General features: G+C 36.5%; 5 protein-coding genes and 1 long non-coding RNA gene across 11 annotated transcripts; 4 read left to right on the forward strand and 2 right to left on the reverse strand.

Annotated features, from left to right (window-relative positions):
- Positions 1-17,153: 17,153 nt before the first annotated feature.
- LOC116246950 (L-Ala-D/L-amino acid epimerase) lies at positions 17,154-20,142 on the reverse strand. 2 transcript variants are annotated; one of them, XM_031618870.2, is made up of 6 exons: positions 19,502-20,142; positions 18,766-18,876; positions 18,464-18,680; positions 17,691-18,024; positions 17,505-17,566; positions 17,154-17,336 (listed from the first exon to the last, which is right to left on the reverse strand). In XM_031618870.2, the coding sequence occupies exons 1-6, from the start codon at positions 19,964-19,966 to the stop codon at positions 17,257-17,259; spliced, it is 1,269 nt and encodes a 422-aa protein (XP_031474730.1). In that variant the 5' UTR covers positions 19,967-20,142; the 3' UTR covers positions 17,154-17,256. The 2 variants fall into 2 exon arrangements, with proteins under 2 accessions (XP_031474730.1, XP_031474731.1); XM_031618871.2 differs by lacking the exon at positions 17,154-17,336 and having other exon boundaries at positions 17,662-18,024.
- A 12,484-nt stretch (positions 20,143-32,626) lies between these two features.
- LOC116246717 (transcription factor PHYTOCHROME INTERACTING FACTOR-LIKE 13-like) lies at positions 32,627-34,349 on the forward strand. The gene is made up of 5 exons (XM_031618547.1): positions 32,627-33,010; positions 33,090-33,182; positions 33,393-33,458; positions 33,594-33,659; positions 34,053-34,349. The coding sequence occupies exons 1-5, from the start codon at positions 32,627-32,629 to the stop codon at positions 34,347-34,349; spliced, it is 906 nt and encodes a 301-aa protein (XP_031474407.1).
- Positions 34,350-39,967: 5,618 nt separating this feature from the next.
- Positions 39,968-40,475, forward strand: LOC116248816 (non-specific lipid-transfer protein 2). The gene has a single exon (XM_031621799.2). The coding sequence runs from the start codon at positions 40,047-40,049 to the stop codon at positions 40,332-40,334; it is 288 nt and encodes a 95-aa protein (XP_031477659.1). The 5' UTR covers positions 39,968-40,046; the 3' UTR covers positions 40,335-40,475.
- Positions 40,476-51,711: 11,236 nt separating this feature from the next.
- On the forward strand, positions 51,712-57,811 carry LOC116248538 (uncharacterized). Its single transcript, XR_004171033.2, has 3 exons — positions 51,712-52,038; positions 55,984-56,092; positions 56,633-57,811. It is a non-coding gene; the product is annotated as an uncharacterized LOC116248538 (long non-coding RNA).
- Positions 57,812-92,680: 34,869 nt separating this feature from the next.
- Positions 92,681-103,000, forward strand: LOC116247896 (V-type proton ATPase subunit F). Of its 5 annotated transcripts, XM_050076033.1 has the most exons (6): positions 92,681-92,762; positions 95,159-95,221; positions 99,192-99,274; positions 100,359-100,440; positions 101,292-101,374; positions 102,685-103,000. In XM_050076033.1, the coding sequence occupies exons 3-6, from the start codon at positions 99,212-99,214 to the stop codon at positions 102,847-102,849; spliced, it is 393 nt and encodes a 130-aa protein (XP_049931990.1). In that variant the 5' UTR covers positions 92,681-92,762; positions 95,159-95,221; positions 99,192-99,211; the 3' UTR covers positions 102,850-103,000. The 5 variants fall into 5 exon arrangements, with proteins under 5 accessions (XP_049931990.1, XP_031476187.1, XP_031476188.1 ...); XM_031620327.2 differs by lacking the exon at positions 95,159-95,221 and having other exon boundaries at positions 92,692-92,762; XM_031620328.2 differs by lacking the exons at positions 92,681-92,762; positions 95,159-95,221; positions 102,685-103,000 and adding exons at positions 98,165-98,345; positions 102,147-102,546.
- Positions 103,001-104,840: 1,840 nt separating this feature from the next.
- On the reverse strand, positions 104,841-108,123 carry LOC116247895 (putative glutamine amidotransferase GAT1_2.1). The gene is made up of 4 exons (XM_031620324.2): positions 107,827-108,123; positions 106,970-107,694; positions 105,624-105,821; positions 104,841-105,294 (listed from the first exon to the last, which is right to left on the reverse strand). Exons 1-4 carry the CDS (start codon positions 107,936-107,938, stop codon positions 105,058-105,060), a joined length of 1,272 nt encoding a protein of 423 aa, XP_031476184.1. The 5' UTR covers positions 107,939-108,123; the 3' UTR covers positions 104,841-105,057.
- Between the last annotated feature and the right edge of the window lie 36,056 nt (positions 108,124-144,179).

Consider the following 144,179-nt stretch of genomic DNA (forward strand, 5'->3'; position numbering starts at 1 on the left):
TTGCAATGACTATTAGTGTGGAGGTTTATGAGTCATAAGTTGAGTGTTTCTGGGTAGCCTATAAATTGATGCATTGGTTTGTGTCATTTGTATCAAGTGTAAGGTGTGCTAAGGTGGCCTTGTGGGAGTCGTGAGTTGTATGTCTTTAATTCAGAACTTGTTTTGTGAAGTTCATTGTATGTAACATAAGGTACAATGTTCCATTATTGTTTATTACCTGGTCTTACTACTTGCTATTCCACTGTATTCTTTGTCTTCTCTTCCAGCGGCTCATTCTCCTCTTGTAAGAGCTACCATGCGGCCACGGTGCCAGATAACTACAGCCTTATCAGCAGTAGCGGAGTTACATATAGCTGGCGTGGGCAGTTGCCCACGCTTTATTTATTTTTACATAGATATCTTACAATTATTTACTTATTTATATATGTTGTGCCCCTTAAAAAATGAAAATTTCTATAAGAGTGCCCCATAGCCAAAAAATTCTGGCTCTACCACTGATCAGGGCATCTCGCTCAACTTCCCCATCCCCCACTGAAACCTGCAGCGTGGTGTGCCCATTGTTTTCTCCGGCGGCCGGAAATCTTTCTCAACACTCTATACATTCACCTGCATCGGACCAGGTTCATACTTGACCTTCGTAGTACATAGGTTGGGTTGGCCAAACATTCTTGGGTTCTCAAACTCAGATAACTCGCATTCGGTTGCACAACTGCATACCGGATCCAAATCCAGTTAGTAAATGATGCTGTTTCCTTGGAATACTTCGGATTCGGTTTGGATCCTGTGTAACTGAATTCAAGTACTAAATCAAGTTTGGGTTTGAATCGAAACCCAATTTTTTCAAAACTAAGATCCGACTTTCGTTGGTAATCAAGTGGGACTTTATTGGATCTATACTAAGAAGTCGGACTCATATTTGTATTCGGTGTTATGAATTGTTGCGCAGTGAATCAGAATCATATTAGTAATCGGGCACAGATTTGTTTACAAGATCCAGCTAAATGGATCCGTAATGGATCCACCCAATCCACTTGTATCCCCAAATGTTCCGCTAAATGGCATAGCATCTACAGTCTAAGTGCCCGCCTAAATTGAGCAATCGGGCTCCCTGTTGATAAAAACAAGGGGAATTAACGGCGGTTAATGATGCAGCTATAGTTTATGATTCTTTGGGGAACAGTTTATAGTGCTTTTAGTGACAGTTCTCCTTGTATAGAAAGTGATAGGTACTAGAACTTTAGGTGTTGACTCATAAGGAATTATTATCAAGACAGATGGTCGAGAAAAAAAACAATAAGAAAAAGTTGTTAACTAATGCTTACCCTATCTCATAAAAGATCAATGGCTATATATATATATATATATATATATATATATATATATATATATATATATATGTTCGATGCTATTGACATAAATTTTGAGAAAAATAGTTAAACCCAAGCTCACTTTAATGAAGCTACCTATGTAACTTAACTAACTAACTAAACTGTCTTATATAATGGATCCATGTAGGCATGTACAAAACTTTTTTAATTGATTTATTCAACTAAGTAACTATTTAATAATTAAATAAAAACCAAATAAAAAATTTAAAAAGGTCCGTTACTGATAATTAAAATCCAAGCAAAATATTTCAAGCGCTTTTTTAACTTCCCACGCTTTTATTTTTTCATGGCTTTTCAAATTTCAACGCCCCCACCGCCCACCTCAAATTCTTTTTAGCATTTTATTCTATTTCTGGTTTTTTCTCTACCATCAACATTGTCTTCCTCTCTCTCTCTCTCTTCACACACACACACATATATATATATATATATATATATGAGTGTGCGAAAATATTATTTTACAAAACTTGGTTTGCAACGCAATAAAAATTGTTGGTTTCCTTCAATTGCATATATAAGCTTTCTTCTAATCTTTCTTTGAAGAAATATTAGGAAATCAACGGCCCAACTTATCATTAAATAGTACTCAACCGGTATCCACACATCAGGTAATCAACGGCCCAAATCAAACTTGCCAATTTGTTCAGTGTTGATCTCAGTGCGATCTGAATCACCCGGCACGTGCCGGATCGCCCCGTAACTGATAATCACGATACAAATGGGTCTGAGATATATATAATTAAGGATCCTATTTTGGATCCATTTAGTCATATCTTGATAAATTGCCTACTGGATTTGTATGTCACGTATCCGACTGAGATCCAATGAGGATCCTATTCAGTTACATGTAATCGTATCTGATTTTGTAATGTTAAATAATAGCGTCTGAATCTGAGTCTGATTCGGAATCAGATTACATAGAATTGACTAAGTCCAATTTGGTAATGGATGGGTCCGACCTGAATCCACACTGTTTACATCATAAATGAAATCAGATGGACCGACTAGAGTCTTCCTGATTTTGACTTTTTTTCATAAGAAGTGGTAAATAGGGTTGCTCTATGACCCGCTTTGTAAACTGATACCAAGAAGTACTGTATAGATAGTTGGACTGATCAGTGAAAGTCTGATTGTTAGTTTGATTCTTATATGCTTGTTTGGACTCCAAACAGTACATATACAACACTTTAATTGACAGGTATACCGATCTCACTCAGGTTCCGAATCAACCCTGTACTCGGAAACCTCTTTGCAATGAAGGGTTTCGGGTATCAGGCCCAGGCCCGAGTTTCGGATAACGGGCCGGCCCGATGCCCACCCTTAGTTGCAGCCACTGATCATCTACAAAAAAAAAAATGTGATTCTTCATCTTCCATATGATCATAGTCTGCAAATTTTTCTTCTTATACCAACTTCCTATCTTGTCTATCTTGTAGATGGAAGGAGGTTGGTACAGTGGATTGGGCATTGGCTACAAGGGAAAAAGACAGAGTTCGGATCCTGTAGGCAGGGGCGGAGGTAGGTGTGTGAAAAGTGTGGGCGATTGCCCACACAGACCCACAAAAAAGTCTTATTTTCATATTGATACCTTAGGCAATGTCCTCAATTGCATGTTCATGTCCCTTAAAAATTTAAAGTTTATTAATAACAACCCTGGACAGAAATTTCTGGCTCCGCCTCTGTCTATAATAAGCACTGTCCTCTAGAAAGGAAAAGACAGGTAAATTGGTAATGCAAAAGGGGAAGATATTGACAATTTTACTCATGATTGTATCCTGCTTTCAGTGTGGCAAGTGCAGTTTAGCTGCAGAACAGGATGGTGATTGCTCCTGATACTGAGATGTGCATAAGATTGAAAGTTCAACGTTGTTAAAGTTTTGAAATTGCTTTAAAACATCCTTATTCATTCAAGTATACGGATCTAAGAATTTCTATGCCTTAAACCAAGGAGATTGAATCCGCCCTGTGAAAATTTCGAAGAAACACTTCGAGGAATTCCTTTCAAAATGCAATTCCGCGCGGTTATCTGATGATCATCATCATCCCCGTGCTGGTCCTCAGTTAAAGGAGAGGAGATCAAGTCACCTGTTGATAGACCTGGAACACCAAGGAGAACCACATGCTCTCCTGGTTGGAACCAATCAGGAAATATGACAGTGCTATTGCTGTTTGACCTGCCCACCATGTGACCCGTTCCTGAAACCGCTTGAAGGAATTTTTAGCTCCATCAGTGGAGCTCCACCTTTTTGCACACATGAATGTACGCGTGTATGTGTGGGCATGCTCAGAACATAGTGTGTTAGTAGAATACCAAAAAAACAGAATATTTTGAACAGTCCATGGTAAAAGCAGAATATCTTTATCTGTTCTCTGTAAACCACATTTTTTCATCATTTAAACAATAAAGATTGATAATATCATGAAAAATCTCACTTGTAATCTAAGAAATTTTTCTGTCGAATGCGTGTCTGACTCAATCTTGGTTATCTGGGAGATCAGCAGGTCGACCCTGAGGGTAAAATTCAATTTCTACATTCTAGCCAGAAGCCTGCCTCCAGGGCTTAGGCCTCTGTATCAACAAGACTTTTCAGAATACAGCTCTTTTTCTTTCTTTTGATAATCATTGCAGAATAGGATCATTAATTTGAATTGCACGTTCAAATATATGATTTCTAATTCTTCCTGTTCATGAGTTTTTTCATTCAACAAGTAAATTTGAAGTAAATGCACTTATCTTGCATGTCAACCATAATCGATCAGGTGGCCTCAACTGCAAGATTACATAATTCTGTCATAAAAAAGAAATTGTGTTCATCCAAGAGCTCAGCATATCTAACTAGATGTATCAGCTTAAGATATTCAAGATAAATGAGATCAGCCCTTTCATACAGCAGTTTTTTTTGGCATAGCCTGGTAGATGTCTGCCTAACCCCATCTTACAGCCAACTGGATGTTACAAAGCAGCAAATTCTATTGAAGAACTAATCAAAACTTCTGAAAAATTTGCTTTTCAGAGAAGATGAAAATGATTGCTACAATGATCGATTAAAGAACTCTGTTAAGTTTTTGCACACCGGCACAGTTATAGCTGTAACCTTTGATCATTTGATGGATGTTAGGCACCACATCCGCCACCACAAGCGGCACCACAATCAGCTCCACAGGCACCCCCTGCAGCATCAGTACCTCCTCTGTCCTTGACTGCACCACCAGCACATGTGAATATAATGGTAGAGAAGATGATCAGCGTGATGAAGCCCATCCAAATCAAATTCAACTCATCGTGAAGGCCTACAGGTCCATCTCCCACCTCCTTCCGACTTCTCAACATCTTTCTCCCTTCTTCTTCTTCTTCTTCTTCTTCTTCTTCTTCTGCTGCTGCTGCTGCTGCTTGAATGCTATAGATGCTGAAGGTTTTCGGACGTTCTTTAAGCCAGCAACTTTCTTGATATATAGAGGGTAGAAATATCAAGTACTACTTCTCATTATTCATGCGGAGTTAGTCAATAGGCAATCAACCTTTTGTGTTGGAAAAGCAAAGTGTCGTGATTCCTTTTGAACGGTACATGAATGTATAACACCCATTTGATGTTAAATATTAGTTCAACCAATTGACCTTCTTTTTCTCTTAGATTAGTTTAGCCTTGCAGGGACTTAGATCCTTAAGAACGGAAGAATATAACCCGTACGTACATAGGATGATGATGATCGCTGCTAAATCAAGATTTTGTCTTGAGTTGGTATTCCATATATAAGATACAACCAAAATCATTTCCACAAGTGAATATTAGTAAGGTTCATGGGTGTCGTCCCTGAAAGTTCCTGAACCAATTGGCCATCTCTTTAGGCACAACAGAGACAGAAAATTCTCCACTTGGCTTGTGGATTCCGATGTGTTGAATGACGATGATTCGCTTTTGACAAGAAGAAGGTTAATAAAAAGATAGTGCAATACTGTTAGGAAGCCCAATAGATTATTGATATATGCTAGCCGACGGATGTGGCATTAGAAAATATCTGAAGCAGAGTGAAAGCAAGCCTAAATTAGTTTCTCGTTACTTTTCAACAATTTGAAAAACAAGCAAGTGAGAATTGAATGCCTGCCATGCATGATCTGATCGCCTTCTTCAGCTTAAGATTTCTACTTCCCATTGCTTTAGCAAGGTTTGCATAATCAGAGCATTGGATCGAATCTTCCATATAAAATATCTAAACTGATCTAAGGGCGGTGAACAAAGTTATAATTTGCTTAAGAAATGAGCAATCATGTGCTTCAAAACCAGTGATAAACTAAGGAGATTAACGTAAACTCAGGCAATCAAAATCTACTAAGATATAATTAGCGTAAGTGGTAAGCACCAAGTTGCTTTTTTCCGCAGCCCATGTGGTCAAAAATTGTGGATGAAGTTGAATCTCTTATGTTTTCTGGTCCACCAACAGTGTAAAGCCAATAAACAAATACAGATCTTTTCGGCCCACTTGCACGCCTGTAGCTTCTATCCTTTTTGGGCAATGGTTGATGTAAGGCAAAGGCGTTCCTTGCTTAGACACTTTGATACATTCAGGCATCACATGTACAATTTTGCAAAAATATCTAAAATCTTTTTGGTAAACGGCCATTTTTTTATGTGATTTGAAGAAACTGCACCAAAGCCGAGGGACTTTTTTTGTTTGCACGGTGATAGAAAATTTCAAGGTCAATACTTTCCACCCCATAGCCTATTTGGTTTCGATTGAACATCTAACTGAATTGTTATAAAAAAATTGGATATGGAAAAAAAATTAATATAAGAAATCAGATTGGATTCAGATTGAAAAATAACATCCATTTGGATTCATATTCCGATATACAGATTTGGATTGGATTTAGTTATAAATAAATATTTTATGTCCGCTTTTATGTTTTGAAAATCGGTCGTATTTGGTTCAAAATTTGGATTTGGACTCAGATATGAATGTAAAAATTGAATTCAATTGTGAAATCAAATTTCAGATTAGATGTGACTTTTATTTGTTTATATTTGAATCTAAATATGTGAATATAAGAAAAAACATATACAATTAAGAGTATGTTTGATGTGAATTCGATCCATTGGCATCCCTACCTCTGTATGCTCTGCTCTAACATATGTAAGCAGCCCATGAGAATTGAACCAGCGGCTGGCCTCTTATTTATTAGTTGTTGGTCGAATTAGCTACGCCAAATCCATTGGTGTTGATAAACGATCATGGCTATGAGCATCAATGATGTACATTTTCCCCAGCGTCTGTAGTGGAATCCATTTGAAAGTAAACTTTGAATGTTTTAAAATCTGATCAGGATTAATGGAATGAACAAAAAGGCAATAGGTTTGGCCCCAACCCACTATAACCTTTTTCTCCCCCATCTTGAGATCTTCTTGTACCTTCAACTTTTTTTTTTTTTGTCTAGATATTGGACACACAATTGGCGCAACACAAATTATTGTACTCTACTCCAACAATGAAAGGTTGGTCAACTTTCCCTTTTGGAGATGATCTAAGGCGGCTGATTTGCTTTTCAAATCAACCATTCATGTGGTTTGCTTTTTCACAAAACAAATCCTGGAAGTTGAAAGGTGGAGTAAAATCAAGCCAGATTCAATCTCACCGTCCGTCGAAATCACTCGCAAGGACATCGGATCAACTTCGCACTGGTGTAAAATGATTTCTAAAGTAAAACTGGTTTAAGATCTTTTTGTCTCTCTATCTCTGGTCAATGAGTGTGTAGCTGTTGGATAGTGGCCCAGGTAATACTGCTAAAACGTTTTTACAACTGCAGATTTTATTGAATATAATCAAGAGATTTACATCCAAAATTAAAAGATTTACGTTATCTCCCTCTAGTCATAACCGTTGTTGGGCATTGCGAAATTTTAGAGGTGGTCTATAAAAGCCCAGCTAATCTGAAACTTAGTGTTAATTGGGAGATTACCTAGCCGGCGCCTCCCAGAAGCAAACCCGAGAAACTAGCCTAACCATGTTTTCTCTTCTGCTTCTTCCTCTCCTTCTCTATCTGTCACAGTTGCTGCCTCTTACGCTGGAGATACCGCTGGTGAACCTGCTGCACAAATTCAGAGCCGATCACAGACGCTGTTCCGTTGCCGAAGTTCCCACAGTGGCATAGCTGGTTGGACCAGTGGCACATAGACAGCACGACTCAGGTTCAGTTCCCGTGTGCTGAAAAGTGAGAACTAAGGTCTTGCGGGCTTTGAGGAACTGAGCTTAGACTCAATTTGCAAGCTAATTTGCATTAGCAGGTCGTAAACTTGGCAGTCTATGAAAGACAAAGCCACCTCCCTTTCACTCACCTTTAAAATTCACTGTTTCAAGACTTTGGTGGTCCTATGATATACCATTCAACTCAAGTGTTACTTATCTCTCCGTTTAAAGTCCAAAAAAATACCACCCATATTAATTGAAATGAGGATGCACTCAACTGGATGAAATACTTATGCAAAAGCAGATTCAATCTGCGGGTACCGTAGATTCAAGAAATTACTAAGAGACACAACTAGAAGAGTAAAAAATTAAGTTCCTGTTCCCACAAGGAAGAAAATACCCTTAAACAACAAAGCAAACACTCCTCAACAAAAGCAAACATTTCCCTCACATGTTAAAGTTAACACGAGGGGCCTCGTACCAAGGGCACACTAGTATTTATGAGTGTCATAGTGCTTTCTAAAATGTAAAGCTGTGAATGAAATAATGTGGGTGTAGAAAGGCAAACAGTAGCAAGAAAAGCCACTCTCTTTTAGAGCCTTGTTGGTACTTTTTATGCCATCCATAGTGAAGGTCCACTTGGAATTTTCCACTGTCCACTTTGCCGAAAGATGAATCGTGCACATTGGCAGCAGCCATTTTCAACTTTAGAATAGAATTGTATGTGGAATAACGATCAACTTTGTTAGAAGATACACAAAGCATAAGTATGCATATTGGTTGCCGGTTCTCTAGCTTCTAATACAACAGTTTCTCAATTATTGACAATCTCACCTGCTTAATTTGAATGTGCATAATTGGACTTCTCCTTTGACGTCTGGGGTGGAGCCAGCAATTTTTCATGAGGAGAACCAAATTATAGTTTCTAAATTTTGACAAGAGCGGAAATATCATTTTTCAAAATTTGTAGACAAAGAAAATGAAATTTTTAAGGATTTACATGTAAATTTTTAAAAAATATTTTTTTTGAGGGAGGCCAGGGCCCCTGCCAGCTCCCCCTTCGCTCCGCCCCTGTTTGACTGCCTATTTGTCATCTTCTATCCAGTAGGGGAGCAAGAAATTTCTGGTTAAGAGGCACTCTAAGTTTAAATTTCAAACTAAAAAATGATGAAGTTTTTATATATAAATAAATAATTTTTTAGGCTGGTGTGGGCAGCTCCCCCACTGCTTATATATGAGGTAGCAAAAATATTAAAAGACATACATCAGCCAGTTGCTTTTTCAATTGAAATTGATCATTTTTCGTATTTAATATTGTAGAAATTTATAACTAAACACATAGCAAAATCATTTACTTCGCTCCAAGGGGCATAGCTTATATGGGTAGGCTAAGATGCATTATGCAGTTGTTTCTACTGGGATTGGGATTTGCATGAGGCTACCCTTTTATACCATAAAAAGATAGCCCTACATGTAAGTTGAAGCATGTGAAGATCTCACCACTTGGTATTGGCACAACTCTCGAGCTTTGGCTCTTATTTGGGCGGTCATAATACTCATTCCAAATCATTTACTCCATTTTCAATTTTTCCAATATATGCCTACAGATTTATCCCCACTTTTTCAATGGTGATTATATTAATGAAGGGCCACGCCTTTTATAAAAGCTATCAAATAGCGTCCTCAATTTAATCTTGAAAATAAACATTAGTTAGCTGGGATTTTTTTTTTCTCCAATTTATTGTCCACTAAATTGGATTACTGCTTCACTTTCAATTTCGGATCTATAATTTAGCAATATTATTTAAGCGTCCACTTAAAAAAATTGAAATACAATAGGAGTTTCCTATGCCAAAATCTTTCTTTGAATGAAATCTAAAACATGGTCTATATATATATATATATATATATATATATATATATAATAAGGGGTCGACATGGGCCATGGATCCCCCTGCCAAAAGAAATATATTTCAGTTTCGGTTAAAATTTTGAAAATATTGTTTGGTTCATGCAAGGAAAATTTGTGGCTCCGCCTCTGTCTCCCCCGGTGATGCCGAGGCCCCGGATGTCTAAAACCAGAGCTTCACCTAACCCAATGCCCAGCCCTTCATAACCCAGACTGCCCTTTTACCACATAGGTATGGTGAAGTCAATAGTGATCTTAGCAAAATTGGGAAACAAGGAAACCCGAGCCTGCCATATGACCGCTAATTTTACCTTTTGTGGCTGAAAACACTTGATTCACCTTTTTGATAGGTGGCAATTCATAGTTAGCAAACTAGAGAATTAGACTCTGATCAACAGCCAATCGGGTCAGAGGGTTGACTCGATGACTCAGCAGGGTCAAGTACTAAGAATTAGACTCTGATCAGCAGCCAACCGAGTCAGCGGGTTGACTCGATGACTCAGCCGGGGTCAAGTACTAAGAATCAGACCATCCACATGCAACTTGTTATCAAACTCTAGCTCTCTCTTTCTTTCTAATTTTTTTCCAAATGATATAATTAACTATTCAATACTTAAAAGACTTTGTGAAATCATTCAAATGTAAAAAAAAAATAAAATAAAATAAAATAAAAAAAATTGTTCTCTCCTGTGTTGGAACAGCTAGTTTGGGGTTTTGAACTTGGTAGTTGCCGAAATGACAAAAACCTCCAATAAATGATTTCCTCTTCCTTTTTTTGGTTTTTCCATATTGATTCAAGAAAAAAAAGAAGTGAAATCAAAATCAATTTTTATCATTACTTTAGTTTTATATAGTCAAAACTTAAACTGGACTTGATTCAGCCCAGTCAACCGAGTCAGCCGAGTCTTGGCTGATTCTTGGTGTGAATCGCTTGGGTCATAATCCAGTAAGTGAACAATCACGATCTGACTCGGGAAATTCCTGAATTGGGTTGCCCGGTTTGCCAACTATGGTTAGCTTCAGAAGTTAAAGTGATGTAAAACTCTAAGTCTCAAATTTGACAACACTCAGGCCTTACTAAGGAATTTCATAAACTGTCTTTAAAGATTGAGATAAAGAGAAAATCACCAAAACAACTTACAAGACAATAATTTCATAAATTGTTATATATATATATATATATATATATAATCTGTTGGTTACGAAATGGCAAACTATCATGTTAAAAACACTATAAATTGTTATATTATAAACCGTTGTTAGTGCATTCTCTGCATGGTGTTTTTAGCAACGATTTTCAAATATTTAGAGAGTCAGTTCAGTCAACACATCATATTTTGAACGTCTTTTTACTCATTTTCTTATAATATCGGCAATGTAAATGGTTCTTCAGAACCAAAATATTACAAATATATGTAAAACCCACATTTTTTGATTGAGCAAATAAGATTCCGTAATCGTTTAATATTCAATCGTTAATTTCTTATTTAACTTGCACACTTTTATATGTCCGAACAAAGTTTTTATGTTGATATGCGTGATAAACACATTTACATAATCCATTTTTATCTTCAATCTCCCTTCCTCTTTCTTTTTGTCTGCTTCATTGTGCTACCATTCTTTTGTTTTGCTTCTGCGGTTTGTTTTTGTATCTGGAGAACTTCTTGCCCTCAAATTTTATTATGCATTCTCATTTTATCGTCTCTCTCTCTCTCTCTCTCTCTACATACATATCTATGAGTTCATGCTTGATCTTCTGTCATGATCTTTGCACATAGTTTGTAAAATGACTGCGTCATTTGAGATGAGGAGGCTGGTGTTAGTAGACTTTATAGCATCTTGCAATGAACTTAGTAAAACCAGTTTTGGTATTACATTTGACAACGTATTGCAGAGGATGACAAAGTTTCTTCTGTCTGGAAGAAAACAAAGATGGTTCCCGATTGCTATCTTCACTACTTGCCAAACTGACGCACTTCGGATCAGGTTAACAAAATGCTTGTCCATTCTGTCAAAAGAAATTTCTAGACCAACTTTTTGTTGAATGATTTGGGGCGCCCTCAAGGATAATTAGCTACCTGATTGGCCTCTCCGCCCTCCGACGGTATTCATGCCTCAGGTGCCCACACTATGTCCGGTAGTCAACTCTGCACCTCAATGCATTTGGGGGAGAATTAGTTAGATTAATTTGGGTTTGACTGTCTTTTCTCGAACCAACTCGGGCTCACTCAAACTCGCTCGAAAAGACTTGGCTTGTGTTCGACTCGTTTATAAACGAGTCGAGTTCGAGCTTACAAAGATACTCGAAACAATAAACGAGTCGAGTTTGTTACTCGACTCGACTCGCAAACCAGTACCATATATAATATTGCCAAAACTGGTTCACCAAATCACTAGGTTTTAACTTTTAGTGTAAAGACAAATTTTCACAAGCTACACTTAATGCTTACACGAGTTAACGCCTAAACGAGTTAAACGAGTCGAGTTTGAGCTCAACTTCGTTTAGCTGAGTCAAGCTCGAGCTTGCCATAAGGAGCTAGACTCGAGTTTTTTGAACCGAGTTGTTCATCAGGGTTGTTTGGTTTATCATAGGTTAAGAGAAAAAATGTTAACTAATGTTAGATGATGAAAATGTGCATCAAATGTTTTTTTCTTTGTTTTTCTCTCAACTGTCCGTCACGATATATCAAGCAGTTCTCATGAGTGAACTAACTGACTATGAATAGTCGGAGTAACAATAATATATATATATATATATATAGAGAGAGAGAGAGAGAGTGAAACAGTTTTGTGTCTATGGATTCTCACCGTCCAAGTATTTCAGCTTTTAAGTTCAGTCATTTTTTGTAATTCTTTTTAAGAGTCATTTGGCAGCAACGACACTGCGTAAGTGTTCCATGAATGTATGCCGAGGATTGGAGGCAAATTCATGAAACATTAAAATAAGTGTGCCACAAATCCACATTAATATTTGGCGAAGATTTATTGGACACTCACATAGTGCTTGTGCTGCCACACAACCCCATAAGGGCCATTTGGAAACAATAAGATTATGTTATTGTCTCATGCACCTTACCCAAAAACTGGTTGAATTCAGCAAACACTTTAAAAGGTTTTATAAATCTGCCCACTTTTTAAAAGCAGATTCATAAAACACTAACAGTGTGTTAGTGATTCCAAACAGCCCCTGGCTTGGCCTTATCGGCTTTGATGTTTTCTTGAAGACTTTGCTGTTTCTCTTTGGAGAGGAGCTACACCTACACAATGGTGCTTCCAACGTGGCTTTTGGTTTTTAAACAGTACCAGAAGCCTTCTTCCTTTCTTGAGAGTTTTTATTTTTGATGCACCTATCATATACTTTTTGATAACAAAGGTTGGGATCGGATTCTTTGATTATTTAGCAACAAAAAGGCAGAAAGACTCGTTTCCCTGCAGCTATGATATTACTGGAACCATTTGGATGTAAGCAAAATGTTAAAATTTATGAAGCTTTCAATGGCTATATAGATCAGAATTTATAAGCAATGAAGGTTCAATGTGTTTTATTTTTTGAAAATATATGGGGTTCATAAAATCACGTTAGTTCATACAACGGACTCCAACGATGTTCTCATTATGCAATATGGCCATTCAAATCTCATTTATCAGTTTTTGAATTTGCAAAAATGGCTGGTAGCTAGATGATGGGCGACGCGGGACGGTCGTATGTATGTATATATATATATATATATATTGGTAAAAACCAAACACTTGGGTAAGACAAAAATCAGACCCATAAAAATTAATTAAATATATTTTTTTTTTCAATTCAGCATTATATATGATCTTAAGAGCGATTTGGTGAGAAACTTTTATTAAGTTAGTCATTTTCTTACTTAAAGCCTCAAAAGCAAGTGGCCCACTGAATCTCCTGAGTTCATATCAGAGCCAAAACGAAGGAGAGGGTCAGGGACGAGAGAGGTTTCAGTCTCATAGCCAAAAAACCCTAGGTCCATAAAGCGAGAGTCCTCTTCTGATAGGGAAAAGATCGAAGAATTTTGGAAATCTATAAACTGACCTATGGTGTCACTGAAACACTCACAACTGTTAAGATCAGGAGGCTTCATGGTGAAGAAGAAACTTTTTCAGGGGAGGCGGCAGATTGAGGCATGCATGCAAGAACCAGCGGAGAGGGTGAACAAATAAAGTGGATAACTTGGTGCCACAATGTGAATGGAATTTGTCGCTTTATCTTTTCTGAACATCAGATTCTTTGTCTTTTTAACGTGGATCAAGATTACTTTCATGCGGCGCGGCCAGTGCTGATGATATCTGCGGTTTGCAATTAAATTCGAACAATTAAAAAATTTGAGTTCTATTGCTCGATTGCACAAAAATTAACGCAGATTCCTTGCACCCAATTCATTATCTGGCATCAAATAGTTGCAGACTAGGCGTCGATCCATCCACCTGAAAATTATGTCATCTGTATCTAGTGCATTTTTTGTTCTGTATAATAGTAAGGTCAGGAAAGGCGTAATTTTCTCTGTCAGTTCCTTCAGATAGAAGTTCTAGGGGCTTCTGTTAAGGTCATTCTGTATTACAGCCGAACAGGAAATACCGCCATGACCATTGATTTTCAGATCGGTGTACTGCCATCAACATACGGACAAGCCTACCACCGAAATATTTGTGGTTCTTGGCTTGTTTTGAGTGAAACATAGTACCCTCTTCTCATTTTGGTTCCTAGAGCAGTGAGTGAAACCAGTGCACTGAAAGTCTGAGATATATCTGGAACTTACTAATTTATCTGGATATTTTCATACTTCCACATAAACTCCTGCTGTTTTTCAGAAAATTACCTATTTCGAGATATCCATGGCATGCTTGATGCTGCCCATTTCAGAGTTTCCTCTACAGCAAACATTTCCTGTTGAAAAACTTTCTAGGAGTCAAGCTTCATATATTTAAAAACCTTGCAAAAGGGAGGTGGTTCCCTTACAATTAATTTTTGCCGTCACTTTGTAGTTTCTATTGCCCAAGAAAGCTAGCGTTTTGTAAATAAATATCAAACTACGTGACAACCTTTCACCTGACTAGAAAGTTTGTTGTTGATTTATACCGAGGGATGCTTGTGGTGGGCAGTGGGCAGAGATAGGTGGGGGTTCTGTGGGGCGTATCTAATCTGACACTTTGAATTTACATGTTGAACCTTTCAGTTATATGGGGCAGTCTCGCGAGACCCAGGTAGGGGTGGAGCCATAAATTTTGTGAGGGGGCCCGAATTATTGTTTCTAAATTTTGAATAAGATCAAAATATCATTTTTCAAAATTTTTATATAAAACAAGTGAAATTTTTTAAAATTTACATATAAATTTGAAAAAAATTGAGGTGGGGCCAAGACCCAAGTGGGCCCTACCTTGGCTCTGCCCCTAAACCAGGTTACAGACCCAATGCCCATTGAAAATTGGTTAACTATATACTTAGTGTTCCATAAAAAAAAAAAGAAAAATTTTGACTCTATCCCTGACCACAAGAATACATACTTGTGGGGATGAGCCTATTATAAGGTGAAATATAAGTTTAGAGGCATTAAAGTGTTTGCTTTAGAGGCCGTATGGCAGTTGGAACAATTGTATACTATTCTCTAAATCTAATCAAAAGAGTGTTCATTGATTTATGAAATATTTATATCTCATGAATCTGCACTTTTTTATGGTCAATTCATCGAATAGCAAATAGTATGTAACTATTCCAGCTGCCACAGAGCCCGTTAAGATTAAATAATACAGCGTACAATACTAATAAAAAAGATTATGAAAATATGAACATATATAATTGAACTGACAAATTATAAGCAAACACGAATATAGAGAAACATTGTTTAACTGCTTTAATAAAGAGTTAACAATTGGATAATGCAAGAAATGAAGGTAAAGCTCGGGGCTCTTTAAGGTATCCTTCATATCTTAATTGAATGTTTAATGTACACGAAAATAGAGAAACAATGTTTAACTGCTTCAATAAGGAGTTAACAATTACATAATGCAAGAAAAGAAGGTAAACCTCGGGCTATTTAAAGTATCCTTCATATCTTAATTGAATGTTTATTTACCTATCTTTTTCCATTTAACTTTCTTTTCATTGGAGATGTCAATGACTTCTTGTATATAAGATGCACTCAATTCAAATATGATATCCGATATTACTTGGAGAAAAGGAAGGTTGAGAGAAAAGTTCAACGTGATGACTAATCACATTGGAACGATCAGTAGACTATTTTCGATACCCAAATCAAATAATGCGTAGGCTTCATGTTAATAGCCAACTCTGCAGTATCTAAGAATTTATTTTTAAATTTCTCAAACTTTTTCATATTAGATCATTGATATATATATATATATATAGTTCTGTCACATTGGATTTTCCATATACGGTTCATGTTGGATGATAACTGACCCCTTGAATGCCCGAGGTGTGATCAATCCAAAGTAATCAAAATTTGATGTGAAGTAATTAATATATAGCATCAATTGTCATTTGCCAAAAAAACCGTATACCATCATCCAATTTTCTCTATTCAGATTGGCATCTAAATAAATATTTCTGAAAACTCTTCTAACGTTTGATGGTATGACAAGAAGCATGCATAAGTTTGAAATTTTTGTTTTAACCACTTCATTTGTAGGTAATCCAAGTGCTTAAATGTAACAACCTAAACCTAAACATGCTTTCATAAGATTTTCGGTAAAAATTTGCCTTGGTAGAAGGGTTAGGACATGAACAGAAACTTAAACTTGCCACACTTACAAGCCCATCATCCATTTGCCGGCATCATCTCTTCTGAAATTTGTCACCGAAAGCCATTCAAGAACTTGAATTTGTTAACATGCTTGCAATAGATATCCTTGCTCAAGCGAAGACCATTCTATATATGACTCATGGTTGGTCTAATTTAACCAACACTGGTACCCCAAACATGAAAGAAAGTGGTCGAGTTACTGAGTGGAGTTGCAAACTGGTAGGATTCGACAGAGCAAAATTTGTTGGAAGTTGGATAGAAATCTGATTTGGTACACACTACAAATTGACAACAATCCTCCAAACCAGATCCACTCCAAGACAGACAGACGCAATCCTGTGAAATAGATATGATCTTGTAGAACCAGCAATCTGGCTAACAACAGAGCTGCATCTCTGCATGAAAACAGTGCATGACAGCTAAAGGATTGGAAACTGGTTCCAAGAGTATTGCTTTCCCACTTCTGGAGAGCCCGAATTTATTGGAAAAGTTTATCCATTCAGTAAGCGTTCTTTACTTTCCAAGAAATTTGTTACAAATGAAAGATTCTAACCCGTTGATAGAAAATGACTGGCTAAGTAACATGAACCCTTCAAAAAGGTTGCCACACCTGAGTAATACAGCAACTGACGATTTGCTTTTTGAATCACTGTTAAAACCATAGCTAGATAATTGTAAACTGTGTTGTTTGTGGATAATTTTATATCTTATATGTACAAATCCTCACAGCACCAGAACCTCAACCCCGTTCTCGTCACTCAAAGCTACAAATCTTAAATGAATGGAGGCGTATAAAACAAAAATAACAATGCATCCCTGACCGTCATGAGTGGACAATCGACTTCCAGCTGTTCCAGCCAAGGTTTATGCATGCTCAACATTTAACACAATGTGTAGGAAAAGGATCAAGACAGATTTAGATACATAAATTAAGCATGCGTACATACTCTTATTATAAGAAATTACGAAGTATTACAGGAGGATCTCAAAGCCAGGGTCACGTACTCCCATTGACGTCCCAATTGAGAAATCCTCCATGGCCCCTGGTATTGTTGAATGTATATACAGCTCCAGAGACTGAAACAGTGAATAAACCATAGTTTAGAAATCAGTCACGAATCACTGTTCATGATGCACAGTGTTGTCAACAAATGAGAATTTACAAGAATGAGAAAAGAAAATTCCAGATTATAGTGACAAAAAATCGCATCATTCACTGGGAAATCAAGCCATGTAGAAGCATACCATCATAGCCACCAATTACTGGATCTTCTGCAAGGAGAAGAGGCGTATCCAGATCAACAAACCTGCAGAAACAAAGCCTTAGATACAAGCAAAAATCTAGGAATGGAACAACACCCAAGTACACAGATTTGTTGGAAATCAGTAAAACTAAAACAACATCAAACTTCAGGAGGCATAAACAGCTACTTGAAGCATCCAAGTCCAGCAGCTAAATGACCAGAAAATCCCATAGCTAGTCGAGTTTCGACCATGCCACCGATCATCAATGCTAGGCCAGCATTTTTGGCTGCCTCAATAATCTCAAGAGCACCAATAACTCCAAATTTGGCAATCTTTATATTGATCACATCCGCAAGATTTCTGTATATAATGCTTTTAACATCAAGAATGCTGCGGCAGCTTTCATCTGCTGCGACAGAAACGCCATATTTTTCTTTGGCAACCTTGCTAACATTACCAAGGCCTTCCCAGTCGTCCCGGTGCACAGGCTGCTCAAAGAGAATCGGGGCAACTCCCATTTCTACAAAAGAACAAAGAGATATGATGATGACAATGCCCATAGATGATAACTAAAGAAATAGAACAGAACCACTAAAACAATCATTATTGAGTATCATGACAAAGATGAATCCTGTGAGGAAGCCTTGCCCTTGTAAAGATATGTCGTGTTTATTGACCCAAAAATTATGGACTTAAAAGGGTTGAAGCAGTGCAAGAATCAGAACAAGAAAAAAACATGATGTGAAAAATCAACCCGAAAAGTTTCTTAATCAAATATTCGTACAGGCTTTAAGTATCAACTGAGATCAAACATTTGCACATGTACATGTGTGCTATGTGCACTGCACACGAAGAAATAGAGATGCATAAGAAGGCTAAAGCTTCTCATTCAAAAACTGGTTACTTGTTTAAGCAGAAATATAACTTGGTGGATTACCGAAGTTACTTGGACAACCTACCATTTAGCTTCTCAAGAACTTCAATTGCTTCATCTGCAGTGTAGCCTTCATTTGCATCCAAGATAAATGAAAAATCTGGATGTGCTATTTTTATAGCTCTCAAAACTTCTATATCCGCATTCACGTTTTTCCCAACCTTAAGCTTCAAAGTTTTAAACCCCTGCTTGGAGTACTCTGTAGCAAGTGTGGCTGCTTCAGCGGGTGAGACAATTGGAATCTGCACATCCAGACGAAGGATGAAACAATTGCGCAAAACTTCAACAAGGGTAACAATTAGTAGTCCGCTCGTCCGCAGTACTTACAGTAATATCAGTTGTAAGGGAGTTTGAAGCACCACCAAATAGTCTCCAAAGAGGAACCCTTACGCTATTAGCCACTGCATCAATAAGAGCCATCTCAACTCCTGCTCTAACCTAGAGAACATTGCAAAAAAAAGCTTGAGACCTTTCGTGGATTTATACCACGCACGAGACACCGACAAGTTCACTGATGAAGCTATGTTAGCAGTGGTGCAGAAGGGGAAAAATTTTGAAACCTCAAATATGTTCTTATTGGTGACGCCAAACGCGAAAAAAAAAAGAAAGTTGACAGTTGACTAGAATGTATTGTGAAGGAATTTAGTCCAAGGATTTAAGAAATGGAAAAAAATTTTGAGCTCTTTCAGTTCTATATAGATTTGCTGTGTCTTGCCAATCATATAATTTATCTAATCTAATTAGCCCGCTAATTTTGTGAATAACCAAGCGTTTTTATGGCTAAAGGGATCTCCCTCTGTTTTGAACACTTAAAACGATGGATTCTCTTTCCTCTTGCTCCCCCATCAAGTACAAGCACACCCCATATTCTCACTGTGAAGTAGTAGAAAGTCAGAATTTTAACCCCAAACGCCCAATGATTCGACCAACACCAACAAAAAAAACACTCAGCCTGAGGACATGGGGATCACAGCTCACCAAAAAGAGAAACGAAGAAAAAAGGAAGAGAAAAGGAGAAAGAAGAAAGAAACCCAACTCTATCTCTTGGTTCCTAGATACTCACTGAAGCAAATGCATGGCCAGGAAGCAACTGATTGATGTCGCTCAGGAGATAATCCAGAGTCTTGGGATGAGCCTTCTTCAAGAAATCACAAGCCTCCTCTGCTTTATCAAACGCCAGCGGCTGGTCCTCTGCCGTAACGGAAGGGAGGATCGGCGCTTCTCCCCATCCAACACTGCCATTACTCAATTCGACTCTGATTGCCACGTTCTCCACCTTCACCAATTCTGAAGAGGCAATTGTGAAGGGAGAGATCAATGGCACATCAAGAGGCCGTCCCTCCGCTTGCTTCACATCGATGTTGAAGGTCTCCCTCAAGCTCTGGAACCCGAAACTCGTGGTGGAAGTCATGCTTCTGCAGACGATTGTGGGAGAAAACTTATGGGGATTTCGAGAGGAAGAAGATGACCCATCAGGGATTCTGAGGAGACGAACAGGGAGCAAATGGGAGTAGGCAAGAGCGGCCATCCTGTACACTGGGAAGAGAAGAAAAAGAAACTATTAGTTGAGCTTTTCTTGTAGTCCCTGCAGATGCCAGACTCCATTGTTTTTTTGCCTTCTTTATATTCCACTCTCCGTCTCCTTTTCCCCTTCTCTTCCTCGTGATAAAAGACTGCACCTCTCCTCCATGGCCTCCGGTTCACAGTCATGGTAGTGATTTAATATGTTTTCTCGAAAAGGAGATCCGAGTGGGGACGGTTTTGCGTGGATGATTAGGTAAACAGTACATCTTTATTAAAATTTGTCCGATTTGATCGCGAGAACCTTCAATAATTGAGGTAATTACGGGAGAAAACAGGTTTCCAAACATTATTTGCTTTGACCACTGAGTCAGTGAGTTGGCTCTGATATTCAGCTAGAAAAAGAGTTTCTTATATTTTCCTTTGATCATTTCTCCGAGCTGATTTTTATGAATTCTAGTTTTATGTCTAAGGAATATCTTTGAGGACTTCTCTTGGAGAAAACAATGTATACTGTTTTCTTTTCACATTTCAAAAAGAAAGGTTATCTATACTTTCAAGAAAGACTTTGTCAGATCAAGAATCATGGTGACAAAATAAAACTTTACCGTTGCAAAATTTTCAAATTTTTAATTTACTCCCTGTTAAAGTTTTGAAAAATGTAATTAACCCCTGTCAAAAAAATCATTTAATTATGCCATCTTCAAGTTGGACCCTCCTCATAAAAAAATTGTTCATGTAGATAAGTGAATGTGAAACCCACTTTACATAATAATAAAGAAAAAACACGCTCTGCACTAAAAAAAAATCATTTGATTGCTTGAGTTTTAGAAATAAGATCCCAGCCAATTGGGAAAAAAAGAAATGCAATCACGAAAAGGATGCAGCAAATTGAAAATGTTTGAACTTGATTCTGAACTTACTATTTTGCCACAGTGGCCTCTTTGTAGTTATATCAGTAAATTATTCCGAAAAAAGGAACGGCATCTTCCCAATTGGCACTAGTTTTTAGTTAAATCAGTAAATTATTCTGCAAAAAAGTAGACAGCATCTTCTCAATTGGCCCTAATTTGGTCAGTACACGAATTATAGATAGCTACAAATACCTACAATTTTTTTTCCCAGTTTGTGGTGAAAGGCACTGTCATGGTTTAATTAATGCCCACATCTTTTGGAAATTAATTTTTTTAATGTTTAGGTTAAGGAAACTCTATGCAAGAGTCCGAAGCCCTTTCTCTTTTTTAGTACTTTCTGTGCGGTTTAGAGCTGTTTTAAGATCTGAGTGAACCAATGGTAACCTGTTATAATATCCTACTACCACCATTTGCAATTCAAAAACTTAGTGGATGACTATCGGAATCTGGCCCAATGCTTGTATTTAAAACAAAATATAACATTCTAGTAAGTCTATAAGTGCCATTTAACATAAATTATGTTCAAATTCAAGTTGTTTTTATGAAAAATATTGATTTTTGTACTATAAGAGTTCATTGTTTCTACTATAAGAAACATTATAAATTCAAGAAATGATTTAACTTAATACATGTTTGTCATGAAAGAATTCTTAAGATCACATCCATACAATTAAATTGTAAAACAAAATAGTTTAACAACCAATTATGAGGCTTTGAATTATATATATATATATATATATATATATATAGGTAGAGAATGAGAGAGAGAGACCTCAATAGTTGTCAATAGCAAAATAAAGGAAGTATATATGATGACGGCGTTGCACCTAATACCCCAAATAACTATACTTTAAAGACCAAATGCGTGAGGTCGGTGTTTGTTAACTCAATTGGATGGTTGGATACCAATATGCTCCAAGATACAGACGAAAAAGAGTGATTCATCACTTAGTATTGTCTAGTGGCCAGATTCATAGGCGTTTGTGATGTTAATCTTCTAGTTGTAGTTGGGGATAAACTTTACAGAAATTTTTAAATGACTATCAATGTTTTGCATTTATTTAATTCATTTGTGCACCAAAATTTTAAGGTTTTCAAATGCTCAAAGCCATTTGGTTTCGATCATACCTAAACTATGCATACAATTCTTTTTGTTATAATAATTTTATGCGTCAATTTGATGTACCCAACTAGTTTACCGATGCATATTTCCTTAATTCCTAAGGTTTAAGGTTGGGCTTGGCTGATTTTACGGTGTCTAAAAACTCCATATTTTTTGGAGTAGGAAACATGATGTGATTATAAATATTATTTTTAGATCTAACAATAAAATGTTGGCAATATATATATATATATTCAAAGTGCCAGACAGTGAGAGCTAGCTTCAAGTACTAAATTATATTTCATGAAGGCAGGCTGGATGAATTTCGTTTTAAAAGATGCCATCCAATTAGATTTGAATTTGGATTCAGATTTGAGTAAATATTCTGGATTCGAATCCAGATTCGAATTAGTTTTCTATAAGGATTCTATATCCAATGTCCATATATCTTAAAAGTTGCATCCTTAACATATCAAAAAGAGGTTTCGATTCTATTTAAAGGTTAGATTCAGGTTTGGATATAAATATAAAATTAGATTTATATAGATCAGATATGAATAGTGAATTTGGATTCAGATTCGAATATAGTAAGTATTTTTCGTTAAGCGCATTTAAATTAGAATTGAATTCAAATATGTGAACATCCAAAAGAACATATATGAAAAAGTGAACATTCAAAAAAACAAATATAAAAATTATCTGCTTTCAATTCTAATTCAATCCATTGACATCTCTCTAATTAAGTTAAGTTACCAATAAATTTAATGCTCAATGTTTTGGCCCTGCTGCATGACACGAAGCTTCTACTGGTGGCCCAAGGTACCGGCCACCGTGTCATGCAAGCTAAGGGAGCTCGGCACATCGACTGCCGAGAATCTCCTACCATTGACAGCAACCTCCATTGAGGTAATCTACTTTGGTACGTATTAGATCGAACCAAGAAGTTGGACTCATCTCACCTCACTTGCCCTACCATGCAACAGTTTGCCTGCACCAGGCTAATCATCTTTATGACTTTCACTATCAACATTCAACAAGGGCTTCAGTAAGTGAAGCCTAAATTCAATAGATGTTGCTGCAAACCGACCTAAGCAGAATACACCAAATAAAGAGGTAATTAGCCTTTATTTGTTAAGCACATGCTGAAAGGAGAAGCTAGCTAAGCAAGAGTTCAGCATTCATATATGTGCAATCAAGGAAATATATCTACACGAATCTTGAACGGATCACTGCCACGACTTAGTGTGTTTTACCTGTGGATTATAAATGGTCCTGAAGCATGTTCTGTAAACCCAAGGAAAGCAAGCACAAGTGGCCAGTGGTCTCTCTTAAGAGCAGTGGAATGAACCACTCACTTTTAATTTCATCAAAAAGAAAAGAAAAGATATTATACCAATCAAGGAAATATATCTACACGAATCTTGAAAGGATCACTGCCATGACTCAGTGTGTTTTACCTGTGGATTATAAATGATCCTGAAGCATGCTCTGTAAACCCAAGGAGAGCAAGTACAAGTGGTCAGTGGTCTCTCTTAAGAGCAATGAAAATTTTATCGAAAAGAAAAGAAAAGATATTATATGAAGCAGGGTTATATACATCAGGGTTATATACATCCCGCATGCAAAAAGTTGTACGCCAAATTATGTAATGACCATAATACCCCTGTTTATAAAAGGAGAACTTTTTTTTGTATAAGGACAAAAAAGGTAACAAAAAATTTAAAAGTCAAAAAAATACATTTCTTTTTTAAAAGTTACTAGACTATCTCAACCCCCACCTTTTTTTGTTGGATGCATATATATATTGCGTGCACCGCCCTATGCATGCAACTCCTTCTAACTAGGTAAAACATGAACCCTATAAAAGGGCAGTTTCCTTTTTTGTGCCCTGTAATATGATTTTTATATTTTTTTTAATAATTAAGGGCCTCATTTTCATGAAAATTGCCAAATAAGGGTCTGAAGTGAGATTCTATCAAACCCTATACATTAAAAACATGGGCCGCAAAACTTATTGATCATTACCCTCTATTACTAAATTACATTCTTATCTTTTATCTAGACCTTTTTCTATCTTCCATGTTAACGGAAGTTCATTCGGGCCCTGATTTGATACTTTTTATGAAGGTTTTGTTAAGATATTTTTTAAATCACAAGTAAAGGGGAAGACCCAGAATGGAAATTAATTTCCTTCATGACTTGACCATGTCGGCCTTGTTCTTTTCCACCAATCCAAAATGGCAGAGTTTGCACTGTTCTGATTCAATCCACATTCTAGAGATTTCTATTTATAAGAACTGACAAAATATTGAGCTATCCTTTAGTCTCCAGGTGCATATCAACGGTCCAAAGAGAATGCACCATTTATGTTTGGATATAGTGACAGATTTAAGAGCTTGTCAGGATCTCCACTCAGTTGTTACATGTAAAGCCAAACGGCATATTCAAGAAAATTTTAGTTCACAGCAGCCACGTTACAAGCAATGACACGAATTCTTTTGCCTCCATTACGGAATGCAACGGTGGTAGTGACAGAGAATGTGAAACTGAAAGATTCCAAACAGCACAAGAGTTTCTCCCATTATATATTCGTTTTCGCTGCAACTGTGGCTTTCACCTTTCATCTGCTCTATCACAACCACGTTGCCTGTTTACCATGAATTCAGATTTTACCAGTTTAGTGACACAACTGATGAGTTTTTAGAGTCGTTCCATGCCGCTTCTCCGCCGGCTTTGATACCCCAAGATAGTGTCGTCCTTCCTTATAGTCTTGGCCATGAGGGTGAACCCTCTTTTTGGTCTGACCAGCTTCCATGGCTCGGCCCTGATGCGGACACAGGCCTTTCTGTGGGGCACTTTGGTCTGGCCGCATCTTGTGAGCAGATTGATCGGTCACAGGTCAGTCAGTCTACAGGACCAACATGCCAATTAAGCGTCTTTAGCCATGAGAAGTGGGCTAAGGCTAAGCTTCCTGGGTCCGGAACCAGCCAGGAGTACTCTACCAGCACCGGTGCCACTAGGCTCGGATATGCAGGTGGGCGCTGCAGTGAGGATGTTGGCTCACCGAGTAGGAAACGTAAGGAAATAATGGAAGTTAGTAATGAAGTAAGCAACTTGCTTTACTGGTTATTTAGGAACAACTTCTCTCCATCTTCAAAGATCATAAAAACATTTTCAACCATAGGATGGTGCTGCAAAGATTCTAGCAGATGAAACGAAGCATGAAGGTTCCGGCAAGCGCCAACAGTCAAAAAAAGTTCGCAATCTGATACAGAAGGTAAGCTCTGTATATGTACATACTTATGTATGTATATATATATGTATGTATGTTATATGCATGCAACTCCGCTCATCTTGTTCAATTGGAGTGCAGCTTGGTAGCAGGATGTTCATTTTAGTTTTGACATTCATGTTGTGTCATACATGACAGAGAGGGAGGATCAAGATCAATGAGAAGTTAGAAAGTCTGCATAAGCATCTCCCATATTATTCAAATAAGGTGAGCATGTGGTGTATGTTCATGTGTGTGTGTGTTTCCTAGTAAGGGCCTGCTCATTGTTGAGAGCTTCTTTTGAAGTATTGACATCTTTGATAATACCATCCGAATTTGCAGCGGGATAAGGCCTCAATATTGTCTGATGCCGTTGAATGTATTAAATTACTTCAGCAACAACTTCATGTAAGTTTCAGAGATTTTTGCATTTAACTTTGATCTTTTACAAATTGAGCTTGTTGAACAACTGAGCTAGCTGGGTGCTCGGTTAGATGGATAGCTCGGCTGGGCTTGTCTTGTATGGGTTTGTGTTTTAGGGTTTACATTCCAAAAGCCATATAGAGGAGTTGTTTGATGGACTTGGATTACAAACAAGTGAAGATTTGGGTTTTATCTTTTTGAAATCGAAATTTTAAAAATTTTAGTTTAACTTATATTGAAACTTGAAGAAGTTGTATTTTGGCTCCTCTTAAAATTTTGAAACTGTAGTTCGACCCTTGCAACAAAAAATTTCTCTGTCCACCCTGCATATACCTATCAATATTTCACAATATTGATACAACTGTGTCACCGTTTATGGTTCAATGGTTTCAAAAATTTAAAAGCTGCAATGCCATGTACAGCTAGCTGCTTCAATTCTTTGGAAGTACCCGTCTATATGTAACAACAAAGTATTTATATTTTTCCTTTTACAGGTTTCCGGAAATTTCAAAGTATATATATATATATATATATAATACTGGCGGCAATAAAAACACATCTGACCTTTATATTGTTGAAAGGACACTGCAGTCACAAATTACCATGTTAAAATTTTTATACCATGATAACAGACCAAAATACCCTTCAAAAGGGCAAAATTTATTGTTTATTCAATGGCTTGTATTAGGTTCCTTAACTCTCTCTCTCTCTCTCTCTCTCTCTCTCTATAATCATGCATTAGTGCTATATATATATATATATATCACTAATGCATGATTAAGAATTATGTCCAGATAACTTAGTTTTCTATTAATATTTAAAATAATTATGTGATAATTTTTTAATTAGTGCTAGAAAGTTTTTCCAGGGAAACTTAGTCGTGCAAAATTTTTAGATTATGTTATTTGTTAGAAAGCAAATGGCAAAATTTTTCTCATTTAGCATTTACATTTTCAAGAATTAGTTTTATGAATATGTTTATTAACATCGGACAAACATATATTATTGCTAATTCTTTAGATATGTTTTCAAAAGTTTTCCTATTTCTGTTATGACCCAGAATATTCCCATGATAGTCCTTAAATTAATAGTTACTCTTCATGTTCATAATTTCCATTTAAACGTTCTCAAATGCATTCTTTTCATTTTGCATGTCCGGACGAAAGCCATCCTTTCATCTCTAAAGACCTTTTGCAATCTTTTCACATTAAAGACTTAAAAACAACATAAAATATATTTTCAATGCGCAAATAAAATTTTATAAACCAGAAAAACTTAGATTCCTGTCTGCCCACTAGAAAATACATTTTTTAAAAGTTTCGTTCCAATTTTATCGGATGTCTCGGAAGAGATTCGTAAGCTTCCCAACACAGAGATCAAGGCTTTAATTTTGCCTTTTTTTTCCTACTAAAAAAGAATTTGGCAATCATGCATGTTTAAATATTTAGTAAAACAAAAATGCATGATATTTCAAGTCCCATATCAGCGAGCGTCGTTTTAGATTGCAGTTCCTGGAATATGCACTGGTTGGTACTAAACCAAACGCAGAGATACATTGAAGTCAGGGAGATGGAGATAAGCGCCATGACAATATTACTGGTACCAACATGACCTCAAGCCTTTTCTTTCTCACTCTAAAGCTTTACCATCTTGAAACAGGCTCTGGCCATGGCGAGTGGACTGTGCACCATCGCGACTTTGGCCTTCCCTGCTACTCAGTGCCCTCAATTCTGGCAAGTGAGACAGAGAAGGGACGAAGAGTACTTGCCTTTTGGCAATGGCGTGCAGGCCATGGGGCGCTGCTCCGCCACCTGCCTGCCTCCTCCGCTTAGTAGTTTGGCCCATTCACTTACTTCAGCGGCTTCATCTCCGCCATTAATGCAAGGCCTGATCGCACCGCCAGTTCAGATGCCGACTGTCGCTTGTTGGCCTCATGATCTTCCCTTTAGCTATACACTGCCTAATCTTTCTCAGTATCAGCATATGGGAATGACGATCCAGGTTTGCAGTAAAGCCTACAAGACTTGACTTCTGCCAATCTAAACATTACGAGACGTATATATTTATATTTGTTACATCTTTCACGAGTAGCATCATATATTTAAATGATTACATATGAATTGATTCAATCAGTTAACTCAAATTGGTAGTAAATCAATTTGCTCAAATTGGTAATGCGACACTAAAATTTTCTTCTGTCTTTTGACATGCTGTCGCATTCAAATTGGTTGATCGTCAAGTCATAGTTAAAAATTAAAGATCTATCTCTCAAAGTACCATAAATAAATTAAAGTACCATGAACCGTTAATGTAGCATGAACCATCGTTAGTGTTCTTGTACCAACTAGTTTTTAATAACCAACTTTTATTTTTTAGTTATCCAGCAATATCCAGATAATTTTGAAGTTTGAACTCTCTCTTTTATATATATATATATATATATATATATATATAGAGAGAGAGAGAGAGATGACAGACACTGAGGTTTTCTTCCTTGCAGGAGAAGCGAGAATCATGAAGTGAAGGCTCCAATGCAGATAAACGGAAAAAGGCAAGACATTTCTCTCTCTCTCTCTCTCCCTCTCTCTTTCTCTCTTTAGATCTCTCTTCCTGGTTTTTGTTTCTCTATTTCTTGCTTAAGCATGGTGATTGCAGGCTGAATTTCTTGTGCGCAAATTTTGTGTCTGTGGTTGCACTTTGGACTTGCGCTTCATGCTTCACGCTTCACGCTTCACGCTCTCGGACGGGGCAGCACTTGACTCTCTAAGCATCTAAACGGCTCCTTTGTATGTACATTACTATTGCATCCCGTTTCCAAATAAGAGACCTCTCTCGATCTTTCTTTTTTCCTCAAATTGTTTTCTTGCCAAGGCAAACTTTTTATTGAAAATCTTATGAAAGCATGTCAGGCTTAGATATGCCACATTTAGGGGTCATTTGTGCAATGGAAACAGTAACACATAGTGTGTTCATGAATTTGCTCTGATCATTGGTGCATATCCATTAAACAATCCCTTTTAACTGCTTGGCTTATGTACCAAAAGGTTGGTCAAAATAAAAAGATTCAAACCTAAGCATGTTTTTTGTTATGTCATCGAACTTAAAAGAGTTTTGTGAAATATTAATATAGACAACAATCTTTAGAGACTAAGAAAATTTAATGACGGTTATTGGCTTAGAGGTTCACAGGCTTTTTGGGAAGTGATCATTGACGCTAAAAAGGAGCAATGCCTCTGCCATTATCTTATTATTAATTACTTCGCATCAAAAGATTAATTACTTTGAACTGATCACAACTTGGTCATTCAAGGGGTTGGTCATCCAACTTGAACTGAATATGAAAACACTACAAAAAATGACGGATTCACGGATGAGTGGGAAAACAGACGTCGGTGAAAGCTCACTTCTGCCGATGTCCAGGTTTACTTGTAGGTGAAGATTGTTTTTCACTGATCTCTGAAGGTGAATGTCGATGAAAAATAGCCTTGATCGACGTGTGCCGTTAGAATGTAGTTTAAATCCAGCTTTTACTGACGTTTGGTTTGCGTAAAAAGGTTACTTTTATCGACGTCTGTTTTTATCGACATGCGATCGTGCTCGCATTCATGAAATTGTTTTTCGACGAAGAATTACCGAAATCCAAACAATTCGTCGATACAACTCCACCTTCATCGATGTGCATCCTCCGGACACTGCTAATATAATTTTTACCGATGCACAGCGGACGTCGGTAAAAGTTACCTCCTAAGTTTCACCAACTTTTTAAGTGGAGCCTTTACATAATTTAGGTCTGAAGTAAACATTAACCATTACTACACTGCTATATATATCATTGAAGTCATTTATATATATGCAAAAGTTTAAGAAATTTGAAAAGAAATTATAATTGGATACTGCATAGTTGGCATTCAACATTGATCCAAATTACATGCAAAGTGAAACACTAGAACCTGAAATTTGGATTTGGGTATCGGTTGGCGATATATATCCGCCAGATTTGGTGTTGAAGAAAATAGTTAGCGATCATTCAAATGTGATTACTCAGCAGGTTGAATTTTTCTTATACCATTGACATCTCCAGGTAACAGAATTCATAACTTCGGATGTATCATATTGAGTATATCTAGGCAAATCAATCATCTAAGTCTCTTCGTTCACCAAGCCTCCATGAGTCTGTGGAGTGTTGAAGGTCACCCTCTGTTGGGACATCTTGATACAAGGATTTTTACATGGTTTCGAGGCCAAAGTTCTCCTCTATCTACGGTCCGGCACTGTTTCTTACTAATTCAGAATAAAGAATACAAGACACAACTGCCCCTCTTAAACATGAGGATTAAGGTAATACCGTAAAATGACAACACTGCATGCAACTCAAGAGGGCCATGAGCCCGCCGGCCCCAGATCTGTGCATACAACAAGTATGCATCAAAGAGGATGAAGGGTATTTTTGAAATTTTTTATAAAAAATGGGTATTTTAGACTTTTAGAGTAAAAATAGATTTTTCACAAGTTACACGAGTTAAACGCTTATACGAGTTGAACGAGTTAAACAAGTTACATGAGTTAACGTTTACACGAGTTAAACAAGTTAATGCTTACACGAGTTAACATCAAACTGAGTCAATGTTTAAACGAGCTAAATGGGTTAAACGAGTCGAGTTCGAGCTCGATTTTTTGTAGTCAAGTCAAGCTCGAGCTTGCTATAAAGAGATCGACTCAAGTTCAAGCTGAGCTCGAGCTTGAGTTTTTTGAGTTAAGTCGAGCTTGGCAAGCTTCTCGTGTGCACCCCTATTTGGCCCCTAGTCACAGGCAAATTAATTTCTTCTTCAGCCCAGGGATGGCCTTTGCCATTTTAAACCGTTTTTTTAAAGCACCGATCAGTACACATGTAATTCAACCTATGCCCCATCAACATTGTACTCTATTAATACAAAAATATTATACGATACTGTTTGATGTTTTTATTTTAAAATGTTAGGAAGAAATTGCACTCCAGTCGAGAGAATTTGATGTTTATCCAGGGACTATGGTAACTGAGAATTTAAATAGTAGGGTGAAGCCCATGAAAATGGAACTAGTGGGCCGAAAAAAAAGAGCTAATTCCATGAACTCACAGACAATTAAAAGAAAAAAGACAATTAAAAGAAAAAGGATGGTTGAAAGTAATGGAAATTAAATTGAATTGATGAATGAGGTTGCAATTTAGTGATTCAATATTAAGGATTACAAATATTTAAAATATAATAAAGACGAATATTGTAGGACAAGATTATCAGTTGATCAGTCCCGAGTATCGAACCAGCCGCCAACTTGTAAAGTTCTGTTGAAAGGAAACATATAAATCTGAACCATTGTAAGAGAAAAGAACTCTTTGGCAACAGTAAGTTTGTCACTGTACATGATACAGATTCATGAAAAGTTGTAGCAAATTCATGAAATATTGGTGAATATTCTCCTTTAATTAGAGTAGTTTCATAAAACAGTGACAAACTCTTTCTATTACTAAACTACACCAAAAAGACCATTTGGTGATAAGAACAATATATGATTGTTCAATGATAAAATTATGATAGATTCATAAAACACTTCTTCAAGCGATCTATCAATTTGTCTTAAATTTGAGACAGATTTATGAAACACTCGTGTTGCAGTAACTCTTTACTATTGAGTCAATCTGAACTGGCTGACCAGTTCATATCCATCCCTGATTTGACAAATCAAATTTCATAAAAGCACGCTAACTTTTAAAAGTACAATAAAAAAATGCTAAATAATTTGAATTTCTTTTATTATCTAAGTTACTTAAAAGAACAGTTAATGAAAAAGAATTTCAAATTTTCTCATGCGCTGCATCAAAAGTACTTTGGCGTTTTGTAGAACTTTTCATTTTACAAATTATTAATCACAAATCAAAATTTTTATGAAAAAAAGTATCTGAACAAGACAAGGCTAATTTAATAGGAAAGGTCCAGTAAAAATTTGGCTTCTGCAGCGATATTGACAACATTGTAGAAGACCAACTTGCCAAAGCACTCTGATTGGTTCAACCAAGAGAAGTGAAGAAAAGGCAGGAAAAAGATGACGGAGGATTAAAAGAAACTTTCGTTCCACTCTAGCTGCATTCTTATCTGCAAGATTTCTAAACATATGAAGCTCGACTCCTTGAGAAATTTTTTCAACAGGAAGGCACATGCTATGGAGGAAACTCTGAAACAGGAAGCATCAAGCATGTCATGGATATTTTCTGGAAATAGGTAATTTTCTGAAAAAGAAAAAACAGCACGAGTTCAAATGAGAGGATGCAAAATATCCAGATAAAATTAGCAAGTTCTGGATATATCGCAGACTTTCAGTACACTGGTTTTACTCACTGGTCTGGTATGCCCGTGGTAGGTTTGTCTGTGTGTGGATGGCAGTACACTGATCTGCAAATCAATGGTCATGGCGGTGTTTCCTGTTCAGCTGTAATACAGAACGGCCTGAACAGATGCCCCTAGAACTTCTTTTTGACAGAACTGACAGAAAAAATTACGCCATTGCTGACCTTACCATTACACCGCACAGTGCATGCATTAGATACAGATTGAGCAATCGTAAACAACAGAGACTGCATCATTAATTTTCAGGTGGACTAGTCTGCAACTATTTGATGTCAGACAATGAATTGGGTGCAATGAAACTGCGTTAATTTTTGTGCAATCGAGCAATAGAACTCAAAATTTTTAAGTTTTCGAATTTAATTGCAAACCGCAGTTATCATCAGCATTGGCCACGGCGCATGAAGGTGATCTTCGTCCGCCTAAAAAAGACAAAGAATGTGATGTTCAGAAAAGATAAAGCGAGAAACTCCATTCACATTGTGGCACCAAATTATCCTCCTTATTTATTCACCCTCTCTGCAGGTTCTCAAATGCATGCCTCAATCTGCCCTCTCCCTAAACAAGTTTCTTCTTCACCATGAGGCATGATCTCGACAGTTGGGACTGTTTCAGTGACACCATTGATCAGTTTATAGATTTCCAACGTTTTTCGACCTTTTCCCGATCAGAAGAGGACTCTAGCTTAATGGACCTAGAGTTTCTTGGCTATGAGGATGAAACCTGTCTCTGCCCTGATCCGCTCCCTTGTTTTGGCTCTGATATGAACTCAGCCGATTCAGTGGGCCACTTGGTTGAGGCTTCTTGTCAGCTGAAGGAAACACAGGTGAGTCATCCAGGAGGATCAACATACCAAAGCTTTGAGACAGATCTGCCCGGATCAGCAAACAAGTACCAGGACGCAGTCAGTGGAAGCAGTAAGGATGAAACAGACAAAGAAAAGGAAATCGTGGAAATCATCAATGTAAGCACTTTTTCCCCTCTTAGCTGCACAATATATTAGAATATTACCAGATAAGTAATAAGGTTTGAATTTGAAACAGGTTCCTACCGAAGAAAATTCGACAGTGGACAAGAAAATTGAAGGTTGTAGCAAGTTTCTTCGCCAGCAGAAGATCCGGAACATGAAAGAGAGAGTAAGCATAATTTATTTTTGTCCTTGAGGGAAGAAGATAAGCACAGGATATTCCATATCCATGTCTTAATTATGTCATAAGGTTTCTGCCTCTGTGCTTGATCATCTTTTACTAGATTCAGACTAATCTCCGTACGCCTTCATTGTGTTCAGTTAGAAACTGTGAACTTTGGTTCATCAATTACTATATTATTCTGTGCTATATTGACAGAAACGAAGAAAAAAGATCAGCAGGCAGATGGAAGCCTTGCATAAACTTATGCCACATTCAGACAAGGTACTCATGTTTGTTTGCTTGTGTGTGCATGTGTGACTGTGCCTCTGTGAGAGTCTGTGTGTGTGTATGTCTTCTTCTGAAATTTGAATCCTTATATGGGTGTGAAAAAGTTGATGATGGCTGCTTAATTTACAGAGTGATAAAGCCTCAATCCTAGCTGATGCAGTTGAGTATATACTATTCCTCCAGCTAAAACTTCAGGTAAGGAATCACTCTTTTTTCAAGTTCATTATATATCAATTTCATTGGTTCATGCCCCAAACCGTCCAGTTCCCTAATACCAGCTCATAACAAGTAGATAGAAGCAAAAAGAAAACATGTCACTAGTTGTTTAAACAATTACTTTTCTAATTATACAGATGTTTTTTCATGTCTACAACTATGAGAATCAATACAGAAGGCTAAAAAAATTCTTAGAATTGATTTCTATTCTTTTATGAAAAGTTCCTTACACACTTCAAAAATATTGTAGCATATACTAATGTCAGCTGGGGAATTATCACAAAGCCACTGGCAGCAAGTGACTTGAGCTAAGTTTTAAGAATTGCTACGTAAATTTTCTGCACTTCAATATTGTGTCATCCCCTTCAACAGGCTTTTGGAATATGTAGCAACATGCACATACACCCATCCTCTGCAGCTACACAACTCCCGCCATCGTATCAGTACTGCTGGGGGCAGATGGCGCCGGTTATCGGAAACCTTCCCCTTGGTAACGGCTCGCCTCCTTCATTTGTTCCAGCTGCTCCGTCACCATTGTCGCTTGGGATGCCGCTTCTACAGAACTGCCGGCCTTTACATCAGCCTGAGCTCTATCAACATGCGCTTCAGGCAACTATCCCTCAGGGCTTCATATCTCTAATCTCTCTCTCATTTGTGCGCAGGAATTGAAATCAACCAGGCAGTCTCTATGACCGGATGATTTTTTTTTTTAATATGTGAGGAATTGAAAACCGTCACAAATGGTGTATTCCACGACGACGGTTGATTGACCATAGTTTTTAGCTATAGAATGCACTATTTGTGACTGTTTTTAGCACCATAAAACAAAAAACCATCCTACTATAGATGTAATCGGCCGCTGATTTCAATTTTTTTATCATAGTCACAAATAATGACTCATAGTTTTAAACAGGGAGGTTTTTTTCTGGTATAGTATGGCAGACTTGAAAAATAAGGAAAAAACAATATTTTAAAAAAATAAAAAACTAAAAATTAAGGAAAAATAAAATAAGTGAGAAAATAATAACACAAACATCAAAAGATAAAAGATAAGTAGATTTGCAACCAAAAAAAAATAGAAAATGAAAAATACTATTTGGCATTAAAAAGGTGAAAAAAAATGAAAAAGATCAAAAAAAGGGAAAAAACGTGTTCTTTTTAGTTTTAAACGGCATTTCATTTTCTCGCGTTTTTTCATGTTTTTTTTTTAAATAACGTGCTTTTTGTGACTATTGAATTTCTATATATGTGTATATCAATGCCAATATGGACGACCGTCCAGCATCCTCTTCACCTACCAGACAATTTTTGTAGATCCAACTTCATAAATCCTCTTCTCTCCCCCTTGCAAACTCAACCTCACAGATGAGATTTGAATGGCGATGTTGCATAATATATAAGAACATCGTTGGAGCCCTTGTATGAACTGATGTGGTTTTAGGAACCCCATATTTCCAAAAAATATAAAACACATTCAACCTTCAATATTGCTTGTAAACTTTGATATATATATCCATTGAATGCTTCATAAATTTGAACATTTTGCTTACATTCAAATTGTTCTAGTAATAAGTTTGCTGGGTGTAGGCTCCGAACCTTTCCCATGCAACGCTGCTGCGCAATGAGTCTCTCCACCTTTTTGTTGCTAAAGAGTCAAAGAATACGATCTCAAACTTAATAAAAAAATATATGATACTGCATCAAAAATAATAATACCCAAGAATGGAGGAAGGCTTGTGGTTCAGTTTTAGAAGCCAAAAACCATGTTGGAAGCTTCGATTCCGTAGCTGTAACGCCTGCTCAAAGAAAAACAGCAAAGTCTTTGAGAAAGCACCAAAACTTCAGAGAACATCAAAAGTAGTTGGGTAGCATGAACACTGTGAGTAGCCGACCCCAAAGATGAGGGTGAATTGATGACACACTTATTTTAATGTTTCATAAATCTATCTTTCAATCTTTGGTGTACATTCATGGAACAGTCAGCTCACTCATAAGTATCGTTTGATTTATCGAGATGGATGGTTTAGATAAAAAAAAATTGATGGGTATTTTCATCATGTAATATTAGTGAGCATGTTTCTTTTCAACCATTCATCAGAATAGATCAAACTTCCTTCGTGAATGAGTTGTAGTGGCTCAGGATAGCAAGAGTCACCGTTCTTTCACATACATACATATACATTCTCTCTCTCTTTTCATATATATATATATATATATAATTTACTAATTCCTCAACCTTTGAATAATTTTTTGCATGACATGCAGGACAAGACAAAGCAACGATAAAAGTGATTTGAATATTTGGAAGGTGTCATTCGCGTATCCGGGCAATGTACAGCTAGCTTGCACACCCTTGGCGGTGGTGTTTAATACAATATGCTCGACCTACCACAGCTTCTTCCTTGCCTTGTCTCTTGCCGCCACCTTTTCGCATGTTGCAATGCAACCTAGTTGTGCCTTGACTCGATATCTTTTCAACCTTGTTTTTTTCTTTCTTTTGGTACTTCCCTTTGCTTTCGAATGGTTTTCCAATAATCTAAATATATAAAATAATATGTACGGTTTTTTGGGTCTTTAAAGGAGAATTGTAATTCACAATCTTGGTGACATTATAAAGATATATAGAGACACACAACAAACAGGTCAAAATTAGTTTAATTCTTTTTTAGAGTGGTTTTCAGGTGTCTTTCCCACCAATTTTGAAATAAAAGAGAAAGATTACAAAGGAGAGAGAAAGACTATAAAATGGAAATGCATAATAAAATTTGAAGACAAAAGGTCCCCAAAATATAAGAACAAATCGCAAAAACAAAATAAAAAGACAAGTCAACAGCACCATTATTAAAATGTTAATAATTAGTCTCAAAAGAGTGGAAAATGTTAATTATTAGTCTCAAAAGGAGAAAGTTCTTAAGAAAATGGATGTTTAGCTTCTTCTTTTTTTAATTTTAGCCAAATGAGGGTACTACTGATGCTCCAAGGCACTTATGCCTCTCCTCCCTCCACCTCGCCTTTAGAGTTCAGAGCTATTTTGAGACCTAGGTGAGAGACATTATACCTGTTAATTAGAGTACCACGCTCATCACCATTTGCAGTTTGAGCGAAGAACTCCCTAAAAATTAAACGGTGACCCGACTTTCACCAGCTTGACCAGCAATGCTATCCTAGCACATCTTTTGACCGTAAGTCATCGAACACTGACCTCCTTTAAATTACATGTCTTTAAGACCAAATCGTGGCTATGGAGTTCAGTCAATATATTTAGAAAGGGCTTCCCCAGCATATATGGGAAGAAATTGGGAGCGATCAATATTTTGAGGGTAAATACAACGTTGAAAGTTATGTCACCACCTTCTTCTTTCTTTTCGTTGGTGTATATTTGTTGCAAGATGTGCACGCAACTCAATCTTCTCTACATGCAGCTGAGGCCCCAACCCCACTTCAAAAAAGATATTTTAAAAAATTTACATGTAAATTTTAAAAAAATTTATGAAAAATGATATTTCGGCTGTGTCAAAATTTAGAAACTTTAATTCGTCCCCCTTTATGAAACATTTCTAACTCTGCCCCTACTGCCAAGTGAGGCACAAAATAGAAGAAACTCAAAATACTAGATATGAGCTGATCACTTTCTCAAATGGGTGGTCGATTTATCATAGAGGCAAGCGCGCACATGCACACACACATATGTAATGAAAATACCACCCTTTTGAAGCTCTTTATCTTGTCTAGGCTCAAGCTTAGCCAAGCCGAGTTGAAGCTTCATTGATCGAGCTCGACCGAGCTGAGCTCGAGCCGCAAGGATCAAGCTCGGTCCGATTTACATCCAAGCCGAGACGGGAATACCGTCAATAATAACTGAGGGCAGAGAGGCGCACCCAGATCATTCAACAAAAGTGAGTCTAGAAATTTCTTTTGACAGAATGGACGCACTTTTGTTAACCTGATCAGGTGCGCACAACTTTGACAAGCAGTGAAGATGACAAGCCGAAACCATTTTTGTTTACCTGCAGATAGAAGAAATCTTGTCATCATCTGCAATAAATTGTTGCCTGTAATAACAAAAATGGATTTACTGAGTTCAATGCAAGATGGTAGAAGGTTTACTGCCACCAGAATCGTCATGTCAAATGACACAGTCCTTTTACAAACCATGTGCAAAGAACATGACAAAAGATCAAGCGAGCGCGCGCACACACACACACATATAAGATAAAAATGAACTATGTAAATGTGTTTAACATGCCTAAAATTATGAATACCATTATAAAAAAAAATTGGACATATGAAATTCTGTAAGTTAAAAAGTTTCCAATAATTGAATACTAAAAGTCTACAAATTCTTATTTATTCAAGTAAAAAAAATAGTTTATATAAATATGTATATTAATTTGTAATATGTTGGTTTTGAAGATCCATTTGCATTGCAGATATTTAAGAAAACGAGTAAGAAATTAAACGTTGAAAATATGTTGTGTTATCTGAACTCTTTTTCTGAATATTTAAAAATCATTGCTAAAAACACCATGCAATGAATGCATACTAACAACAGTTTATAACACAGCGATATATACATATATATATATATATATATATATATATATATATATATATATATATATATATATATATATATATATATATATATATATATAATTTACATGTGTAGGCGAGCAAAATGTCATTTTGTCTTACAAACTATTTTGCAAATAAGAGCCATAAAACAATTTTTGGTTCGCTAAGAGATTATTGTCTTTTAGTTGTTTTGACGGTTTTACAGAGAGAAGCTTCTAGACTTTAACCCTTCTTTTTGTCTTTCCCTTTTTCCCAATCTTTAAAAGCTGGCCGCTTAATTTATTAAATTCTTCATTAAGACCTGAGTTTCGTAAAGACTTTTCAGTACTTTAAACTTCTAAAGCAACCGCCATGGGCAGAGGGAGGGGGGCCGCGAAGGCCATGGCCCCACCGTGGCAAATGGAAAAAAAATTACATTAAAAAATACTAATTTTTTAGTGCGCAATGTATTTTTTAGAGTTGAATTCAATTTGGCCCTACTTAGATTCAGAGGTTGGACTGTCGGCCTACCCTTAAGAAAAATTCTCGCTCCGCTCCTGACTCGCCGCCCATCCAAAAGGTGGACCAAGTGGCCAAGAGTCCTACCCATTTATCTAGTAACTGCAAGGGGGCTCACTCTCAATTATGAGCTTGATTATCTTCACAAATCTTTCACTCACCATAACCACCCACCAAACTACGGGTAAACCTACCAGGCAGCAATATATATACTCAGCTATTCTCTCATCTATGGTTACCTATTGATCGCCTTAACAGGAGGCTCGTAGAAGCAAACCTTGAAATCTACTTTTCTTCCTTCATCAATTGTGGTGGTTGCTTCCATCATTTTGTGACAAATATTTTACTTGTTTGTTTGTTTCAGATGACCATGTTTGAACAATAATAGCAATTTCCTGGTGAAACGTTCACCTCAATGGATATTCCTTGATGAAGCTATATCATTTATATTCTGTAACAAAAGTTTAAAATGATAGAGAAGGTTTGACCGACCTTTTTGATATGATGTATAAAACATTGTTACAAATATTGTGAGAATTTCGAATAATCTAGTTATATTAATGAGAAAAACAAGTAAAACGAAAAAATTGGGACATTTCACGAAATTTCGAATAATTTATTTGAATGCTCTGCTAGTCTGCTTCGATTCAATTAATTTTGGCAACAGAAGAGAAAAGCGTGATGGTCATTCCTGTTGCTGGAAACTGTGGGTGAAGCCAAATCAGAGCGTTGTTCTGTCAATGACTTAGAGAGAGAGAGAGAGTTAATGCCGAAAAACAGATTCACCAAATTTTGCACAGAAGGGATCTTCCTATCTTGATAAGTAGTGGAGAAGGTGATTACTCAAAGATCACAGTGCCTCCACTAAGACACTTTCTGTGGCACTACCAGAATCCTCTAGGTCAAGTCATCATAACATACTATCTTCACTAGGACCTAAGGATTGCAGAGAGATTATTAGTTTAGCAGTCCAGAATCAGATCTCAACACCCACCACAGAAAACACGAACTTGCTCTTGCCAGTGAGACTTCAGAATTCAATTTGAGATTTAGTTCAAGGATGTTCCTAATCACTGGGCACAAGTTCGTGAAATTGGTGACATGGGTTTTCTGGAATTCTCATAATTGTTAAGCCTGTCAGGAATACACACCCAAATCTCTCTCTCTCTCTCTTTCTCTCTCTCTGATTTTCTATAAATTCCGGTGGGATGTGTTCTTGACATCATGTAATTTACATTCCACTTTCCAAGATTTCCTTTTCTTCTAGCTAGTGCATCTTTGGTAGTCCTGATAATGGAGAAGTTCAAGTTCTTTGCTGTGGCTTTCCCTATCCTCGTAGTACTACTTCTTGGAAAAGCACTGCCCTGCTCATCAGTCACTTGTGATCCCACAAAGCTGAGCTCATGCTTGGCTGCAATTCAAGGCTCATCACCACCTAGCCATGCTTGTTGTTCTGGGCTTAAAGTCCAACGATCTTGCTTCTGCCTCTACATGAAAAACCCCACTCTCAGAATGATGATCATGTCACCAAAATCACGGAAAATTGCTTCCTACTGCAGGGTCCCCTTCCCCAGGTGTTAAATCAGATACTGACAGTACATATGTACTCTCTCTCTCTCTCTATATATATATATATATATATACATATATATATATATACATATGTATGGTGCAAGTGACCGAAGTACTTGAAGTTCTAATAAATGAAATCTGATTAAGTTAGCTACTGTTCCATTTCTGTTGTTTGTTGATGTTGCAGAGCCATTTTGAAGAAGACAGAAGCCATTTGTTTACCACCGTAACTTATTGAGGTCATGCACCAAGGCTTTCAATTCGTATACTGATTATCTTAATGGGAAAAACCTCAATGAGCTAGGGTGACCATATTCTTGCAAATCCCAAAACTGTATTCTAACTGCATCATAAGCATAGTTGCATATTACTACTGAAGTTTATGCTTTATACAATCAGGTCCATCTAGTTTGAAATGAGTGAAATTAAATCATTTACAGCAAAATCATGTGATAGCATTGTGATTAGCAAAAGGGAATTCATGGGTCACTCTTAAAACTACAAAATATTGCTGGCAAGATATACAATTCGTGAATGCTGCTGTGGCAGCCCAGACGAGAAAGGAAAGTGGGGGGTGGAAAGGGCAAACCCAGTTTCCGATGATGGCGAGCACTGAACACGAGGAGAAGACCGTGGATCACTAGCAAGTAGAGGATGTCTCCAGATAGGAGAAAGTGGGAAGGAGTAGCACCAACAGGAATCAAAAAGATACTTTTTTAATCTTACGCCCTTCACCCCGATCAGCTATGCTACACCTCTACAATGAATAAGAACTTTCTTTTCTATAAGTTGCATTAGATCTTATGTCTGTTCCAGCAACCTGCCCATACAATATTGGCTTATAACATGATTTTCAGATACGATAACGAGAACAACACTGCCACCATCTGATAAAAAATTGTGAGCCTAAATCTCATGAATGTGGAGCACAACATAAAAATATATGTCCAAATGGTTGAGTTCCGGATCTGCCAAATACGAAAAAAATCACATCTGCCAGAAAAAAAAAATAATCATCACAAGCAACATTGCCAATACATTGTGGAATTGGCAATGTCTTAATGCGCCTTAAATACCCATTAAATATCATCAGGTCTTTGAAATATCGAAACCACATAAACTATATGTGCTTCCAAACCAATCACACTACCGAATTTTCCCAGTGCTCTCCTTCATACAGCTTTCTTGATTAAATCTGAATGAGTCCAAGGAAAACACATCGAATAGATTTGATATATATGGCGATCGGCAGTCATTGGAAAGGAGAAGCACCAAGAAATTGTATATGTCTACTACAAAGATTCAATTTTTAACAATGACCAGTGCATTTCTGGTAGTGGCTGAGGCAAGGATAATTCATTAAGATCTTGTGCAAATTAAGCATTCTTCTGACATACGACTAAACAGGACTTGGTGAGCAAGAAGCGTAAAATCTCGAGATGCTTTGTCACATTGACAATCAAACAAAACATCTGAAATTCCCAAGGCTAGGGACTCTCTTTTGAGGGCTTTTCCAGAAATTTGCATGATTTCCTTTGCTGTAAATGATAAATGAGAGCTTTCGTTTATTGGTTTTCTAGGTATGGCTCTCTAGTAGGGATTTAAGTCAAAAAATGTTCAAGAAGAAGATCAACTATGGTCACAAACAAGTGACGAGCTAGCATGCCATCATCTGAGTTGTGTCAGTTGTAACAGGTGTTGCGAACTGTCATCATAAGATCTTTTGGGATATTGATGATGACAGAAGAAGTGCATAATTCAAAAGATCGTGAGATCATAGTTTAATATTGTTGGGGAGGATTGGAATTAGAAAAATCATCGCTTCATATATAGAGTGCGGTTTCTTTGCTATCAAAGGAAAAAAAGGTTTTCTCTTTTAAAAGGGGTGCTAAAGTTTCATTGAGCAAGAAAAATGACAGAGATGCAGACAGAAACTAAAAGATGATAGTAAGAGCTGGTACTTTTCATTGCAACTCATGCTGCATTATTTGTTTGGCATGATCAAACTGAGGATACTATTAAGTTTGGGCTTTAGACAAAGATCTTCTGTCCTGTTCATCAACTGAAACATGGTCCTGGATGGATCGTTGAAATAGCTTCAGAGCTTGTTAATGCAACGTCCAAAGTTCCAAGGATTCTGTGATATGATGAGATTCAGTCAGCCACCTTGATTTCTATGGGCAACGATGATCTGACTTTTTGGGAAACTCCGGTGCTGAGGGGGCTGATTCTTCGATCAGTCAATGGGATTTAACTCAATTCAGATAATGAGAGATGGATACAACGCATTCGGGAAGCCATTAACAAGGCTATATCAGATCATATGGATTTTCTTAGGTGTAAAACGATCAGCAAAGTGAGAACCTATAATAGAATATCATCCAAAAAAGTTATTAGACTTGGGCACACAGGCTCGTAATGTGTTGTCTTTTGATGGCTCTTCCTGGTTGACTCTGCATTTTCTTTCTGTTCCTTCCTTTTATTTTCTGTGTCCATGTAGTTTTTTATTTTTTTATTAAGAAAAGGGGATTTCCCAGCTTTTGAGAAAAACCTTATTGGGGTTTCAAAGCCTAGAAGTTCTTTTAAATGTCTGTTGGGTTCGATCAGTTAATGCAATATGGAGAAGAAGAGATTGATCGTCATTCCTGTTATTGGAAAATGGTGAAGTCAAAATCAAAGCATTGTGCTGTCAATGACTGAGAAAGAGAAAGAGAGAGAGTTAATGCCCATCAAAAGATTGCCCAAAGGAAGATTTCCATATCTTGATAAGGGTAAGTGGTGGAGAAGGCGACTATTTCAAAGATTTCACTTTTTGTCGCACTACCAAAATCCTCTAGGCTAGGTAATCAGAGCATGCTAGTGCTTCACTAGAACCTAAGTTCTGCAGAGAGATTACTATAATGATCCTGCATTGAATCTCATAACCCACCACAGAAAACGTGAACTTCCTCTTGCCAGTGAGGATTCTAAATTGAATTTGAGACTTAGTTCAAGGATGTTCCCAATCATTAGGCACAAGTTCGCGAAATCAATGATATGGGTTTTCTGAAACTCTCATAATTGTTAAGCCTGTCAAGGATGTAGACCCAAAATTCTCTCTTTCTCTCTGATTTCATATAAATTGTACTGGGATGTTCTTGTAAATCAAGTTCCACATTCCAAGATTTCCACTTCTTGCAGCTAACGCATGTCTCATTGGTAGTCCTGATAATGGAGAAGAAGTTCAAGTTCTTTCCTGCTGTTCTCCCTATACTTGTAGTACTTCTGCTTGGAGAAGTGCTGCCAGGCTCATCAATTATTTGTGATCCCACAAAACTGGGCTCATGCTTGGCTGCATTTCAAGGCTCATCACCACCTAGCAGTGCATGCGTCTCCGGCCTTAAAGTCCAACTACCTTGCTTCTGCCTCTACACGAAAACTCCTCCACTAGAAGGATACTCGTGCATAGTTGGCAAACCCGTGACTCGGACTCGGATTCGTTTCGGCTAAAAACTGGGTCATTGGGTTGGTCATAAATTTTTGTAGTACTTTTTTTCTATAAATAGATGAAGATGGCAAATTGGTCAGAATTTCACATCTCATTTTTCCATCAAGTAAAACTGAATAATTAGTAATATGAGTATTTATGTATATTTAGTTAAGTTAAATAAGAAACTTTAGTAGTCAGCAAAAAAGAACATGTAATTGGTTGATGATCACAACTGATTCGGTGAAACCTGACTCATGACAAGCAAATGGACGATCCTAGCAGACTTGAGAAACTTGCGACTCAGATCAGCGAGTTTGCCAACTATGAATCAATCGTTTTCTAATGCAGGATTCCCTTCCTCAACTGTTAAATTCAGATGCTACAGTCACTGTGTACTCTCTCTCTCTCTCTCTGAGAGAGAGAGAGAAAGGCTGATCAGGTTATAATAAATGAAAGCTGATCAGGTTACTTATTGTTTTATTTATGTTATCTTCTGAAGCAGCAAAGCTGCTATTTGCAAGAAGAAAGGCGCCGTTCTTTTAGAAGCATAGCTTGATTGACGCCATGCACCGCGGCTTTGAATTCATATGTTGATCATCTTGATGCAGGAAACTTTAATTTGGTTTACTATATTCTTGAAAATTCCAAAACTATATATATTCTTACTGTTCCATTTATGTTATCTTCTGAAGTCGCAAAGCTGCATTGCTGATCTTAGTGGAACAAACCTCAATGTGGGTGACTATATTCTTAAAAAACCCCCGTTTTTTTTTTCTATATTCCCGGTTTTTTTTTTCTATATTCTTAAAAAACAGGGGCGGATAATGTGGGTGGCCTGTAAAGATAGTTATTGATGGAAATCCATTGCCAGATTTGAAAGTAAACTCTACCCACTATTCTTAGATATATTATTGTTTAAAGAAGCATATACATTTGAGCAATCTACTTTTTTTTATAATTTTATGATTCGTATTTTATATATTTTCTTTCTCGAGCTTAACCGAGCCCAGCCCACTTAACTCAAGCTCGACTTGTTTAGGTTGTTGAGTTCACTTCTTAACTCAAACTTGAGTAGCTTAAGAAACGAGTCAGGTTCATCGAGCAAGTTGAGTCGAGCTCGAGTCAGCTTGACTGATTGAACAGCCCCAGTGTGCGCCCTTTAAGCCTCTTTTTCAGGTAACTTCTTGCTTCCTCGAAGAACCAGGTGCAAATTAAATTATGAGATCAATATGTTTTATTTTGCTTGAAAAGCTTTATTAACATCAAATATTGAATCGGGTAATTATCCTTTTATGCATTATTAATTGTTCCTTTCTCTTTTCTTGCTATGATATCTCAGATATCGTCTATAAATAGAAGAAACTATTGCTGAAGTGTGGTTGAAATGAATGAAAATTAAAGTTGTTTTACTTTACTTTAATTTTTCAGCTTTCCTAGCAATTTCAAGTCATTGCTAGTAGAGATGTCAACGCATCAGATTCAAATCAGACATATCCTTAATCATATATGCTTTTCCGGATATTCACATATTCGGATTTAAATTCGAATTCAAATTCGAATAAAAAAAATTCATATCCGAATTTAAATCTGAAATCCGATTTTACAATCAGAATCTAAATTTTTTTGAACCGGAATTTGCCAATTTTCAAAATTTAATAGCATTAGATACAGTACATTGGTCAAAAAATGAATTCGATCCGAATCCGAATCTGAATCCAAATCCAATCGGATATTTATGTATATCCAAATTCGAATCCAAATCCGAGCGATGCCATTTATTAAACCGAATCTGATCCTATTTCTTAATCGGATATCAATTCATATCTGATTTTTTCGAATCGCATCGGTCGGATATCCAATTCAAATTTGGATATATTGACATTCCTAATTGCTAGTGGTAGTAGTGGGGCATACATGGCGTTGGGAGTGACAATATGATTATGAATCATTTAAGTATGCAAGGACCAATACTTTTAAAAAAGGTGAATGACAACAAGCACTTTAATTTTAGAAAGACGCCTTTACATTAATTTAATACGTCAACGCATCAGATTTGGGTCTAATTCATCATTTAATAGATCAGTTGGCCTAATAATTGCATATTCAGATCCAAATTCAGGTGAAGAAAATTTTGGACTATATCATAATCTGATCTTAGAACTGTAATCGGACCCAATCCAAAATCCAAGTTTGATTGTAGATCGGCAAAATGGAATCCAAATTAACCTCATTTGATAATGATGTCAATATCCAATTTTTAAAGTTGAATTCGATTTTGGTGTTCGCATTATACACATAAAATCAAAGACAAAGCCTAATCCCAAAAGACGTTTTCTATTGAAATTTCAGAACATTTTCCATGTCCAAACGATTTCAAATCCATGGAGCTGAGATCCTCCTTGATTTGAGTTCACCTAAAATTACTTCCACACATATTAAAATTATAGTAGAAAATAAAGTTTTGGACTTTTAAACAGTGATGAGGTTTTTCTCGTGTATAATACAGCGACCTTGAAAAAAACAAAAAAAAAAAAAAGAAATATATGATAAATTTTTTTAAAGAAAAAAAACTAAAAATGAAGGAAAAATAAAATAAGTGAGAAACTAATAACACAGACATCAAAAGATAAGGAGATTTACAATAAATAAAAAATACAAAATAAAAAATGAAAAGGTGAAAAAACGAGAAAAAACACTTTTTTCATTTTTGACTTTTTTTTAAAAAAAACGTGTTCTTTATTTTTAAACATCAAATTAATTTATTGCATTTTTTTGAAAAAAAAAGTTTTTTTGTGACACTATCTAAAACCACGGATCTGTGGTCAGAACACCTCCCCTAGTCTGTCAAAAATCCCTGGTTTTTACAACGCAACACGCATTTGATATTCTCAATTCAGAAATCCACTGTTTGTTTAAGCTGTGGATTTACCCAAATGCGAATCCCAGATCCAAGGCTATCAAACACGACAGGAGTTTGACATGGTTGTATAATTACGCTAGTTCTTATCTTGATCTTATTGACCAACAAAAGATGCAAAAATATTTGCAGTAAATTGAGAAAGAATTATCTATAATGCACATACCTAATCCTGTCTTAGCATTCACTGACTTGGAATTATTCCTGGTCCCAGTAGCGAAGACCACAAAATGAAGTGCTTTTCTTCTCCAATCATTGATTTAAAAAAGATTAACAATTGAAGCAACAGGAAAGAACAAACTTAAACTTATAAGATAATGTTTGAAAGTTTACATTCCGATGCTGTTCATGGATTTTACTAATTTCAGGGGAAACTTTAACCTCTTAGAAAATAAGTCTCTATATTTTGACTCTCGCCCAGGGTGCCGGGGCCCTCGGACTTAATGTGTTGGACCTTTTTGGGCTCTCCTTCCTTTTGCCGTTTGGTTTGTAATTATTTATTATTTGTTCTTAATAAATAGGGATGGGAGCCCTCTCTTCTAGCAGGTTTGCATTGGAAAGTTCAAAGGACTTTTACACCGAGGCTTCGGCTTTTTACTAAGGTGAAACTAGTTTAAACCTAGTTATATGTGTCATATTGGTGCATAAATTTTCGTTAGAAAGTATGGATAATGACTAAAATACCTTTAGTTCATACTCGAAAGAGAATTTTTTGCAAAGACAAAAATGAAAATGAAAAAAAAAAAGTAAAAAGATTATACAAAACATTTTTTAATAAATTACCAAAATGTCCTTCCTTCCTTTATTGTGTATGCCCCTAGGCAGGCATGCAACTTTCTCTGCATTGAGGTGCACGAAAAAGTTGTGCATGGAAGGCTTAATGACCAGAATACCTCTCTTCAAGAAAAAAAAAACCCAGACAAGACCAATTAAAAAAGTTAAAAGTTAAAAAAAAAAAACATTTGTTTTGAAAAATCTCCATACTATCCCAACTTTTCCTATAAAAAAGTTAAAATTTTAAAATATATATATATATATATATATATATATATATATATATATATATATATGAAAAATTATTATATTACACCAACTTCCACTTGTGCATGGAAGGCTTAATGACCAGAATACCACTCTTCAACACAAGGAAAAAAAAACCCAGACAAGACCAATTAAAAAAGTTAAAAGCTAAAAAAAAAACATTTGTTTTGAAAAATCTCCATACTATCCCAACTTTTCCTATAAAAAAGTTAAAATTTTAAAATATATATATATATATATATATATATATATATTGAAAAATTATTATATTACACCAACTTCCACCCTTTTTTCTGGTGCATAACTCAGTCTCGTATGAGGTCGACCATATGCACAACAGGATAAACCAGTGGGGCTAATACCCTATTGAAAATAGTTTTTAATTATTGAAAAAAAAAATGTAGAGAAATGTCATCTACAATAATGAGATTTGAAAGATATGTTTAACCTATCTTCTATAATTATGACTTACTAATCACGTCCTTTTGGCGCTCCTCGCAGTTTGCATTCACACTGGTAAGTTGATATTAGTTCCAGTCACAAAATATTAAAAAAACATTTTTAAAAAATAAATGAAATAAAAAAATAAAAAATAATTAAAAAGAAAATAAAATATTCAAAAAGTAATCAAAAGTTGACACATGACAATCTTAAATTGGCAATCAACCAACCAATTACATTTATATTGATGGATTTAGGCCAATTTCGACAACATTTATGTAAGGTCAATAGAGACGCTGGTATAACATCACTTTCTTGGTGTTTTCCTAATGTTGGGTGGGTTCGAGGGACCCCCAAATGTGACCTTCTTGGTAATTGGACCAAATTATAGTTTCAAATTTTGGATCATGGCTCCTGCTGCATTTTGAATCCCTGTGGTTGTTGTCACACTCTAGTGTACTACTCGCATATATTCAAACTGTGGTAAGCATTACTCTGGAAGTAAATGGCGCAACCTTAAGTTCACCCATTCCTAGTTTCGGCCTCCCTGGTGCTTACCCAACCCAAAATTATGATTAAAACATGCAAGTGCTCCATTTATATACTGCTTAAGGACTTCAGTTTCAAGCCATAGTCACAAAAAACGCGATAAATTAAATCATTGTTTAAAACTAAAAAAAACAGCATTTTTTTAAACGTTAAAATGAAGAAAACACATTGTTTTTTGAAAAAAAAATGTTAAAAAAAACACGTTTTTAAAGCTTTTTTTTTTTGCTTTTTTTTTTAATGCTGAACAGTTTTTTATTTTTTTTATTTTTTATTTGTTGCAAAATCTACTTATCTTTTGATGTTTGTGTTATTAGCTTCACACTTATTTTATTATTTTTTCATTTTTAGTTTTCTTTTTTATTTTTAAAAATTTACCTTTTTTTCAAGTTCGTTGTATTATACCCGCGAAAAAGCTCGCCGTTTAAAACTCAGAAATGTCATTTGTGACTATGGTACTTCCAAAAGAGATATAAAGTTCCATATATGGAGCTGGATGCATGTATTTCATCCCCAATAACACATACTGCATTATCATATTGTAATATTTCGGTAATTATACTCCCATTAGATTTGCAATATTTAAATATACAAAATTAACAAACTCGATCAAAAATTTTGAGGGTAGAATCAAATGAGACTTAGTAAGAAAATGTCATCCACATCTGATTACTAATCAGATCTGAAGCATCCTACTACTTAAATTTTGGGGCAATCTAAGAGCTTCACACAGAAGCAACTAGAAGAAGACTATGAGATTAACTTCAAGAACCGGCAATTCTAGTATGTGGACACAAAGTAGAGTTTAAAAATATTAAAGTCCTTTTTGGAAATATATTAAATTATTATGCAACAAAAGTTATGGATCTTGACCCGTTAATGAATGATATCAGGTTACAGTTGGAAACCATTTCATCAGCAATTTGGTCGGTCATTAAATAGTTCCCAAGAAAGTCTTCAAAGAAAATGGATCTGGGTCCACTTCTTTAATACCAAACTCTACTCATAATTGAAGGGAAGAGACACTTCCTGTGTTCTATAACAATGAAACTTGGAGTCTGTGGACTAAAGGGTGGGCTCTCTTTGCACAAGTAGTGGTTGGATGTGCCCATCCCAACCACCAGACATATGGACTGGATCCATGCTCCATATATCCTATCCAAGATCCACCTACAAATACAATCAATAGGGTCTGGATCTCGGATCTTATATGGTCGACCAAGTCTATGCGGATCGTCGGAAACAGGTCTAAAACCAAGCCGAACCGAGCCCGACTCGGTTCAAACACACACGACAAGCTATGGCCTAGGCTCGGTCGCGGAAGCTTGCCGGACCAATGCTCGTGATCCAACTAGTAATTAACATTTTCTCAGTACTGAAACAATACCATGTTTTGACATATCTGATCTTGTTGCCATCAATAGGTAGACACCATGGCTGATCAAAGTTGCTAGAGCCTGCTCTTGTGAAGCCCACTGCTTGAATAGGACCCCCCAGAAGCTTAAATATGAGGAAATGTCATCACAGACTTAGTCATTCTAACTACCAAAGATAATATATTAATGCTACCGCTTTGAGAGTTGGGGAGGGTAAGATTACTAAAGTTGGTGATCGAACCGAGCATCCAACCGAGCATATCAGGTCCAGCCTGCTTGTAGAGACCATTTTCATGTATACTAGAGGCCAATATATGTGTGTGTGTGTGTCTAGGCACGCCTATGCTTCTCAAGCATTACAAGAACTATTTTTCCACAAAACCAGCCATACGGGCAAATGTGATTGTTTGATTCAAAAATATCACAATATCAGACACATAATTCAGGTTTTTTATAAGGTTTTAGAAGGAAATTCATGAGCTTAGCCTTCTAGGTTCATTAAATCCGATCCAGTCGTCAGATTTTGATTGACTTTTATATATGTGTGTATGTGTGCGTGCACATGCATGCATGTGACGAAGCTATATTATGGCAGCTGCAGGATAGGATGCCATGACTATTGATCAGAAATAGATATGGTAGCCACGGTTTCGTGTTTGCTTCACCATAGGTCAGAATCACTTCAAGAACTCTTATTAAATGTCACTTTTCTTGTAGTGAAACTAGTTAATTAAGAGAGGTTTAGCTCACAAACCTCTTCAATAGTTCAATGTCCTGAAGAGCATAGCGTAGGTAACATAGCTGGTCGAATTGACAGGTTGATGAAAGTCCGGTCTTGATTCTTATAGATGTTATTCTTTTATATTGCAAACAATGAATGCACGACACTTTAATTGACAGGTGTTCTGCTCTCTACCCAGGTGTTGAAGCAGCTCTCTACCAACCGATGTAGGGGAAAGGAGGAGAGGTTTCAGCCTCTTGAGGTAAGTTTTTCTAAAGGGCTTTCCGCGTGCTCATTTTGGGTTAGAAACTCTCATTGAAAACCACTATGGTAAATGTTACTTACATCCAAAGCATATTTCCAGTTCATTCTTTCTATATGATATGAAACACTAAAGTCAAACTCCTTACTATATATACCCTTTCTACGTGTTAGATTCCAGTTGGCCATATTAAAAATATTTCTCCATCCTAATTATTGGCACGGTTTCTAGGTAGACCTTGGTGCCTATAAATTGTGATCTAGAGCTCAAGCTCAACTCACTCCATTGCAGGCCAAACTGACCTCCTGGTATCACCTTGCCATGGATTCCAAGAGCACTGCCAGTTCTCTCATGTGCTCCTTCATCTTGGTCCTGCTCCTTGGCAATGCGCTGCCGATCTCCTCCCAGTCTTGCAGCATTGCGGCACTGAGCCCTTGCCTGCCGGCGTACCAAGGCGGCGCGGAGCCGACCTCGGACTGCTGCGACCAGCTCCGCGGCCAGCTGCCTTGCTTCTGCTCTTATGCTGCCAATCCTACCTATGGAGCGATCATCTACTCTACTACTGGGCAGAGGATTGCCAGCGCTTGCGGCCTCAGTATCCCGAGCTGCTGATTACCAGCCGCGCTGTGATGCAGCGGCCAGTCCGTATTCAATAAGGCCTTTTGTGCCAAGATGATGTGTAGCTGGTGATCCTAGAGGGTGACCTTGCATCGCTTATATCTCTCCTTTGTTAGATCTGCTTTATGTGGTTGAGCTAGTGATGTGCCTTTTACTTAATATATTTAACTTATTTCTACATAATATAAAGATTAGATAGATAATATATTTGTGTTTCATATGCTAAGTTAATTAACCAGGCGGATTGATGTCGTTTGAGATGAGGCCCAACTGGATATGCTCCTTTGGAGAGGTACTCGGGGGACGCTTAAGTTGCTGTGAGGTACTCTCCACCTTTATCTTTAAAATATATATATATATATATATATATATATATATATATATATATATATATATATATATATATATATATAGAGAGAGAGAGAGAGAGAGAGTAGAAGTAAAATGTCCAACAAGCCCTTGAATTTGAGAAAAAGAAAAAAAAGCCTTCTTGTAAGTGCAAGGGCAGAAAAGAAAAAGAAAAAAAAAAGTGATTTTTGTAAAATACCCAAAATAGCCTTTTTCCCATAAATAATTAAAACAGAGTCGTAAATGCTTATTCGCGCATGGCCGGGCCCAAACGCAGATGTTATGCCCAAAATATCAAAATGAAAAGAAAAATTAATATAAATTGTTGTACCTGTAATCAAAATTCTTCTACAATGTGGCGTTTGATTGCCCCTTGTCGAATTGAGATTTCAGATCAGATGTTGGGTGTCCGGTCCAGTACTCGATGGGTACCCAGTAGCCGGCTCGACTCGGACCTAAAAAAAAGCATGAGGTTGGGGTGGGCTCCACTAAACTCAGTCCGACTTGATAAAAATTTTTTAATACATATTTTAGATTTTTATATATAATTATAATATTTTATTACAATTGACTATACTTATATAAAAATATTTACTTAATTGGTGGGGCTTGGGCTTGGGTTTTAGGTGTGGAACACGATGCCCAAATTTGACATTGTGTTAAAAGCAAAATAAGAATTTTAAGTGTGCATCTTATGACGTCTAACCTCAAATCTTTTAGTTTAATTTAATTTTAGTTTAATTTAATTTTTTGCCACATCGGCAAAAACATGTTATATCACATCAACATCAACATTATATTCGTAGATTTCATATATGAAGTATTTTCAAGTTAGTAATACATGTTGTATCGGAACACATTATGATCTTCTAGCTATATTTGATTAGGAAAATTTTTGTTTAACGACAAAACCTCTTTATCTTATTCTATTTTAAATTTCCTGATAAGGGTCCCTAGCTTTTTACAAATTACCACATGAGTACCCGTGATTGCAATTATTGGTTCGTTTGTTCAACCGGTTAAGGCAATAGGAATTAAAATAGTACTTTTTCCCCCAAGGTAAACAGTGACTTTCAACTCCATGAAATTTTATTGGAATATGAGGGAAAAAACGCGTTTCGTAAAACGATGTGCTACAGCAATTTTCGTAAACTTGATGGTCCGTAAATTGAAAAAATGCAGATGCAATCTGTTTCTGCAAAATTAAAGCAGAATATTTAGTGCTTAATTTAAGAAATTTTGCTTTTCTGCTGAAATCTTAATCATCTTAAACCGGAATATTAATCACTCAAATTGATATGGTTAACAAGCATATTATGTTGTTCACCAATTGTATGTCCACTTGATCAAAATGCTCCAACGGTGACTTCCCCTTAAGTAGGGGTGGATCCGGGCCGTGCCCAGCCCAGGACTCGGTGTTCCCAGCCCGGATCTGCGCCCGACCGGTTCGAGTACCCGCCGGCGGTCCGGCCCGACGCCCAGGCCTACCCTTAAGGCTTTTCTCAATCGTTATGGTTGGCGAGTCAATTCACTGCAGGAGTTATTATCCTTTGTTGAATATGATATTTTCGACTTAATTTACAATAGCTGTTTTAATTTGTTTATCCACTTTTTGTATTTATGAGGTATTCCTCTTTCAGATGAGCAAGATGCCAGTCCCACCACCTTCATGAATGTCGAGGTATCTCCTCTAAGGTCTAAGGTTGCTTTGTGGTACCTTGAGGTAGGCATGAACATCGAGTCAGTCGACACCTGAAACCCGATCCTAGGCCAGTCCAAAACCTGAGCCCGGGCCCAACCCATTTCAAATTAAAAAATATAGATATTTTTAATACAAAATAATATATATATAATTAATCGTAATAAAAAATATTATAATTATATATAAAAACAATAAAAATAGTACTAAAAATTTCTTATTGAGCCGAACTTAGTGGGGCCCACTCGAGCAAACTTAGTGGGGCCAGCCCGGTGCCTTTTTTTCGAGCCCGAGTTAGACCTAGTACATAACCTGATGTCCTTACTTACCTTGAGGTAGACACCCTATTATGCGCTATTTGCATATCGGTGTCCCGCCTAACAGGACACTGGCAGTTCTACCAATCTTTTTTAAGGTTTCCTTTACATTTTACCTTTTTACGCTTCAAGAGCATTTAGATTTGGATGCACTAAGTCTCTAAAGACACGGTTGTTCTGTTCCTCCCATGTCTTCCAAAAACAACTTGAAATGTCAGGCCAGGAGCAGGGGCCTGGGCCATGGCCCGGGTGAGTGCAGGAAAAAAAATTTATTTATATTCAAAAAATCAAATTTTTTTAGTTTAGCCGAACCCGTCGCTCTTCTTGGCCCCTTTGATCCATCCCTGAAAGAAATTCTGGCTCCCGTCTCTGTGTAATCATCCCAAAGCATAATTTACGACGTTGTGTCTTTCTTGCTCCTTTGGTTTGAAAATTCTTAAGGTACCCGATCAAAATTTTTGTCTCCATTAAAAAATGCACCTACCGCTCTGAAACAATTGAGAAAGGTACAAGATCTTCGTTTGTGTATACGCCAAGATCAAGCTATATATTTTAATTCTTCTTCTCTTCCTTTTCTTGGAAGATTTTGCAAATTGCAGATTAACTTTTTCTCACCGTTCCAATTTTTTTTTATGCCACCCGAAAATAGGAAAAAGGGGTTTAATATCTTTCATACTCAACGTTGACAGAGGAGTCGATGCTAACCCTGCAATTATAAGTTTATTTATTGCTACCCAATTCCCTCATCTTGTATGCGAACCTTACAAACTCATCTTCAACGCTATTGAATTCAATCTATAGTTGAATTTGGCCTCACATTGAACTATGCTGAATCTCATTATCGATGAGCTAGACTTGTTCATTAAACCCAGTTCTTGGTTGCATGAAAAATTGCCCATGGGAGTGTAAAATGACCAAAATGCCCTTATTAAAATACAAAAAAAAAAAAACTTTTTAAAAAGGTAATAAAGAAGGATTGTGAAAAAGTAAAAAAGTTTAAAATGTAATACTTGTTGCATGCACAAAGGTGTGCACACAACTCAACGTCTCTTGATTATAACTAGTTGTATACATGCATTTTGGGTTACCTTGAAGCCCGCCTGCGCATGAAATTATATTTTGTATTTCAAATGAATAAGATCATGAGTTGCACCAGCTCAGGTATAGTGACAGGTGGGCCGCCGGTCACTTGTTCGAGTAGCATTGGCATCAGCTTTCTTGCACCAATAAAGTGAGGCTAGTGTTTTTGTCACACATTAGAAATGGCATCAGCTTTCTTGTACCAATAAAGTGAGACTAGTGTTTTTGACATATTAGAAATATTGGCTTTGGCATCAGCCTTCTTGTACCAATAAAGTGAGACTGGTGTTTTTTATTTGTTGCATCTTTGCATAAAATGTAAATTAAACGGCCCAATTCAAGTGTAAGCTTCGTTGGATCTCATCTGCATCATAGCCAGCTCAAGTTGGCACTAGAAAAAATAATAAGGTAGTGTTTGGATGACGAGTTCGGAGAAGATGTTTTGTAAAAATCGGGTTTCAAACTTGGTTTTAACAAAGTTTGATTTATATGTTTGGATGACACACCGAAGAAAATACTCCCTTTTCTTCTTTTTTTTTTTCTTTTTGATAACAATTTGGTAGAGTCAGGTTATTCATTAACTTTTTAAAATAATTTTGATCATTGAAATATGATCTACAAGGAGATTTTGGAAGAAAATGAGCATTTTGGGGTGTCCAAACATCCCATAAAAAACAGAATAAGTAGCTAATCTTTTTATTGGTGAAGAGATGAAACTCTCACCCAACTTTTTACAACCTTAAGGTACAAGACCTACTTTTGGTGCTTCAGAGTGCCCTTCTGCTTCGTTTTAACTTACGCATCAATGGCTCGTTTTTTGCAGCACAGATAGTTGATGTCCTGAAGATTCAAAACAAAAACTGATTGCCTACCAACTCTGTCTCTGCATTGCGCCAACCCTCTCAGAGACAACACTCCACGCGCTTTAACCAGTAAGTACAATTCTCTTGCGCAATAAAAATATCATCCAATTAAGTGGCCGTCGTGCTGTTAACCTAAGTCGTCGTGCTGTATATTCAATCCTTATTAAAGAAAGACCATGGCTTAGTAACAGTAAATGCATATCAGTGAAGACCATAGTACTACTTTTGTGGAAAGGGGTCACAGGGATTTGGGATTTTCCTTGATTCCTGCAAAATTTTGACAAAAACTTTTTGAATACTCCAAGTTATGGGGGCCCTTCCTTTCATTCACCCACTGAGTCTTCATTGAATGTCTTTTCTTCCCTTTGTGATCATTCAAAAGGAAACTACCGTCATGATTTCAAATCTTCTACATTGTTTATTCAAAAGAAATTCATGCCCCATCTTTAGATATGAGTATGAAAAAAACCTATCATTTTTAAAGTTCTTGGTATGGCTGCTGCTTTTCCTGACACTACCATCAATGTTTTTTTTTTTTTACCTTCACCCAGTGTGAAAATTCACTTTCTTCCGTTCACCCAATAGTACTATTTTCCCTTTCTTGTACAGGAGACATAATAGTGATTCAGCACAAATGGACAACAAGAAGTACAAATTCCATGTTCACGATGAATCCCCCCTCCTCCAGGTCCAGATCTCCTCAAATTAGATTATCTAACACGATACTTCAATCTGTTTCTTAATTGCAAATGGGCATGCGAAAGTTACAAATTGTTATGAATCTTTCTGATCTTGAGCAAATGGTGATCCTCTAAATGAAAGAAATTCTATTCCTAAAAGCTGTAGTCAATTCCTCTAGAGCTTTTTCAGGTTCAATTTTTCAAGTTGTTTTCATTTGGGACCAGGCGGCTAAAAGCTTGCTCAAATGATCGATAGTGGTTTCTCTTTTTCGACAGTTCTTGGCGGCTTCGTCCCTGAAATTAGACATCATGAAATTTTTGTTTGTTTATAAGGCGTGCATCTTTCTGACGCTTTCTTTGTTTCCTTTTCCTTTCCACTTTTCTCATGTAGCAATTGGTGCACAATTCTTCTGGTTATCGTTTTGGACTTTCATCTTTACAGCATCAAATCTCTGTATCCGACTTTCTTCTGCATCAAGGCTAATCCGAATTCGACCCATTTGCACCCATACATCTAATAGTAGATTACCAGACTCTGTTTGTTGGAGGAAGGATTTTAAACTCAAAGCCGTGAATTCTTCAGAGGGAACCTTGAAACTGTGAACTGACCAATTAATGGCTTCCAACCTTTCATCTTCAAATCAGCCGTTCTTTCTCTCTCACTTAACCAGAATCAGCAACCCAAGTGTCAAATTCTCAGTGAATGATAAAAAAGCCTCGGAAGCATATGCTGATGGTGGGAGCAACCATTAAGCCCATCGAGTGCAAAAAGACAAAGGAAGCTACAGAATTAGTCGACTTGATGTCCTTGTCCCTTAAGTAGGCGGCTTGTCTGACACTCCACCACGAAATTTATGGCAAAGAAGATGCAATCGACATTTCACCAAGGTGAAACTGGCTTTTACGAGACTGTATTTTGATATTGACCATGGTTGTCGCCATGCAATGGAGTCTATAAATTGAAGTGGGGAGGCCACTAGTACACACCACAGTAGCAGCTAGCACCCAAGAAACTCTGTTTCCTTCCTTTCATTTCCTTGCCATCATTTTTCTTTACTTTTGGAGAAAATGGCGATGAAGCTCAACTCTTCTGCTGTCACATGTTTCCTGGTCATGGCTCTGCTCCTTGGCTCTATTGTGCCCAGTTCAGCCCAGGGCTGCAATCTCTCGGGATTGAATGCCTGCCTGCCTGCCTATCAAGGTGGGCCGGTGACCGGGGCTTGCTGCGGCGCACTCAGGTCTCTGGTGCCTTGCTTCTGCAGTTATGCAAGGAATCCTTCCTATAAATCAATCATTTATTCCGGTACTGCACAGAGGATTGCTTCTTCCTGTGGTATTCGTTATCCCCGGTGCTAATTCATGGTGTATTGCCCATAGGAAGTACCAATAAGGCTTTGCTACTCTGTGCCAAGATGCTGCTGCTGCTGTGAGATGCTGTAGTATTGCTTGTTTTTGCTTTTTGTTTCCTTCCTCCCTGAAGCAGCCTTTTTTGTTTTTCTGATACATACTGTAATACATCTTCTCTTAAAGATGTAAGACATGAGTTGCTGCTCAGGAGGACTTAGTATGCTAAAAAATAATAAAAAAAGTTTTTTCTTTAGTGGTATTACTTGATCAAGAACTCCACTGAATGTCTGGTATTGGGTTCTGAGTTGAATGCAAAGGAACAATGAAACTGACAGAAAAACTGGTGAACTTTTTTCTCTTTTTCTTTTCTGGGAGTTCTGCAATCTTCTCTTTGAATGGTGCTCAAAATCAAGAAAAATGAAAACTTGCTTGGGTAGCTGGAGATTTATTGCAGCCTATTGACAAATCAGATGGATGCAGAGTACTAGTTGTTCCATGGACAACAGCAGAGTTCAATCCCATTTTCAATTTTTCCGCTGCTATGTCAGATATGCTTGCTTTCAACAACTTCAGCATCAATTTCTTTTGTTCACAGAGCCTACGATATTATCCCTTTTTCCCTGGTAGATGATGAGATGTGGAAACTGGAGATTGCCGGTTCTACCTAGTGAACTTGTCGGCAACATGATATCAGGAAACCAGAATTCCTAGATCTGTGATAAAAACAAGCAATTGGTCTCCTTATCATCATCCACTAGGATATTTAATGGTGATGTGAGAGCAATTGTTGCATGTTAGAATGATTGGACATTAATAACAAGTATGCTTTCTTTCCACTTCTAATTATGCTTTCTACTTGATGCTTACAAGTGGTTCATGTAAGTCTATGGCGAAGTCTCTCTACAAGCATGAAGTTACAGGCATAGTCACTGGAGACCTGTAAATTATGCAGGAACTCATTTCTCTTGAAGCAGGGAACAGGATCGGTCAGGATTTCCTATTCCCAAACAAAGTTATAGTAACAGTCATGAGAGCAGAAACTTCCATGACATATTTTTATGTTTGGCCAGGATGACATTTTTTAGTTGTACCCATTACAAGGAACGCGCCTGCTGGATACAGAGGCAGTAAGTCTCGTTTTTCTGCCCGGATTCCGGCGACATTGAACTATTGGAGCAGGGAAGGGAGAGTGGCTCCTGCCAGACCATTTAACCAGCTGGGAAAACACACAGATCAGAGTAGCAGGATGGGACTTGATCTAAGGCCTGTACCTCAACAGAACACTTCCCTTACAAAACTTCCAAAAAAAAAAAAAAGTTAATGTTCCCCTGAGTAGTCGATACTTCATATTATCTGTCATATTGCTTCCTAATGGATTCCCAATATCATTTTTACTTAGTCTTAACTTATTGAATCACCTAGAGATTTGCTTTTAGTACTTCCAGTTCTGATTTTGGCATTGTCTCCTGATTTATCAAAGATCTTTTGGAACCAAATTTGCAGACTTTTGCATTGTTTGGCTTGAGCAAATTGATGTGGAGAAATGGCACTGACATTTTCTGCTTCACGCGATGTCATGATTTCCTAATGTCTGCTTCATTCTTCATGCACGTCACGGATGAGATCCACCTTTCATTTTACTGCAAGATTTGTTTTCTACAAGTACCAATATGACCACAAATTTTCAATCGATTCAGATCCTCCTCTGTTACTGCAGAATGCAATCTTGCATCCTCTAGATCTAATCTGCTGAACATGTAGAACTCTGGTTGGACAGAGCTTGCCTAGCGTACAGATCATCAACAGCTTGATTGTGACACCTGAGATATGGCAACTGAGATTTATGAAAGGTCTATCTACCTTCAAGTTACAGCATAGATGTGATTTACATGTTTGATTTTGTAAGAAACAACAAAATCAATTATTGCATGTAGAAAAATTTTTATTGACCATTTAAAATTAACTGCCCAAGTTCTTCAGAATATTCCATATCCTAAAGTTTGTCTCTTTTCTTCCAAAGACACCTGTTGAAGTGTCTGTTCTTAGAGAATAGACTAGGAGATGTCTCTATAATGATAGATTTACCAGGAAAAGAATTACAGGTTCTAAAAGATTCCTGGTATATGTTTAGTAGTCATATTTTCAGTTGCTATAACTTCTACGGATTAGCTAATTATATCTAGTCATGAGAAGATACAATATTATAATGACAGCCAACTTCTACCTGCTATTTATGTCTGCAAATTTATGAAAATGTTGGTGGAAGTTGCAGGACCTCGAAAATTTCTCACCTTTTCAGCGTCAAATATCCAAGACAATCTCACATGATTTAGTTGGAGCGTTAAAAATGAGAATTAAATGTTGCCTAATTTTGCACAACCCTTCATATATCGTTCTCGGAAAAATCTCCGCGAGATTTTTCTTGGGTATTGTTCGGTGAAGTTGTTCTTCTCGGGTAAATCTTGGGAAAATTTTGACAACTTTAAAAAAATTTAAAAACAATAAAAAATCATAAAAAGCCTTAAAAATTAAAAAAATATAAAAAAATCATTAAAAAAATCATGATAAGTTTGTCTAAGCATTCATGCATATATCGTAAGTGTGTTCTTAGATACATGTGATTTCCCCTATTTGTTTTTACTGAATTAGGTGAATGTTTTGCTTCTGCAACTTCCAAGAGCCCTTGGATTTTCAGCTGTTGTTTGTCAAACAGATCCAATTAACACCGGTTTGAAAAATCAGATTGAATTCAAATTTAAAAGAATGACATCGGGTTAGATTTGGATTCAGTTTTAAATAAATATCTGATAGGACTCAAAATTTGAATCCAGATTCAATTTCAAATAACTATCACATTTCCAGTATTCATACTTTGAAAATTGGTTCTTAACATATCATAATGCAATTCAGATTCCATCGTGTCCTTAAAAACTGCACTAATATTCAGATATGAAAGTAAAGTTGAATCTAAATTGTAAATTTAAAAGTTGGATTCAAATATGGTACGGATATGAACATCTAATAAATTATTAGATACGACGTAAAAAGTCCATCCGTTCCGAATTCGATCCGTTGACATTATTCAGTAGTAGGTGCAAAGTGTAACTTTTCCATTATATCAATTAAATTACTATATAACAATGAGCCATTTAAGTCATTATCAAACTTTCATAAATGACCACATCTCCACCACATGTGGGCCATTGAAAGTGAAAATGAATTTTCGCAATTTATAAACATGTTAAGGAAAATAACAGAACAAAACCGGTTAAAATAATGTGTTTTAACAAGTTGAAAAGACAAAGAACATCAACTTTGATAGCTCAGCAGAATGGACTATTCAGTGTGCCTATTAAATGCTCTGAGCGTTTATTTGATGCCGATTTTGTGAATGTGAAAACCGATTCGAATTTGTGGCCCATTCAAAAGTTGGTAAACTTTTTTTTTAAATTTATTTTTTATATACTTTTTAATTTATTTTATTTCAGCCAACTCACAATTTATTCACCCGAGTCGATGAATTGGCCGATCCACAGTCGAACCGGCAGCCTGCCGATTGGGTTAAGAAGCCGATTTTGTGTTTACATCGTTGTAAGAAAGTAATGGTAAAAAAACATGACTATGTTTGACACAGGGGGCGGAGCCAGACATTTTTTGTCGCAGGTGCCACCAAAACTATAGTTTCAAAATTTTAATAAGAGTCGAAATAAAAATTTTCAAAATATCTTTTATATGTATTAAACTAAATTTTTTTAAATTTAAATATAAGTTTTTAAAGTTTTTAAAATATGAAGGGGAGGCCAAGGCCCCTGCCTAGGGATGTCAACGGATAGCATTCGCATCAGATATATCTTTAATTATATCTGTTTTTTCGGATATTCACATATTTGGGTTTGAATTTAGATTCGAATAAAGAGAAGTCATATCTGAATCCGAAATCCGATTTTACAATCCGAATCCGATTTATATATTTATATCTGAATCTGAATTTTGAACCCAATTTTGCCAATTTTTAAAATTTAATAGCATTAGATACGGGATATTTGTCTAAACATGAATCCCGGAATCGGATCGGATATTTATGTATATCTAAATCTGAATTCGATCGGATGCCATTTATTAAATCCGAATCCAATCCAGTTTCTTAATCGAATATTAAATTTTTTTTCATATCCGATTTTTTCGAATTGGATCGGTCGGATATCCGATTCAAATCGAATATATTGACATCCCTATCCCTGCCGACCCTCCCTTCCATCTACCCCTGGTTTGATAGGATGTGACTCGTCTACTTCTATATACAAAAATTCACAGGATCAGTGGATTTTCGTAGTGTCTATTTCAAGCCATGAGTTTAGAAGGTTATACCATTGCCCAGGCGAAAGCTGAAGCCTCTTCTTTCATTTGTCATTAGAGTTTAAAGTTGTGTCGGCACTAAGTGGAAAAATTTCTATGTACTTCAACTTGCATGTAAGATTCACTCTTCTTACTCAGGGCGGCGATAGAAAACTAATTAGCGCAAAAAATGAAAAAGTTTTTTTTTTCCTTAAAAGATACAAGTAACCCTCGCATAATGTCGTGCAAGGGGTCCGACATGCCGGTGGGTGTTAGGGCCTCATATGGGAGGCCAGCATGGCAGGAAGGTATTCAGTACTCGGCCGTTCGGCCACAGTTGTCTACTCTGATTTCCCTCAAATATTAGAACAGATTCATAAAACAATTACAAAACTATTTTGATTGCCAAATATACAAGTAAAATAAATTTTTTTATTTTGGAAAAAAATATTTTACCAAATTGATTTAAGTTTTAGTACTTGGGTCAGAAGCCTAAGTATCTTCTCTCACATTATTAGATTAATGTTATGTGTTCTTGGGGTTTGAAACGGCAGATGCTTTTAAGTTATTAGATTAGGTTGGGCACCGTCCGTCCATCTGTGTTGATGGACGGTGCCCCAATCAGCATAGCATGTCTGGATATGGGGACAAGGACGCTAAGTTTGAGAAACCATGGAAAATTTAGGTCTCCACTGCATTTAAGAGCAAATAGCAAAAACAAGGAAGGGAAGTTAAATTAGCTTCAGCCGGCCATGCCTGTCGGCCACCGACAACCACCGTATTCGTAAGTTTCGTCCTTTTTCTGAAATCAATTAATGCGTTCCTTCTCTCTCTCTCTTTCTCAGCTTCTGCACTTGAGGTCAAGCACGGGTGAGCAATGGAGGTTTAGTACTGAAATGTGGGCTTCCAGGATAAGGGTTGTGGTTGCCCCCTACCCCCTTCCCCTTTCCATCCCCCCCCTCTCTCTCTCTCTCTCTCTCTCTCTATATATATATATATATATATATGTGTGATCAGTGGATACCAAACCACTTAAATTCATGTTAAAAAGTGTTTTAAACAAAATGTGAACCTTCTTCTAATGTGTTTATGAGCAGTAATTTAATATAAATCATTGTTTAGTTCAAGTCATTTTTGTAAAAATTATTAATCTTTATACTATCAAAATCTTGTTGTTCTAAAAGGGTTTTATTTTTTTACGATTAAAAAAACATTATTTAAGTAAGAAAACTATTAACTTAAGGTATGCTTCTCACCAAATCACTTAAATCATATCTATAAGGTTAGATTGTAAAATAACTATATTAATAATTAATTTTAATATGTTTGGTTTTTGTCTATTATTCAAGTGGTCTGGTATATATATATATATAGGGGTAGCTACTATATCTGTATATAGAAGCAAACACCAAGTTGAGTTGTGCGCATAGAAAAGCGCACACAACAAATATACACTCAAAATAAAAAGAAGGGGTGTTGGGTAATTTTAGAAATATTTAAAGATAGGGTATATTTTAGACTTTTAATTTTTTAAAATTCCGTTTTTGTTCTATTCTTTTTTTTTTTAAGGGTATTTTTGTTATCACACCCTCAAAGGGGTGTGCACTTAACCAGTTTCGATAGAAATCATCTATATTATTGCTTTCAAGGAGATCAGATGGTAGAATTAAGTTGAAATATTCAAGTTAAATTGTTTTTAAGAGTTCAAAATACACCGACTCTTAACAAAAGAGTTTGACATTTTGCAACTAAATTTTCACGATCTAATCTCTTTCCAATAGATGTCTCCCATCAAAATCTGGTGCCTGAATACGTAGTAACCAGACCAAACCCACGGCACAATTTGAGTCTTCGGTGTCCGGACAAAGGCCAGCCTTAGAATGACATAAGCTGCCTTTGGCTTGATGTGATGATATTGTTTAAAGTCTTTTGGACACCGTTCGTATATATCTATAGCAGCATCATAATATAAGCATGATAACAAAATGACAAACTTTGTGACTTAGTATCTTATTGCCAGGATGAGATGTACAACAAATAATGAACATCACAAAAATGGTTCATAAAAGGGATATGTATAATTCTCTCAAAAATGGTTAATACAATGGGATTCCTTTTTTCAAAAATCTGCTAATGCACACTACACAGAATACTTAGGGATGCCAATATGTCCAATTTGAATCGAATATCCGACCGAACTGATTCGAAAAAAATCATATATGGAAAAAAAAATTAACATCCGATTAAGAAATCAGATTGGATTGTATTTAGATTGTAATGGATTTCGGATTCAGATAAACATTTGATTTTTCTTTATTTGAATTTGGATATGTGAATATCTGAAAAAATAGATATGATTAAAGATATATCTGATCCGAATTCAATCTATTGACATCGTTAAGAATACTTTATTTTTGTTGACTTATTTTGCGTGATGGTAGTCCTATAGGGCGACTATTCATCTCTTCAATATTGGGGTTCCCCTTAGTGGGAGTTGTGAGTGGGGCAATCTTCCTGGTGGTGGCTAAGCCAATTGTAGAAGATTGATGGCCTGGTGATCTGTTGTACAGCTTGTTGCTGTTAACTGTTTTAATAGGGGGCGTTTGATATACTTAGAATCATGGAATTTGAGAATCAAAATGCTTATTTTTTAATAAATTGGAATTATTAAACAAACATGGTATTTTGTTTATGAAATTAAGAAACCAAAACCTAGAATTTTGATTTCATTCCAATTTGAGGAGGAATATTTATGATTCTGAAAATTTTCGTTCTTGAATCAATATTCCAAACAATCAAATACCCCCCTAAGGAACGGGGACCTAACTCTTAGCAATTTGCATCGAAAAAGGGATATATATATAAGAAACCAATGCAATAGTACATGCACTATTAATAAGCTTTGATAGGAGAAAGAGCCCATGAAGAAGTCAAGAAGCCAGAAAAATTGGCTAGAGGGGCACTCGTCTAAAAATACTTATATCTGGTGGGGTTATATATATAAGGATAAATGTTTAAAGATGCCCATTTAAAAATAAAGAAAATTTAAGAGACTGGCTTAGGTAATTGCCTACACCAATCACCATGTGGCTCTGCCACTCGAAAGAGCTTTATAGAAAAATAACACCTTGCTATGGGACATCCTTCTATTCTTATTGTTCGACATGTTCTTAATAAATTTTATTTGCTTATGTTTGAGAAGACTTTTAATAATAAAGTTTGCGAAGCACGTCAAATGGGCAAAAGTCCCTTTTTATCGTATGACAAAGCTTGTCAATGCAATTGGAAACCTTTAGAATCAATTATTCTTTTATGTTTGGGGTTCTTCACAAGTTCTTTGAATGGATGGACATCAATATTATAATTCCTTATAATATTTCTTATAAAGAACAAGTCTGACGTTCTTGGAGTAGCAAGCATCGACACATTATTGAAACAGGCCTCACCCTTCTTGCCCATGCTCACATTTCACGGATGTTTGGGATTTCACATTCCTAACCGCGGTATTTTTTATTAATGAATGCCTTCATTGGTCATGTAATCTCCTTTCCAATAATTGTTCAGCAAGGTCCAGATTATGCATTGGTTAAAGTATTTGGATGCATTGTTATCCATGTTTGCATCCCTCTAGTTCTCATAAGCTGGATTTTAAAAGCAAGTTATGTGCTTTTGTTAGATATAGTACGCACAACAAGGGCTATTTGTGTCTTGACGTGGAGAAATAGAAAATTGTCACTACAAGGATGTCCAAAGAAGATGAAGCCCCTTTTCTTTTCCCAATACCAGTTCGCTCCAATGGTACTTTGTGACCTGGGTGGAGAGCGAAGCACCAATCAACTAGAACTTACTTCTGTAGACTCGAACCCACTGTATTGCCTTTCCTTGCATCCCCTCTCATGACCAATATCAAGCTCTTCTTAAAAACAATACTTGGAAATGCCTTTGAAGAAACACAATACCTCTTTATCTAAGGAAAGCACATGGTATCTCAGAAACGGCTTAATACAAAACATGGATTTTTCACCAATAAACGAAGAACCAAGAAGCCCCCTTCTGTTTCTCACATTTCGCTTCATAACTCCACATGTTTTGACTTATTTTCTAAAGCTTTAAATGGCAATTCAAATTATTTTTTTCTTTTACGTGGGGTTCATTGCACACTTAACAAAGCATGACCTCATATTTTCAGATCAGGAAGTGAATTAAACGCAAAAGTTGAATGATAATTGCATAAGCTAAATCTGGTTCAACAGACGAAAAAATCATGCTAATTACATAGTTAATCAGTTTCATTATATTTCCATCCTATTTCATGTCCCTGTATTAGCAGTACTGACCTGTAGTTGTTGTATTCATTAATTTACTTAAAGGTATACATCTATAGTTTCAGTAATATCCTTCTAGGACTTTATATGGACACTTTGGTGCATTTTCAAACTTATGAGTCATAATATCCCAACATGTCATAAAGAAGGAAAATAATATTGTGCAGGAGAAAGAAACCAAGAGCAACATGAACAAAGGTGCTTTTATGCTGCCATGTGTGAGATTAACGAGTTGTTTGACATCAGAGACACTTTGTGAGTGTTTCATAAATGTGCCTCAAAGATTGGACAGGTTCATAGAATGGTAGAACTAGCGTTGCATGAATTTGACCCAATGTATGAGTAGATTCATGGACGCTCAAAAGTATCATTGCTACCAAACGACCCTAATGAACCGTTTGATATTAGAAATAACATGAGTGTTCCATAAATCTACCTCAAAATTGGGGTCAATTCATGGCTCAAGTGTTGCATGAATCTACTTTCATTTTGAGCTAGATTCATAAAACATGCACACATTGTTTCTAATGTCAAACGGCCTTTAGTGTGGTTTCCTAAAAACTTAAAAGGTATCACAATAAACTATGGATCGCTCTGCACATATGAAATGCCTGCAGGCTGGAAACTTTTTGACAGAAATGTCACCAAAGTACAACCCTTCAAGTGTTTATCATTATTTAACAGGATGGGAAATTCATGACATCTATTAACAGAAGATGCATTTCCCCATTATTTGGAATAAAAGAAAGTGCTAGCTCTCCAACTAGCAGAGGAGAATAAAGCAAAGGCGTGCACACTAGATCATCTCCAGCAGCATCTTGGTAGACACAGACAATTCCTTATTGACTCAAGGCATAGGAAACTAGATGGAAAGGTTTAGCAGTGGGGATACTTCAGGCCACAAGACGAAGCAATCCTACGCCCAGAAGAAGAGTACAAGTACGATTTGTATGTAGAGTTTTTCGCGTAAGTGCAGAAGCAAGACGTCTGAGACTTGAGCTCTCTGCAGCAAGACGAAGTCGGCTTCTCACCTTCATATGCAGACAAGCAGGAACTTAGTGTTGAGAGGCTACAGTTCTTGGTCGACTTCTTGGTCGAGCTAGGTTGGACACTGCCAATAAGCAGAACCAAGACTAAGAAGCATACGACCGAAGAAGCCCTGAGCTTCAGCCCCATCTTCAGAAACAAGCAGATGATGCAAGAAAAGAAGTGGGAGCAGGGAGTGAATTCTGCTAGTGCTTTCCCATTACAATTTATAGGCTCCAATTCATAGCCACAATGATGACATGTGTCACGATTGAACCAAGCAGTGCGGAGATACATGAGAGCTGGTGTCGGCCACTGCCCATAGAAAAATTCATTGAAAGAATCGAAATTAATATGCAACAACTCAAAAGATACATCAGGTGTCCACAGCAGACTTGGGCTGGTGACTTAAGTGCCAAAAAATCCTAGCTCCACCACTGGAAGCAAGGCATACATATATAACTACAACTAAAGATTCTCATACATGCAGTCGCGGTTCAGATCTCATGGGCATCATGCTCTTAATAAAAAACCAAAGCTCGGCGTAACCTACTGGGCTCGGCGAGGTACAGCTGATTGGTGCTAAGTGGGTCAAGGTCTGGACTTCCCTTTGGCTGGTTCAAAAACAATTCATGGTATGGAAAGAGAAGGTGGCGAATAAGTTTTAACAGTTGCAGTTTCTTGATTTCTTCTGTCTCAATCTCCTGTTGGAAGGTGTCACTTAGACCGCTACTGCATTGATAGGAAAAGATACTGAATAGCATCACTTGGGCATAACTCATCACATTTACTTTGTCCTTACTCATTGTATGGCCTCACTAGTTGTTTCTATTGAGTGCCCATCGTCCAAAACAATGTGAAATTCGGTCACTAACTGCTTTCAGCATGTGCCATCGTTCAAAACAATGTAAAATCGATTCCAAGTGCATGAATCGGTCGGCTGAATTGAATTGAATATAATTGATATGATGCAGTTCAATATTCTGAGTCAATTCTTCTCATTCTTTTCCAATGAACATAATTTAAGAACTGAATCTCTTGCAACTTTAGTGTCAGCATTCACTGGGAATGTTCTCATGCTTGCTAGAGGCCTGAACCTACCAGGAAAACAGAAAGAAATTCAAGCTGAACCCCATGAGTTGGTTAGCCTATAAAACTTTGACCCAAAATGGATCTTGAGTAAGTAAAAGTATCAGCATCCTATTAAAAATAATGAAATTTCAATTGGCAGGAGTGGCCAGGAGTTTTGGGGAATTTGTTTTAAATTGGCAACATATGACAGAACAACAAAAGTATGAATAAGTCTCACATCTTGAGTATGGCTTCTTCATGTTAGAGAGAAGTGGGGAGAGAGAGAGCGCGAGAAGGAGCCAACTTGCTCCCATAGACTTGATGTTCATGGGAATCGAACTGATAATAGACCCTTTACCTACTCATCAGCTCGACCAGCTATGCGAAGTCCGTGCTAACGGTGCCAACACATTGGATTGCAAATTGAATGTTCAATACAAGCGGTACTCCAATTTCATTATCAAATTTCATTACCATCTTGAATAACTAGGTAGCCACTAATATCTATCAATTTAACATCTTTATTGATAAACATCACCAACCCTTTGAAACATGAAAGCTGCCTTGAACCCGGAAGTTCCTTTCAGACATCTTGTAGAGTCCGTTAATTATATTCCATTGATATGAAACCCATGCTTTACCCAGCTAACCCCAAACTCAACATTGGTTCTCTTTACAGTTAGATTTTCAGTTGAGGAGGGCACTCACATACAAATATCAAAAAAGATTTCTTCACCTCCTGATGATCCTATTGCACTCTAAGTATCTAAAGGATGAGAACCAACTATTTCGCATCTATGTCACTTATTTAAGTATTTTGTATATCATTAGTGTCTGATCATTTGTAGCAAATGCTTGTGATGACAAACTTATAAAATGGATTTGTTTATCATAAGGAAATTTCTAAGGGCAGTGCCGAAAGACAGATAGCCCTAACTTGATAGATAGGTGGGGGTTATGTAGGGCATATGATTTACGGAGCTCATTCTATGAAAGCTAAAATTAGTGGTTGAACTTGAGTGGATCCAAGTTTGATTACATATGACAACCCCACAAGACCCGAGTCGCTGCTTCATATCCAATTGAAAATTAATTAACTATATGTTTAATACTTCATAGAAAAAGCTCCACAACTACTGGAACCTCACATGGTTTAGGCCATAGATGGACAATGTGCAAAGTAAATTTGAATCGTAGCAACATAAACCACGTACTTAAAAAAATGCTTTAAAACGCTAATTGAGCTTTTGTGAAAAAAAAAAGAGTTTACAAATAGTATTTTTTAAAAAAACTGTAAAAATGAAAAAAACAACCGTGAAAAAAGACGCGTTTTTTTTCCACTTTATTACTGGAAGCAAATTTTTTTATGGTGGCACGTCCTATGATACTTAAAAAGGTCACCGTGTTAAAACTGGAACAAATTTTAAAAATGACGTCGACTTATCTTGAGTTTTTGGGGAAGACTCGCGAAGTCACACGGATACTGGTACGATATGGGTACGGGTACGGGGATAAAGGTACGGATACAACAATTTTTAATTTTTTAGGATACGCGGATACGGCTAATTTTATATTATCAAATGAAAAAATGAAAAAAAAATCATTAAACTAAAACTAATAGTTCATCACAAAAAACATTAAACTATCTGCCATCTTTGCCCATCATAAACCCTAAAGGCACAGACCTCATGGGTGGAAGAGAAAAAGAAAGGTCGATAAAAAAGAAATCGGGTTTTCTTTAATGGGTTCGGATCGGGTTTGACCCAGACTCGATCCAAACGTATCCAAGGTATCAGGATTCAGGTATCAGAGTATAGATACGGATACGTGGGCCAAACCCAAGTATCCGTGTGACATAGCTTGGGCCTGAGTTTCTATTTGGAGAAGATAGATGTCTGCTTAGGAAGACGTCGGAGAGGCTTTCTGGTGCGAGCGTGTGCCTGTGACTGAACTTTGCAGTGTAGAGGGAGGGAACGGTTCGGGTTCTTGTGAGACCCTAAATGGGAGTGGATCCATGAGTTTTCCTTTTCCGTATATGGATTTAAAATCAAATCCAAACTGCAACAAGATCGGATCAAATTTTCGCGAAATAGCGGGTCTCAGTGCATGGACCATCGGGTGGATCAGATTCTGTCCATTTAGATGTATACGTGATTTGTTGTCCGAACCACTTGATTTAGATCCAAAGAGCCTACGTTTGTTTGTTTCAGATCTTTACGTTCAGACCAAATGATTTGAGATCCTTGAGGTCCGACTTATAATAATAAATGTTGAAAATTATGACTGATTTAAATTGATGGCTTGTTTGTGATTATAAAAACAGCAGGCTACCTTTGTGGCTGGATTAGTCTTATTTCCTTTTATTTATATAATTGAAAACCATCTGCAAAGAATATTTTGTCACTATATATATATATATATATATATATATATATATATATATATATATATATATATATATATATATATATATATATTTGGTACGATTTGTAACAAATGGTGTTGGTGTGTCCAGAACCTTCCAAAACAGATTGCCTGCTCGCACGTTAATCTCTTTTAAATCACAGCCATTATGGCTGTTCAAAAGAGAGACGTCTCTCATTCTATCAAAAGTGTTCAAAAGCAAGAATGAGAGACGTCTCTCTTTTGAACAACCATAATGGCTGTGATTTAAAAGAGATTAACGTGCGAGCAGGCAATCTGTTTTGGAAGGTTCTGGACACATTTGTTACAAATCGTACCAAATATATATATATATATATATATATATATATATATATATATAAATATTTGAAAAATAATATATGTTGGAAATTTTTGGTGGGTAATATTGATTGATTTGTCTTTTTTCAACAAATTGATTTGTCTTTTTTCAACAATCCATTAGGATGGATTGCCTTCATTAACTCTGAACACTGACAATGATATTATTAAACAAATAACGTTTTATACACTAACTCAAGTTCATGACTATAGTTGGAAGTTAGCATGGTAGCATGGCTAAAGTACTTTTTTGTTTTCTTTTATTATTTTCATTACTTGTAAACAATTCTATTGTTAATATTTGAAGATGCTGCATTTGAATCATTTCAGCGCATTGTTCAGAAAAAACGTTTTCTTTTTAAAAAAAGGAACTCGTTTTATACGTAAAAAAATAAGCCAAAAAAAAAAGAACTGCAAAAACACCACTCTTTTATAAAACTTCAAAACGAAAATATTCTCCTCAAGAACGTGAAAAAGAAATATAGCTTTTTCGTGTTTTATGGCATTCTTTTACTACTGCACTTTTTGCTTTTAATTTTTTAAATTTATTTTTTCGTTTAATTTTTCTCAAGATTTTCTTGAGAAAACAGCAGCTTTGCCTTATTGCACACTTACCTTTTAAAACCCTTAAAAAAAAGTTTGTGACAGTGTAAAACGATAACAGCTGGCTACTCTATACCTCTTAGAAGTTATGTTTTCTTGTACAACCCAACCGGCTACTCTATGTTATGTTTGAGTGTCCTTGATAAAAAAAAATATAATGCAAATTTTCCCTCACTATTTCACTGACAATTTATCTGAAAAAAGAAGTTGAAGACGTTATGAAAAGGGTTGAAAATAAATTAATTTTCATTACATGTTTATTCTATTAAACTAAAATTCTCAATAAGATGATAATGACTAAGATGACCTTTTATGGAAAAAATAGACTCTTCCTATGAGAACAAAAGGGACAAATTTTTTAGAATAACTAAAATACTTGTATGACAGCCGCTCGCGAAAGGTCAAGTACTAGTGCAAAGTGGATATGACATGCAAATCAAAGTTGATTTTTTGCAATCTTTTTCTCTTTCCTTTGAAGGTATTTTTTTGTTTTACCAAAGGTAATTTCGCATTTCATAAAGCGGGTTGGACACGCCGAGCAGGGTGTGGACACTTCATAGGGGGAATAACCGGACATGGGTCTGGGTTTGTAAAGCAGGTTGGTCCGCTAATTTTGTAGAAACTGAGATCAAATGAGACCTGTATCTGTTTGATTGGCGTGGGCAGTGGCCTACGCCAGCCTCTAAGATCTTGCATTGTGATTAAGAAATAGAATAGGATTCAAATTTAAAAAATGACATCTAATTCAATTTGGATTTGGGTATACATAAATATCCAATCAGATTTGGATCAGACTTAGTTTTAAATAAATATTATATATCCAATGCCCTTACTTGGAAATTGGTCAAATTCAGTTCCAATTTCGGATTCGAATATGAATGTAAAAATCAAATTCAAATAGGATTTTTATTGTGAAATTGGGATTCAGATTCGGATCCTGATATGACTTTTTTTTGTTCGTATTTGAATCCAAATTCAAATATGAATATGTAAATATCTGAAAAAATGGATACGGTTAAGAGTATATTTGATCCAAATCTAATCTATTGTCATCCCTATCCATAGATCTGACCTGACATGCTTTTGCTAATGTAGCATAGGATACATGGTTAAATTTATGGTTCATCAAACTAAGGATCTTAGATCAGATCTAGATTCATAGTGAACTTTTCATTTTATTTTTTTACATTGAGAAAGGGTTGAGGGTGTATTCATAAATGCTTGGCAGAAATCAGACGGAGAAAGATGGAGTGAAAAACATGTCCCTCAAGAATGTAGCTTTGCCTTCAAAATGACATTTGGAATTTATAGAGAATTCTTGGTGCCAAATCTGGATCAGGTGCAGATCTGGGTTCGAGAAAGCGCAGCTTCCAAATCATGCTGCCCCCACAGTAAGGATCCAATCCATTTGCCTGCTCATAAAAAATTGTTTAAAAATAATTTTTTTTAAAAAAGTGATAGAACATTGGTAAGTTATTGGTCACAATCAGATATCATATATGGGGCTTCAATGATAATCCACTGATGCTGTATGCTCACTCTACCTTACGACACTTCTATGGAAACATCCCAAAAGAAGTGTTTATTTCATTAATATAAAACTAAAATTTCCAAATGAATGCTTGATAGTTCACTTTATTTTAAAACATGTTTCCATAAAAAATGAATGCTCTGGGCGCGGGTTTTCATTTTTAAAATCAATTTAAAACATTCGAATTCAATTTTTACGCTCAAAAAATCGAAATATAGAAAAATAGTTATTTAAGCATGTTTCAACATCTTTTAGTTAATTAATTGTAATTTATTGAGTGCGAGAAACATTTTTTAAAATAAAGTGAACTATCAAGCATTCATTTGGAATGTGGCTTGCCTTGGCAACAGATTGCCCGAGCCCGCCCAGTCCTTTAGTTTTAATTTTACTTCATTGGTTTGTCAAGCGAACACCATCCTGTAAATTTAAGCCTGCCCACATAAAAGGGAAGGCATAGGTTCACGGATTGGAACTTGCAAAGAAGAAAAGGTGCACTAGCAATGCAACTGCATTCTTAAGACAACAAGTGCAAATCCAAAACCAATGAAGAAAAAAAACAAGACTAAAGCATGTGAGAGTGCATTCTTGAGACCATAAGTGCAGAATTGAAAGTGTAGGGTTGTTTTTGGTTCACCATAGATTCGAGATTCATTGTGATATGATAACTCTAATATCTCTAATCCATGGATTTAAGATCGAACATCTCCCCACAAATCCGATCTTAAATTCATGGTTTTTAACATGTAGCATGAATTTGAAATTCACGCTATTAAGATCCTCATTTGTTTAAACTGAAGATCTCTCAAAACATGTCTTTTAATGCAACCTCGGATCAAACACAATCTAAAGGGAAAAACCAAGATGAAAGATAGGCAATTGATAATGAATGAGTTTTGAAAACACAGAAGAAGCATTCATATAAAAAAAGAAGAAGAGAAAGTACAAAAAAAAGTTTGAGGTATATATATATATATATATATATATATATATATATATATATATATATATATATATATATATATATATATATATATATATATATATATATATATATATTTGTTCCTTGGATTGGTCAAAGTTATTACTCGAGCATCTATATATACTTGCGATCTCTTTTACTGCACCTAGGGGTGAAGATGTCTTTGTTTTTTAGTATGTATTTTTTAATAAAATTATATTACGCCAAAGAGAAAATATTGTCTCTATTGCTGTATTATTTATGAGAAAATGTGAGATTTTGGAAGATAATTATATCTATAAAAGATGTCATTTGTTGATATTTTAGGATATTGTGGATGCGACAGTCCATTTTGAATAATAATTTACATAGAATCACACGATCAAATGATACTTTTAAGATATGTGATAATTTACAAGGAGTGTGGAATTTGCACTAGGCATCACCATACACATAAAACTATAAATAATTAGATGGATACTGATGAATAAAAGCTAGACGTCCTCTTATATATATTAGAGAATTGAACGGGTTCAAATGATCGACCTCATACCTCTTAATAAATCCTCCAGTTGGCCAGTGTTGGGACGTGGCCTTGAGTCATGCCCATGTCATCATCATGGAGGAGGTTTCACTAATCCATGATGATGTTAAAAGGGTCCATTCATCCTTTATAATAGCTGTTAGAAAGATTTCTTGTCAATACTTAGAAATTCAGATAGAAGTCAGAAGATTACAATGCCTTTAAATTTAAAAAGAAAAAAAAAACTTTTGGAAAAGTGAAAGGAAATTACTTTTGGCATGACTGCCTAGAAAATTTGTTTTTATACCTCAGCGGTACTCGTAACCTTAGATCAGTGACTAGACTACCTAAACAAGTAGTTTCTTAAATAACTATCTAGTAAAAAACCTGGCTTAGTAACTAAGGACCAGCAAATAAATACATTTCATCATTTGTGATAACTATTCTTTAGACATTGAACAAAAGCTTCATATGCACTATAATCAAACTTCAGCTTATATTGTTAACATGACGTCAATGACTGTCATGTCCGTATCATCCCCAAAAGTTTCATTTGCATTCAAGTATCAACTCCATCATAGACTGCAGATGTCTGTTTTATAGATTTTCCAAACTTTTTCCTTTTTCTTTTGGTTTGACGACATGACACTAGGTATAACATCAGATTGAACGCAAAAGACTTGACCTTGATAATTTAGATTAATTCAGTCGCGATGGGCGCCATGCTCTTAATAAAAAACTAAAGCGAGGAGTAACCTACTGGGCTCGGCGAGGTACAGCCAATTGGTGGTAAGGTCAAGGTCTGGACTTCCCTTTGGCTGGTTCAAAAACAACTCATGTTATATAAAGAGAAGGTGGTGAATAGTTTTAACAGTTGCAGTTTCTTGCATCTCTTCTGTCTCAATCTCCTGTTGGAAGGTGTCACTTTGACAGCTACTGCATTGATGGGAACAGATACTGAATAGCATCACTTAGGCATAACTCATCACATTTCGTTTGTCCTTATCCATTGTATGGCCTCACTATTTGTTTCTATTGAGCGCCCGTCGTCCAAAACAATGTAAAATTCGTCACTACCTGCTTTCAGCATGTGCCCATCGTTCAAAACAATGTAAAATCGATTCCAAGTGCATGAAACGGTCGGCTGAATTGAATTAAATATAATTGATCTGATGCAGTTCAATGTTCTGAGTCAATTCTTCTCATCTTTTCCAATGAACGTAATTTAAGAACTGACTCTCTTGCAACTTTGGTGTCAAGCATTAACTTTTGTAATCATTCACCAAGAATGTTGTCATGCTTGCTAGAGGCCTGATCCTACCAGGGAAACAGAAATGAATTCAAGCTGAACCACATGAGTCGGTTAGCCTATAAAACTTTGGCCCAAAATGGATCTTGAGTAAGTAAAAATATCAGTATCTTATTAAAAATAATTAAAAACGACCTGCATTCTTTTCATGTTCTCTAGATTTCAAATACTTTTTTGTATAAACAGTATGAAATTTCAATTGGCAGATGAATACTTAAAAAAAACCAGCCCGATTTTTTATGCCCAAGAATTTTGGGGAATTTGATGGAAATTGGTAAAGGCTCAGTCCCCAAAAATGAGGTTGGAAAGAGGTTAGGACATACAAAACTTATTGCAATGAGAAATGTCATATTCAGATATAATGTCATTTATTTCATTTAAAACTGAATATATGAATATTGAATAATTGAATATGATATTGATCACATTATCCAGATCCGTTGACATTCGTAAGGGCACTAGTCATGGGGTTTTAAAACGTATGTTCAAAGGAATATTGAGTTAGTAACGAGACTTCTTAACAACAAAAGTATGAATAAGTCTCACAATTTGAGTATGGCTTCTTCATGTCAGAGAGAGAGAGAGAGAGAGAGAGAGAGAGAGAGAGAGAGAGAGAGAGCCAACTTGCTCCCAGAGACTTGACGCTCATGGGAATCGAACTGATGATAAACCATCTACCTACTCAACAGTTCGACCAGCTATGTTAAGTCCTTTGGATTGAGGGTGCTAGCGGTGCCAACACATTGGATTGCAAATAGAATGTTCAATACAAGCGGTACTCCAATTTCATTATCACAATTCATTACCATCTTGAATAACTAGGTAGCCACTAATATCTGACAATTTAACAACTTTATTGATAAACATCACCAACTCTTTGAAACATGAAAGCTGCCTTGAAACCCAGATGTTGCTTTTAAACACCTTGTAGAGTCCGTTAATTATATTCCATTGATGTGAAACTCATGCTTTACCCAGCTAACCGAAACTCAACCTTGGTTCTGTTTACAGTTAGATTTTAGTTGAAGGGGCACTCACATACAAATATATATAGTAACAAAAGAGATCTCTTCGTCTACTATGCTCCTATTGCACTCCAGTATCTAAAGGATGAGAACCAACTATTTAGCATCTATATCACTTATTTAAGTATTGTATATGTCATTAGTCTGATAATTTGTAACAAATACTTGTAATGACAAACTTGCAAAATGGATCTGTTTATCATAAAGAGATTTCTAAGGCACTGCCTCTCCAATGTCGAAAGATAGATAGCCCTAACTCGAACCCAGGGGCATAGATAGGTGACGGTTGTGTAGGGAATATGCTTCACGAAAACCATTCTATGAAAACTTAAATTAGTGGTTAAACTTGGGCAACTACAGGTTCAGCTGTATAGGACAACCCCACATGACCCAGGTCATTGCTTTATATCCAATTAAAAATTTGTTAACTATATATATTTAGTGCCCATAAAAAAAAAATTGGCACCTACTCAAACCTCACATGGTTTACGCCAGGGGCGAGGGAGGGGGTGGGCCACCTAGGCTATGGCCCCACCCGAACTATTTGAAAAAAAAATACATAGAAAAAATTAAAAAATTTCAGTTGTAGAATGTGTTTTTCATATTGAAGTTCAGTTTGACCCTACCTATCTAAATTCGAGATTGAACTGTTTGACCCGCCCCTAAAACAAAATCCTATGTCCGCCCCTGGTTTAGGCCATAGATACACAATGTACTCAGGAGTAGCCTAAGCCTCTTTTTTGAATTAGTACCTTGACCCTCAGAGTTGAAGTCCGGTTAAGCTCAAGTTTTTTGTGTAGGAAGTAAATTTGAATCAAAGCAACAAAAACCACGTATTTTTTAAAAAATGCGTTTAAAACGCTAAATGAGCTTCTGTGAAAAAAACAGTTTAAAAAGTCTTTTTTAAAAAACTGTAAAAATGAAAAAAATGCGAAAAAAGACGTTTTTTCCCAGGATGCAAATTTTGTTAATGGCGGCACGTCCAATAATACTAAAAAGTCACCGTGTTAAAACTGGAACAAATTTTAAAAACGACGTCGACTGATCTTGAGCTTTTGGGAAAGACTCAATAAAACGTCAATTCGATGTCGAGCTTTGGAAAAGAAGGACTTGGGCCTTAGAGTTTCGATTTGGAGAAGATACATGTCTGCTTAGGAAGACGTCGGAGAGGCTTTCTGCTGCGAGCTTGCCAGCCGGCGACTGGTTTTGTTTTTCACTTTTCCCTAAACAAGATTGACCTCTTTTTCTCCCCACACACTTACCCACTGTTATCACAGGCTCACAGCAATTTCTGTTCCTGTTATTCAATTTCTTCATCAGTCGATCACTACATTTTGTTAGACAGAATCATTAATCTGTTTTGTTTTAGATAGATATATTGGACATGTTCAATATATTCAACAAAAATTCATATCGATTTTGTTTTTCTAATATAAATAGACACATACACATACTCTTTATGCTGATGATTAGAAGGATCTGGTTGGTTCTTCTCCTCATAACTCCCGTCTATGCTGAACTGGAAATAGGAATTGCAGCCGGACTGAACACCTGTGGCAGAGCTTCTGGTGCTTCGGATTTTGCTTTTGTAGATACTTTTTCCAGTTGCCAGTCTGCTTCCGTTTTCCTAATTCCTATTTGTTGCTTATATAGTTCTTTTTTATGTCATCTTATTAGTTTTCCCATTTGTTTTATTTTTTCCTATTTTTAGGATTTTTTTTAATTTCTTAAACGTTTTCCATTTCTTCTCGTTCTCTTCCCAAAAAAACAAGCTCGCCACATTATACCCAATGTAAAACCTCACCGTTTAAAACAGAAAAACTATATTTATGGCTATGATTTGACTGTAGAAAATGAACATTAAGTGCTGAAGCTAAATCTGGTTCAAAAAACCATGCTAATTAGGTAGTCAGTCAGTTTTTGTGTTATCTTTCCATCTTATTATGAGCCTGACCATCGAGCTGCACTCACTGCATTTGATAAATTAACTTACAAGAAATTAAATACTTTCAGTAATATAATTCCTAGAATTTACATAAATTTTAATGCATTTGAGCGCTTATGAATCCTAATGTCCCAATGTAATGGGAATCAAATCAACACAGTAAAAAAATCTGAAGCAACAGTAAGAACGGGGTTTTTATGCTGCTGGGATATTGATTTAGTCTCACATTTCAGGTGCAGTTTGAAACGAAAACGGTATAACAGTAAGTTGGATGTTGTCATGATACGCTTATATATTTTCAGCGTGACCAGATTTCACCATCTTTCTGCACTCAAGTAAACTGAAATGTAAAAAGCCTGGAAATCTTGGACAGATATACGACCATAACAAAAAACCAAATCAAAGTGGGCAACATTTTTAACAGGAGATGTATTGCATCATTATAGAGAAAACAAGTACTAGTCCTCCAAGAGGAAAATAAAGCCAAAGACATGAACACTAGATCATCTCTAGCGGCATTTTGGCACACACAAGCATGTCCTTATTGCTTCGTGTTGCAGAAAAGATAGCAAGTTAACAGCTGGGATACTTAAGGCCACAAGCAGCAACAACCTTGTGCCCGGAAGAAGAGTATATGTATGATTTGTAGAGAGGATTGCTTGCGAAGGAGCAGAAGCAAGACAACTGAGACTTGAGTGCAGCGCAGCATGACGAAGTCGGCTTTCCACCTTGATATGCAGGCAAGCAGGGAGTTAGTGATTCGAATTTACAGGTCCCAGCTGAGCTAGACTGGAGACTGACAGTAAGAAGAACCAAGAGTAAGGAGCATATGACAGAACAAGCCTTGGGCTTCAGCCCCATCTTCAGAAACTAGCAGATGATGCAAGGAAACAAAAGATGGAAAACAAGCTTTCCTTGTAGAAGCAGCGAGGGAGTCTGGTAGTCGCTTCCCATTACAATTTATAGACTCCATTTGTAGCCGCAATCATAACATGTGTTATGATTGAAATAAGGCATATCTCGTTTTTTTAGATATTCAAATAAAAAAGAAGTCATATTGAATCTGATATTTGAAATTCTATTTTACAATCTAAAATCTGAATTTTGAACAGGATTTTGCTAATTTTCAAAATTTAATAGCATTAGATACAAGATATTTAACTAAAAATGAATCCGATCTGAATCCGTATCAAAATCCGATCGGATATTTATGCACATTCGAATCCGAATCCGATTCGATTTCTTAATTGAATATTAAATTTTTTCCTATATCTGGTTTTTTCAATTGGATCGGTCGGATGTCCGATTCAAATAGGATATATTGACATCTCTACCCTCTGCTGGCCCTTCCTTACCTCCGCCCATGGTTTGAGAGGATGTGACTCGTCTCGTGCTGTATACAAAAATTGACAGAAGCAGTGGATTTTTGCATGTGTCTATTTCAAACCATGAGTTTAGGTGGCTCTCATTTCATAAAAGGTGAAAGAAAAACAGGTGAGTGTGAGGGTTATACCATCGCCCAAAGCGAAAGCCGAAGCGTCTTCTTTTGTTTGTCATCAGAGTTTAAAGTTGTGTCGGCACAAGTGGAAAATTTCTATGTACTTCAACTTGCATGTAGGATTCACTCTTCTTACTGAGGGCGGCGATAGAAAACTAATGTTTTTTTTGTTTTTTCCTTAAAAGATACACGTAACCCTCACATAATGTCATGCAAGGGGTCCAACATGCCGGTGGGTGTTAGGGCCAACATAGCAGGTGGATATTCACCGCGATGGCTACTTGTTTGTTTTTTTTTATAAATTTATCTCAATTATTAGAACAAATCTATAAAATAATTAAATTTATTTCAAATATTGGATCATATTCATAAATTAATTACAAAACTATTCAGATTGCCAACAGATATAAAAGAAAATTAACAAGGATGCCAAATATGAGAAATCATAGAAAATTTAGGTCCCACACTGCATTCAGCTGGCCATGCTTGTCGGCCACCAACTGCAATGCCTTTGGGCCACCGACAACCGTATTCGTGAGTTTCGTCCTTTTTTAAAAATCAATTAATGCGTTCCTTTTTTCTCTCTCTCTCTCATGCAGCTTCTGCACTAGAGGTCAAGCACGGGACGGGTCAGCAATGAAGGTTTAGTACTGAAATGTGGGCTTTCAGAATAAAAGAAAGGGTTGTGGCTCCCCCTCCCCTCTCTTTTTCTCTTTCTTTCCGTCATGTGATGTGTGAATGGTGACTCTGCTTATTCAAAATCACTCAACTATCTAACCAAAACCGTTTATCTTATGCAGATAGATGATAGAGAGAAAGACATAAAAAATATATAAATTGATATTAGATGGGAAAAATGTTAATCACCTTTTTTTCATTGTATTTATCTTAATTGTCCATCATGATGGATCAAATGACCTTGGTTAAATGGTTGGGTGACTATAAAAATAAACGTCACCATTTAATATATATATATATGTGTGTGATCAGTGGATACCAGACCAATTGGGTGAGGGATAAAAACCAGACTTTTTAAATTCATGTTAAAAAGTGTTTTAAACAAGATGTGAACCTTCTTCTAATGTGTTCATAAATAGTAATTTAATATAAATTGTGGTTTAGTTCAAGTCATTTTATATTAATCTTTATAGTATCAAAATCTTGTTTTTGTAAGAGGGTTTAATTTTTTTACTATTAAAACAACATTATTTAAGTAAGGAAACGATTAACTTAAGGTATGCTTCTCATCAAATCACTTAAATCATATCTATAAGGTTAGATTGTAAAATAAATATTTTAATAATTAATTTTAATATGTTTGGTTTTTGTCTCTTAGGTGGTCCGGTTTATATATATATATATAAAAGCAGACACAAAGTTGAGTTGTGCGCATAGAAAAGTGCACAAAACAAATATACACTCAAAAGAAAAAGAAGAGGGGTTAGGGTGTTTTAGAAATATTTAAAGATAGGGTATATTTAAGACTTTTAATTTTTTAGAATTCCGTTTTTGTTCTTTTTTTTTTATTTTTAAAGGTATTTTGGTTATGACACACTCACAGGCGTGTGCACTTAACCAGTTTCGATAGAAATCATCCATATTATTGCTTTCAAAGAGATAAGATGGTAGAATTAAGTTGAAATATTCCAGTTAAATTGTTTTTAAGAGTTCAAAATACACCGACTCTTAACAAAAGAGTTTGACATGTTGCAACTAAATTTTCGCGACCTAATCTCATTCAAATTGATGTCTCCCATCAAAATCTGGTGCCTGAATACGTAGTAACCAGACCAAACCCACGGCACAATTTGAGTCTTCAGTGTCCGGACAAAGGCCAGCCTTAGAATGACATAAGCTGCCTTTGGCTTGATGTGATGATATTGTTTAAAGTCTTTTGGACACCGTTCGTATATATCTATAGCAGCATCATAATATAAGTTATGATAACAAAAGGACAAACTTTTTAACTTAGTATCTTATTGCTATGTACCTTTCTTGTGTCTGTAGATGAGATGTACACCAAATAATGTACATCACTGAAATGGTTTATAAAAGGGATATGTATAATTCTCTCAAAATGGTTAATACAATGAGATTCTTTTTTTGGGAAATCTTCTAATGCACATTCCAGAATACTTAAGGATGTCAATATATCCGATTTAAATCTGATATCCAACCGAACCGATTCGAAAAAATCGGATATGAAAAAAAAATATCGATTAAGAAATCGGATCGGATTCGGATTTAATAAATGGCATCCGATTGGTTTCGGATTCGGATTCAGATTCAGATTTACATAAATATCTCGACTGGAATTCAAATTTGATTTATTTTTAAACAAATATCATGTACGTAATGCTATTAAAATTCGAAAATGGAAAAATTTGGTTCAAATTCGCTTCAGATATAAATATAAAAATCAGGTTTGGATCAGATTCGGATTAGGATTCTTATTTGACTTTTCTTTATTCGAATGCGAATCCGAATTTTAATATGTGAATATCAGAAAAAGCATATATGATTAAAGATATATCCGATCCGAATCCGATCTGTTTACATCCCTAAGAATACTTTGTTTTTGTCAAGTTATTTTGTTTGATGGTAGTCCTCAATCCTGATACGGCGACTATTCATCTCTTCAATACTGGGTTCCCCATAGTGGGTGTTGTAAGTGGGACAATCTTCCTGGTGGTGGCTAAGCCAATAGTAAAAGATTGACGGCCTGGTGATCTGTTGTACAGCTTGCTGCTGTCAACTGTTTTAATAGGAGGCGTTTGATATACATAGAATCATGGAATTTGAGAATCAAAATGCTTATTTTTTAATAAATTGGAATTATTAAATAAACATGGTATTTTGTTTATGAAATTAGGAAACTAAAACCTAGAATGTTGATTCCATTCCAATTTGAGGAGGACTACTTATAATTCTGAAAATTTTCATTTTTGAATCAAAATTCCAAACAATCAAACACCCCTTAAGGGACGGGGGCCTCACTCCCAGCAATTTGCGTCAAAAAAGGATTATATATAAGAAACCAACTGCTCATGCAATAGTATTCACAATTAATAAGCCTTGATAGGAGAAAGAACCTGTGGCGGAGATAGAAAAATTGGCTGAAGGGGCATTCATTTAAAAATACTCATATTGGGGGGGGGAGGGGTATATATATATATAAGGATAAATGTTTAAAAATGTCGATTTAAAAATAAAGAAATTTTAAGAGACTGGTATTGAACATGAGTCACCATGTAGCTCCACCACTGGAGTTCATAGAAAAATATGGCACCTTGGTATGGGACATCCTTCTATTCTTATTGTTCAACATGTTCTTAATATATTTGGTTTGCTTATTTTTTATAAGACTTTTAATAATAATGTTTGCTAAGCATGTCAAATGGGCAAAAGTCTCTCTTTATCTATGACAAAGCTTCTCAATGCAATTGGAAACCTTTAGAATTAATTATTTATTCTTTTATGTATGGGGGTCTTCACAAGTTCTTTGAGTGGATGGACATCAATATTATAATTCTTTTGTGGATGTAACTTCTCATTGTTGCTGGATATTTCTTATAGAGAACAAGTCCGACGTTCTTGTACTAGTGAACACTTTTAAAAGGAATGCAGAGAATTTATTTGATGCAGAAACTAAATGTTCTTAAATATTTTCAAAGTGATTGGGGTGGTGAATTTTGAAATGTTGTCACTTATCTCAAAGATTGAGTTGTTGAGACCTGAGTGGAGAGCAGAACACCTATCAACTAGAACCTACTTCTATAGACTTGAAGTCTCGAACCCACTGTATTGCCTCTTCCTTGCATCCTCTCTGATGACCGAGAACCTACCAATTATAGTGGAGCCTCTAGACAATAATGTTGGCAGTAAGCAATGGCAGATGAAATATCAAGCTCATCTTAAAAATAATACTTGGAAATGCCTTTGAAGAAAGAAAATACCTTTTATCTCATAAAGGGAAATCACAAAGTATCTCAGAAACACCTTAATACAAAACATGGAATTTTCACCAATAAATGAAAAATAAAGAACCAAGAAGCCTCCTTTCTTCCTTTTTTTCCAAGATATGGCTTGATTCCCTTTCTACTTCTCACATTTTCCTTCATAACTCCACATGTTTTGACTTATTTTCTAACGTTTTAAGTGGCAATTTAAATTAGCTTTTCTTTTATGTGGGGTTCATCGCACACTTAACAAAACATGACCTCATATTTTCCAGATCAGGAAGTGAACTGAACGTATTAGCAGGACTGACCTGCAGTTGCTATATTCATTAATTTACTTATGATATATATCTATATTTTCAGTAATATCCTTCCAGGACTTCATATGGACACTTTGGTGCATTTTCAAACTTATGATCCTAATATCCCCCAATATGTAATAAGGAAGGAAAAAATCATATTGTTCAGGGGAAAAAGACCACGAGTAACAGAAACAAAGGTGTTTTTATGTTGCAATGTGTAAGATTAATGGGTTGTTTGACATCAGAGATACTTTGTGAGTGTTCCATAAATGTGTCTTAAAGATTGGACAGATTCATGGAATGGTAAAACTAACGTTGCATGAATCTGCCCCAGTGTATGAGTAGATTCATGGGACACTCAAGAGTGTCTTTGCTACCAAACAACTTTAATAAACCGTTTGATATTAAAAATAACATGAAAGTGTTGCATGAATCTACTTTCATTTTGGGGTGGATTCATAAAACATGTACACATGGTTTCTAATGTCAAACCGCCTCTTGTGCAGTTTTCTTGAAACTTAAAAGATATCACAATGAACTATGAATCTCTCGGTACATATGAAATGCCTGCAAAAAAAGCCTGGAAACTTTTTGACAAAAATGTCACCAAAATAGAACCCTTCAAGTGTCTATCATTATTTAGCAGAATGGGAAATTCATGACATCTTTTAACAGGAGATGAATTTCCCCATTATATGGAAAAAAAGAAAATACTAGCTCTCCAAGCAACAGAGGAGAATAAAGCAAAGGTGCGCACACGAGATCATCTCCAGAAGCATCTTGGCAGACACAGGCAATTCCTTATTGACTCAAGACATGGGAAACTAGATGGCAAGGTTTAGCAGTGGGGATACTTCAGGCCACAAGAAGAAGCAATCCAACGCCCATAAGAATAGTACAAGTACGATTTGTAGGTAGAGTTTTTCATGTAAGTGCAGAAGCAAGACATTAGACATCTGAGACTTGAGCTATTTGCAGCATGACGAAGTCGGCTTTTCACCTTCATATGCAAACAAGCAGGAACTTAGTGTTGAGAGGCTACAGTTCTTGGTCATGTTTTATCCATTTTTTATTATTATTTTTTAAGGTATTTTGATCATTACACACTCAGGGGTGTGCAGGTAACCAGTTTCAATGGAAATCATCTATACTATTGCTTTCAAGGAGATAGATGGTAGAATCAAGTTGAAATATACAAGTAAAATTGTTTTTTAACTGTCCAAAATACACTGACTCTTGCCAAAAGAGTTTGACATTTTGCAACTTAATTTTTACGATCTAATCTCCTTCAAATTGACGACCCGTATGTTTTCCATCAAAATCTAGTGTATGAATACATAGTTGCATAGTATAGTAGGGTTCCTGGCATTCAAGATGCACCTAACTTCATCCCCGGCCAGTTGTTTGCGCCACCAGTGGACAATGAATTGGTGAAACATACCTTTTGCACCATGCCCAACCAGACCAAACCCACGGCACAATTTGAGTTTTCATTGTCTGGACAAAGGCCAGCCTTAGAATGACATAAGCTGCCTTTGGCTTGATGTGATGATATTGTTTAAAGTCGTTTGGACACCGTTGGTATATATCTATAGCAGCATCATAATATAAGCACGATAACAAAAGGACAAACTTTGTATGGACACTTTGACCATGTGGCTCCACCACTGAAAGAGCTTCATAGATAAATGGCACCTTGGTATGGCACATCCTTCTATTTTATTGTTCAGTATGTAAATAAATTTGGTTTACCGATGTTTGAGAAGACTTTTAATAATAATGTTTCTGAAGCATGTCAAATGGGCAAAAGTCCCTCTTTATCCAGTGACAAAGCTTTTCAATGCAATTGAAAACCTTTAGAATTAATTATTCTTTTATGTTTGGGGTTCTTCACAAGTTATTTGAATGGATGGACATCAATATTATAATTCCTTTGTGGATGTAACTTCTCATTGTTGCTGGACATTTCTCGCAAAGAACAAGTCTGACGTTCTTGGAGTAGTGCAGCATTTTAAAAGGAATGCAGAGAATTTATTTGATGCAAAAAATAAATATTCTTAAATATTTTCAAAGTGATTGGGGTGGTGGATTTTGAAATGTTTCCACTTATCTCAAAGATTTTGTTGTTGATTGTAGAATTGTTTGTCCTCATGCTCACTCTCAAAATGGGAGAGTTGAACGCAAGCGTCGACACATTATCAAAATGGACCTCACCCTTCTTGCTCACATTTCACAATGTTTTGGGATTTCGCATTCCTAACCGTGGTATTTCTTATTAATGAATGCCTTCATTGGTCATGTAATCTCCTTTCCAATTATTGTTAAGCAAAGTCCAGATTATGCATTGGTCAAAGTATTTGGATGTGTTGTTATCCATGCTTGCATCCCTCTAATTCTCACAAGCTAGATTTTAAAAGCAAGTTATGTGCTTTTCTTGGATATAGTACACAACACAAGGGCTATTTGTGTCTTGACTTGGAGAACCAGAAAATTGTCACCAGGATATCCAAAGAGGCTGAAGCCGGATTACCGTCACTTTGAGACCTAAGTGGAAAGCAGAACACTCATCAACTAGAACTTACTTATATAGACTCAACCCACTGTATTGCCTTTACCTTGCATCCTCTTTGATGACCGAGAACCTACCAATTATAGCCGAGCCTAACACCAATGTTGGTACCAAGCAATGGAAGATGAAATATGAAGCTGTTCTTAAAAATAATACTTGGAAATGCCTTTGAAGAAAGACAATACCCCTTTATCTCATAAAGGGAAAGCACAAAGTGTCCATGGAATTTTCACCAATAAACTAAAAATAAGGGAGAAAAAAGATGCCCCCCTCTCTTCCTTTCTTTCCAAGATATGGTGCGAGTCCCGTTCTGTTTCTCTCATTTTCCTTCATAACTCCACATGTTTTGACTTATTTTCAAACGTTGTAAATGGCAATTTAAATTATTTTTTCTTTTACGTGGGGTTCATCGCACACTTAACAAAACATGACCTCATATTTTCTAGATCAGGAAGTGAAGTGAAAGTAAAAGATGAATGCTCAGTGCATAAGCTAAATCTGGTTCAACAGACGAAAAAATCATGCTAATTACATAGTTAATCAGTTACATTATTTTTCCATCCTATTATGATCCTGACCCTGTATTAGCAGTACCTGTAGTTGTTGCATTCATTAATTTACTTAATGTATATATCTCTCTTTTCAGTAATATCCTTCCAGGACTTTATATGGACACTTTGATGCATTTTCAAACTTATCAGTCCTAATATCCCAACATGTAATAAGGAAGGAAAAACATATTGTGCAGTCGAAAGAAACCACAAGCAACAAAAACAAAGGTGCTTTTATGCTGCCATGTGTGAGATTAATGGGTTGTTTGGCATCAGTGACACTTTACAATTGTTCCATGAATGTACCTCAAAGATTGAACAGATTCATGGAATGGTAGAACTAGGATTGCATGAATCTGCCCCAATGCATGAGTAGATTTATGGTATACACAAGAATGTCTTTGCTACAAGACGACCCTACTAAACTGTTTGATATTAGAAATAACATGAGAGTGTTCCACGGAACGCAGCATGCTCAAGTGTTGCATGAATATACTTTCATTTTGGGAAGATTCATATAACATGCACATGTTTCTAACGCCAAACGACCCCTAGGTCTCACACCTCCAGTGCGGTTTCCTTAGAAACTTAAAAGATGTCACAATAAACTATGGATCACTCTGCACATATGAAATGCCTGCAAAAAAAGCCTGGAAACTTTTTGACAGAAATGTCACCAAAGTAGAACCCTCAAATGTGTATCATTATTTAACAGAATGGGAAATTCATAACATCTTTTAACAGGAGATGCATTTACCCATTATTTGGAATAAAAGAAAGTGCTAGCTCTCCAACTAGCAGAGGAGAATAAAGCATAGGCGTGCACACTAGATCATCTCCAGCAGCATCTTGGCAGACACAAGCAATTCCTTATTGACTCAAAGACATAGGAAACTAGATGGCAAGGTTTAGCAGTGGGGATACTTCAGGCCACAGGAAGAAGCAATCCTACGCCCAGAAGAAGAGTACAAGTACGATTTGTAGGTAGAGCTTTTCGCGTAAGTGCAGAAGCAAGACATCTGAGACTTGAGCTCTTTGCAGCATGACGAAGTCGGCTTTTCACCTTCATATGCAGACAAGCAGGAACTTATTGTTGAGAGGCTACAGTTCTTGGTCGAGCTAGGTTGGACACTGCCAATAAGCAGAACCAAGACTAAGAAGCAGATGACAGAAGAAGCCTTGAGCTTCAGGCCCATCTTCAGAAACAAGCAGATGATGCAAGAAAATAGGTGGGAGCAGAGAGTGAATTCTGCTAGTGGTTTCCCATTACAATTTATAGGCTCCAATTCATAACCACAATGACAACACATGTCATGATCGAACCAAGCAGTGCGGAGATACATGGGAGCTGGTGCCGGCCACTGCCTACAAAAAAGATTCATTGGAAGAATCGAAATTACAATGTAACAACTCAAAAAATATTTCAGGTGTCCACAGCAGGCTTGGGCTGGTGACTCAAGTGCTCCTCAACCGAAAAAATCGTATCTCTGCCACTGAAAGCCACGCGTACATATATAACTACAACTAAAGATTGTCATACATGCAGTCGCGGTTCAGATCTCATGGGCGCCATGCTCTTAATAAAAAACTAAAGCGAGGAGTAACCGACTGGGCTCGGCGAGGTACAGCCAATTGGTGGTAAGGTCAAGGTCTGGACTTCCCTTTGGCTGGTTCAAAAACAACTCATGGTATGGAAAGAGAAGGTGGTGAATAGTTTTAACAGTTGCAGTTTCTTGCATCTCTTCTGTCTCAATCTCCTGTTGGAAGGTGTCACTTAGACCGCTACAGCATTGATAGGAACAGATACTGAATAGCATCACTTAGGCATAACTCATCACATTTTGTTTGTCCTTATCCATTTTATGGCCTCACTAGTTGTTTCTATTGAGCGCCCATCGTCCAAAACAATGTAAAATTCGTCACTACCTGCTTTCAGCATGTGCCCATCGTTCAAAACAATGTAAAATCGATTCCAAGTGCATGAAACGGTCGGCTGAATTGAATTAAATATAATTGATCTGATGCAGTTCAATATTCTGAGTCAATTCTTCTCATCTTTTCCAATGAACCTAGTTTAAGAACTGACTCTCTTGCAACTTTGGTGTCAAGCATTAACTTTTGTAATCATTCACCAAGAATGTTGTCATGCTTGCTAGAGGCCTGATCCTACCAGGGAAACAGAAATGAATTCAAGCTGAACCACATGAGTCGGTTAGCCTATAAAACTTTGGCCCAAAATGGATCTTGAGTAAGTAAAAATATCAGTATCCTATTAAAAATAATTAAAAACGACATGCGTTCTTTTCATGTTCTCTAAATTTCAAATATTTTTTTGTATAAACAGTATGAAATTTCAATTGGCAGGTGAATACTAAAAAAACCAGCCCGATTTTTTATGCCCAAGAATTTTGGGGAATTTGATGGAAATTGGTAAAGGTTCAGTCCCCAAAAATGAGGTTGAAAAGAGGTTAGGACATAGAAAACTTTTTACAGTGAGAAAAATGTTATATGATATGATCAGAAATTAGTCTAAACAGATACAAAGTGACTTCAAGGAAAGAACAAAGTAGGTTGCTCTATATTTCACCATATCTCTGTGTCTTTCCTGTTACCTGCAGCAATTAGATGAGCCTGTCAAGTTTGCTTTGCTTCAACAATGGAGGAATTAGTTTGTCTCTGCTCTGCTCCTAAATTCATGGATTTGTGCGGTTTGTTTTTCTCAGGTGGTTGTGTAGGTGGCTGTGTAGAAGGCACATGGTTGGTTACATTTCTGTGGGTGCTACTCCTCTGGACTGTGGATAATGGAATTGATACACTTTAAGTTGATGGTGAACTGTACTGTACATAGGTCCCAATGCAGTCCAAGCAACCAAGGGCAGGGGGGATTGGGAGGGAGGTAGGGGCATTGGGGCAGTTTGAATTGGTTTGTGAATTTAAAGTTGGATTCTGATCGGATTTGCATTTTGAATTTAAAAACCAGATTCATATATAATATCGTTTTTTTCACTTAAAACTGAATATATGAATATTCAATAATTGAATATGATAATGTGCACATTCAATTTGAATCCACATCCATTGACATCTGCAAGGGCACTAGTCATAGGGTTTTAAAACGTGTGTCCAAAGGAATAATGACCTAGTAATGAGATTTCATAACAACAAAAGTATGAATAAGTCTCACATTTTGAGTATGGCATCTTCATGTTAGAGAGAGAGAGAACCAACTTTATCCCAAAGACTTAGACACTCATAGGAATCAAACTGATGACAGACCCTCTACCTACTCATCAGCTCGATCAGCTATACTGGGCCCGTGCTAACGGTGGCAAAACATTGGATTGCAAATAGAATGTTATACAAGCGGTCCTCCAATTTCATTATCACAATTCATTACCATCTTGAATAACTAGGTAGCCACTACTATCTGACAGTTTAACTTCTTTATTGATAAATATCACCAACTCTTTGAAACATGAAAGCTCCCTTGAAACCCAAAGTTGCTTTCAAACACCTTGTAGAGTCCGTTAATTATATTCAGTTGATATGAAACCCATGTTTTACCCAGCTAACCCAAGCTCAACCTTGGTTCTCTTTACAGTAAGATTTTTAGTAGAGGGGGCACTCACATACAAATATCTATAGTAATAAAAGAGATCTCTTCGTCTCCCGATGCTCTTATTGCACTCCAGTATGTAAGGGATGAGAACCAACTATTTAGCATCTATGTCACTTATTTAAGTATTTTATATATCATTAGTCTGATCATTTGTAGCAAATGTTTGTAATGACAAACTTGCAAAATGGATCTCTTTATCATAAAGAGATTTCTAAGGCACTGCATCTACAATGCAGAAAGACAGATAGTCCTAACTCGAACCCAGGGGCATAGATAGGTGGGGGTCATGTGGGACGTATGTTTCACATAGCTCATTTTATGAAAGCTTAAAGTAGTGGTTGAACTTAGGTGGATCTGTGTTCAATTCAATTGTATAGGACAACCCTACAAGTCCCAAGTGGCTTCATATCTAATTGAAAATTTATTAACTATATGCTTAGTGCTTCATAAAAAGAAAATTTCTGGCTTGACAATTGCTCAAGCCAACATGGTTTAGGCCATATATGCACAATGTGCAAAGTAAATTTGAATCATAGCAACAGAAACCAGTCATTTAAAAAAAAAAAGCGTTTAAAACGCTAAATGAGCTTAGAGTGACCGTGTTAAAACTGGAACAAATTTTAAAAACGACGTCGACTGATCTTGAGCTTTTGGGAAAGACTCAATAAAACGTCAATTCGATGTCGAGCTTTGGAAAAGAAGGACTTGGGCCTTAGAGTTTCGATTTGGAGAAGATACATGTCTGCTTAGGAAGACGTCGGAGAGGCTTTCTGCTGCGAGCTTGCCACCAGGGAGACAAGGTTAGAAGTTGGTTTTGATTTTCACTTTTCCTAAATAAGATTGTCCTCTTTTTCTCCCCACATACTTACCCACTGTTATCACAGGCTCACAGCAATTTCTGTTCCTGTTATTCAATTTGTTCTTCAGTGGATCACTACATTTTGTTAGACAGAATCATAGAAATAAAAAATATTGATTATTGAATGCGTTTTTTGTGTTTGTACTGTGTTAGTGCGTTTCCTATGAATCATTTAACCTGCTTTGTTTTAGATAGATATATTGGACATGTTCAATATATTCAACAAAACATATCGATTTTGTTTTTTCAATATATATAGACACATACGCATACTCTTTATGCTGATGCTTAGAAGAATCTGGTTGGTTCTTCTCCTCATAACTCCCGTCTATGCTGAACTGGAAATAGGAATTGCAACTGCCGGTGCAGCTGGACTGAACACCTGTGATAGTGCTTCTGGTGCTTCGAATTTTTTTTTTGTAGTCACTTTTTCCTAGTTGCCAGTCTGCTTCCGTTTTTCTAATTTATATTTGTTGCTTATATAGTTATTTTTTATCTCATCTTATTAGTTTTCTCATTTATTTTATGTTTCCTATTTTTTAGTATTTTTTTAATTTCTGAAACGTTTTCCATTTCTTCTCCTTCTCTTCCCAAAAGAACAAGCACGCCTCATTATACCTATGTAAAACCTGGCCATTTAAACCGGAAAACGATATTTATGGCTATGATTTTACTGTAAAAAATGGACATTAAACTGTAAAAAATGAACATTAAGTGCTTAAGCTAAATGTGGTTCTATTTGAGAAAAAACCATGCTAATTAGGTAGTCAGTCAGTCTTTGTGTTATATTTCCATCTTATTATGAGCCTGACCCTGTGTTCACTGCATCGACCTGCACTCACTGCATTGATAAATTAACTTACAAGAAATTAAATACTTTCAGTAATACAATTCCCAGAATTTACATACATTTTGATGCATTCGAGCGCTTATGCATCCTAATATCCCAATGTAATGGGAAACAAATCAACACAGTAAAAAAATCCAAAGAAACAGTAAGAGCAGGGTTGTTATGCTGCTCCGATATTGATTTAGTCTCACATTTCAGGTGCAGTTTGAAACGAAAAAGATATAAGTTGGATGTTGTCATGATACGCCTATATATTTTCAGCGTCACCAGATTTCACCCTCTTTCTGTCATTCATGTTAACTGAAATGTAAAAAGCCTGGAAATCTTGGATAGAGATACCACCATAACAAAAAACCAAATCAAAGTTGGCAACATTTTTAACAGGAGATGCATTGCATCATTATTGAGAAAACAAGTACTAGTCCTCCAAGAGGAAAATAAAGCCAAAAACATGCACACAGCACACTAGATCATCTCTAGCAGCATTTTGGCTCACACAAGCATGTCCTTATTGCTTCATATTGTAGAAAAGATAGCAAGATTTAACAGTTGGAATACTTAAGGCCACAATCAGCAGCAATCTTATGCCCAGAAGAAGAGTACATGTATGATTTGTAGCTAGGATTACTTGCATAGGAGCAGAAGCAAGACAACTGAGACTTGAGTGCACCGCAGCATGACGAAGTCGGCTTTCCACCTTCGTATGCAGGCAAGCAGGAACTTAGTGATGAGAGGCTACAAGTCCCAGCTGAGCTAGGCTGGACACTGACAATAAGAAGAACCAAGAGTAAGGGGCATATGACAGAACAAGCCTTGAGCTTCAGCCCCATCTTCAGAAACTAGCAGATGATGCAAGGAAACATAAGAAGGAAAACAAGTTTCTTGTAGGAGCAGGGAGTGAGTCTGGTAGTCGCTTCTCATTACAATTTATAGACTCCATTTGTAGCCGCAATCTTAGCATGTGTTATGAGGAAATAAGGCATACCCATAATGGCTCTCACACAGACAATCATGGTTCAGATCTCATGGTACTGCCTATTGGTGCTAAGTGGGTTAAAGTTTGGGTTTCTTTTTGAATGGTAAAAAAATAATTCATGGTAAGTATGAAAAGAGAGGGTGGTGAATTAGATTTAACACGTGCAGTATCTTGCATAATCTCTTGTTGGAAAGTGTCATTTAGGCTACATGGATAAGGACAGAACTGAACAGCATTTCTTGGATGTACCTCATCATACTTTTCTGTCCGTGTCCATTATATGGCCTCACTAATAGTTTCTATGATGTGCCCATAGTTCAAACAATGTAAAACCGATCTGAGCTGTTGGAATCGGCCCTGCCGACATTAAATTAAATCTAATCAATTTGATGCATTTCAATTTTCTAAACCTCTTTCTTAGTCTCTTCTACAATGAATATAGTCTCACACAGACTTCATCAACATTGGTTCAAACAAATTTATAATCATTCGGTGGAAAGTTTTCTTGCAGACTGGAAATTGATCCTGCCAGGAGAACAGAAGAAACAGGTTCAACTCCATATCTGGTTAGCCTGTAAGTTTATGATCTAGACTGGTTCTGTAGCATGTGAAATTTATCATTTTCTAGTAAGAAAGAAATTAAGGAAGACAGAAAGTGATAGGGCATAGGCATACATATGCATGCTTGCAAATGTGTGTGTACACTCATACATGACTAATTACTCAATTAGGTCTAATAATTGGGAGGTATCATTATGAAGTTGCCAGTTGGGTTGTCGAAGTTTCTAGCCGGACATTAGAATGACTGAAGCTGCAGACTGGTTTTATAATGATGCTCCAACTGTGTCACAAGGAATTTTAGGATGGAATGACAAGAGCATTGAAACCTTATTTTGAGCACTGAACTAACTAGTTTGTCCACCAACCCACCATGGCTTATCCCAAACTTTTGTTCCTCAAATACAAGAAATAGTTCTAGTCATGGACGCACATTGCCGATTACTTTTGAAAGATCTGCAGAATTTTTTTACCAGATTTCAAGTGTTTGATACAGCCAGAAGTGCAGGTACTGCTTTGTCCTGACAAGATTGTTTTGTCTGTGGTATTTTCACATTATGAATGTGATATGCATTCTTTGGGTACTTCTTCTCATAAACAAATTTATAATTTAATTGCCCATCTAAGAATCTACTGAAAAATGAAAAAAGAAAATATTTACACCAGATTTTTGCCTTGCCAAGAAAGCCCTCCTGCTAAGGGGTTGCTTTACATGCATCTTGTTATAGATCCCTCGAACCTCAACTTGGCAAGACATTCTCTAAGTATTGAATTCAATTCAAATGTGTTACATCAACCAACCTGCATAATGTATTTTTATTATGAAATGCCTACTGTTCGTAAATGAGGTGAGTGGAAATCCAAACTGAAGAGCAAATCTAATATTTTTTTTGGTATACCTCTTTGATTTTGAATGGGTATTTGTTTACCGCCCCTTTCACTTTCCCATATTGGTGACTGCAAATGTCCTTTCATTTTAGGTGTTAGTATACTTTCATTACATTTACAACTTTGTAGTACCAAGTGCCTGGTCTAAATTATTGGGCAACATATAGGCAGTGACCTGATCTCAATTCCTTCAATTATAGAAGCTACAGTTTGCTCTGGCTTTTGCAATAATTGACCCAACACCCTTGGGTCTAACCATGAGTTTATACCCTTTTTTCTAAAAAGACATGCGTTGACTCCAAAGCTAATAGGTTTTCAGTCTTTGACAGAACTCGAGTGCCATTCAAATAGGACACTGACTGCCCCAGAAAATCAACAATTGTTTTTGATTTCTTTCTATGAAAACAGTGATGAAATTCAACAGTGTTTTCTATTTGTCTTTTAGAACCCCTCTAGAGACAGTTGATGTATTCTTCCTCACTAATTATGAATGGAAAACTTTGTTCATGAAATAAGAACAGAAAAGGACAAGGACTCCCACCAATTGATGATCAATTATTAAGAAACACCAATTATAGACGAGGATGAAAATGAAGCTAATAGTACAAAAAATTTCTTAGCTAATTTGATCATGCTATTGACCTAGATTGTTGGATCCACATTTTGCATCTATCTTTGTGAGCTTTCATACTGAAAAAGTCAAGTAAATGATTAATATTTTTACAGTTGCCTAGAAGATTTCTATTCAACTAACCAACTTCGGTTAGACTTAATATTTTAAATGAAGAAAACCAATAATTAAACATATAACGTGTGTCCATGTGCCTAACTTTAGCTTACTTTTTATTGTAGAAAAATGCTATAATCGTTAATGTCATCAACTTTGTTCTAGCGAGATTAAGTTAATGACAGTATAGGCAACTCAAGAGCAAATTTGATTGCTTAGGTAACTCATTTGGAGGGATGACAATAAATCAGACTTTGATATAGACTAAACAGTTTTAAAAAAAATGGATATGAAAAAAAAAACTTTAACATTTGATTAAAAGATCAGATGGAATTCAGATTTTGGAAACGACATCTGATCAGATTTGGTTTAAATAAATATCTGATTAGATTTGAATTCAGATTAAGATTGGATCTAATTTTAAATAAATATCTTATATCCAATGTCGTACATTTTGAAAATCGGTTCTTGACATATCATAAGGTTGTTCAAATTCATCTTAGAAGTCGGATGCAGATTCAGATACAAATTTATATATTAGATTTAGACCGGATTTGGATTGTAAATTCAGTTTTTGATTTATGTATGGTATTAAATTTTTTCATTTGCATTTAAATGAAAAAAAGGCATATATGGTTAAGAGTAAATAAATCCTTTTCAAATCAGATCAATTGAGGCATCCCAGTTTATCTGTGAAGACAAGAAGTTTGGTATGATACAAGTCACTTAACAGTTGTTACTTAATGCTGCATAACTTTTCCAAGTTCAACATACTTACATATATAATCTGTGGACTTTTTAAGACTTTATGTTTGCGCCGAAGGAGTTCGATTGAAAATCTCGAACTTTTTTTTTCCTAAACTAACCAATTAGAAACAAATATCCGAGCAATCAAACTTAGGGACGCAAAAATAGGAACTAAGAATCTACTTGACTTTAGACTTTCACTTATATCGCCTGATCTTTTATTTTTAAGCCTAAAAACAATTCAAAATATTTTAAATTAATTTAAAATTTAAATGGAAAACCTATGTCAACCTTGGCCTATATGGCAGGTATCGTCTGGTATGCTCCAATACCCAGTGACATTAAATTATTAATAACACTGATGTACATATCAGTCGGCCAGTATACTTGGTAACAGCTTGTATTTGCTTGGCAGAATGAATTATAAATGTTCATTTTAAATTTTTATTAAAATGCCAAATTCTCAGTTCATCTTCTCCCCGTGAGTTTTTCTTTTTCATGTTTAATTTTTATTACCACTTTTTTTTTTCCCGTGGGGCCGAGAGTTCTTTTTTTGTGGGAGATTCAATAGAATCGATACATGGACTGAGATCGGATCTCGCGGCTTTACACGATTGAGAAATTTGTGGGTTCCATTCCAAACGGTGGGCGATGAACAACACGGACGGCTGCGATTAGAGAGCACAACCTTCTTTGTTTTCGTCAAACGACTTGTTCAGTAATACCTCTCTCTCTCTCTCTCTTCTCTGCGGACGGAGGAACAAGAGAAAAGGAAAGGGTACGATTTTCTAAAAAAAGGGGTCCTCTTTTTCTAGTTTTCCATTCGAGATTATGGTTTTCTTATGTCGTAGCTCCGATTATTCGTTGTAGTTTTCGGACGACGAATTGGGTGTTCATATGTGTTTGTGGGACCATTGGCATAGTTCGTTGTTTTGGTTGTAAATAATCTCTTTGGTTCTTTATTCTGTTGTTTGATCCATTGGAAATTTTGGAGAAGGGATTACTTCAGGCGAAGGAGGATCAATGAATTGACCAGAGCCGACGGAGGAATGGGTTTTTCTATCGAGGGTGGCAGTGGTTGATGGTGGAATTTGTTGATTTTTTTCCTTGGATTTGGCTAGTGGGTGCTGTGGTATTGTTGAGAAAGGCGCCATCTCTTGGTAACGGACCAGAAGCAAAGGAATCAAAGGAACGACAATGAGATATCTGCTGGGGTGAATCCAACTTGGTCGCAGAAGAAGGTATTGGGGGCTTAGCAAAGGAAAAGATGGTACAAAGTTGGGGATTCAGGGGTCTGTCGATGCCTGTCCGTTGTGTGGAAAGTTTGAATTGAAATCGAAATTTTCCAGATTGGAAACCGGAAATGTTCATTCTTTTGGCTGGTGTATCAGGACATCTGTAACATTGATTTATTTCTTCGTGATTTCTCCTCGTTGCTGCGTTTATGAACAAATCAAGTAACCCTTGTTTCTTTTTTCTATCTGCTCTTTTCTGGATGTATTGGTTGGCGCAGGCTAAGTTACTACTTCTAGCGAATTGGGTCTCCGTTACTCCATACTCTTTTGTAGTGTTGCTTCCGTGCAGTGATGAATAATTGGATAACATGGACTTGTTTCCACTGTAGATTAACGAATAGGAGGGTTCATGGCAAACAGAGGCAATATCCCTACTAGCAACTCGGCGCTTATTGCCATGATTGCCGATGAGGTAATCATGTAAACTTGTTGTGAGGATGCTATAGCCTGTGTGCTACTCTGTCGGCTACAAAAATTTTCTATTGTTCTGTATCATGAAAAGTTGTTTGTTCATTGGTTTTTGCAGATTTCCAACAGTTTATGTTCAGTATATCTATATTTTACAATTTGGAGGGTCATATTGATTTCATATGTTCTTGTTTGCTCAACAGTATATGCTCATTAACTGCCAACGAAAAGGATGTCTTGTTTCCTTTCGGAATGAACGTCATCTATTCTTAGGGTCAAATTGTGTGCCTTTGTTGTGTTTGTGGAACTGGCCTGGACGGTATCATTTTACGGTATAGTTATATGGACCATTATTTGTCAAAAACAAAAAATACATAGCCCATTAGAAGCATCTGTAAATGTTGGACGGAAATGGAGGTTTTCAAATGGCTACACATGCCAGCAGGTACTGCAAATCCAAATTTGTCTTGGTCATGTAAAAGCTAATGAAGCAGTAAAAAACTTCCTTTTGCCTTTTTGTCCTAGTGGATTAGATGGATGCCATGCTTAACAGCCATTAGAACAGAAAAGCTCCAGTGAGCTTATATTATATACTTACTTCACTTTACGTGAGCTAATGTATCAAACCAAGAATCTGGAAAGGTTCCTTGTTATTTTTTAAAGAGCTCTTATCCTTCCCTAAAGCCATTTCTAGATACATGTTTGCTTTAATCACTATCAAAAAATTAGTTAGCCAACAGTGACTGCACTTTTAAGAACTATGCATTGTGAATTGGAAAGTGAAATTTACTAAAATGATTTCACCCTACTGAAGTTTTGGTTCACCTTTCTTTGAAGAAGGTTCTTTTTTGCATGCTTTAAGGAGAGAAAGCAATTTTGATATACTCAAACATCTCTTTTCTAACCACAGCATTTGCATGTGGCTATAAACAATGATGCTGCTGCTGCTGTTGCTGTTCTGATGACCTTTTTTATGGTTGCGAACTCTTTGAAATATGGGTTGATGTGAATATCATTGGCTTCACAACTTAGTCCCTTCTGTATGAAACATTTTGTCTATCTGGACTTGATTCTTGTTGTTTATGTAGGATACTGTCACTGGATTCTTGCTAGCTGGCGTTGGGAATGTTGATCTTAGAAGGAAGACAAATTACCTCATCGTGGACTCAAGTATGGTTGTTTTGGCAAATATATTCACAAATGTGCACACAACAGATAGAGATACATTCTTATGCTTTAGATGTTTCTCTTTATCCTGCTCCTTTTGTATGTACACAACATATGTTTTATTATCTGACTAACCGTGGCATTTTAAATGTTTTCTTTTTTCTTTTTTATCTTCATAGTCCATATCATGGAAAGTGGAAACTACTTATACGTACCCTTTAGATGTTTAGATTAGTTTCAGCAACCATAAAGCTGCTTTAAGCCTTTAACTGTTGTCGTGCATCTTTTGATACTTATGTCTAGTTTATAACTTTATTCATTCATATGGTCAATAGTTGTTATGTCAAAATGCGTTTCAATTTCCCTAAGCCTCAATCAGGTTGAGGCATGGTGGATCTATAAATGTTGATGCTCCCTCCTGTTGTGTCTGAGTTGTTTTACCTTGTATTTGCACAAGCAGCCTAAACTTGCATTTCCATGGTTGTTCTACAGTTGTACCTAAGCCTTTTAGCCTGACCTGAAGTGGGATTTATTGTATTTGAGAAAAATTAGAGAAATTCTGGCAGAGGTACAGAAAGTTAACTGCATTTGAAGTTCTTAATTTTGACTATTCTTGAAAATTTTGAACTGTAGCTTTTCTGCTTTACTGAAAGCACATCCAGGAAGTTTAAATTTTGTTTGTTGGTTGTATTGACTGCATAAGTGCACCCACTTGACAGATCCTATATGAGCTCGTAGTTTTTGTGGTCATCCAATACCATGTAGAGAAATTTTTGGTTTCATGTATGCTATACAAAGAGAACCACACATATGCTGGTTATCTGTTACTTATGAGTTGTTATTTTGTGTTGTAGAGACAACTGTGAAAGCAATTGAAGACGCATTCAAAGAGTTCACCACAAAGGAGGATATTGCTATTGTGCTGATTAGCCAATATGTAAGTCTATGCTTTTAAGATGCAACTCATGAAAAAGCTAGGGACATAAAATATGTTATTCTGTTGATGTTTCTACACAGCGCATAGCATTTCACCATACTTATCTAGACTTGTAGAATATTCTTTGCATACTGAACTTCCAATATGGTATTTAATTATGTTCTAGGTTCCAGTCATGGTACCTTGAAATTCTTACTTTCGGCATTTATTTTGAACTGTGCCAGTGTGAATTATAAGTCACAGCAATATACACCTTGTATATTTAGACATATATTTCAAAGTCTCAAGGTTTGACATTGGGAAAGCATGTGATACTGGTCAGAGAAAGTGGTCTTCCTGTTTGCACAACAAGATTCCTTATGTTCAGCATGTATACAAAGATTGCATTGAGCGACTCAGTTCTCATTTGTCAATGATGTGCTACCATGGTAGTCTTCAACTTTTGAACGGTGGCATTTTGAGTGTCGTGCTTTTCTCAACGAGCAGTTTTTAAATGTTATTTCCAGTGCTGGAGCCAGAAATTTTTGGTTAAGGGGCACTAATATGTTTTGTAGAACTTACAAATTAAAACAAGCACTATTTAAAAAGCACATCCATGGTTTCTCTTTCTTGTCCACCAACCCTGTAGCTGCAGCTTCATTCTGCCAGTAAGTCTTATCTGTACTGCTGGATTCTGTCAAATTGACGACATTGTCTTGAGGAGATTGAGAATAATTTGGCACCCTTGCATGTCCCGGTTTGCTGATCATCTGAAAGTTGTTCGTGGCCACAGATGAACTCAAACCTGATGAACACTGAAGAAGAAGCTGCAGCTTGTTTAGTCAGGGGCCAAACTGCCGAAGGCACTGTTTTGTTTTCATCTAACCAAATGGAAAGGGGCTGCCAGCTAGGCACCTGAGGGGCACTGACCTGGGTTCAGTGGGGGCTCCCATATGCTGGACCTGTGTTTGGATCCTTTCTCAGTTGAGAACCCATGGGCCCATGTGGGCAACTGCTCGCACAAGCCTGCATGTGGCTATACTACTGGTTTTCTTCTTCTTCTTTTTTTTCTTTTGTTCTTCCTTTTTCCACATTACTAGTGTGTTTACGTTTGCACCATGAAGATACTTCCTGAGCCGTGTACTTCTCATTGTTTTCAAAGCAAAAATGTACATATACTTTGACCATTCTTATTTGTTTCCTCCACAACAGATACTTTCAGACTTCAATCATGCGATCCATGAACTTTTAGAATTCGATAGAAATACCTTCTTTTAATCTGTAAAGGACTTGATTTAATTTTTGTCATTATGTACTCTGTGGTTGGTTAGGTTGCAAATATGATAAGGTTTCTGGTCGACAGCTACAACAAGCCAGTTCCTGCAATCTTGGAGATTCCTTCGAAGGACCATCCTTATGACCCAAATCAGGATTCAGTTCTTTCCCGTGTGAAGTACTTATTTTCTGCAGAGTCTGTGGCTTCCGGGAGGCGTTGAAATTTCAACTTTTGCCTATTGTAGTGTCCTACAGATCACATTTTAGCTCTCTTCTCTTTACCGTATTACACTTGCGATCTCTCTCTCTCTGTAAGCTGCTGCCTGCAATTGCATAGAGAATTTTCCTTGAAATAAAAAAAAATGCTGGTTACATGGTGTTGTGCATATTTATTGCAGCGCATAACTTATAAAAATGCCTTCTCCAATTGACTTGTTTTACAAGTGCTCTCTCTCTCTCTCTTTCTTGTCTTTAAATTTTGCTATATATTTTCATTTTATCGATAATCTCTCTCTCTCTCTCTTAGATTGACTAGCCTCCCGATTCCTCCAAACATGGTACCTTGTTCAACTTGAAGCCTGAATGTTTCAAGCTAACTTCCCGTCCAGGTGAATGGAGCTCTTGTTGGTACAAGAATTTTCACTTTTGCAGATAGAAAACAATGGCTACATTTGATTTTTTAGCTAGGTCAAGAGATTCCTATCATGTATCTGCCTTTTAGCAAGCTTTGAAGTTCATAAATTCCGTGATGATCCTGCTACCTGCAGATAGTAATTCCCATCCATGGCGCCCCTTGGGCTCTGTTAAACAGGTCGGCCATACCAAATGGGCAGAACCTTTGTATTGTAATTTTCTGCTGTCATGGTTGTCGAAGGACTCACATTGGGTTCCTAGTCGAGGATATGAATATGAACTCATCTACTTTCATGTGCTCATTACACTCTCAGGGGTCCAGTTCCTGTTTAAACTACCAATCTATGGAGAAGATGCTTTAGAACATGGCACATCGTGAATTTTAACAAGAATGTTTAAGTATTCAAAATGAATTTGTCTTCCTTTTTTTCTTTTCGGACATTTTCTTTTGGAAGGCAGTTGGTCAGAACTGAGAATAATGTTGCATATAATGGGTTCAGTGCTGTATCGTCGATCGACATGTACCATGACATATTTGCTCGTCTTTTATTTTCGTTTCATAAAGTTAAGAATCATTTAAAATATTTTAATTTGATTGAAAACAAATGAAGAACAAACCTTTATCGACCTTTTGTACCTGCAAGGAGTTGATATATACCGGCCAAAATGATCCAAAATATCGCGACATTGTTCTAAAAGATTATTTGTCACTAGAACAATGACAAAGGTTGCCACATCCCAGAAAAAAGGAAAGGCCACGAGTTCTTGGCCAAAGAAAAACATGCTGCCTAGGAGGTTGTCCTATCCAAGGACAACTGGGCAAGATGAGGACGCAACATATATGATGGCAAATTCTAGCACGTATCAAAGACAAGTGTAGTCTTTTAGCTGTGCAATTTGAAGCCATCATCATCACGACATACATATATATATATATATATATATATAAAGAGAAGGAAGAAATTGGTTGGCACTAAACACTAAGATGTTAAGTAGCAAGAAATAATCGTAGCCTTTGATTTTTTTTAGATCCACTGTTGAAGAAAAACAAAGAAAAAAAGTATGAACTAATACTATATAACAAAACACCCCACCACCCTTTTATTCTTTTTTACTAGTGATCTCGAAATTATTAAGACTCCAAATTATTAAGACTGAGATTGTTCTTATCCATCTAACATCTAAGAGTCACATACAATTTTTTTTTCAGTTCATCATTGAAAATTGTATAACTTTTGATGGAACAACAGAAACATGCTTAAATTTGAAGTTTCTTCATTACTTTAAAGGCTTTTTAAAGTAATTCAGACTGTTAAATATAACATATTTTAAACCTAAATGCATTTTTCTTAACTTCTCTGTGTTATCAGTTAAACTGAGTTTAAGCATACCTTTACCACTCGATGCTAAGAGATGCATATATCAAACACAACTTGCTTTTGATAGCTTCATGTCTCAGGTACGATGTTTAGACAAAAAGTGGATCTCGGTATAGAGAATGAAGCATGCTACCACTTGCGCATACATTGAACATAGATTGCTGCATCTAATGGATTCATACCTCAGATCCACACTGCTCTAAAATTTGAATTTTCAACAGTAGAATGAAGTGTAAATGAAATTTACATGATCATTAAATCATTGCAGTCATGTATTCTTGATCGATCATCCTTTTTGATCCTTCAATTGCAGATCATTCTCATATCCGCCAGGAGGAAGGATCCGCAGATGGGTACCCCTGTTTGGGGTTGAAGACGCTTGCACGCGCAGCTAGCCGAAGCTTCCTAGTTCGACATCTAGGAAGGCGCCATGAGTTTCTTCTCCAAGATCTCAGAGCAAATGTGACTCATAACGCTATAGAAGGAGAGCAGATCAGAAAGCTGTTCAATTGACATATTGGACATCATCTTCCTTGCTGCAATCTCCCTCTCTTCATTCATCTTCAGCTTTTCCATGTAAGCGGACGCGTTCCTGACAGTAGCTCCCATCTGCTTCAACCGCTTCTCCTGCTGTATGCTCAGAGCAGCACTTGACTGAAGACAAAAGGAAAACAACCAACAATGTCAACCACCATGGAAAGGGAAACTAATTTGATAAGTACCCATTAGTTTAATAAACTGTTGGGGAACAGAGTGTTGTAGGGAATAACAGCTGTGTTCCGGGTTAAGCAATGTTCTCTGGCATTTGGTGTTGATGGTGTTGACAATGAAACTCCATTCTCAAAATCATGGTTTAACCTCAATCTGATTGCTCGCAATCCGCAATGGAAATCATGTTTCCTTATGAATTCAGAGATGCCAAACGCAGATGACTAATTTCAGGGTAAGAAATTGTATAGAAGCTCATTTTTTGGAAATCTTGCCTCTAGAAACGCTGCTCCCGCTTCTAAATCTTCGTCTCCAATGGGCCTTCTGGTGCTACCAGCCGTGTACATATCCTTCGCCATCGAAAAACTCCGGACAATTATCTTTCTCTTCTTCTCCATCTCTCCGTCGAGCTTTGTGGCCTTCACCTCACCATTCACCTTCTTCTGGTAGGCAATCACAGCCTTGACGAATTCCTGTTAAAGCCATTATGATCAGAACAGGGGAACAGTTCAGTTACATTAAGATCGCAAATCAACTTGTCATGTTCACCATTAAGCTGGCAAAGCATTTTGAGTTTGTGGGATGGCATAATCTATCAAGGTATGGGAAGCAGCCAGTTAAAAAGAACTCAGAAATTCAAAACCATAACGTTCTTCTGTCCGAGCGTTAATGGTAGGATTCTACCTTCTTGTTCTTCCTACTGCATTAACAATTAGTTCATCTGCCATCAATGTCATTTCCGCCATTAGCTTTCCCTATAGCCATGTAAATTCTGCCTTCAAGGATCTTCAATTCAATGTGGGTATCATCCAACTCTGATCATCCAATTCAATGCGGGAATCATCCTCCTCTAACGTGTGTGTGCCCATCGTTCTACATGACAGTTCTATTGAGGACTCTCGAATTCTTGACTACCGTCAGTGTGATATAAACGTAAGGTGCCCATCTCAGCTGTTCCAGATTCAATCCAGATTAGCTTTCAAAGAAAGAAAAAAAGAGAAGTTGTTATGAATTACTCTCAATGTCAATCTAAAACAAAACAGGGGCTAGAATTGTTCCTTAGAAGTTTAAACGAGTTTGCCACCTACGAATTTGTTATATACCAATTCTTTTGATCTATACATAGAGAAAATGGTAGGCGTTAGAAACTTACATTTTACACGGATAAGGAACAATGTTGATTCTTATATACGGATGTTGAAACGACTTTGGAAAGAAAGATAAAGAGAAAAATATGATGAGACATTCATCTGGTATTAAAAATATGTCTAGTATTAGTCCACACTTTTTTTCTTCTTTTTTCTCTTTTCTTTTTTCTCAACCACTCACCTAAAGAAGATTACGCTGAGATAATTCATCATCCATTTAACTTAACACCTACCAGTCACATAGACTAAGTAGAAATATTGGTAGGTACGTGACCTTTACATGCATGATTCAAAAGTAAGGAATTATCTTACCAAATGAAAGGTTAAGGAAATAAAAAAGATCAAACCAATATGATTCTATATATATATATATATGGTCCATCATTCATATATGGGCAGTTCTGCTGCACGTACGTCGGATGCAGAAAAGAAAGAAAGCTAAACAAAATTTATATGAAAGATTGTGTGATTACCTGATACGCAGAAGGGCAACCAGGGTAGTCGAAAACCATCTCTGAATCCCCATGCCTCATCCTCTCAGGATGAAATTGCAGACCCATGATGAACTTCCCTTCCTCCGGATTATACGCATCCGGATCGTAGAAGGCCTCCACCAACCCATCTGCTGCAAAGGCCATGGGCACGAACCTCTCAGCCAGCCTCTTCACCCCTTGATGGTGATAACTGTTGACTCTCAGCTCCATGTCTTCTCCCAGAGAGTCCCTGAACCACAACTCCAATGGCGTCCTCTCCAGAACCTTTACGGTATGTCTGTGGCCGTCGTAATTCTCGTAGTCTATGTGACTCACCTTCTCCCTGCCGCTTCTCGCGAGCTCCTTCTCCACGTCCTGGTAGAGGGTGCCCCCGCAGGCGACGTTGAGGATCTGAGACCCTCTGCAGATCCCCAAGTAGGGTATGTTCCTCTCCAGGCACAGCTTTGCCAGTTGCAGCTCGATGGAGTCCTTCTCCTTGTCAATGGCGGTGTCGCTGGAGTGCAGCCGCTTGATCTCCTCCATCTCCTGCGGTGAGAAGCCGTCGAAATCGGACTCATAGAGGGAGGGATCCACGTCCTCTCCTTCACAGAGGAGCACCCCATGGATGGGCTCGAAGCTCTCCAGGAGCATGTGGATGCCTGCGACTCTTGGGACTATTACAGGGACGGCGCCATAGTTGACGATGAGATCAAGATGGTATTCGCCTGAAAACCGAATGGAAATCGAAGGAATCAGAATTTCAGACGATAATCTGAAATGGGTAGCATCTAGAATTCACCAAACCTACATTAAAAGGAAGTTTGGAGATTCGAGTTTGTTAGTTTTCTTCGATTTACCTACAAAATCGACGAACTTGTTCTTGCGGACGCATCTTCTTGAGACGATGAGGACTCTTGGCATGACCATGGAGAGCTCCCTGGTGGCCATCATGTCTTTGAAATTGCCCATCTTGATGATGGTGCAGTGATCTGATGACGGTGGTGGTGGTGGTGGACGGATGATGGCGGTGATGGATGAACGGAAGATGTATCGATGGGCACAGCAGAGATTCACGGTGCAAGATTGGAGGAGGAAGAGACTATTTATAGAGAGAGAACAAGGTGTCTTGGTTCTAATGGCTGCATGGATCTTGCAGAGATTAACGATTCAGAGAGAAGACATTTGGCAAATCCAGCAAATTTTTTTCCTCTTCGTTTTTCAAATTTAAAACCTGGGAAGGCCTTATCCTTTTTTTATCATTTTTTAAATTAGATAACTTTTAACAACTTTTTTAATCTTGGTTTGGTGCTTGACTGAATTAGTTATGCTTTTGACTGAGTTAGGTAGATGATCCCTATAAGAGTTTAACCTCCCAAAATTTTACTTAATCTTAGATTTTCAATGCATTTGTATCGCTATCTAAGACACGCAGATGTCCGAGAAAAATGTAAACAAGATAAAGATTAAGAGGAAATCCTATTGAAATTTTGGTTACTTCTTTGTTGTCATATTTGAATTGAAAAATCTATCATAACTTCATCCAAACCCAACATTTTGAATTTAATATATACATAATTCTAACTTTAAAAACAAGCCGAAATCTTGAGAGTACAAAGAAAACTATTCCTCTTAAATAACTTTTTTTGAAAAAAAAAATCATGTGATTTAAATTAAATTGTTCAAATCCAAAACGTTTACGGCAACATTATTGACGGTTGGTAGTAGAAAGAAGCAGTACCAGTTGAAGCCTTCTGGGCGCCGCGTACAACATTTAATAAAAGTGGCATCCGAATATTTCCTATTTTTTCTTTTATTTTTTATATTTTTAAAATTTAAATTTTTTACTGGAATATGTTTCTGAGGTTTGCTTAAAAGCTCTTGCTAGGCACAAACTTTTTTTGTTTTTTTTCACTGAAATTGTGTTTAAAATTAATTTGTAGCTGTGCAGGATCTTAATTACCAGTGATTTCAAAAATATTATGTTGTAATTGCAAAAGTTTTATTTGCTTATTTTTTTTTGTTTTCCAAATTTGGATCGAGCTCAGTCACGTGATTCATCTTATCAGCGTGGTGGGCTCCACTCAAGTGCCCGAGGTGTCATCGCTTACGTGGGGCGATATGTACGGGGGTCCATATCCGTCCAGTCGACGCTGAGCTGTCATTGACCCGGGTCCAAGTACGACAAATTAAATGGATCCGGTGACGATCCAAATCAAACTGAGTCGATCCGATATATTCCTTGCCTATCTGATCGAAACTTTAAAAAATATATGTTTTTGAAAATTAACAATCGAACTGTAAAAGTAAGCCTTACATTTAAAAACCGGATTTGAATTCGGATGTGAATTTAAAAGCCAAGTTGAGATATCCAATAAATCAGATATTTAAAAATTGAATATATTACCGTCCTTAAACATAGGTGTTAAATCAATTTGGTTCTCTGCCCATTGACGGATGCCAAGTTTCGTACACTATTTATTTTTGTTTTCAATTTTCTAAATTCCGTTATCTATTATTTTAATCGTTGTTGCGTTTTTAAAATCTTTAAATTATATAAAACAATATTTTATGTTGGTTTATAACTGATTTCGTTCAGCCGTATGAATTGGACTCGGAAATTTTGGATCTAAATTTTGATTTCATTCAAGTGTTTTTAGAAGGTGAAGTTTTTTTTCAAGTATAATATGACCAGCTTGAAAAACCAAGAAAAATATAAAAATATAATAAATTTTAAATTTTTTTAAAAAACTAAAATGAAACAAAAATAAAATAAGTGAGAAATTAATAATACAAACATCATAAGTAGATTTGCAACAAATAAAAAAAAACTGTTTGACATTAAAAAATTTTTTAAAAAAAAGTGAAAAAACGAAAAAAATATTAAAAACACGTTTTTTCGTTTTTAATGTTTTTTTAAAGTGTTTTTTAAAAGTTTTAAACAATCACTTAATTTATCGCATTTAAAAAAAAAACGAGTTTTTTGTAATTCTGATTTGCTACAGAGGAATGAGGCCCAAATTCTATTTATGTGATTGGCTAGTTGTATCAGTCCAAATCCAAATCCACTTGAATCGGTTCAAATAGCGGTAATAGTGGCTGAAAAGCAGCCACGTGTTAATTTTTAAATAAATAGGCAACTTCTCAACCAAACGTCTTATTATAATAATTACGATATATATTAAAAAAAAAAACCCAAAAAACGGAGAAAACTTGATGAACTTCATGAACTGCTTGTGAATGCTGTTCGCAACAACTATCACGATTTCCTGGTGAAAATGTCTAGAAAAAGATTTAATTAATTAAAGATGTCAATGACACCGATTTAAATCGGGAAATTGGTTGACTTATATCCAAATACGGATCAATAAACAGAGAAAATTGAATTAATTAAATGCGTGGTTGTTGGTAAGACTTTCGAGTTGATGGGAGTCAAAATTTGTCCGCTAATCAGATAGTTATGATAAATTCACCTGACTTATTTCGAGTAAGTAGGAAGTTAACGACCATCATTAAAAAGAGGTCCGAAGGCTCCGCCATTCCTTCATGAAAATCCATGTTCATTCTTGAAGTAAAAGGCTTCAAAGGTTCCAGATTATGTGAAAAAAGCAAAAACACTTAAATTGACTTTTTTTTTTCAATAATTTCAAAAATGTCCCATTTGGCGTACATTTGTTGCGTAACCAGGCGAGCACACACGACTCAAACTCCTATTGCAAGGGGCCGGTGCTGCTGGGATTCGAAGCACTGGCCAGCCGCTCGTGAACTCTGGCTCAACCACATGCACCAACCCACTTTAAGCTCGCGCGAGGAATCAAGGCAACTATTTGATGCCTTCTGGAATCAGTAGATCACAGTGCGATCGAGGTATATTTTATTCATGTTTTTTATTGATTAAATTGTTAACTAAAGTGATGTTTGGTTGCTTCAAATCTAAAATTTAATGCTGATATTACATTTGCTTTGACAATGGATGGAATTTAATATCCGATTTTTTTGGAACAATTGAATCAAATATTTGTTCCAAGTCAGATAATATTGACATCCATATTACCAATTCATTCTAAAAACATTAAACTTGTTATGATTCAAATGAACCGCTTTGATTGACAAAATTACAATTAAGCTTGGGCACGGGCTCGGGTACCCAGCCTGAAAAAGTAGAACCAGCCTAGCCGGACCATTTTTTTAATTTTTAAATTATTATTATTAAAAATGTATTTTATATTCAAAAATTGTCATTTTATATTAAAAAATATTTCTTATTTTAATCGGGCGGGTTGGGTATCAGGTATTGGGTTAGGGCTAGGGCTCGAGTTTCGAGCATGAAGCCGAGCCATGCCAGCCGGATGCCCAAGTCTACTTATAATCAAGGCCATGTACGATCGCTTTGAATTTAAAATTCTGGGTTGACCTAAGATACCCATTAAAAGAAATATACCATCTAAACAAACAGTGGATTTCAAATTCAAGGTTTTCAAATCTGTTGTATATGGGAAAACCATGGATCTAAAATACCTCAAAAAAAGAGTCAGACGAGTGATCTAGGGCTTTCCAATCTCAGCCGATCTTGGATTAGATGCCCTGGATGCTTAAAACCAAGGGAATTAAAGTCAATAGAAATAAAAATTGAACAAATATCAGTTAAAAAATGTAACTCATACTTCAATGGAGAAAAAAATAATATGTTTGATAGGCGTTATCAAATTTTTAAATTGTTTATTTAACGGATAATGTTCTTTATAGTCATAAATATGACAGATTTTTTCAACACATTCAACTTATCAGCACAAAACTCGTACTACACTTAGCAGCACTGTTCATTCTTCTAGATGAAACGTATTTAATCGGAACATAATTGTGTTTTACAATTTCAAGTGTGCTTCAATCTTTAAAATTTAAAAGTTATTTTGACCAAATTAAAGATAACTGCATGGGTGTCATTCCCACGATTTATTCTTTTTGTGTATTTGCAGCAAACCATGGGAGACGCGGCAAAGTTTCTCATTCCAAGCGGACTTCTTGGACAACAAAAAATAACAATATTAAATTATCAACTTTTTTAAGTCTATAATTTAAACGGGCCGACTTTTTTAAGCCTTGCTTGGCCCACGCGGTGCCGAAGGCATTATCACTGCGCTGCACATTCCACGTGCATTGCTTTCTTTTTGACTTAGCGTTCGATTGAATCCCACATGCTTTCCAAGTTATGCCTAAGCTGGCCAAGCAACATAACCTTTTATGGCTTGGCCGACAACACATGGAACTGCTAAGTTTATTTTATTTAAGCTTTTGTCCACAAATTAAAGATTTCACAAAAAGGCCGGAGAGGTTTACATTTACAAGTTCTGATTTTTTTTCTTTTTCTTTTTCTTTCTTTTTTTTTTACAAAAACGATTTCTATAAATTGGAAATACGGCATTCATGATTAGCATTAGTAAATTAACTTTTTTTTGGTTTGGTATTTCTAATTTATTTAATTTACCAATTGAAGCGTGAGGGAAAAAAAAGTTTCAAATGACACTAAAAATTTGAAAGCGGAGAAATTGATTTTTGAACTATTAACATTTAACCAGTCCATGTGGTGGTATTTAACATTAGATTCACATTTCGATGTGAAATCATAATTGGAGACAGATTGCAAGTTTAGAACTTGGAACTCCAGTTGGACCAGGTATCAGGTACCCGCCGGCGGTCGAGTTGGACCAGGTATCAGGTACCTGGCGGCGGTCGAGTTGGACCAGGTATCAGGTACCCGCCGGCGGCCCAGACAGATGTGTAGGCTTAACGAGTCAATTCTTTTATAAATAGGCAACCTCCCAACCACAAACTTTTTATAATTACTTATTTTTGCTTTCAATTTTCTATATTCAATTATCTATTGTTTGAATCGTTTTTTGTGTTTTCAAAATCTTTAAATTATATAAAACAATATTTGATGCTGGTTTATAACTGATTTCACTCAGTTGTATCAAATTGGACTCGAAAATTTTGGAACCAAAGTTTGATTTCATTCAAGTGCCTCTATTGCATTTCCAAATTCTATTTATGTGGTTGGCGGTGCAGCCATATCGGTCCGAACAGGAGCGGAATCAGGATTTTCTTTAGGGGTGACCGACAGTCCAACCTTTGCATCTGGGTAGGGCCAAATTGAATTCAAATCCAAAAAATACATGATGTAATTAAAAAATTATATTTTTTTCAATGTAATTTTTTTTTTCATTAGCCTCCGCCCTTGGGTCCGAAGCCAAATCGGCTCGAATCGGTTGACTTAGTAGTAATAGGCAACTTCTCAACCACACTTCTTATTATAATTACGATATATATTAAAAAAAAAAACTGGAAAAAGGGGGAGAATTTCATGAAGTGTTAATGGGTAGAGAAAGATGCAATTAATTAAAGATGTCAATGGCACGGATTTGAATAGGGAAATTGGTTGATATCTAAATCTGGATTAATAAATATAGAAAATTGAATTAATTAACTGGGTGGTTGTTGTTATGACTTTTCAGTTGAAGAAAGTCAAAAATTAAAAATTTATTTCCCTAAATAGAATAACTTGAAAAAGCATCAATAAATTAGTTAAGAAAAACTCTTTAAATATTTAATGACAATCAAATAGAGCCAGTGACGTGCTTTACTATGTCTCATGTGATTGCTATTTAGCAAGCTACAACCATTCTTTGCCTGCATTAGGAAACGTCAAAGATCACAGTCTGGTGTCAAAACATTTGATTTTAGTTCATATATCCGACCGGACTGCTTCAATATATATATAGAGAGAGAGAGAGAGGAGAGAGAGAAATTGAAGATTTAATTAAAAAATCAGTTCGAATTCAGATTTAAAACATGACATCCAATCTATTCATAGAAACAAATGGACAAAATATTTGATTTTGAGCTTTTGATTTGGAGAGTATATCTCTTTTTTCTTTATCTTGTTCATCACTGTTTTTGTCAAGTTTATCACGAGAGATTTGATCGTGATTTTCTTTCAGCTTAACATTTCATTGTTCCCTTACCATCAAGATTTTATTGCTTAGTTCATCTCTATATATTGAGAGTCCATCTTCTCTCAAGAACATCATAGAATAAAGAGAGAACTCCCCTTTACCATGGATGCAAACACTCAAATGCCGAAAATGGTACATACTTGACTTTTTTTTTTCTTTTTCCATGTTTTAACACTTCTTTCATAAGAGGCCGACTTATTTGCTTAGTTATATCTGCACTATCATATGTGATATGTGGTTCTAATAAGAATTGATTCGTGTTTTCTGCATTTGGGCAGGTCAGCAAACCTCAAGAATTAAGCACACCTGGGGTAGTGGAGCAAAGCGAAGAGGAAAAGCAGATAATGCCTCAGACGAAGGAACTCGAGGCGACGGTGGATGCGTTTATCAATCCCAATGCTGATGTGGCCCACAACAAACAAAGGCTACCAGTCTTTGTAGCTCTAACGGATCCCACTCCATAGGAATAATATTGTTGTGATATGTGAGAATGTAGTTGAATATGAATATAATGGAAATATTACCATGGCTCCATGTGTGGGAATATAGTTGAATATCAATATAATGGAAATATTACCATGGGCCCATGTGGTTTTTTGCTTATTACCGAATGTGTGTTGTGTGTGCAAGTGGGTGCTGGAAAGTTTTATTTCTTCCCATCAAATTATATTTACTCACCATTCTTTATCGAACATTTGCCATGGGAAAAAATTACTTATGTGATCAACAATAGGGTCTGAACAAACGCGTTTTATTAAAAAAAAACACATATAAAACATGAAAAACAAGTCGGCCATATAAACGTGAAAAAAACGAGTTTTTTTTAAAATGCCAAAAAACAAAAAAAAAAGTGTATACCCTTATTATGCGTATTATACCTGTTTTTGTTTTTTATTAATTTTTATTTTTTTATAATTTTCAAGATTTCTTAAATGTTTTAAATTTTTTAAAAATTCACCGAGACATTCTTGAGACATACAACTTTATCGTATTATACTCAAGAAATACCTCACCATATAATACCCGTACATGTTTTTTTGTGAGAATTTAACTATTGAAGAGAAAGATTGAGTTAGAACATAGAATTTTCGTAGTTAGAGTCTTGAAGTTCGCTTCTTATGAAATTGACAATGAAAATAGCATTCGTATGGTTTTGAACACGTATGAGGAATCAAGGCATCTATTTGATTCATTCCGGGATCAATTAAATTTGAATAGATCACAGAGCGATCGAGGTATATTTTATTCACATTTTTTATTGATTAAATTATAACTACAGTCATGTTTGGTTGCTTCAAATATAAAATTTAATGCTGACATGAGATTTGCTTTAAGAGAAATTAATAATTAGGGATGCCAATGGATCAATTTGAATCAGATATGTATGCAAAAACAGGATTAGAATTCTAAAATTGGATTTTAGATTCAGATTCATAAATGTTAGGATATAAGAAAGATATGTTAGGATTATTCATTGATCACCTTCTGATAAAATAAACATGAAGCTGCCAATTATCGACTGAAAGCCAGCAAACGGCAGGTTATGCAAACAATACATTTTTGGGAGGCAAATTCAAAAATTGAAGTCAAGTTTTTGACGTATTTTTTGAACGTGGATAAGTTCTGATTTTCGTTTTTTTTTAAAAAAAAAAATCTTTCTATAAATTGTAAATACGGCATTCAAGATAGTATTAGTAATTATACTATTTTTGGTTTGATATTTGTAATTTATTTAATTTACCAATAGAAGCATGAGGGAAAAAATCAAAGGCAAAAAATTATTTAATTATGAAATCAGATTGGATTTGGATATAAAAAAAAAGATTTAACAAATGACATTGGAATAGACTTGGATTCATATTTAAGCAAACATTCTCTAGAGCACATATTCAAATCCAGATCCAGTTTCAAGTATATATATATATATATATATATATATATATATATATATATATATATATATATATATATATATATTCTTCTCAACATATCAAACATGAACTGCGGTCAATTGGTATTTAACATTACATTCAGATTTGGATGTGAAAATCGTAATTGGAGACAGATTGCAAGTTTAGAACTTGGAAGTGATGTTTATAATGATACATACGTACATATATATATATATATACATATACATATATATATATATATATATATACATATATATATATATATATATAATTAAAATAAGTTTATTAATTAATATTATATATATGTTATAGAAAATTCACGTAAGTCTAGTATATATATATATTGATTAGTAATATCAAACCACTTGGATAAAGGATAAAAATCAGGCCTCATAAATTTGTGTTAAAAAGTGTTTTAAACAATATGTGTACCTTCTATGTGTTTATGTACACTAATTTAATATAAATCATGTTTTAAATTTAATTCTTGTTTGTAGAAAAAAAAAGCGAGCGTTGTGAGTGTGCTGCCTCTTTAGTCCATGCAGCACGACAAGAACCTTATGCCATCAGCTTTCAATCCTTCGGAAGGGACACAGATCATTTTAAAAAGCAAAGCGTATAAAGAAAGGAGAGTGTGAATAAAGAAAACTTGCATTGTATTGAGCATGGGGCCAATCCCACCCGACCTGATGCGCAGCTCTATTGGAAGCATTGAAGGCTTTGTTGTATGTGCTGGGGCAAGTCACAAGCGAGATCTATTAGGATGGTGTTTTATAGAAAGTGGTTCCTTAGTGGGCATTATTCTCGTATTTTAGTTAAGAAATTTGGGTCGCATGTTCATACTTGTAAGTAATAACACATTGCGCCAAACATGGTATTTTAGTGCACTAAAATTTTGTGTGTCAGTATCATTAATGGCAAATATGTTCATATTTAAATAGGAAAAAGAAATTTGTTTTATAGATAAAAAAATTTGAAAAAAGTGAAAAGGATCAAAAACACAGTTCTTTTTACGTAATTTTAAAGATGCCCCCTTTTCCTTTTTCTTTTGGCGTATGATTGTTGCGTGCACTGGCCGGCGCACACAACCCAAACCCCTCTTTTGAGTCCCACCACCCTCTTCCTCCCTTTCTCTTATACGTTTTCTGTATTCCATTATTGTTTTTGATAATTTTTGCAAAATCTTTGTCACTTACTTATATGTTCTCTTTCTCTTTCTATAACGTAAGCAAAAGAATTGGAACAGCCTCGTGATTCACTTGGTAAGATGGATAGACTTTAAATGTCATTTTTCATCTTGATCACATGTCCAATTGAATGGTTAAAAAAAAAAATCACTGATTAAGAAATAGGTCGTCTTTAGATTTAAGAAATAACATTCGACTGGATTTGGATTCAGATTCTAATATATATAAGTATCGGATCATATACGGATTCAGATCAAATTTAGTTTTAAGTAATTACTTATCTCCAATGCTCTTACCTTTTGAAAATCTTCTAGATACAGTTCAAAATTCAGATTCGGATTGTGTAACCAGATCTTGAATTCAGATTGAGAGATGATATCTCTCCAATCTATTAAAATCTGAATTCCAATACCAGTATGTGAATACCTAAAGAACAACATGAACAGCCGTAACCGATACTCTTGGAAGAGTTGGGAGGACTCGAGAGAACGACTGAGCATGGTTTTCTTGAAAACCGATGGGCCTAAATTAAAAATATAAAAGTGTAAAATATTAGAAAAGTGAGAAAATATGCAACGATGGATGCCAATGGATCCGATTCAAATAAAATATATTCTTGACCGTACTGATACTTATATATTCAGATTCGAGTTTGGATACGAATTTAAAAAAAGTTATACCCAAATTTGAATCCGAAATCAGATTCCACGATCTGAATCTGATTGTTTTTCTCATCCAAATCTAAATCCAAAATCAGATTTCATAATTTGAATATGATCTAAATCCATTTTTTTCATCCTAATCTGAATCTGAAATCAGATGTCACAATCACAATCCACCCAAATCCTATTTTTATACTCATATGTGAATTTAAATCTCAATCCATATTTTGAACTGAATCTGGCTGATTTACAAACCGTAAGAGCATTGAATCTAGAATTTTTATTTAAATCTTAAGTCCCATCTGGATCGGATTAAATATTTTTGTATATTTGAATCTGAATTGAATGTAAATAATTTTTTATATAAATATTCTGTTTCCTCTCTCTTTCCTCCACTGGAGAAGCTCTTTCGCTGTCTTAAATCAGAGAAGAAACCAAAGCCTTTCAACAGAAGCAAATATGATTGCCTGAGTTTGGAACTCAGTGAAGGGTTGAGAGAACCTGTTGTTGAGCTGAACTTGTAGGCTAAGAACAGGAGGAGCTGCCGAGAGGAGATTTCTAGAGATGATTCGTGAGGATATGCAATGGGCTCGTCACTAACATCCGCAGCAGAGAAATTCAGTCGACCCTAAGAAATTCCGGCGATAGGGGTTGCTGCAGGAGTACAGGAAGAATCCGGCGAGAAACGCGCCCTTCCCTGACTTCCTTTCCCGCCGTCCTCTGGAATAATTTTCTGCAGGCAAAGGTGTATCAGGCGGCAGAGAGGAAGGCCGGCGCTGATTCTTCAGGCGATTCTAGCTGCCGAGCATAAGATTATTCCAATTCTAGGTGTCTGAACCTCTCTACAAAAGCTCGGATTTTTTGGAGTTAACGGAAGGGAGAAGTCGATTTCCCTCTCTCTTCTTGCTCTCATACCACGAGAACACTTAGAGAAAAATACAGAAAGTGGGGAAAAGATAAAGCTAGAGAGAACTTGTTTTTATTGATTAAAGGGTTATCGCTTACAAGATTTTTGGTAAACAAGATCATGATAATACATAATTTCTATCCCAATCCATTAATTACCCAAAATAACAATAACAGATATTGATTAACCATCGAAAATGTAGCCTGCATAACAATAACAGATCTTGATAAGAGATCTGATCCCTTTTTTCTTGGCACTTTATTTATAAGCAGGATTCTGCCTTATTATCTTTCTAAAATGGTGTGGCCTGTACTCTATATATTGAGAATCCATCTTTTTTCAAGAACATCATAGCACGAATAAAGAGAAAGTTCCCTTTCCCATGGATGCAAGAACTAAAATGCCGAACCAGGTACATACTTGAGTTTTTTTTCTTTTTCATGTTTTAACACTTCTTCCATAAGAGGCTGGTAGAGTGTGCACGCATTTGCTTAGTTATATATGCACTAGCATATATGATATGTGGTTGTAATAGTTCATTCTCATGCCTATGTGATTGCATTATGTTCTCAGGAAGTAGGAGCCGCGATCAGTGCCTTAGAGGAAAAAGCTCTAGGTATGGCTTAAGAAAACACTGTTGTTACTAGGCCTACTGAATCAAACCGATCTGGCTGGCAAGAAGACCAACAATTCTTTTCAAAATGAAAACAGTGACGTTTTTAAGGCATTTATTCGTGTGTTTTTCTTTTGCATTTGGGCAGGTCAGTAGGCCTCAAGGATTAAGCACACCTAGGGTAGTGGAGCAAAGCGAAGAGAAAAAGAAGATAATGCCTCAGACAGAGGAATTCGAGGCGATGGTGGATGCGGTAGTTGAATATCAATATAGTCTGAATTCGGTTCGATTTCTTAATCGGGACATTTAACTTTTCTTCATATCTGATTTTTTTTATGAACAGTTGAATCAAATATTCGGTTCGATTTCTTAATCTCTCTATATATTGAGAAAGTTACAATCAAGGCCATGTTCGATCGCTTTGAATTTAAAATTCCAGGTTGATCTGAGATACCCATTAAGAGAAATATACCATCTAAACAAATAGTGGATTTCAAATTCAAGGATTTCAAATCTGTTGTATATTTGAAAACCATGGATCTAAAATACCTCCAAAAAAGGGAGTCGGACGGGTGATCTAGAGCTTTCGAATAACTGCAGATCTCGGATTAGATATCCTGGACGCTTAAAACCAAGGGAATAAAAGTTTATAGAAACATGAAGCTGCCAATTATCGGCTGAAAGCCAGCAAACGGCAGGTTATGCAAATAATAACATTTTTGGGAGGCAAATTCAAAAAGTTGAAATTAAGTTTTTGACGTATTTTTTGAACGTGGGCAAGTTCTGATTTCCTTCTTTTTTTTTCAAAAATGTTTTCTATAAACTGGAAATATGGCATTAATGATTAGTATTAGTAATTATACATTTTTTGGTTTGATATTTATAATTTATTCAATTTACCAATAGAAGCATGAGGAAGAAAAAGTTTCAAAGTGTCACTAAAAATTTGAAAGCCGAGAAATTGATTTTTGAACTATTAACATTAACCTCTCCGTGTCGTGGGCTGGGCAGGCTTTTCTTAGAGAGCCAATACCATCTCCCTGCATATATGAAAATTGGTATGGCACGGCTTACGGATGTCAATGGATTGGATTAGTGACTGATATTGAACAGAAGTATTTCGAAAAGAATCAAACACAAAAAAATATATATAATTAAGAAATCAGATTGGATTTGGATATCAAAAAAAAAAAAAATTGATTTAACAAATGACATCGGAATAGAATTGGATTCATATTTAGGCAAACATTCTGGTAGAACACATATTCAACTCCAGATCATTTAAGGTCTAAAGCATATGTATGATTGAAAGAAAAACAATGAGCCATATTGTTTCTGAATTGATTCATGAAGAACATATTCATGTCGACTTTTCAGCAATAATATTGTTCATCAGAGAATACTGATATCTCATGAGCGAACTAAGAATATAGTAGTCCGCGCAGATGAACTCAGATCAATTTCTCATTGATGTTGCATGATTAATAATATGGGGAATTACAGTTGAATTCCTCATTTTCTTGCAAACATGCCGTCCAATCCACACCAACCAAGAAGGTTGTGGTCTCAATCCATAGCAGTGTAGGAAATTTCAAGCTGAGAGATACTAATACATGAAATTTTAACTTAAGTGGCAACCCATGTAATTGCCCACATTTGCTCATATCAGGGTGACTTTGCTTACTGGCAAATAATTAAAATCATAATCATGAATAATGTCTCGGAGTTTTAAACGGGGAGGTTTTCCTTTGGTATATTCCAGTGAGGTTGAAAAAAATGAAAAAAATATGGAAAACTTTTAAAAAACTAAAAATATGAAGAAAATAAAATAAGTGAGAAACTAATAATACAAATAAGTAAGTAGATTTGCAACAAATAAAAAAAAACTGTTTGTCATTAAAAGAACTGAAAACAATGAAAAGAGTGAGAAAAACGCAAAAAAAGACGTTTTTAACGTGTTTTTTTTTTTGTTTTAATTTTTTTAAAAACTTGTTTTAAAGTTTTAAAAGGCCATAAAATTTATCATGTTTTTTTCACATTTTTTTCAAAAAAAAAAAAAAATCTTGTTTTCTGTAACTATGATTCAAACATATTGTTTGAAAGAGGTGAACGCCAACTACACACTCTTGCATAGAAAAAATTTTCAAAATTATCAAAGAATCATTCAAATATGTACATCAAAACTTTTAGAAAGAATCTTAATCTAGCTTGTACGGGAACGTCCTGTCATGGGCATATTTTCTTCTCTTGGAAGGCTGCAGTTCATGTTCTCCCACAGATGGAATAAATTACTGACTTTTATTGGTCAAAACAGCTTTAACTCCATTGATATTGTTCAGTTGCTTGCAATTGCGGGATGAATCTCATGTCGTGGACAGTATAAAAACATTTGGCGGAGACCACCATTTCCACAGTGAAGAACAAAGATCAATCTTAGAAGCTTTCTAGCTTTTTGTTTGTGACCATTCATTTCAAACATATTATTTTTGTTTGTGACCATTCATTTAGTTTAAACAGAGTTATTTTTTCACGAAAGAATCTTCAATTTTTGTTTCTTAAAAATGGGTAGTATTGGTATGTAACTTTTGCAAATTAGTGCTGCTGACATTTGATCCATTATTGCTTATATGTCTATGTGACATATACAAAGATGCATGTTAGACTTAATCTATATAAGGGCGTCTAAGGCTCATTTGTAATGAGAGATCAATTGAAAGGAACACTAATCCTTGTTTTGTCTTTTCCTTTCATGTTCTGCTTACATTATATACTTCTCTGTTCTAATTTAGGCACATATGAAATGCAAGTGTTTAATAGACCTGGCTATGAGAAGTTGCCACCGGTTGTACCATATAAATTATCACTAAGCTACGAGAAACTTTCATCTACTGACTTACGTCAACGGATGGTGTGCCCTTTACATATCTTATTTATTCTTGTGTATTGGGATTTGAATTCGGATTGCATTAATATGAATGAAGAAAAGGCTACACCATATTTAAAAGCAGCTTCTAAGTTCAGAACCTGAGATTGATGCAAATCCATTAATTTTTAAATTTACATCCAAGTTTACATCCGACTTTCAAATATGGAGGCATGAAGAGGTCTATGGCTATTGCGGCACTTAGTAAAGGCCGGGAACGATAGTTTCCTACACACATTGTGCAAGGGGGTGACTGACGCGGCTGCAACTTACAACAACCAGATGTTGCCATTGCCCACAGCACAAATGATTCTCCAATGTAATATACAAAGATTATATATATAGATAATTATTGTAAGATTCCATCTAAAAAATTATTTATATCTCGTAGGGAGATAGGGGACGAACACCTTCAACATGAACAGTGAAATCAGAAATAAACGCTAGAATATCATTGTAAAGAAAGATAAAATGATTTGTCGCTATTTCTTCACATGATGAACTGGATACTCGGAATCCAAGTACATGGTCATCAAAATAGTAGCATTCATTCAAAAAGTTTAAGCAACTTTGGCAAGCTGAAGTCACAATTTCCCACATAGCTCTGTTAATTCTTCCTTGAGGACTCCTGATTATGAGCACAGACTTAATTCTGCACTAAACTTTTGAATCACCAATAAGAAAGCGACTTACTTAGTATACGTTTTTCACCAAATCACTCTGAATATAATATCTACAAGGTTGAATTGTAAAAAAATATATTTTATTAATAATTTTTAATGGGTCAGTTTTTGCCTATCTAGTTGCCGGATAGTTAAACATTGAGAACATATCATTAAAAGCATCATAAACTGTGACTAAAGTCACTATAAAACAGTTGCTAATGCTCGGTGCAATGTACTGTTAGTAACAGTTTTTGAAAATTCTATCATCTAACAACATTCGTCAGCCATCTGATTTCAATTTATAACTCATCTTAATGTAATTTTCTCAATGCTTATGCCATAGCCGACAATTACGTAAGAGCACTAATTGATAGATATGGATTATGTTTAAAACTGGTTATATGTGTCATACTGGTGCATGAAATTTCATACATTAGTATGTCAATGACAAAATACCTCTCGTTCACACAAAAAAAGGCAAGCTTTTGGTAAGGTAAAAATCAAAATCAAAATAAATGAAATGATTATAAAAGACATGTTTTTTTAATTACAAAAACATTCCCTTCTTTTACTGTGCACAAATAACAATGCACACAACCTTTAATAGATTATGTGGGACTGCGGAAACCAAGACTTTACATCACACTACAAACAAAGAAAACCATATGGTTTACAAAACCAACAATTTGAGACGCAAGGCCAATCAAAGTGCAACAACTATAAAAATCACCAACATTGTTAACAAATCTAAGAGATGAGCATTATCACTAGCATAGATAGCAATAAAACCCCAAAACCATTGGAGCTTCTCCATTTTTATCTCTTTTATTGGAATTTCGTGTGCTTCCAGTACTAGAAACAATTTGTTGGGCATTTAAATCAACCAACATATACCATTTATAAAGATCACCGGTATGGATAATAAATCTAATAGAAAAATATTATTGCTGCAATAGACAGCAATAAAATCTCAAAAAATCATTTGAAAATCTCCATTTTCATCTATCCTAGTAGTATTTAAGTGTGTGCCTTGTCCATCAATCACTGTAATCGGCTGCATGGTTGTCCATTTGTTGGACAGCAGGATTACTCTCACACTGCACTAGAAGATTACTCTCACACTGCACTAGAAGTTAGTGCCTTCAGCCGTTTTCACAAGACTTGATTTCTGCCACCTATTTTCAGCCTATATTTTAACTTATGTTATATGGGTACGATAAGGGTACGGGTACTCACACAATAATTTTTTAAAATTTTAAAATACGAGTACATGGGTACGCGGACACAATAATTTTTAAAATTTTAGAATATGAGCACATGATAAATTTTATATTTTAAAAAATTTAAAAAGATAATAAAATAAAAAAAACATTAAATTAATAATTCACTCTTCCAATCTCATAAGTTATAAGAAAGAAAGTCTCAAACTCTTAAACAAAACGTTGTTCATCACCAAACTCATAAGTCATAATAAAGAAAGTCTCAAACAAAATAAAGAATGTCGAGTTAATAAAGTGGTTCAGATCAGATCTAACCCACAATCCAAAACATATCCTACCGTGTCCAAGTGTCGGAGTGTCGACACTTGTACGCGGCTCATTTTGCCGTGTCCGTGTGACATAGTTGTCAACCCAGCAGATTATCACAAGCTTGTTCAAAAAGTACATATTGCTATGCCTCTTCTCAATATAACTCTTCTAGATCTAAGTAATCCAAACCAAATATTTGTATATATTTTTTATCTATTAAATTTGGGGAGATCCCCCGGCAGAAGTTTCCTGTTATAAGAATGAAAACTTCATGTTTATGTCGTTTTCTGCTCCTCCTAAAATGTGCAAGATTCAGAATTTCCGTAATTTTTTGGAGATTTTTTTATTTTTTTCATGTTCATGGAACTAAAAGTTATTGTTTTCTGAGGATCATATTGTTGAAAATGTATGCTTGTTGTTCCCAAGAATAGTCATCAGCATAAATGACAACACGAACGTGCATACCTTTTTTTCTCTTATCAAAGTTAAGATATCTTTTATTTTCAACCATCTATTAACAACTTGATGCAACTAAGTAGCCTGTATATACGAAGTGTTCTCGTCTGCCATGGACGAGAGATGTCAAAAGGTTTGTTGGCACACTCATCGATCTGATTTATAACTTGTCAAAAATCAGCTAGGATCATTCATTTAATGGGTCACGAGTCAAGAAGAGCAGAGTCGGTCGGGATCATCAGCTAATTACAGGTGTTTTCTTTTGTCCTTCACTGCCGAAAAGTGAAGTTTATATCAATCATGAAGTTCTAGACTTGGCTTCATCATCAACTTGTGGTAAAATATAAACATTTACAACTCAACTTAGTCCAGAGTGGCCGATCACTTCGCTCACTTGGTGACCCAGCTGATCGGAGTGTGAGTCACAGGTTTGCCAACTATATAGCTCATGCCCCTAAATTTGTCAGTTTCTTATCTCCCTTAGGTTTGACAATGATAGTAAGACTGCCATAGGAACAGACAGGAAATCCCATGTAGGACATGCTACAATAACTATCATGGGAAAAATCTACATTTCAGGGAGTGAATTCACATTATCAAAGAGGTTGTGGGAGTTCCAATATACTCAATGCACTGCGCTCAGATGGAGACCTGTACCAGGTATTCTGCAGCTTCCCTCATGGCCCTTGGCTGCCAGTCAGCAATGGTTCTTAGTTCATATTTTTTGAACATGCCTGGAATCTGCTGAAACTTACTTCATCTTGGATGCGGAGACTCATTCACTATGCTGGTTCAGGTCTCCATCTAAGCAGACTACTGCATATTAGTAATCTATACTGAATATATTGGAACTCCCACAACCCCTTTGATAATGTGAATTCACTTCCTCGAATATAGACATTTCCCAATGACAGTTGTTTTAGAATTGCCTCCATGGGATTTCTTCTCTGTTCTTATGGCAGTCTTACTATGATTGTTAAACAAAAAGGAGATAAGAAACTGACAAATTTAGGGGTATCGGCTGTACCAATCTGGGAGAGACTATAAAATGGATACAGGCATAAAGTCCAGCAGTGAAGAGAAAACTCGTCATCCATTGATAGACACTTACCAGTCCCCTGCTTCCTTTTTAATTTTGACGTCTCCTGTCATCAGAACACACAGTTATACGTGCAACTTAGTTTCATCAGGCTGTCAAATAGATAGGTTGAGTTGAGGACAAAAGAAACCTTAATTTGATAAAACAGTGTCACTGTTCTTGTGCACATCAGAAATATATATTCAACAGCATGATCCCTTTAAAAGCAATGAATTTTAGTTTCATAAACCTGAAAAAAGTCACATTATTGTCGAGAAAAATATCAAACATGAAGTCCCAGACTAAGCTTCTTCATCTATTTATGATAAGAACTGATAAAAAATTTATGACCCAATTTAGCGAGTCACTGAGTCAACTTGCAGACTTGGTGATCCAGCCCAATTCAAATCCGAGTCACAAGTTTACCAACTATGCAACTAACACCCCTAAATTTGTTAGTTTCTTTTCTCCCTTTGGTTTGACAATACTTGATAGGAAGACTGCCATAGGAAAATGCAAGAAATCCCATGTAAGCACATGCTAAGATAACTATAATCTGAAAAGTCTATATTACAGTAAGTGAATTCACATGATCATAGAGATTGTGGGGGTTACAATACACTCAATACAGATTGCCAATATGCAGCACTGTACTCAGATGGAGACCTGGAGAAGGCAGAGCGAGCCTGCTTCCCATTCCAAGATGAAGCAAGTTTTCAGCATATTCCAGGCAGGTTGTCCCCAAGGATAGGAACTAAGGACCATAGCTGACCGGCAGTAACAACTGTCCAGCAGCTGCACTTGCAGACGAGCAAGAAATCTGTGTTCTGCAGCTCCCCTCGTCGCGCCCGGCTGCCGGTCAGCGATGGAGCTTGGTTCATGTCCTTGGAACAACATGCCTGGAATCTACTGAAAACATGCTTCATCTTAGAATTGGATGCCACTCGCTTGGCTGGTTCAGGTCCTTATCTGAGCACAATACTGCATATATATTCGTGTACTGAGTATATTGGAACTCCCACAATCCCTTTGATAATGTGAACTCACCTCCTGAAATGTAAACTTTTCCCATGAGATAATCGTTTTAGAATGTCCTCCACGGGATTTCTTTTCTGTTCTTACGGCTGTACCAATCTGGGGGAGATGGTGCAATGGATGAGGGCATAAAGTTCAGCATTGAAGAGGGAAGTCATCATCCATTGGCAGACACTTATAGTCCCCTGCTTCCTTCTTAATTTTGGCATCAATGGCAGATCAGGACACACAGTTATACATGCAACTTAGTTGCACCAAGCTGTTAATAGATAGGTTGAGAATAAAAGAGACCTTAATTTGATAAAAAAGTATGACTGTCCTTATGCACATCAGAATACTATGATCCCTTCGAAAAATCTCAAAAATTATGGAAATTCTGAATCTTGTACATTTTAACAGGAGCAGAAAGGAATGCAAACCAGAATACCTACTCATTGAAATATTAATTGCCCCGATGTGAAGAAATTCGTATAAAAGTAGCAATGCAAGATTTTCTTTTGAATAGTTTAATTGATCACAACCCACAAATTATATGAGACCTACAGAGCGACAGCTAAATGAGACATGTTTATCACTGAATTAATTCTATCATTAAAATATTTAGTTTTAAAGTTGATTAATAATTCCAAATTGAGTATAATGGGGTTCTAAATATTGGAACAGGTTTTACGGGCCAGGATTGTTCATGGAAGGAAAGCGTCAGCTACAAAATTGAGTTGTTCTAGTCATTATGGTGCCGCTGTTGGGTCGGGTCATCACGAAACAATAGCAATGAAATGGATCAGATTTAAAGAAGTTCCTTTTGTCCAATTTTTCGGACGTTTAGTATTAGAATTCACAAGCAAATAAAAAAAAGGATCTACATCATTGAATCTAACTTTTGAACTTACAGCTAAATCCAGTCCAAAATTCAATTTTAAGTTCATGATGAACAAATCCAATCCAAAATCCAATCTGACTCTTAAGAACTGACAACCCAGATTAAAGGTTTAAGGGTCTCTCTACTAACATTTTTGGGCCATCTTCATCTCCTTTCTATAGCTAATTCTTCAAGTGTTCTTGTTCTTCTTCATCATCATCTTTATCCGATATTTATTAGAGTCGAATCCAAAATAGTGGGACAAAATGCCTATACTAACATACAGGGGCACTTACTGTTTATTTGATGGGCATTTTATATATCAATATGCAAAAATTTAAGGTTAAACAATATGTAAATTAATAAGGTAATTTATATTAGTCTGTGTGGTCAATTGCCCGCACATGCGCACATGTGACTCCACTCCTGCCTAAAGGTCTTGCATTTAAGAAGCGCCACATCCAAGTTTGAATCGGACCATCAAACACCCCCCCAGTCATTCATTGGGAATATATAACCGAAAAATATGAATGCATTGTCATGATATGTTAAAGAACTAGGTTTCAAAATGTGTGGATATTGGATATAGGATGATCGTCTAAAATGCTGAATATGAATTCGAATCAACAGTCGTTGGAACATATTTTTAAACTAAATTCGAACCTAAATCAGATCAATGTCATTTCTTAAATGTGAATCCTTTCAACTGGTTTCTTAACCAGTTAATTTTTTTTTATGTCTTACTTCCTTTAATCATTCCAGTTGGATTAGGATGCAAATAACTTTCATCTAGTTGTCAGTTTACTTTTACATTACATTCACAAATACGACTAAAAATGCAGTCTATATTATTTAGCCAGTCAATTAGAGAGTAAGCTTATATATATATATATATATATATATATATATATATATATATATATATATATATATATATATATATATATATCGATTGCATGACTTAACCTATCATGCAAATAAAATGATAGACAACAACACGCATAGGCCCAAAAAAGAACACAAACATGTCCAGTAAGATTTTTGATGTAACAGAACAAGTAGACATGCTGATTATCCTACTCATGTTGGGCTTGGGTGACTTCCAACCAAGTAATCCTGATCCTCAACCATGCTTAGGGTACTATATAAGCTGTTGATTTTTAATCCTTTCATCAAATATACATCGATTAAATATATATATATATATATATAAGTCAACTCCAACTCAACTCATTTACGAATAAGTTCGAATTGTAAGAACTCAACTCCTGTAAAATTGACTCGAATTGTCTACACAATGAGTGCTGAAATATAATGGGAGAATAGTTAAATGAGAAGTAACTAAATTAATAAAATGAGTTAAACTAATATACGTAAGCTATTGGTTCTAATTCCGTTTCAGAAAGGGTTACCGTCAATAGGTCTTCCTCTCCGAGCCCTCCGCACGAGCCGCGACTCAAGGGGCTTTTCTCCCTCAATAATCAACGCTTCCTCTCTTCCCTTTTTTCCACAAAGAAGATAAATCGCCGAGGAAGAAGAAAAGAAGGATTAGGCTGAATCAGTCTGCAAACTGTCTAACCTTTCGTCTCCTGAATCACGATGGCGAATAAGGGGAGATTCGCAGGAGCTAGGGCAGCCCGCCCTGCTGGGCTTCAAATTCTCCTTCCTCATTGCCAAGCTTCTTTCGGTCGTCTTCGCCTTTCGACGAGATGATAATCTCAAAGTGGTCGCTTCTTTCGGTCGTCTTCCAGCGGGATGAAAATCATAGAGTGGTTCGCTTCTTTCGGTCGTTTGGCCTTCCGGCGGGATGAGATCGTAGACTGGTCACTTCTTTCAATCACTTTCGCCTTCCGGGATGAGAATCTTAGAGGTCGTTTGATTGCTGTCCATTAGGACAGGACAGACAGGACGTCCTGTCCATTACACTACTGTCCTGTCTTTATGGACAATGGTGTTTTTTGTCCACCGTTTGATGATTTTAAGAACAGAGCACCACGTTCATCCTATCCAGCGTTTGTTTCACATATGTCTGTTCTGTCTGTTCTGTCCGTCCTGTCTAACGTTTGTTTTAAGAGAGATTTTCTCGTGAACCTCTTTGTGTTTTAAGAGGGATGTCAATGGTTCCGATGCAATATGACATTATATTCAAACATAAATTCAAGTAAACAAACTTGATAATATATATCAAACGACCAAATAATCACTATATTCACTTCAAAAATTTTATAATCATTATAAAAAACAAAATTTCGTCTATGATATGTGATTTGGACACATAGAGACAAGAGTAGGCAACATTACAATTTCCTTCTTTTTTTTTTTCTTCTTGCTCTTTTGTTCTTCAATAAAACGCCCAAGAAAAGGCTCCACCTTCATGACGACAAATGGTAAGCAACCAAGGTTGTCTGTTTCCTCCCTCGCTCTTTATCTTCCCTCTCTCTTTATCTTGTTCTTGGGCATTGCGTATAGGCCATAGGTTACGCATTCTTCTGTAGCAGCTACGATCACATACTCATGTAGTACTTGAAATGTAGAGATTCGTCAAACTCAGATGAACTGTGTGGCCAAGAGCTGTTGTTGATGTACCCTTCAAAATCAACAGGAACGCATGATTCCTTGACTCCAAATTTTGGGGGGAAGGGAAACCGACGACATTCATTCAGTGTTAAAACATGAAGCTGCTAATCTCATCAAAGGCCTGACAGAGGACGCATCAATTGCACGTCTGATCACCATAAATAAAAATTTGTAAAGCAAAAATATATGCCTTGTGACATGTCGTATCAGTTCTAAAGAAACATGCTTCACTTCATGTGCATAGAGAAAAACTCAACCTCACATATGTGAAATTCCAGCAAAAAAGCATATAAATTCAAAAAATTCAAGTTGGCATATGACAATTCTAGCCAAACATAAATAAACCACAAAAATGCAAGCATATACATGAAAATTAAGCAAAAAACAGGTAAATTCAAACATCAAGAATCTGCTACCAGATGATAAACCCAAGTCACCTATTGGCAGAATGTTGAGGAGAATGTTGCAGCAATATGGAACAACAAAGTTTATTCCCTCCCACACAATGGCAATGTTAACTCATTGTAGGAGCCGAGCTTTTGGTGGATTCAGTTTACCATTCAATGCACCACCAACTAGATCTGTTTCAAATGTTGTTGCATTTTGCTCGAAATTCAAATTCTTGATCCATGCTAGTGGCCATTAAAGCCTGTCATGGCCTAGGAAGGCAACAAAGAAACCAATTTTGTATACAATAAGAGGAAGAAAACAAAAGTCTAATTGAACTAATTGAAGGCATTCTTTGTCTTTTGCGGTGAAGGCCAAAACTGAGAATACTTCTGGTTAAGTCTGGTGGAATCTTAAGATCAAGTCTGGTGGAATCTTAAGAGCTTTAACAACTGGAAGCCTCCAGCTAGCTAATATGCAACCTGTTGTTGAAGTACTCTCCATCTGCCTCGTTGAAAAATATAATAATAGTGAAAAGGAAAAAAGGTCATTTCAATATCACAAATATTTAAGGAGTGTGAACCAGATATTTGATTCAATGTTGTAAAATAAAATCAAGAATTGAACTGTATCTACCAAACTACAAAGCTAGCCTGTCAGTGAATTCGCCAATTCAAATCACTGACCAGGTTATGAATCAGTAAACTATATTATTGTATACATTTTTCAAAATTAAAAGTATAAAAAACAAACAAGGAAAATTTTAAAACCATCATAAAATAATAAAAAGTAAATATGTAGTTTATGACACATAGTACCTTGTATTGGGCAATGAATCAAATCGATTTGCAACTCATTCAATTCCCATGGTTACTCTACTAGTACACATAACAATTTCAAAATTAAGGACCAACGGCCTTGCCAATTGATCACCCAAGGGAACTTGGATGGTATCCTTGTGTGCTAAGAGCCATGCCCTCTCAAGAACAGAAGAAAACATACAAAACATAAGGATTTATATGGTCAAGAGAGACTAAGGGCCTTCCTACATTCAAGCACTGGACCTCTACTATTTGAACAAAACAAAAATGCAAAAAATGCTGACTCTTTTTAACATGGAGTTTAGGGCAATGCTGTAGTAACAGAAAATTACAACAACACCCTTTCAAACTTAACCAAACCAAAATCTAATTCCCTGTTGAATTTCCATACAGGGAATTCCCTTCATGTCAAACTTTGCACACTTGTCTCCATGTGACCTTGGCAACTTTGCGATAGAATAACAGCTCTCTTCCTCCCTTCCACACAAAAAAGAATGATTATTTGGATGACTACCCAGAGTATTATATGCCATGTTACAGGCAGCAATCTGAAGGCACCATGATGATATCGTATATTTATTCTTGTGCTGATAACCAATTTGAGTATCCTCATCTACATGCTAGGGAGATTTGGGGCCAAAGAACAGTGAGTTTCTTATGAAAATTTTTGTTGTTTATATTTGTGTGGATTGAGTTGTGTAGATATGTGCATTAACTTGCTATGTTTTTTAAGTTCCTCATTCTCATACCTTTTGTTCATTGTTTTGACAGCGCATTGTCTTTCTCTTTAGATGTTACTGCTGTTTTCTGCAACTGTCCATCTTATTGCAGAATGGTCATCAAGTTCTCTATAGTGGTTCATAATTCAAAACACTGGCTCCACAAAATTAAAATCTCTAGTTACCTAGTGACCCATGAACTAAAAACACTGTGGTGTGCTGGAAATTTAATTTTAAGTGGTAGACCAGGTGACCTTTGATCCATGTATACTGTGTGCTTATATCATGATTATATATCCACATCCATGTCACATGATATGTTAACTGACTGACGTGGCTTTGGCTTCTCAACTACAACGTGTTTTAGAAAGCAGGGTAAAACATTTTCCTTTAGAAGTTACGAAAACCATGAAAACATAAGCTGTATGTGATTGAATCTGAATCCACCTCCGTGCATGTCATTGTGGATGTGGCTGGGTTCTGTCATGATGCCAATTTTCTCCCTTGCTTGGTCCTGCGCCGTAATGGGATCAAGCATTTCATGACAAGGGTTTCCCATGTCAAGGAGACAACATACATGTGCACAGACATTTCACTGTGCACACGGTGCTTATCATGATACAAATGTCGGTCAGGCTTTTCCACAAACATTTTGGGAGCATCTTTCATTAGGTAGTAAAAAGCCCAAATCCAGTAATGGTTGCCATTTGCAACAAATGCAAAAGGGGCTTTAGCAATAGGATCGAACAATAGAGAGAGGAAAGAGAGATAGGGAGTGAGAGAGAGAGAGAGAGAGAGAGAGAGAGAGTGAGAGATGGGAATAGACCCGTACCTGGAATGCAATGGTCACCCTGCCTTGTGAACGCCGCTGCCTAGGACCCGCTGGAAGACGCCCTGCTGTCGATTTGCTCGAGGACGCCTGCTGAGAAGCTGCAAGAGATGCTGCGGTGGTCACCCTCCTGCAAAGATAGAGGAGAAGGAGAGAAACTAGAAGGGCTAGGGGCAGCTCAGACGACCGAGGAGAAAGAGAGAAACAGGAAGGGTTAGAGGAAGCTCGGGGGCGGAGATGGAGGAGAAAGGCAGCTTGGGGGCGGAGAAGAGGAGAAACGCAGGGGAGATGGGGGCAGACGTGGGGGAGAAGAGATGGCATCGAGGGCTCGGGTTGGGGTCGTGGTCGTCGGGGGTGGAAGAAGTTTCTGTCCTGTCCTGTCTGTTCCGAGGGTTAGCTCGGAACAGGATGGAACCAAAAAATTATTTATACCCTTGTTCAGTCGTTCGTTCTGTCCAGCCTGTCTTGTGTCCAACGTTTGATGAAAAAATCAACAAAACAGAACACGCGTGTCCTGTCCTGTGGCCATCAAACGACCTATTAGAGTCATGCGGGAGGATGAGGTTGCCCTTCAAGCGACCGGCGAGGGTGCAACACCTTGTTCCTGAGCCGGCTTTTGTGCCAGAGAGGCCATCACATGTTGCTAAAGACAGTGGGATTAGGTCTAGTGTGGTCCCCGAGGCACTAATTGTGCCGGTACCATAAAAAGAACTCTACGGAGGAATAGGAAGAGGACGATGATCGGAAAGGAGTAGAGACAACGTTTATTGCAGCAGGGAATCAAGCTAAATCAGTCTGCTAAGCTTTCGTCTCCCGAATCACGATGGCTAATGTGGGGAGATTCGCAGAAGCTAGGGCAGCCCGTTCTGCTGGGCTTCATATTCTCCTTCCTTGTTGCCAAGCTTCTTTCGGTCGTCTTGGCCCTCCGACAGGATGATAATCTCAAAGTGGTCGCTTCTTTCGGTCATGTTCGCCTTTCGGCTGGATGAGAATCGTAGAGTGGTTCGCTTCTTTCGGTCGTCTTCGCCTTCCAACGGGATCAGATCATAGAGTGGTCGCTTCTTTCGATCGTCTTCACCTTTCGGGATGAGAATCTTAGGGTGGTGAGGGAGGATGAGGTTGCCCTTCAAGCGACGGGTGAGGGTGCGATGCCATCGATTCCGTTTCTGAGCCAGCTGCGCTAACTGTGCCTGTACCATAAAAAGAGCTCTACGGAGGAATAAGAAGAGGACGATGATCAGAACGGAGTAGAGACAACGTTTATTGCAGCATTTGCAGCAGGGGATCAAGCTGCTTAGAAGGTCCCGACTGATGTGTACCTACAGCTTTACAGTTACTCTGAGGGATCTTACCCTTTTCTTGTTATTCTTGTTGCGGCCAACCTTATTAGGGTTTTTTTTAACTTCTCTATAGGCGATGGTTTTAGTACTTTAGTAGCTCACCCCGTCCTGCATGTGTTGGAGTACTCTTGGCTTCTATCAACTCGGAGCACCTAAGGCCAACTCCTAACCAAGATCATAGAGCTATTGCCACCAATAAAGTGGGTAATGCAACCCTTAACCTAGATGCATGTAATATAATTTTTTTTTTAATATTAAAAATCTGAAGAAAAATAAAAAATGAGTTTAAATTAGGTAAAAACAGGAAAAACATGCTTTTTATATGACATGTGAAGCATAAATAAAGAGATAATAGCTTAAAAAAACTTGTTGGGAAACTTAACGCGAAACAACCTAACACTCAGTAGTTTATCATGCATAGATCGGATAACAGCTTAACATGCATGAGTCACTCGATGTCATTTATCCCTATCTACTTCCACTCTGCACCGGTGAGAGAGAGAGAAAGAGACAGAGAGAGAGAGAGAGAGACAGAGGGAGAGAGAGAGAGAGACAGAGAACCTATGCATGCTTTTGAAACAACTTTCTTAAACTTGGGTTATTCATCAGACTTGCATCGTTTCCAAATTCAGACGAAAAGACTTATACTAAAAGAGATCTGGTTGCTAAATATAGTTGCTGATCGGCCGAAGTTCAAACTTGACTACCATATAGTTGGATGAGCTAATCGACATCTGTTCGACAGAATAATAGCCAGAAGCACACAATCAGGAAGGTCTAAAACCACATCATTTGAACAGCGATGGATGTTCGCAAAACTATTCATAAAATACAGTTGTACAAGTTGGCAAGGAAAAGAAAGCTGTTTTTGTAAACAAATGTAAACGTATTTTTTCAGTAGTTATATTGCACATAAAACATTTGCGTATAAATTAAACCACCTATGTCACTTTGGGGGTACGCATGGGTTTGGGTTAAGTCTGGGCATCGGGCCTAAAAAGTGAGTATCGGGCCGGCTTGATAAGTTATTTGGGCAGCCTTGGTAGGTCCAATTAAGTCTTACTTGACCTGATAATTTATAACTAATATATATCATTATATATATTTTATTATAATTAATTATGATAAAATATAATTTTTTTTTAATGTTAATTGGTCCTAGCTGGAACTGCTGTTATGGGCTGCTGCCTGACCCAATGCCCAGCCTACTTACTTTGGGTATGGTGTGATAAGTTTGGATATGACACTTTTGAAAATTGTAGGTACTGAGGTACTGTAAATTTCTTAAATCCCAAAAATGATAAAATGAAAAAAAAAAAACATTAATAGTTCATGCATGTAATCCCATAAAAAAAAGTCTATAAACAAGACATTGTTTACTATAAAACACTTGATTCTAGTATTCCAAGTTAATCTCGTCTCCTCCTCGCCTCCCACTGCCTCAAGCATATTAAAAAGATGATGATGGAATAGCAGGTTCAAGGAACCCTGAATTAATAGATTCAATTTCATTGTCTTCTTCTAAGTTAAAGTAATTGGCACTCACATCTCAATTTTTGGTTTCTCTTTCCCTTAAGAGAAAAACAAACCATATATGATTATTGCCAAATAAGAAGAGAAGCATCTAAATCTATAAATCATATTTCATATTTACCTATGTTCTCCTTTGTTTTATGAAAGAAGCAAATAGTCATAAACCAGATTTTCTACAAGCTAGCTGGTAAGATGATTTCATTTTTATATTATGGATATGTGAATATGTACTCTAATTTTTCTTATAGTATGAAGATGTAGCATGTTAAACTAGTAACATGAAAGCAAGGCCTTGAAGAATATGATAAACATGCCCATTTTATCTGCCAAGAAATAAGTGGATAATCATCTTTATTTACAAGTGCACGTAGGTCTTCTCTAATTCCTATATAAAACATTGCAAACTCATATTGAACTTGGCAATTTTGATACAGATTATTCAAAATCCTATCAAGATAGGTCATTTGTTTTTTTCTTTTTTTCTTTTTGACAATTATGGATCCTTCTATGGTGGGGTTCAAAAATAACACCTTGTGAGAACAATTTTTTTTCTATATTATGGAGAATTCAATGAATGTACCATCCATTGGAAATGAGTGCTATTTTTCCTATCTCCCAACCAATGTTTTATGCACATCATAAAAAAAGGCTGAATCTTCAAGTCCAATATTTCTTTTCTCATGCTAAAGATGACCTCTTGAATTTTTTCAATCATAATGTCCCACATCTCATAAACTCATGGCAGCGTTGAAATATCACAATCAAGAACTGTCAACATTTCTCAAATAAGCTTGCGAATGCAAAAAAAAAGAAAAAAAAATAAAAAGAAAAGAGATTCTATCCCTCACTTGTCATCAATAAACAATGTTTTGATTGTTTGATCTTTGTCATTATCATCAATACGATAAAATTTTCAATCATTATCAGTCGCCCATGCTGATCAGTGTACTTTTAACCTTTTTCATCCAATTGGGCGTAACGATTGAAGATGCAAAATGTATCTCTATAGCTCTTAACTTTACATTAGAATGCTTGTTATAAATGAAAAGTGCATGTTGATGATTTACTATAAAATTTCTAAAGTTCTCCACATCCCTTTCAAAGTCTTCAATCCATCAACATAATTCATAAGTACGAGGATCTTGCTCTTTACTTAATAAATTGTGCATACTCTTTAGAGTAAAATTTAAACTATAAACTGTACAAGGAGCCTAAAAGATATGAGGGTAGTCCTTTTTTACACCAAAACCAGCAGGTCTGCCTATAGGTGCATTGTCTATAATTATTTGAACAATAGTATATTTAATCTCATTTTCAATTAATTTCAAAAACAATCCTTTCAAATACTTAGCACTTTTTTATTTGCCTGATGCATTTGTCACCTTTAAGAAGATTGGTCTATTTGTTGAAATTACAGTAAAATTAATAAAAGGGTAATTTTGTGTATTTGTCCAATAGTTAGGGACAATAGAAAGTCTATGTTGCTCCCAAGCAAATTTTTTATTAACAATTTGTTCGCATGAGTATTTCGTGGTTCTAGTAGTACCGTGTGACTCTTTTTGAACTATCATGAACATATCCTAACAAGATATAATTTGCAAGAGATGTAATTAAATCTCTCCAATATTGTTAAACAATAATTTGCAAGAGACACTCCAATATTGTTAAACAAGTAGCAACTAAATACAAGTTGACTGGGGGAACTCGTCAGCATGACTATATAATGAATATTGAATCATAATCAGAAAATAGTTAAATAAATAGCAACTAAACGAGTTAACAAAAAGAGATATGTTTAACATGAATGAGTTAAACAAGCCAAGTTTGAGCTGGAGCTGGTTCAATCTACCTCAGCTCGAGTTTTTTTTAGTGGAGTTGAGGTCGAGTTAGCCCAATTCAAGCTTCACTCATGTGCGAAGCATGTGCTTGTAAATTTATTTTTTAAACTCAAGTGGTTATTTGTAATTTTTAAATATTAATTGACATGTAACATGTTTTTTATATTTTTTCCACTCCTTCTCTCTCCTTGACCCTTCCCTCCCTCCCTCCCTCCATTTCCTAACTCCTCCATCCCACCTGCTCCCATCTCCTGCACAATGGTGGCCACACCAGCTGGCCCGTCGGGCTTCCATTGGGATGGTGGAGGCCCAAATGGCGCCGGCAGTCGCCTCCCTCTATCCCCAACTTCCTCCCGTATTTGAATGAAAGATGAGTGGATCTTCACTCATCTTCGCCGCCGCCGCTCCGCGCCTGAGCATGAGGAAGGCCTAGCAGGCCTGCCGGTGAGGTGCCAAGTGGCGGCAGTGAAGATGGTGGAGTTCTACCCACTTTTCATTAAAACTAAGGAGGGGAAAGAAAGACTTGGGAAAGAGAGGGAGGCGGCTGTCGACACCATTCCCCAACATCAGCGGCCACTGGGCTTCTGGCATCTCGACGGAGGCCCGGCGGGACTGCGGTCATTGGGAAATGGAGCCGGCCGCTGGTGGCAGCCAGTGAAACTGCTGCTGGGAGGGAGAGGAAGGAGGAAAGGAGTGCCCAAGGGAGGAAAGAGCGGGGAGAAAGATGAAGTTCAAAAAAAAAACATCAGGAATCTTCATTGGATTTAGATATCTTAGAATCATGGTTCATTTCTTCTCTCTTTCTTTCTTTATATATATATATATATATATATGGATGTGGTGTAAGAGACTGCAGGATTTCTATCTGAAATTAAATGAAAAACAGACTTTGCGCTGTAAACACTGTAGAATTCATTTCCTTACCCAAAACTGTGAGAAAAAAACCATGAATCATATCTATCTATCTATCTATCTATCTATCTATCTAACTGAAAAGGAGAGAAAGTACATGCTTTTCGAAGTTATCCTGTGGCAGCCATAATGGTGCCCGGTTGTTGGAGCGCCCTTTAATATTTCCGAATAAATATCGTGGGGACACCCTTGCAGGTCTCGACAGCCTTTTATCGTCATTTTCGAGACACATTGCCCTTATGAGCTGCCGACCATACAGTACGCCAAATCCTGATGCCCGGAAAAAGCATAGTTGAAAACCCAACGTTTTGATCTGATTCTGCGGTTCTTCAATTTTTCTAAGTAGATAGCCATTCGGCTTTGAATCCGTATATAAACTTTAATCAATATTTCAATGATTCTTTTTCTGCGTGTATTAATATTGTATTATTCTCCAATTCTTGATGAAAAAAGAAAAACGAGATATAAAAATTCTGACCTGTCTCTTGAGAATCTCAAGGTAGGACAGAATTCTGAAAGGTCGCAGTCAAAATTCCACGGCTGATAATGTGACTGGCTGTCTGCACAAAAAACATGCAAATGCATGCACATAAAATGTAAATATAAAATTGTTATTTGTTTCAGGATCAAAGATTTTAGACATTCAAGTAAAAAATGCATGTAAAGAGACAAAGATGCTGGCAATGTAAATATTAGAATGTGTTTGTGTGCGCGTGTGTCCAAAAAGTTAACGATGTGCATATGATCTTTATGCATGACTACTTCATTAAGGTTACTTAGTCCGATGGCTTGTTGAAATACAATGTATATAATCCATTTTTATTCAGATTTAATATGAAGATAGAAGCATTCTTTAAATATTTAGTATGAAAGCATCTCTCTTATGAAAAAATATGTCTTCTTACTAAAATAATCTTGGCAATATAACAGTCAATCTGGGCGAACAGAAGTCTTCTGGATCAGAAGGCTGAAGGCTTTCCTTTTCCCCATGTCTTCTTAACTTGCATCAAACTTAGACATAAAAATTACGCATTGTCCATTTTAGTAAGATGGCCCAAGGCTGCGGCAAGTGTGGGCAATATGGCGATGAACCTATATATATATAGCGACCTGCCGGTCCTGCCCCATTGGTGCTACCCTTTCAATCAACATAATGGGCGATATTGTTTCTTAATTGATTCATAGAGAACATGGGTTATAGTTAATAGCATACATTACACTCGTATTGCTCATGTTCGGGCCAAACCATCCTTTGGTCGGGCCAAGAGGAGCGACGGTAAGGCCAAGAGGAGCGACGGGTCGGACCAAACTAAAAAAAATTTGATTTTTTACATATAAAATTTTTTTTTTTCTGGGCTCACCCGGGCCATGGCCCGAGGGACCCCCCCTCCCTCTGAAAAAGAAATAGGAAGGATTCCTACTTCCACGACTCAGTCATCAATTTTCATGATGATCTGGTTTCCTTAATACAGTATTTATACATTGCTATGTCTGATTCGAATTTGAATCAGTTTCCTTGAATTTCTCCTTTGGTTTTGAATAGGAGAAACTGCCATTCTCCTGAAATCTTTCATTATTGTGAAGAGGCGTTTTCGCTGCTCGTCCGATTGGCTTTGCTTCCATAGTTGTTGTTCTTAATTTGCTGGAATTCTATTTTATTGCTGGAGCCTTATCAAGATGCGTTTTAGTCTCTTGACGCTCATTGCTGATTTGATTTCTTGCCATCTTAGTTACACCTGATTTCCTGTAGTTGTAATCCACGCCTGATTTCCTGGAGTTATGAGCCGTTGGAGACGCACCTGAATTTTTGGAGTGAGCTGGTGCGTTATCATCCCCCCTCAACCGAAGGGAAGGTTGCATACGTAAGCCAAGATGCTGAGTGAGAAAGGTGAGGCGTTGCTGAGATAAAGGTTTGGTAAAAAGATCTGCAAGCTGACCTTCGGTTGTGACGAATTGAGTATTCATATTTCCCAATGCGACTTGTTCACGAACAAAATGATAATCAAGTTCCAAATGTTTCATACGTGAATGGAAAACTGGCTTGATAGTGGTATGTAGTGCTGAAATGTTGTCACTCAAAAGAATAGGAGCTTTGGAGAGATAGACACCGAGATCTTGTAAAATAAAGGTAAGCCATTTAATTTCAGCAGCAGCTCCGGCGAGAGCCCGGTATTCAGCTTCACAGGACGAGCGAGCAACGGTCGGTTGTTTCTTAGAGCTCCAGGATATACAATTTGGACCAAGGAATGTGCAGTATCCGGAAGTCGATCGGCGTGTATCTGGACAGCCCGCCCAGTCTGCATCAGAGTACGCTCGGAGAGTCAAATCTTGGGATTTATAGAACTGGATACCATATTGAGATGTGCCTCGAACATAACGTATAATGCGTTTCAAGATTTGAAAGTGTTTCATCGTTGGGGCATGCATGAATTGACATGCAAAATTGACTGCATAGGAGAGATCTGGCCGTGTAAGTGTCAAGTACTGAAGTGCCCCTACAAGACTTCGATATGTTGTAGCATTGGAATAAGGTGGATCAATTTCCTCAGAAGATTTGGAACCGACAGTAATAGGCGTGTTCACTGTTTTACATTGTTGCATTTGCGCTCTAGAGATAATGTCTTGAGCATATTTAGACTGATGCATAAACAAGCCATTGAAAGTCCGTTCAACTTGAAGTCCCAAGAAATAATTCAAATCACCTAAATCATTCATAGCAAATTGTTGTCTGACGGTGACGAGGAATGACACTATAAATGAATGGGAATTTCCTGTAAGAATGATATCATCAACATATAGTAATAGAATAGTGACCGATTTTTCTTGTCTACGAACAAAGAGAGACGGGTCGATGACACTGGCAATGAAGTCCATAGAGAATAAAAATTGTGCAAATCTGTCATACCACGCCCGAGGAGCTTGTTTCAATCCATAAAGAGCTCGATTTAATTTGCATACATGAGCTGGCTTGGACGGATCTTTAAATCCAGGAGGCCGCTCAATGTAAACCAGCTCACGAAGATGCCCATTTAGAAACACATTTTTGACATCTAATTGTTTTAGAGGCCAGTTAAATGCGAGGGCAAGACTAAGAACGATTCTTATAGTAGCAAATTTGACCACTGGGGAAAAAGTTTCCAAGAAGTCCAAACCTTGAACCTGGTTATATCCTTGTGCTACGAGACGCGCTTTGAGCCTTTCAAGCTGCCCATCTCCTTTGAGTTTAGTTTTGAAAACCCAGCGGCTTCTGATCACATGCATGTTTGGTGTACGAGGCACGAGATCCCAAGTATGATTTTCCTGTAAAGCAACCATTTCGTCTTTCATAGCTTGATACCAGCCTGGGTGTTTAAGGGCAAGGGTGTAATGAGATGGTTCAAGTGGAATGGATGAAGTGGTAAGGGCATACTTAAGATTAGGTTTTATGATGCCGGATTTGGATCGAGTAGTCATAGAATGAGTTGAGGAGGAGGTAGTCGATGGGACTAATGGTGAACTGAGTGGCTCGAGTTGGAGAGGTGACGTAGGGGCTGGTACAGGTATAGGTGGCAAAGGGGAAGGCTCTTCGGTATTATGCATTTGGGCTAGACGTTGAGATTCAAGATAAGGCTCATTGGACGAATCTGAAAAGGATACAAAGTCAGCATTAGAGGTTATGGGCTTAGGAGTTGGCATGGTGTTTTTGTAGGGAAAATAGGTTTCATCAAACACAACATGACGGGAGATATATACACGTCCAGTGGAAGGATATAGGCATCTATACCCTTTATGATGGTTGCTATATCCAATAAACACACAAGGTAACGACTTCGGCTGAAACTTATGATTCGTATATCCTCTAAGGTAAGGATAGCATCTAGATCCAAAAGCTCGAAGGCAAGAATAATCAGGCCGTTTCTTGTAAAGCACCTCATACGGACTTTGCATACGTAAAACTTGTGATGGAAGTCGGTTGATAAGCCAAACTGCAGTGGAGAAGGCCTCGACCCAATATTGAGCTGGAAGATGACTATGAAATAACATAGTGAGACCTAATTCTGTAACCGATCTATGTTTTCTTTCCACCATACCATTTTGCTCTGGCGTCTTAGGACAAGATTTTTGATGTTTGATGCCATTCTCCTTTAAATAATCTGTAAGAACCAAATTGTTAAACTTGCCCCCTTCATCACTTTGAAAAACTCTGAGCTTTGCATCAAATTGTGTTTGAATCATTTTGTGAAATTCAAGAAACTTGGCAAAAAAATCAGATTTCCGTTTTAAAGGATAAATCCATGAATATTTAGAGAATTGATCCACAAACAAAGCATAATATCTTAGATTCTGACAAGATGCAATAGGAGCTGGTCCTCATAAGTCACAATGTACTTTAGAAAACAAAGAATCACAATCATCATCAACAGGAAGAAAAGGAAGTCTACACGCCTTTCCCATCTGACAACTAGCACAAATAAAAGATTTAGGCAAATTTTCTGTCATCGTAATCAACTTATTTGCAGTCATAAAGTTTAACACTTTATGATGTGGGTGTCCAAGACGTCCATGCCACACTTCAAACGAAGCTGATCGGAACCGTGTTGAAAAGAACACATTCTTCGGTTTTGGCTTGAGAGCATACAGATCACCTTCTCTAGACCCCGTTGCAATCACTTCCTTGGTCTCCTTGTCCTTAATAGCAAAGAAATTTGAAGAGAATTCAAACACATAAGGCATAGTAGAAGTAAGTTGACTAACTGAAATCAGATTTTTCTTGATGTCGGGTACAACAAGAACGTTGTCGAGAGGAATTGTGCGATTTCCCACATGGATATCGGCAACTCCAATATGTGTAATATCAAGATGTTGGCCATTTCCTACCATGATTTTGTCTGTTCCTTTATATGGAATGCAACTTTTGAGTTTACCTGGATCATCGGTCACATGAGAACTTGCTCCGGTGTCAGGAAACTAGTCTTGATTAGTTGGATCAGCGATTTTCATAGCAGCAAATGCCCGTGGCATATCACGTGGTTGATAAACATGATCAAATCTGTGATAACATTTAAAGGCATTATGATTATTTAGGCCACAAATCTGACATGATACCTTGGATGTGTTCGTCTCTCCATTGGCCGATCCTTGTTGATTTTGAGTCTTAGTTGCTGGATTGAACCCACGTCCCTTGGAGTTGAACCGACTATTGTTGCTATTGATATTGCGCCAACTATTGTTGTATCGTTTTCTGTTGTTTTGATTGCTGGATTGTTGTGTAAAGAAGGCCATTTGGTTGTTCAATCTAGCCTCTCCCGCATGTAAGTCCTTCATTGTTTCATGCCCTTGAAGTAGTGACACTGTATCAAGATATGAGGGAACCGGTGGCTTGAGGATAGAAGTCATAAACGACTCATATCCTGGTCCGAGACCATTAACAAGTCAAA

The sequence above is a fragment of the Nymphaea colorata genome, chromosome 2 (genome assembly GCF_008831285.2).
Source record: "Nymphaea colorata isolate Beijing-Zhang1983 chromosome 2, ASM883128v2, whole genome shotgun sequence".
NCBI lineage: Eukaryota > Viridiplantae > Streptophyta > Magnoliopsida > Nymphaeales > Nymphaeaceae > Nymphaea > Nymphaea colorata.

Excerpts from the sequence above, each read along its gene's own strand:
- LOC116246717 (XM_031618547.1), top strand. The coding sequence starts at position 32,627 with ATGAGGCATGATCTCGACAGTTGGGACTGTTTCAGTGACACCATTGAT. Across the intron at positions 33,011-33,089 it reads AAATCGTGGAAATCATCAAT|GTTCCTACCGAAGAAAATTC; the intron begins GTAAGCACTTTT and ends AATTTGAAACAG. Across the intron at positions 33,459-33,593 it reads TTATGCCACATTCAGACAAG|AGTGATAAAGCCTCAATCCT; the intron begins GTACTCATGTTT and ends CTTAATTTACAG.
- LOC116247896 (XM_050076033.1), top strand. The coding sequence starts at position 99,212 with ATGGCAAACAGAGGCAATATCCCTACTAGCAACTCGGCGCTTATTGCC. Across the intron at positions 99,275-100,358 it reads TTGCCATGATTGCCGATGAG|GATACTGTCACTGGATTCTT; the intron begins GTAATCATGTAA and ends TTGTTTATGTAG. Across the intron at positions 101,375-102,684 it reads TTGTGCTGATTAGCCAATAT|GTTGCAAATATGATAAGGTT; the intron begins GTAAGTCTATGC and ends GTGGTTGGTTAG.
- LOC116247895 (XM_031620324.2), bottom strand. The coding sequence starts at position 107,938 with ATGGGCAATTTCAAAGACATGATGGCCACCAGGGAGCTCTCCATGGTC. Across the intron at positions 105,822-106,969 it reads GTTGCCCTTCTGCGTATCAG|GAATTCGTCAAGGCTGTGAT; the intron begins GTAATCACACAA and ends TGGCTTTAACAG. Across the intron at positions 105,295-105,623 it reads CGGGAGCAGCGTTTCTAGAG|TCAAGTGCTGCTCTGAGCAT; the intron begins GCAAGATTTCCA and ends TTTTGTCTTCAG.
- LOC116246950 (XM_031618870.2), bottom strand. The coding sequence starts at position 19,966 with ATGGCCGCTCTTGCCTACTCCCATTTGCTCCCTGTTCGTCTCCTCAGA. Across the intron at positions 18,877-19,501 it reads CTGGCCATGCATTTGCTTCA|GTTAGAGCAGGAGTTGAGAT; the intron begins GTGAGTATCTAG and ends AATGTTCTCTAG. Across the intron at positions 18,025-18,463 it reads AGTTCTTGAGAAGCTAAATG|AAATGGGAGTTGCCCCGATT; the intron begins GTAGGTTGTCCA and ends GTTCTTTTGTAG.
- LOC116248816 (XM_031621799.2), top strand. The coding sequence starts at position 40,047 with ATGGAGAAGTTCAAGTTCTTTGCTGTGGCTTTCCCTATCCTCGTAGTA.